Below are 121896 nucleotides of genomic sequence, written 5' to 3'. Positions count from 1 at the left end.
CCATTGTGGTTGGTAGCGCGTCGCCTTGACTTTAAGGGGACGCGCTGACCGAGCTCAATGAGCGAGAGCAAGAAACGGATACACAATCAAAATCGTGCAGACAATTGTCGACTCAACGAAAGACTTGCGATGTAAGATGGGAAGAAAGAAAAATTTGCCTTCGCATTCCATCGAGCTAGATTTTATGGCGGTTGGAGAAGTGGGGGCTTCCTTTGATAAAATGTGGAGCGACGCCACAAACGGTTAGACCACGTGTGGCGTGGAAGGTGTGGCTCAGGCTGATAGGACTAAGATATGAGGCCGCCGAGGTGTTTGTCCGTTTTGGGTTAATGGACTGGGTTGGCTAGGGACCCTCCTCCCATGTACTATATTCCCATATCTCACGTAAACGACGACGCTCACATGCCCTGCAACATGCAGAAGTCGGTGAGTAGGAACTCGCTTTCCCTGCGCAGCCGAGCTAAGGCACGAAGAGGCAGAAAAAAGAGGCAGATACATGTTATATGAGACAACAAAGAGGATCTGAACCTCAGCCATGTCAGCTGCATGGCCAGGTGTTGCTTAGCTGTGTGTTTTATACATATACTGTCGATTTCCCCCAACTGAAGCTTGAGCTGCTTTTTCTTGGACTTAACTACATGACTTCCACGTCTTTGAAGTGACTGTCTGCCCCATAGTCTGTTACTGCCTGACTCTTTGACAACCCACCAGGCTCTTGGCCTCACCTAATACCAGGATGTCACCAGCCGGAGGGCCATGGGCTCCAGCAGCCCTGAGGCTCTTGCGTGTGGCATTTACAAAAGGCTCACGAGCTTTACGAACGAAACTCAATACTACCACAAACCAAGCTGGCCATGCCCGCTACATCACGAACAACGCCCGCCAACCAATTGCCACTACCACTGTGTCACGCCCACAGCGCCGTGTGCCCCGCATTAAGGCCTTTAGCACACCCAAGAAACAGACTGGATTCTTACAGTCTCTCCGCCGCTATCTGACCACAGAGTCTGGCGTTGCCCGCTTCGACCGCTCCAAGTTTCCCAAGTCGGAGACTGCTACACGCGTCACCCAGCAATCAGGCCGTGCACCCTTTTGCACCACGCTCCGCCCCAACCTGACCGGCGGTGCCATCCCCCGTACTGCTGGCGGATATTCGTTGAGCGGAGCCGCCGGTGTTCGGTACTTTTCCCATACCCCAACTTCCCCCGCACAGGTAGTCAACAATGTTTCTCAGGCCATGCGGGCCTTTTGTTTCTCGGGCCAGCGCGCTCGCTTCAACGGACTTGACAGTCACGGCAACGCCAACTTCCGTGCCATCTGCCTCGAAGACGAAAAGAAGGTCCAGAACGCCATCAAGGCTCCTCGCACCCTTCCTGGCTCCTTCGTCGACTTCACCATCAGCCCCACCGTCACTGCCCTGAGCCCCCTTGCTGCGGTTGACTTCAACGCTGGCTCTACCGAGGGTCTGGATAAGAAGACCATTGCCGCCTCTACTCTGAATGCCGATGGCGTCATGGATGAGCTGGCTCTGGACTTTTTGCGGGCTTGGAAGGATCTCTCAGTCGTATTCGAAGACCTGAAGAAGCTTTCTGAACTGGGGGATCTACCGATAACCCTCGAATCGTCGAATCGTATTCGCGTTCGATTCCCAGGCGTCGACGCCAAAACTCTTGACAATATTTGCGACGATCTAGGCATGCAGAGGGGAGTCATTGGCGAGGACCCTAGCTTTGGAAAGTCTCCAGACGTCAGCCTCGCCTTGAAGTTCCCTTTTGCGCCCGACATCGACGATGCAGATGCATGTGCCATTGCGTTGTCGCCTGAGCTCTCCCTTACGCCGGGCAACAGCATCCTAGACATGTTTGCAACTGAGGAAGACAATCCATGGCTCTCTGAAGTAGACGAAATGTCGTTTTTGGGGCCGTCCCCTCCCTATGCTGCCAGCTTGCCTAGCACTGGCTTTCACTGCTCCAACGACTTTGAAGGCCTTGCAGGCATTTATCGATTCATTGATGAGTGTGAGCGTGAACAAGCTCACAACCGCTTTAACTAACTTTCAGTCATTCTTTTTCCATCATTTCCTTCTATTCTCCAACTTTGATGCTAAACCGTCTTTGAGCTCACGTCAAGGCTCACGTCATTTCGTCTGCTCAAGCTGTTATACTTGACTTATTCGTCCCTTTGTCACGATTCCCACGTTCATTCCCCATTTCCTTTCTCGACCCCTTCATGTTTGACACACATATTTTTCCTTTGTTATGATGCTGTTGATTCTTTGCCTTGTATAAACCATAAATACCAAATAAAGATGCGTACTCTATAGTTATACTATTTCTTGCACAAACTGTGAAATGTAACGATATTACGTTGAAACATATTCATCACTAAACCCATGGACTATGACGTCGTTGAATCATAAGGAAAATATCTAGACGTTAACTTTCTACCCGAGCCCTAACAAAGGGAATATATTTCCGTTTTGGGAAACCCTGTCAATAACAGGAAAACACGTCCGATATGGTCTAGGGGCTAGGATATCTCGCTCTCACCGAGAAGGCCGGGGTTCGATTCCCCGTATCGGAGAATATATGAAAATAACTTTTCGTTTTCGAGTTTTTTTTTTTTTTTTTTTTTTTGTTTATGTGACTTCCATGGAAGAGCATAGACACAAATCAGAGAACTGAAAACGAGAAATCCGGCGGAATTTTTGAAAGCTTTATCGAGCTTTATCGAGAAACTTCGTTCCTGTTGGCAACTATGGTGTTCTCGAGAGTTCCATGGGAATACAGCCCACTAAAGCCTTTTTTTTTTTTTTTTATCTGATAAAGCAGGACGCACTGTGAAGCACAGCACAAGGTCTACAATATCTTACAGTGTAGAGAAATATACCCACACCGTACTACAGCCCACAAGAATTTTAGACTGGGCCATTCTTGCAAACATCCCAAACCTCCACCACCACTCGCCAGTTAAGCCTCCCGGACGTCTCCGCCACAAAGATCACACTCGCCCGATCTACGACCCGAGAAAATAGCCACCGTACCACCCACTCTCTCTTTATTTTCTTTTCCCTCTTTTCTTCCACAAACACACTTTACCAAGTGACATCATGGCGCCCAAGTGGGGTAAGTTCTTTCAACCTTGTGTCCCACTGCGCATGGGCAGGCTAGCTTACGACTCCGGGAAGGGAGCGTGTTGCACCCACAAGAGCAGGTCTCGGATGTACAGTAGAGGCAGAACGTGAAAGGCCTGGGTCCTGCAGACTCAGACTATCACTCACATGACAGCGTATGTGTTTCGGACCGGGCTGACCGCTGGCGTTTCCTTTCAACAGATGACGAAGAGGAGGGTGTTACCAGTGCCCCTCCTTCCCCCCCCCCTGCTGCCCCCCTCCGCCGTGGAGCCAAGTTTGACGACGAAGAGGAGAACGATAGCGATGTATGTTATGGCCACTCGATTTTTCGATGCACTGTGTATCTTGATATTCCAACGCTTGTGTTGCTGCTCAACATGGACCCTTCACTTTGTTCACGAAGTATTATGACAAGCCGCTAGCTAACCAGTTCAATGCTTCTTGATGATATAGGTTGCCGATGCCTGGGATGAGGACTCTGAGGATGAGGCCGAAAAGGCCAAGAAGGCCGCCGCCGCTGAAGCCAAGAAGGCCGCTGAGGCAGCCAAGCCCAAGAAGTCCAAGGCCGAGCGCATTGCCGAGCTCAAGGCCGAGCGCGCTGCCGAGCTGGCCGGCGATGGCTTCGAGGACTACGAGGACGACGCCGAGCGTCGCGCACGCCTCCGTCGCTCCGAGAAGGAGGCGGACCTTAGCCACGCCGAAGACCTGTTTGGCTCCATTGGTATCAACCCCAACCGCAAGGGTGCCACCATTGGCACGGCTGTGATCACCGATGCCAACGACCCCAGCTCGACGGTTGACATGACCAAGATGCCTCTGTTTAACCCCTTGACCAAGACCCAGTTCGAGAACCTACGCAACACGTTGGTCCCGGTCCTGTCGCAGTCGTCCAAGAAGCCTCACTACAGCCTATTCCTCCAGGAGTTCACCAAGCAGCTGGCCCGCGAGCTGGCGAGCGACCAGATCAAGAAGCTTGCCAGTGTGCTGACGGCGCTGGGCAACGAGAAGATGCGTGAGGAGAAGGCGGCGGAGAAGACTGGCAAGAAGTCCAAGGCTGCCAAGACCAAGACTTCGCTCAACGCCAGCCGGCCTGGCGTTGCTGATACCAACACCTATGAAGACGAGTTTGGCGAGTGAGTTTCCCCCTCCGCGGTTATTATGCCGGCATGAGATAGGGACAGGGGCAGCTACTAACGAGCACACAGTGACGACTTCATGTGAGAGCCTTGACACACCATATGCCGAAGCTGGTGCTCTGTGCATACGCGCAAATCAAGCGTCGCAACCGACCTCCCTGACGCCCACGAGCAAGCAGCCGTCCTCCCATGCGCTCCACCGAGGCGTGCATTGCCTCCACGTCCTGGGATCCATCGCCATGTTGTGTTCCTGGTGGTGGCGCCGACGCGCAACGGTAACTCGGACGCAATGGACGCGGGGGAGAATTATATGCTGGGACCACGGCTGGGTTGACTGGACATGGAGTTCTCCCGAGTGTTTGATTCTCTGGGGGTCGGAGGATGCAGATGATGGCGACAGCTTGGGAGAGCAAGGACGGCTGCAAAAAGGGGGATGGGAAGGCGGAGCGATACCACGACGCATTGTTTAGTAAACACAGGTAGTCCACACAGCCGCAGACAGATATAAGATGTTTATTTACGAGACGTGATGAGAAGCTGCAGAGTTAGGAGCCATGCATAGACAGATTTGGCCGCCTGGCCAGTGTTTTGCCAATTGTTTCACTGTGTTCCGGTGGTGTTGGCGATGTGGGGTAGTTAGCCATTATGCATACTTACTTGTATTATGCAGGCTCACATGCTAATTGCCGCCTAAAAGCGCCCCTCAGGGCCACCTTGAAGCCCGCCTTCAGTCAAGGCCTGATCAGGGGCTTCCAGCGTGCATTTCCTCCTCCACTTCGACCACGCCCAGCACTGGCAATCTGGCCAAGTAATATTCTTTTTTTTTCTTGGCTGCACCTGCACCTCTGGCCTCCGAGCTGCCGCTGTCTGTTGGTGGTATCTACCGAGCGACTTGTATTATTTATGCCCAGCCTCGCCTACATGTGCTCAACAGTCTCTTCTCAGTAGAGCCTTCTCTCCTCCGATCCTACGATACCCGCTCCGTCTGCGCCCGAAACACGCCGAAATGCGACGCGAGAGATCGATCCTTACGGCAACGCTGGCTGCAATGCTGCTTGCCGGCGCCGCGCATGCGTCCATTGGCGATCGCCTGCCCGAGTTTCGGGAGTGTGTGAATGTACGGACACCACGCCGGCTGGCCTGCGCCGGGCTATTTGCCTCTTCCGGGAGCATCCCCCTCGCCCCCGGGCCAGCTGCGAGCCCCATGGCTAACCCTTTCTCTCTCTGCAGATATGCATCAGCGAAAACTGCGGCGCCGATGGCTTCTCCCCCGTGACGCCGATCCCGCTGCTTCATCGGGCGCTGCTCTGGAATTGTCCCTCGGAATGCGACTACACGTGCCAGCACATCATCACGGACCGGCGCAAGGCCAACGACGAGCCGGTGGTGCAGTTCCATGGCAAGTGGCCATTTGTGCGGCTGCTGGGCATGCAGGAGCCGTTCAGCGTGCTCTGCAGCGTGGGCAACTTCATTGCGCACCGGCGCGGCCTGCGCGCCGTGCGCGCCTACATCCCGCCGCAGTACTCGCTGCGCAAGTACTACGAGGGCCTGGCCTACTTCGGCATGGCCTCGTGGGTCTTCAGCACCATTTTCCACACGCGCGACTTCCGCGCTACCGAGCAGCTCGACTATTTCGCCGCTGGCGCCTCGGTGCTGTACGGCATGTACTACACCGTCATCCGCTTCTTCCGTCTCGACCGCCCCGAGCGCCAGTTCCGCGGCATCCGTAGGACCTGGACGCTGGCGTGTCTGGCCATGTACGCCGGCCATGTCGGCTACCTGAAGCTTGTGCGATGGGACTACACGTACAACATGGCAGCCAATGTGGGCGTGGGCGTGGTACAGAACTTGCTCTGGACTTGGTTCAGTATCTCGGCGTACTGCCGTACCGGAAACTTCTGGTCGGCCTGGCCTGGTCTTACAGTTGCCTGGGTTATGATGGCCATGAGTTTGGAGCTGCTAGAATTTGAGCCGTTTGCACGTAGTATCGATGCACACAGCCTGTGGCACTTCGGGACCATATTTCCCACGATTCTATGGTACAAGTAAGTTATATGCTGCTGTGAGTCTGCCCCGTCTCTGACACTATCAACTAACACGCCACTTGCGTAGGTTTTTGGTCAAAGATGCCCAAGATGATCTTACTCGGCAGCGTATAAAGCGTTAGGGACGCGATTACGATGCCTGATAGCCAGGAAGTGATGGTAGAAATTTCCCGTGTTACCCTTTTTGAAGCTTTGGTGTTTCTTTGTCTGTCATACAAATATCATGTTTAGGGTCGGCGGAAAAGAAGGAGAGCGGTAGGCTATAATGAATATATAGAGAGACAACCTTCCAAACCAATACCGCTTCTAACTAGCTAATCGTATTGGTGAATACCCACAGGCGAGGGCATCATGAACATATCCCCATCACTGCCACATACACCCTTTACAGCCAGTGCCCCTCGTGCCAAAAAGCCTACCACGAAGCCCATAACCAATAAAACCAGAATCACCAAGCCCGTCAGGAAAGGCGAGACGCGCTGATCCTGCCAGCGTTGGTAGAATCTAATTGTGCCGACGCGCAAAAAGAACAGCTCATGGCCCACGTTTTCAAGGGTTGAGCACCCCTCGTGGTCGGGGTCAAGATGGATTCGCGGAGAGCTGCGTGGCGTGGGCGTTGTTTCGGCGCTGTAGAGAGAAAAGGAAAAGCGATACGGGAAGCGCCGGGTTATCCGGCGCAGGTCGCGGTGTGCGTTAGCTGTAGAGTCCGGATCAGGGAGTTAGTGGATGGGCTGGGTTGGAAGTAGGGTGTAGGGCTGGCTGGCTGACTGCAAGAGAGAGACTTACACCAGAGAGATAGTGATATCACCCTCGATTTCGGCCTTGAGTTCGATATCCAGCTTCAAGTTGAGGCCCAGTTTCAGCTTGACTGGCTGCTTCTCAGAACTTTGGATTTTCTTGACGGCCTTGGTTTTTTTGCCCTTCTTGTTCTTGTTCTTAGTAGTAGGCCTAGCTACCTCGGAGGTGCTTCCTGTGTCGGACGGGTCAAGCGTTCCAGACTCCCTGTCGCTGGTGCACATGCCCTCCCAGTGGGAGCTGGCATCGTTCCAGCTGGCAGAAGCCTCACTTTCCGATTGTTCGCTTTTGCGTGCAAACCAGGACGAGGCCGGGTCTGCAGCTGTAAGGTGTGTATTCCACGGGTGTCTAAAAGCACCAAGTTTGGTGATTTGGGGACTCTTCCCCAGGCTGATCTTTCCGGCCTTCTTCTTTCTTTGCTTTTCGCTGGCGATAGAGACACTACCGCCCAAGTCACTTCTGACTTCTTCAGGGAATGGTGTGCCGGTCCTGGACAAGGAAACTAGACGCGGGCTTTCAATCTTGGCTGCCGACAGCGACGGGACATTCGCGTGGCTACTCTTGGGCAGCTCGAGGCCGTCGACAATGTCGCCTGGGTCTGGCGTTGGAATCGATGAAGAATATCCAAAATAAGGTACCGTATACACAGGTTCGACGTGGGTGTTCTTGGACTTGCCATTGCTGTTAGCTTCAGGCAGAGAGAGGCGCCCCCTGGGGCTTTGAAGCGCGGGGACTTCAATGACGAAAGACATCGTGATGATGTCTCGTAGTGTGTAGAGGAAACTGATGAGGTGTTGTGTAGATTGTAGTGTAATGTGGGTAACGCTTCGAGAGGCGTGAAGCTTCAAGATATTGCACCGGAGGAGAACTATAGGACACGCAGGGAAAAATGAGGTCGTGAGCTAGGGCTAGGAGTAAAACGCCCAGGTTGAGCTTGTTTGGGAGACTGTGAGACTGCTGTGTCCAAGCCTTGCGTCACACGGCAGTAGCAAACATGCGATGTGAGAGGCTGGTGTCACCTTTCCCACCGGTTTCTTGCCGGAGCTCCCCCGGTCCGGTTACATAATAGAAACCGAGCCCCAACTTTGGAGGTGTACAAGAGAGGCGGAGCCGTGCGGGTTTATGGCTTATTTTACAGCAGGGCCTATTTGCTTTGTAGTACCCCAGACATGAATACATGAATCAAGGTTAACATCTGCGGCTTTGCATGTCTCGTTAATTTGTACTGGTGGCCGGGTTCCCCAAGGGAACTTGGCCTGAGTTCTATGCTACTACGTCCATGAAATGGAGGCGCTGATGGGCATTGCGACGCCAGCTCGCCACACCAAGCCGCTTATTCTGGCTCGTGTGGAAACCGACAACGGTCCACTACCAAGTGCAAGACCGCCCCAATCATGAGCTCAGAAGATCCCGCACCGACATGCCCCGCGCACTGCCGGCACTCTGGTGCTGTCCACCGGCATGTCCATAATGGGTCTCTGGCTCTCCACGCCTGTCACTATTCCGCATCAGCAGCGCAGCCGTGGCCTCGTGGTCCAGCCCCCGCGCATCTCGCTGTGGATATAGCGCCGGGCTTGTCAGGGCCGAATTCGGGAGTGTTGCGTATCCCGGGACGCCAATCCCAGGAGTCCCCGCAAAGCCCGGGCCCATGGAATACTGCTGTGGCTCAAAGGCCGGTGATGTCGTGCTAGAGACGTAGCTGTCGCATCGGTAGTCTGCTGTTGACGTTGAGGCGACAGATGAGCACGTGTCGACCATGTCGATGTCGTTCGCCACGGAGCTTCCCTTGTGGCATGCGCTGGGGTCGTTATCTTCGTCGTTTTCGTTGTCGTCGTCATAGTCCTCCTGGCACTGGGACTGGGGTAAATCAAAGGCTGCCAGGGGCAGTGAGCCGGCCGCGAAGGCATCTGCGCTGGCCTCTTGCTGGGCTTTGAGTTTTGAGACACAGTCTTCAAGATAGCGGACATATTCGATTGAGGCCTAGATTGCGAGAGTCAGTTCCGTCTACTCAGATGAGTCAAAGGCTTCAAAGCAACCGTGGTGGCATTTGCCGGGTATAAGACGGTGTCGTACCTGGAGGATGGCTAGCTTGTGCATCTCGCCGGTACACGCCGGAATCATGTTCTTCAAAACAGCAAACTCTTCGTTCATCTTGGAGCGCCTCCGTCGTTCAATCAGGCTGTGGGCCGTCTTCCGCGCCTGTTTCCGGCCGGCAACGGCATTTGCCGCAGCAGTCTGCTTCTTTTTGGGCAGCGGAGCAGCGTCGGCAGGCATCTCTGATGCAGACTCGGCCGACGCCGCGTTCGTGTCGGTTGCAGTTGAGTCGGCCGATACGCCCTTTGTAGTCGGTGATTGCGGCGTTGCTTTGGAGGGTCTTGCCGTGTCCTGGCTGCTTGTCTTGGGCTTCATTTGGATGATTTTGCGCGAGAGGGTTGGCGGCGGCGGAAGAGTAAAGGCGTTCTTTAGATTCCCGGCCGATTTGCTGGAAGAGAGTGGTGCCCGCCTGCAGGACTTGACTGTTTCCGAGGGTTGGATAGGGTATGTGTATGCTGTCATCATGCTTATGCCGTGGCTTTTGCTTCTGCTTTTGCTGTTGCTTTGGCTTTGGCTTTCCGCGGCGGTGGAGAAGGAGGACATATTTGCTTCTGAGGGTTCGGCTGTAGGCTTCTCGGCATTGTGTATTGCGGGAGGGGGAAGCTCAAAGGCTATCTGAAGACAGGTGATCTGACTGATGTCATCTTTGCCTCTGATTTCTGTTGATGATGGGGTGAGAGGGAGGCGAGACTGAGGCATTCTGAACTATCCGTGAGGGCTGGCTGGAAGTGGTGGGGCAGATTTTGATTGCTGGGTACGAAACGATGCTGGATGAGAAGAAGAGAAGCAATAACAGGGTGGATATAATCCGGGGATAAGTGCCTGTACAAGTAGAACGAATAGCTAGATCAGGTAGTTTTAACGAAAAGAGTCAGGAGAGGAGGACGAGCACGGGTAGCCCAAACGCCAGAACAGACTGGCAAGGCTCTCTTTAAGCACAAACTATGACCGCAACGTGCTCGCAACGCAAATGCCTAGTTTTATGGCGCGTCTAGAGCCAAGTTGAGCTTGTCTTGATGGAGTGCCAGAGGGAGGAGGGATCATCTCGAGGAGGAAGAACCTAGACAGCACCAGTCCAAGTTAATTCGGCACGCGCAGTTCTACAGCGACAGGGACCAATGGCAGCATGAGAAGCAGAACATGTTATCTGGGGCTCGGCAATCCAATCCGATCTGACCGACTTCTTGCGGGCAGGGGAGTTGAGCCAGAGTTACTACATACATACATACATACATTTGGACACAGGCTCTGAGGGGGAGGGTTTTCAGGTCGTACGCAGCCAGCGCCAGCCGAGATTTTGCCTGGTAAAAAAGAAGAACTTTGGCAGCTGCACGAACACGCAAAGTCGCTGTCAGTGCTCGTCCGCCGTCTTTGGGCTTTGGGCCTGGTCTGTCTCCGAGCTCGTAAAACTGCCACAATTCTCAACTACCACCAGCCAGACATGGCTATCTTAACCCCTCTGGGCTGGACGGCCAATCACATGCAAGAGAGCCATGGCCAATCACAGCCCACCAAACCGGCACATGGCTTGCAGATTGGGAAGGCACAATGACAACAAACACTAGCTCGTTATTTTACTGCCGAATTGATTGTTCTTTTAGCTGGTTGACTCGTGATTTATTTTTAGCCTCGAGCCGTGCACGAGTCCCATGAGCTGGCTGTTTCCGTTTTTTTTTTCCCGGACTTTCTCTTTTCGTGCGGCATCTTTATGGGTCGCGTCTCACTGGGTGCAAAATATATCAGAGTTGCCACCTGGCACAAGGCTGCAAAAGCCTGTCAGCCTGCGACCACGTGTGTGGCTAAACGGCCCAAAAAAAAACATTGAGCCGCCAAAAGCATACGGGCCGCTTCTCGAGCGTCGTTACAGCCGCAGCTCCGTCCAGGTGCGCACGTGCTCCTTTTAAAGACTTGCAGTAAAGTGCAACACACTCGGCGTTAAACCAGATAACATTAAGAGACCCGAAGAACTAGAAAAGAAAAGACAACCAAGAAAACAACCAAAGACTCAAGACCATCGCTTCCCAATATGCATGCCAAAGACGCCAGACCCGCAGCTAGACTGCCGGGTTCCGCAAACTAACTCCTCGTGACGCTGCCGCACTTCTCTTTTACTCGTTCGACGGGTAGACTACCTTAGTGGTAGCCATAAACTCCTCCTTGATGCTGCGCATGCTGACAAAGCGGCCCAGGAGCGTCGGGCTGCCGGCCTTGTCGTTAGTGCCTGAAGCGCGCGAGCCGCCAAAGGGCTGCTGCCCAACCACAGCGCCGGTGGACTTGCAGTTGATGTAAAAGTTGCCGGCGGCATCTCGTAGGCGGTCCTCAGCGAAGCGCACAATCTCGCGGTCGGCCGCAAACACGGAGCCCGTGAGCGCGTACTCACCGGTGCTGTTGATCAGCTGGCACACATTCTCGAGCGCGCTCGGCGCCGCATCGTCGTACACGTACGCCGTCAGGATGGGGCCGAACAGCTCGGTGCTTAGCAGCTTGTGGGTCGGGCTACTCGTCTCGTAGATGGTGGGCGCAATGTAGAAACCCTTGGACTTGTCGTACGTACCGCCCGTCAACAGAGTCAGCTCGGAATCCGTCTTGGCGGCGTCAATGACGCCAGCTAGCTTGTCAAAGGACCCGCTGTGAATGACGGGCCCCATGAAGTTGGCTGCCGTGCGGGGGTCGCCCTGCACAATCGACTTAGTGTGAGCTACCAGCTTCTCACGGAACTCGGGCCACACCGACTTGGCGACATACAAGCGTGACGTAGCACTGCACTTTTGGCCCTGGTACTCAAAAGCACCACGCACCGTCTGGAGCACAGCGTTGTCCAGATCAGCCGAGGCGTCAACCAGGTGGAAGTTTTTGCCACCAGTCTCACCCACCACGCGCGGGTAGGACACGTACCGGCCCTCGGCAATTCCCTGACCAATCTCGCCGTAGAGCTTGCGGAACACAGCCGTGCTGCCGGTAAAATGCAGAGCAGAGAACTGGCGGTGCTTGAGAACAATCTCGGTAATCTCAACTGCATTGCCAGGCACGAATTGGATGACATTGGGCGGCAGGCCAGCCTCAAGGAGGATCTTGTAGACGAGCCAGTTGCTGAGAATGGCCGAGTCTGAGGGCTTCCAGACAACGACGTTGCCCATTAAAGCAGGGGCGCCGGGCAGGTTGCCAGCAATAGCCGTAAAGTTGAAGGGAGTCACGGCATAGACGAAGCCCTCGAGTGGGCGGTACTCGACGCGGTTCCACACGCCAGGTGAGTTGTGCTTGGGCTGCTGGGCGTACAGCTCCGTTGCATACTTGACATTGAAGCGGAAGAAGTCGGCCAACTCAGCTGCGGTATCGATTTCTGCCTGCCAGGCATTCTTGCCCTGGCCGAGCATAGTGGAAGCCATGAGCTCGTAACGGTACTTAGTAGAGATCAGGTCGGCGGCCTTGAGGAAGACGGCGGCGCGGTCGGCAAACGGCAGGTTGGCCCATGACTCCCGAGCAGCCAGGGCGGCATCAATGGCGGCAGAAACATCAGCGGCGGAGGCGGTCGAAAACTCGGCGACGGCAGAGGCGTGATCGGCGGGGTTGGACTGCTTCAGAGTCGCTGTGGTCTTGATTTGCTTTCCGCCAATGACAATGGGAACCTGCAAAGGTAGCTTCTTACCGAGCGACTCGACGGCAGCTGTCAAACCGGCGCGTTGGGTGGATCCCTGTGCATAGTGATGCTGTTATGACGCGGTTAGCAGTTAGCAGCTGGACGTCATATTGGATGTGGTGTTGGAAGATGGGGTGCTGGGCCGGCCTACATTGGGCTCGTTGTCGACGGCGGGAGTCTGGAACGAGGCAAAGGTGGCGTAGGTGGCTCTCGAGGCCGACGAGACTGAAGCCCGCAGGCTGAGTCTGGAGCTTGCCAGAGAAGCCGAGCGCATAGTAAAGGGCGCCATTTTGAGAGTTGCGTGTGAAGGGGGAAGCTCAAGAGGAGACTACTGTGGGGGACGGGAGTGTTGGAGGAGACAGAGACTGCAAGAACGGCAGAGAAGAAGAAGAGACGACGACAAGTAGCCCGGGAAGCGCGCTGTTAAATTCTCTGCACGGCAGCTCAGCAATGTCGCTTCAGCCGCGGTATCCCTTGGCTGTTTGGCTGTCAATGAAGCTGCAGCTAAGCTTCACCAATTGGAGCGCCGGCTTACTGCGGCCTAAGCATGGGTTGTCGTGTTCAGTGGGGCTTTTTCCCCAGAAGCCTTGGCTAAGCTAGGCCCCCCCCCCCCAAAAAGCCACCAATAAAATCAGCAAAATTAACCCAGAAGCCTGTCGCAAGCTGACGACATCGCGAACAAACCCGAGATCGGCAGCCGTTTTCTGTGATTTTTTTTTCTCGACGCTCTGGGACCAACAGGGCTTCGCGATCCTGAACGCGGCATATCACGGCTTTGGCCCTGCTGAAAACGCTGGCCCCGCTTTTGTCGTGCCTGCAGGAGCTACACGGTGCTACCACTTGGTCAAGGGTGATTGATGAAGGGCACGTGAGGGAGGGTGTGTTGTGTTGCGAAACTGTGAATTCAAGAAATTTGGAGTGGGATTATCTGGCCATTGTGTCAATGAGGCGCCGCTGATGGGCTCACACAATGATATGAGTTGGTTTGTTGACTACCGGAGACGCAATTCGTTCGCCTACCTGCCCTCCAGGCTCAGCCAGCCTGTGCCAGCTGGCAGTCTGACCCCACATCAGCTTGCGAGATAGGATCTGCCGGCGGGAAGGAACAAGCACGCATGTATGCACAATGCAAAATCAGAGGTTCACGTGACAATCTGTTTCCACCAACCAAGACCCTTCCCCTCCTTCACAGCTGGGCGACGGCACATTTGCTCCTACACAATCTCGTTGTTCACATTCTGCTATCAATATCCGCCCGGGCCTGTCCTCCAGCGCCGGCCTCACGCGTTTGTCGATCCCGAGCTGCTGCCGCTGTGGCTATGTGCGCTGCGCTTCGGGTTGCTGTTGCGGTGTCCTTCGTGGCCCGGCTCCGATGACGGGAAGGGCGTCTGCCACACGTTTGGTACCGGCCCGCGGTATTCCAGCGTCGGCACCGTCACGCCGTAGCCACACGTGTGGCCTTGGCGGTCTGTCTGTTCCATCTCCACATAAATCACTACATCCAGGCTGCCGTCGTTGCCCTTGCCATGCGCTGCGAAATCAGCCGCCTTGTGTTGCGTTCCCGCGTGGATCTCGTCCTGGCACATGGGCCCGTGGCCGCTGACACCCTCGAACTTGGTGCCCTGCGTGGTGGTGGGCGCTTCTGAGGGCGTGGCCTGGTTGTACCCATATCCGTTCTGGGTGTGGCCGCGCAACGGCGAGTTCTCCGTCAGGATGGAAAAGTTGCGGCTAGGCATGGTGCAGTGGTTGTTCTTGGACGTGCGCGCGGTCGAGCCCGGGTCGCGGTCAAACATATTGAGCAGGGTCTCGTCGGTGCTGCTGTTGAGATGGTGGATCTTGTTGCGCTTAGCAAGCAGGTTTGCGACTGCTTGCGGCGGCGGCTTGTTGACAATCGCCGAAGACACTACATTCTGCATGAAGCGGAAATCGCGCTCTACGGGTATCTTGAGGCTGGGGTTGGAGTAGAACCGCCCCATGGCTGCCAGGTGCACGTCGCCGCCGAGAAAGGTCACGCGCACCGAGAACTCGGCTGCTATGGCTTGCAATCGCTCCACCATCTCGCGCCGCTCAAGCTTGTGCGTCTTGGCTGTATAGTGGTCGTCGAGGTCATCCAACAAGTCAATGTTGCCGTCAAATTGGTTGAAGAGACTACCTGCCACGCCAAAGTGCCTGTTAAGAACCTTGACGGGTGCCATGACTGGGCTGCGGAAGATGTTTTCAAGCCAAGTAAGACGCGGGTAAGCAACGGGGATGCCGAGTAAAAAGAGCAAGTGCTTGATGGGCTCGCCTTGATTTCTGGCCGTGGCCAGGTTGTGTCTGAGCTGAGAGAAGAGTAGTTCATATGTTTCGGGAAAGTTGATCTGGTGCCTTGTACGCTCAGTCCTGGCATCAAGTCCCATGATGGCCATTCTAGGGCCAAGCGGGGCGTACAGATGGTACGCAGGTTGTTCAATATACGGCTAAAAGATGTGTCAGCGGCTTTGGTACGGTTATTCATAGTACTTGCTGGGCCACGACTTACCCCAGGCTTGGGCCCCATGATGTACATGCTCGGGATATGCTCCAGCGACGCAACATAGGTATTGGCGAGCTGAATCTCAGGACCACGAGAGTCGGTAGTATACGAGAAACGCGGCGGTGGTAGGTGGTGCTGGAACAGCACATAGTACTTGTAGGCACAGCCGCCAATGCCGCGGAACATGTCACATCGCATGAATTCGTCTATGTAAGAGCCATAGCCGTCTATGATGTCATGGTCGTCCCAGATGTTTAGTTGTGGTATCTGGCTGTTAGCGAGCGCAAACTCGGGTCTGCGGTACCACCGGATGTAGTTTTCAAGGTAGTAGTCGTCGCATGTCCGTCGGAAGTCGTCGGTGAAATCATGGTCGCGGCGCTTTTTCGGATTGGATATTTGCGTCCACTCCCGCAGCGGTCCGTCCACACGGATACTGTCGTTGTATATTTGGTCGCCACCACCAATCCTACACCGAATATGGTCAACATCATGTTTATGCGGGGAGTTTGCGGGCCATGGATTAAAAAAACCTACATCACATGAAAGGGTGTTTCTTTATGGCGCCTCATCACATCGTTCCACAGCGCAATGCCGCTCCATGCTTCCTCGTCGGTGCCGATGCTGAAGCCATTGCACGAATAAAACATGCTGCGCATGCACTCGGTCGCAGCGGGCACGCAGAATTCACGCGCGGGGAGCGAGCGGCTGTTTGGCGCATGGAGCTCGGGCATTTCATAGCGCCAGTGCATTGCCGTCTCCAGCAACGGCACCTCGAGCGAAAACTGCCAAAACGTGCAGCGCAGGTCAGAGTACAAGCAGGTTCCCAACATCTCAGGCATCTGCAGACCAGCCGACGCAGTCGCTGTTGTCGCCGTCAGCACGAGTCGCGGTGCGTCGGGCACCGTTGCGCCGCCGCCGCACGTGACCACGAGTACGCTGCCCAACCAGCAGCCATTGTCCGCCATGCCGCGGTAGTTGAGCAGCGGACCGCAGCGCACCTGCGTCGGGTCCTGCGGCTCGAGGGGCGGCGCAACGCCGGGCGGCAGCTGGATCGGCTGGTGCGTGGCGCCGTTAGCGGGCCCGCCGCCCGCCGGGGGCTCAATGCGACTCGAGTTGAAAAAGTCGGCCAGGTCGTTGGTGTTGCCCGAGCCGCCGTCGCGGTCGCGCGGCACGGCGTGGCGCGCGTAGCTGCCGGATTCCTGGTGGCGCCAGCGTGTGGCCGATGTGTAAGCGGCGGCGTCAGAAGCGCCTGGTCCGTGCCGCCGGCTGCGGTGGTGCACCGGCTGTTCGGCTTCGAGGTCGGAGTCGAGGTCGAGGCTGCTGTCGGCGTCATTGTTCAGGTTGGCGCCGCCTAATGCGGAGGGTCGCGCATGGTACGACATGGCGGGATGTGTGATTCGCGACAAGGTGGCGAGCCGTTGGACAGATTGAGGCAGATAGAAGGTGGTACTCTATGCGTTGTACTTTACTAGACTACACTTGTAGAATCGCTTCCAAGCCACCGAAAAACTTTAAAAAAAGAGAGGGTTGCAGGCTAGGATGGTGTGGTGTCTAGGACAAGGACAAGTCTCTTCTTTTAGCAACAGGCCCAGATACAAGGGCAAGGGAAGCCAGCAGTAAACAACAAGAAGAACACCGCGAGCCAAGGGAAACTCTCGAGACTGGCTGGAATGCACAGTTGACTTTTGATTGATCTCCGCGGGACTCCGGGAAAGCGTTGGCGAGATGAAGTTTGTTTCTTCTTCTGCTGGCGATGTTGCATGAAGCTTTGTGGACCAAGTGCTCGATAACGCAAGCCAAGAAAAGAAGGAAAAAAGAGGACTCCCAAACCTCGTTCGTGTTTGCCTGGAGATTAGACCACGCGGAAGAGCTTTGACGGGCTGGGATCAAGGTCTGGGGACAGAGTAGAGAGCACCACAGCTCAAGGGTACTTGAGTAAGACGTCTTGGCCGGATTGGGCACTGTTTCTCGTACGTGCTCTACATGCTGTGCAAACAGTGCCAACACAAGAAATTACGCACTGTCTAAGTACCTATGCTCCACACATGTTGTCACTTCTTGGTCAAGCCCGTGCAGCAAAAGCTTGGCGTTTTTCTTTTGCTGTTCAGATTTTGGTTTAGCTTCGCTTTTCTTGACCAGAAGAAGATGACATCCTTCATGCCTTTGCCCCTTTTTTCGTTTTGCTTTTTTGGAGGAGTGTGATGTGTGTCAAGACGAAGAGCCAAGGAAGCCCGCATTTAGGGTATTGCAGCTTGCTAACCCTAGTAACCATTTACACAATCCTCGCTTGCCAACGTCGTGCGTCCATGATACGAAGATATCTGGTGACTGAGAGCAAAACCAACGTGTTGGGGACACAAATGTGGAAGGCGAAGATGGACATCACAAGTGTGTCTTGCCCTGAGCTCGAGCCAAGCCAAAACTGCGGACAAGGCAAGGACCGATGCACAGGTGTCAAAGTATCTTTTTTTATAACCAACTACTGCGAGCGTAGTTATATCACGAACCATTTAACAGCTGGTGGCGCTTATAACCAGGGGCCTCTCACTTCTCTCATTTCTCCTTTTTTTCTTCTTTGCCCAGCGGCTAGCCGCACAATGCCACTAAAACCCAAGACATTTGGATTTGCAGCCACTGAGCTAGAACCGATGGAACAATGGGAGAAGAATGAGACGAAGGGGCCATCGCAGGTTTAAGCCTGAGTCTGGACCGGGGATGCAAAGTCTCAGGCTGGACAGATTGTGCAACGTAAAGGCCAACCGTGTGACTTTTTGCAGCTGGTCAGGTGACACAGAAATATGCGGAATAGAGGGAAGAAGGAGAAGGCGGAAACAGGTCTGGTGCCGGGAAAGCCAATCATTCGGGGGTGGTTGTGGGAGATTCCAACGCCTGGTCTTGGTCGAGAACAAGGGGATAATGAAGACAGAAAAGTGCAAAAGTATAAGAGACAGTGAGAGAGACGGCAAAGAGGAACAAGCAGTGCTGCAACAAAGAGTATCACTAAACAGTCGAGAACAATCTCATCACCTCCTGAAATCTACCCCATCCCGCCTCGATCACGGTTCGGACGCTCACTGGCATGACACCGCCTTGTACACACACTTGGGCCAAGACAGAGCAAGAGGCCCAAAAGATCAGGAATCTGCCGCGCCACAGAGCCAAAGAGTCCCGTGGACATCCGAGACAAAAGCAACGAGTGGGCGACGATTGAAGGCGCACGGCAAGGTATGAGGAAGCAGCATATGGACAAACCACCACAGTCGGGACAATATAAAAAGAACCTCCGTCCGCCTGGATTATCGAGAGTGTAGCTGCACTGACATCCTCCGCGTCTTCGCCCTGCTGGCCCCCTTCTGTCCGTTTCTTTGGCTATCTACCCGCCTGTCCTTTTACCATGTTTTCTCCCATTGTCTTTCTGGTGGCTACCATTGCCATGGCACCGGGTTTCCAGGCCCCGATACTGGTTGCTGCCCAGGGCAATGGCAAGGGCTTTGCGCGGTCGTGTGTGTGGCAGAACGTGCAGATCCGGAACGGAGACACCATCGGGACCTTTTGCAACAACAACAACCCAAACTACTATGACTACGACTACAGCCAGTGAGTTTTGGTGCGCCGGAAGTGATAGCTAGACATGTGAGAGACTGATACAGGAACACACAAACACAGACTACCGCTGCGGCATTGTTATGGAAACCAGCAGGGCAAGCTTGTTGCTGTCCAAGAGTAAGTTGCCCCCCGGCAGAGACTTGGGTGAGGAACTTGCTGATGGTGTTTTTTTTTTTCTTAGAGGCGGATTCATCAACTCCTGCCATGACTGTATCACGAAGCGCGATGACACTCTCAAATCGGCCTTGTTGACTTGCACTTGCTCAACCTCAGCCGGCAAGCTGTACCGAACGACGGTTGACCTCAGTGAGTCGGCCCCGGACAAAGCCACCGGAAGACCGGACTAACTATATGCTAACCGCTGTGGCCTCTAGACGACTTGGTCTACAACGACAACGGACGGCTGTCGTGCTATAATTTCCGTGGCTCGAAGGAGCGGGACATGCCGAGAGACGAGTAGACGGCGGCGGAGTCGGCGGAGCCGGCACAAAAGCTGGCCGGGCGAAGGTGGGACAGCAGAGAGACTCCTGCCACCTCGTAAGGATGCTGTCTGTCCCATTCCGACAGCTTGAGGCTAGCACTGCAGCCAAGCTTCCAGCACACTGCAACCAGGCGTTTTGTGGCATGTCAAGTTTGGGGGGAGAAGGTTTCTGGGCCATGACTCCAGGTAGAATCCCTGCAAGATCCTAGGCAGGCTAGGCAGGTTAGGCAGTCTGGCCAGGGTAAGCCAGGCTGCACAGGGGGAAGCCTGGGGAACAGGCAGGGCAGGTGATGGCGGAAGCTGGAGAGAGCTTCAGGGAGTCTTGGGCGACGGGGCGTTGGAGACGGAGCTTTCTGGAGAGCTGAAAGTTGACATCAACACCACCTTTTCAGTGTTAGTTTTCAGGGGGTGCTGCTTCTATGTGCACAACGACGTGAATGGCTAGCTTCTGGACAGCTTGAATACGATGCGAGTATGAATATTTAATCAGCGGTGCCCAACCTCAACGGCCACCCTTCTTCACTTCTCCTCGCCAGAGTATCTCTCTCTGACACACCTCTCCCATTATCTCGTTGACTACTATTGCTGGCCCGCCATGACAGCCCTCCCCAAAGTTCCCGTTCCGCTGGACCAGCTGGCACAGCACATTGCCGACCACCCAGAGACTGGCATCGCCAGCATTCTCTCGCCGTACCGCACCTACGAGAATGAGATCCGGGCCCTGTATGCCCAGAACCCCACCCACCCCGCGCTCAAAGACCCGCATGCCAATGTCCTGCCGCTCTTCCCGCCCGCTGCCGCTCCGTGCACCACGCGCGCCCGCGACCTGGCCGCCGAGAGCGCAGCCGAAAAAGACCGCTACATCATGGCGCTGCCGCCACGCCTCCGCCGCGCCCACGGCTCGCCGGCCACGGTGTCCGGGCTGTCCGAGTTCCGCAAGAACTTTGCCATCTTCTCGGAGCAGTCGTTGGCCGACCTGGACTGGTCAAACGTCGTGGCTGCCGGGTCGTCGGTGGTGAATTGCCTGCTGCCTGTGCCGCCCGAGTTCCAGACGTCGAAGAAGAAACTCCGCGAGTACTATCACGAGCGCTTTTGCCCCGCGTCTGACGTCGATCTGTTCCTCTACGGACTCACGCCCGAACAGGCGCTCGACAAGATCGCCCAGATTGAGCGCGCTGTCCGAGATGCGCTGTTGACAGAGGTCACTGTGGTGCGCACAAAATACGCCATCACTCTGGCATCGCAGTATCCCACCCGGCACATCCAGGTATGCCGGCTTTTCTTTCCCGCCAGCCATTCCCTCATAACTCTAACCATCACCTTTCTAGATTGTCCTCCGCATCTACAAGTCAGTCAGCGAAATCCTGACCGGCTTTGACATTGACGCCTCTGGCGCAGCCTACGACGGCAGCCAAGTTTACGTGACGCCACGGGCCCTCGGCAGCTACATCACCCAAATCAACCACATTGACATGAGCCGGCGCAGCCCGTCGTACGAGAACCGTCTGTCCAAGTACTCGCACCGCAACTTTGAGGTGTACTGGCCCGAGCTGGACCGGTCCCGCGTCGATCCCACCATCTACGAGCGCAGCTTCCGCCGCACGCTCGGTCTGGCCCGGCTGCTGGTGCTGGAGCGGCTGCCGACGACGTCTGTCCGCAAGGAGTACATTGACAAGCGGCGGGCGGAGCGTGGCCGGCCGGCGGCGAACACGTCGGTGGGCCGGAGTGCGAATATTAAAGACATGCATGAAGACGAGGTTGCCGAGTGGATGGAGGATGCAGAAGTGTCCAACTACCACACGTTTACTGTGCCCTATGGGCCATTGTAAGTCTCTCTCTTGTTTTCAGTGGCCTCCCTGTCCCCGTTGTCTAACCCCCTCACAGTTTCAACAGCAAGAGGATCGAGAAGATGTGCTATACTCGCGACCTTCTCCTCAACGCCGAGTGGAACCAGCCCAAGAACCGCTCCGTCTACCTCCACCGCCACCCCGCCTTCTTTGGACGTTTTGAGGATGTCATGAAGGATTGCTGTGGCAGCTGCCCACCAGCCGTCACCGCCGACGAACTCGAAGTTGCTGCCAAGGAAGACCAGGTGTACATCCGTGGGCCCATCTCCTTCATCATCGATGACCCTGGCCGCCAGCAAATCGGCTCGTTCCATCCGCTGACCGCCGAGGACTGGACCGACATGGCCTATATCGGCAGCACCGGCCTGCTCTGCCAGGCTATTGCCGACGACGACCTCGAGGCCGTGCGCGCTTGGATTGCGCTCCCCGGCGCCAACCCAGACGAGCGCGACTACACGGGCCGCACACCGCTGCACCTGGCCGTCACATGCGCGTCGGCCGAGATTGTGCGTGCGCTCGTCGGGGCCGGCGTGCGCATCACGGCGCGGGTCGCCGATGGCCGGTCGGCACTGCACATGGCGGTTGAGCGCGGCAGTGCCGAGATGGTGCGGATCCTGATGGAGCGGAGCTTGGAGAACGAGGACGCCGACCAGGAGAAGCAGCTCAAGCGCCGCCGGACGCTGCTTCAGGAGCGGGCTTCGGGAGCAGAGACTGAGGCTAAGGACGGCGATGATCTCTCGGACTCGGACGGTGAGTTGGTCGAGGCCGACCAGTCGGAAGTCATCTCCCTGGCTACCGGGTCCTTTGTCAAGGTCGAAAAAAGCAGCACCGGAGACGAAGATGCCGGTGGCTTAGATGCGACGGATGAGCCCGACTTTTACAAGAATGAGACACTTGCTTGGGACATTCCTAACTCTCCCATGCATATTGCCATTGCTGAAGGTCACGAGGATATTGTCAAGCTGTTGCACGAGGTAAGACCACACTTGACATCATCCCCCATTTCATCTGCTAACTCCTTCACAGTTTGGCGTGAGTGTTCTGCTCCCCATGACCTTCAAGTACGACGACGAGATCACCGGTTGCCTGACCACTCTTATGATGGCATTGAAACTGCCGCTCCCCCGGGCCATCTCCATGGTCCGTCTTCTTGTGAGCCTCGGCGCCATCTCTTCCCACGCAGACTATGCCGGGTACACCGGGCTTTTGCGATTCACGCTCGAGGCTCCGCTGCCGGTGTTTGAATGGGTCATGGCCAACGACAAGATTGGTGTGAGCGCAGCATTAAACCACCCTCGCTTCTCCAACAACTCTTATGACAGTCGCGGTCCCACGCCGCTGCTAGCAGCCCTCCATCTCGATGACTCCGCCAAGGCCAAGCGGCTTCTGGAGGCCGGTGCCGAGCCGGAACTGTCGTTCAACCGGTGGATCAAAAGCGGGCGGATCAATCCTCCTGCTTACTTCGACCTAGACGACCACGCCCGTTGCCGACAAATATTCAACGCCAACATCGATCAGCCAATCATAGTCGCCCTGTCGTCATGTCTGGACTTGTCCCTCGCTGAGGCGTTGATCGAGCGCGGCGCCGACATCAACACCATGAACCGCCAGGGATACGAGTACCTGCGCTATAGCTGGGTCTCAGAGATGGGCAGCACCGTGCTCGACCTCATCCGGGACAATCTATCTTCCCTTCAGGAGTATGACTCCGAAGCTGATCTCGTGGCTCCCAAGACTCCGGAGCCGGTGTCCGAGAAACTGTACACTGCACATAAGGAAGTAGCGCCTGACTCATACCGACACTGGGTTCTTTCGGGGGTAGTAGCCTATGAGGAGACGGCATTTGAGACCCGCAAGGAGTCGTATGACAAGGCAGTCAAGAAGCATTTGGAGCGGACGGCCAATGCTGATCTGCAGGGAAAGAAGACGGCCATTGAGGAGGCCATTGTGGTGCTCCAGCAACTAGAGAAGATTGTTTTGGAAAAGGGCGGCAAGACCTTTGTCGAACTGCACCCCGATGCTAAAAAAGGAGGAGAGCGTCAGAGAGGATATTGGCACGCCAGGCAGAGCTCGCCCGCAGACACTGTCGCTGACCCGCAGTTCGCCTTGCTCCAGGCCGGCGATGTTTCGGAGGCCGGAAAGGCTGCATACCTTGAGATGTAAGTGACTCCTATCCTTTCCCCATGTTATATCCAGCGACTAACAACCCCCCCCCCCCCCCCCCCCCCCCCAGTTTCGAGGCGGCCTGGACCGGTGACCTGGAGACCATCACCAAGTACACCACCAAGCCCTGGGGTCCAACCAGCTCCGAGCCGCCGCTGCTCATTGCTGTCTCCGATAAGAACCACAACACGCCGTTCAGTCTAGCCTTTTCCCGCGGCCACATGTCTGTCGCGCAGGAGATTCTCGCCATCGCGCAGCTGCAATATGCACCTCAGCAGAAAGAGCAGGCCACCAAGCGCATGCTTCGGCACGCAGACGATCACAACGACGACAGTTCCTGCGGCCCAGACTACAGCGATGAAGACGTAGACACGGAAGACGAGCATGCCGAGCTGCCGACACTGGTCAAGGTGCCCAACGCCTCGTTTGAGATGCTGGATGTTGGCGAAGTGGCTAATGTGCACTCCAAGCACTCACCGTACAGCATCCTGATTTCCAGCAGTCCGTTCTTCGACCGCCTCTCTAGCACTCCTAAGGCGATGGAAATGGAAAGAGGTTCCTTGTACCATTTCCTGATCCGCCATGACCGCGTTGAAGATGCCAATGTCTTCCTGGACCTGTGCCTGAAATATGCGCCTCTCGAGAAGGACGGCGAAGGCGAGCCCAGGGTCTTTGACATTGATGAAGACGACTTTATCCAGGCCATTTCCGCCGCCAACACCTCCATCCTAGAGACCATGATCACCAAGACCGGCGCCGGCATCCCCGTTGACCGGCTCGTCAAGGCCGCCCGGCTCGACGCCAAGGACCCCCCACGCTTCTACCAGGGCCTGACGGTGTACGGCAAGAAGCGCAAGGACTGGGCCACTCACGGCCGCGCGGTCCTGGTCCGGGACGCTGGCGTGCAGCGCAGCCCGCTGCTGATTGCAGCTGAAAACGCCAGCCTTAATTCTGTCCGGTGGTTGCTGACGGATGCTCCGAGAGAGATGTATCTACATTATGCGGCGTCGGATGCGGCAAAGGCACACCCGTCGTTCAAGCATCTGGTGGCTGAAAAGGGCGCCTTTGAAGCGGCTCTTGATTCTTGGATGCGTAAACAAGGTATGTCGTTGGTTACATGAACCCCCCGCCCCGCCCCGACTTTGCTGTCACTCCTCACCTGTTCAATGTGTGCTAACCCTTCACAGCCAACTATGTCCTCCACTGTGCTGTCATGTCGCAGTCAGGCCAACAGGCTGCTCTTGACCTCGTCGACTATCTCCTGGAGCAGCTTCCCAAGACTCTCGAGCTGCCGACCAGCTCCGGCAACACTCCGCTACTGCTTGCGTGTCGCTTCGGCCAGGTCGAGGTTATCCAGAGGCTGGCCCGGGCCGGCGCAAACCAACTAGCCCGGAACTACTCGGGCAACAACATTCTCCACGAGCTTCTGGCGTCTCCTCTTCCCAAGGCACCAGTGCTGAAGACAGTGCTTGATAGCCTCGACCAAAAGGTTCTCCGCGAGCTTCTCAAGCAACGCAACCATCTTGACTCTGGCGGTTTGACGCCCGTCCATGTTGCGTTCCAAAGTCTCCAGTGCATCCGCCCCATCACACCCGACGACGATGACGTCTTCGAGAATGGCTGGACGCAGGACTGCATCTTCCGCTTCCTGCACGTATTCCTCGAATACCTCAACGCCGACGGCACGGAGCTCGAGATGCTCAACGCAACCGGCGACACCGTGATGCACAACCTCGTGACCGACCATAGCTGGCAGCTGGTTGACTCGCTCGCTGCCTTCCAGCCGCGGCTCCTCGTGCGTGAGAACGCCACTGGCCGGACGCCGGCCGAAGCGGCACTGGCGCAGCGCCGCGCCGCCATGTATGTCGAGTCCCGGACGGCCTACCAGATCCTCGACGACGCGGCCATCGGCAACCCAGACCACCGCCAGGGAGTCATTAGCCTGCTCACCAAGCCGCCGGGATGGACGGCAGCCAAGGAAGCCGAGGAACGCGCGAAGCACCGCAGCGTGCATGGATGCTCAGGACCAGGATCCAGCAACGAGGATGTCACACTCACGTGGCTCACCTGTGCCGCGTATGTTTCTAGGGGCAATCTTGGCCGCAGGCTGGTCAGTCTCAACGAGGCAAATGATGTGGTTAATCGGCTGGGAGACAAGTATGTCAAACAGCGGTACTACGACCGGGCCATAGGCCGGACGGGACCGGAGGACAGCGGCGATGCGAATGACGACAAGGACGAGGACTATGTCAAGAATATGGAGGAAGAAAACAAGCGCAACCGCTGGAGGGTGGATGAAGTCTATGAAGCCCGTGAGACTGAGAAGCCAGCAGAGAAGGAACATCTCAAGGAGTATGTGCCTGTTTGGCGACAGTATGTGCTGGACACGCCGAGCTTAGAGGGCATGATATAGGACACCACGGGCGGTAATGTCCAGTAAAGAGTCTATAAATACAGGGGCTATGGCCCACGAACACGCTGATTGATACCTATAAACAACCTGTAACTCTCAGAATACTCAACAGCCCTCCTCCCCAACGCGTTGCCGGCAACGTCCAAGCGGGCAACCAAGCACGCACAGGGACCCGTGTCAGCTTGTTCTAGAAGAAGTCGAAGCGCATGATTCCAGCGTGTGCAGATTCAGGCCGCAGCGGAGTTGAAACTTGGTGGTGGTGGTGGTGGGTGTCATCTTCAGGCCGTGCTGGATTTCCGGGGGGGGGGGGGGGGGGGGGGGGGGGAGGGCCAGGTTTACAAGTCAGGTCACATGGGGCTCTGCTATGACCGCTAGGGCTGTGCTATCAGATGAAGAAGAAAGAAGAAAAAGCAAAATTCTATTGTAGACAAACGCCTCGGCATGTGTGTATGTATTTGCCGTATGCACCGAAATCCCATTGTTTATATAGAAGCCAGCCAGACCATTTACCCACGTGATGAGAGAGACCAAAGGAAAAGAAAAAGAAGAAGAAAACAGACAGCAGGCTCAGGTGCAGGCCCGGAAATATCGGGAGCAGGGCCTGAGCCTCCGCTGTGGTTCTAGGATGTGGCCCTGTAGCACAGGCTGGTTTCTCTGCACTGCAGCGGTCCTGACTGTCCTGTCGCGCGCGTGGACCCCGTAATCTACAAAGAATACAGCCTGCGTCTCCAGTGCCAGGCCCTAGAACATAGCGAGGGCAGCGCTATAAACACAGCAGCACCGGCCCCAGACCGCAGGCGCCCAGCTCTAGCCGGAGCACAGTGGGCAGCGGCCCGGCATCACAATGTACCGCTCATGCGGCCCCTGTGCACACGCCCCCTTCTGGCTTCCGTCGATTGACGTGCCGAAGAAATGGGCGCCGGGATCGAGGCAGCCCGCGTAGACGTAGTAGTTTTTGGTAAAGTCGCACATTTGGGGGAGAAGAAAAAAAGAAGAGAAAAAAGACAGATGATAACTGATAATACAAAGGCCGTCTCTGGAGAGGGGGGCGAGAAAAAGGGTTAGCCAAAAGGGTTACTCGGAGTGACAACAGGTCAGCGTTGATGAGGACTTACACGCAAGAGAAAAAGCACAGAAACAGACAAAAAAAGGCCCAAACAGAAAAGAACACAAGAAAGAAGAAGAAGAAGAAAAGGAAAAAGAAAAGAAAAATATACCAGAGCGTTCAAAGCGATACTAATACAACAGGTCTGGAGAACAACCCGAACCACAACACCACGAAACAAGAGGGAAGGGCCCGAGTTTATATGTGCTGCTCGAGCCTACGCCGGCTCCTCTCTCTCCGCGTGCGTGGCTGTCTGTATCGCTGGCCCTACCATCCAGATGAGATGTACAGATCTGGCAGTCTCTTCTTTTCTCGCATGTGTCTATCTCTGGCCTCAACCCACCCATCCACCTCTCTCAGCCTGGCCGCCGTGCCCTTCTCCCCTCTCCCTCAGTGACGAGGACAAAGAGTACAATTGGGCTCAGACACGTATATCACAGGACCGACCCTTCTCCGAAAAACGAGGGGGTGAACAGACGAGGAGAAGAGAAAGGGAGGGGGGTCCTTGCCTGCTGCCTCGCTCTTCTTTTTTTGCTCGTCACTTCTATTGTTCTTTTTTTGTTCTTTCTATTCTTCTACCCCCCCTTCGTCGAATTCCCGGGATCGGCGGCCCGGTACATGTCATCTCATATAATGATGCAGGACAAGAGCGAGGGCGAAGAAAGAGCCAGGGTTCATGGAGAAGGGGCCTTGAAGAGCCAATGAGGCTTAATCCGGGTTCCAGATGCAGCAGTATTTCTTTGTAGCTGGAGTGGCTATGTATGTATAAGTGGTCGTCTAGATATAAAGAGAGTCGAAGTGTGTCGTGTCTGTCTGTCTAACTACATGTAGCCTAGTCTGCACATGGCAACGATTTGCAGACATTTGACGTTGGTAAATCCACGTGTACTAGCACAGCGAGATATCTGTGATAAACTGACATGCCCCGATACGATGCATACTACTTGTACCCGTAGTGCCCGTGTGCGTCCATATGTCCACATCTGCCTTTCATTCTCGCTCTTCCTGCTACCCACATGGCATCTCTTGGGTACCCTTATACTCGGTCTTTGTCTTGTATGCCAGGCCCCTCCTCTGGGTGTCTGTGAGCTGCACATCCGAGAGCTTCATCAAAGCCGCAACGTTTCAGGCCACGCGCCCTTGGGCAGACGCCAGAGCCCCAAGCGACAAAACGATAAGGACTGCGAAACAAGACACAGATGAGGGGCGGGAGGACAAAGAGGAAGCAGGAAGAGAGACATCCCACAGAATGGGTCTAGAAGCTCTAGAAGACGCCAGAGGCCTGAAGAAATAGCCGGCTCTGTTACATCCCCTTTCTCTTTCGGGACTTGTTTTTTTTTGTTCTTTTTTTTTCTTTTCGTTTCGTCTGTCCTAGCCAAGGAAAACAAGTTATGCAGGCTTTATTTTACCGACAAGTCTTCCTACTTCTTGGCCGCCGCCCCGCGCGCCCCTGTCCTCTTTTCCCCTTTGCGTTTCCTCTTTGCGTAATGATGGAATTAGCCAGGATCCGGAGACTTAAGACAAGAAGACCACCACTGCGAAAAACTCCAGGAAGGATGAGCTGTACAGCCCTGTACACGGCTATCGTCGTAGTCAACAAGCAATGGCTGCAGCCGACGTCGTATTCATGGCTCATAAGGCACAAGGTGCAAGTTGTCCTCTCTCATCGGCCCAGCCCAGCGTGCCCCTTGGCAGGAGAGAAGATGAGAAGGTAGCCGAGCGTGAAGAGGCAGACTCCGAGTGTATATAACTAGTAGCAGATGGAGATGGATCTGTACACATTGTCTCCCTGCATCACTCCTTGTCCCTTCACATCCCATAGGGCTATAATCCCCTGTGACTTATAGCCCCTCTCCAGGTCGGCACAGCAGCAACAATAGCAATCTATAAGAACAGAAACACGCCGTAGTTGCCGTTGTTGTCTCTGCGTGTTGGGTCACGTATACCCCTTCATCATCCGATCTAACATGATGTAAAGAGGCCATGGTACGCAAGTTGCATGTTTATTTAGGGTTTTCGGTCCCAGTCACCAACACAAGGGGTCCAAGTGAGGTGGGACAATGGGACAATTAATATCAACCACCGTGTGGAATCAGTGGGACTAATGGTATGGTGCTGATTTGAGGGGTTTGTGTATCACGTGGATGTTGACATGCTAGGGTTTAATGATGAACCTCAGCTGAGATACAACAGTTGTGAAAATGTGAAGTTTGCTGCTCTCCACTCAACCAAGAGCGGAGCCCTGAATAACCGTATTTAGATATTGTCTTCACACCAAGGTCCCAGCCTCATCTGTTAGCACTGCCGGTTTTCATCGCAAGAAATATCGCATCCATCGTGAGGTACAGCAGAACTCTGTGTCACGCGAAGAAGCACAACGTTGGATGTCACAGAAGAAACCAAGTTTTCTCAGAGTCGCCATTAATATTATATTCAGCAAATTTGTACTATCTCATTGGGTATACCCGTGGTGGACACGACTGTCCATGTGTCTATTGCATTGTCTCCAAGACGTTTCTAACTCCGTAATCCTAATAAACAACTCCTGGCATTCAATCCCTTAGAACAGGGCAAGGGCGGCCAGAATACCAGCGACACCGGCGAAACCGGCGGAGCCAGACAGGGCGGCGGCGCCGGCAATCTGGGAGGAGGTGGAAGTCGAGGTCGAGGTCGACGTGGCGGTGGTGGTGCCGTTGGCGGTGGTCGTACCGCTGGGCGAGGCAGTACCGGTGGAGTTGGAGTTGCAGGCAATCTCGTTAGGGACGTCAACACCGAAGCCCTGGCACAGGCTGCTGGCGTAGCTGAGGGTAGCGGCCTGGTCCTCCTCGCCGCAGGCGTCGACAAGGCAGCAGGCAATCTGGCTCAGGAAGTCGTTGTTGCCGCAGATGCAAGCAACATCACCCTGAGAGCAGCCGGCAATGTTGGAGCCCGAAGTGAAGCCGCTGACACACTCGGTCTGGTGATTGATGTAGGTTAGCGATGCGTATTTTACGACTGATTATCCGGAGGGGAATACTCACAGCGCAGGAGGGCAGGCTGGTCTGGGCGGAAACAAGGCCGGCAACGGCGGCAAGGAAGAAAGTGGTGGACTTCATGGTGATTGATAGTTTGGATAATTATTTGAATAAGTTGATTATGTTCAAAGGCGAATAAACAGCTGCTCTCAGAGAATCACGGGTGATGATGTTTTGTGTGAAAGCGAGGGAAGCAAAATAAAGGCAGAGAAAAAAAAAAGTAGTGAAACACGAAAGAAATAAACAGAAAAAGAAGGAAAACTGAAGAAGAGCAGAGAGCACAAGCTTGTCTTGATGGGTATCTTGAAAACAAACAGGAAAGAACGATGCGCGGACGTGCCTGCCCTTTTAAAGTTGGAGAGAGTGGGCGGGCAGACAGACAGACAGGGAAGGTGGGCGGATCCGAGTCTTGGGCCTGGGGCATGCAACAATGGGCGAGGGAAGGAGGGAAGGGGCCTGCAGTTGCCGTTGCAGGCGAGTGGTGGCTGCTCGTGCTTGGTCAACCAACCGGGCAGCTCACCCGGGAGCCAAGGCAATGACGCGCAAGCAAAAGGGTAAGCGCACCACCACAGAGCGCAGTACATACAGCAAGTACGGATGGGCCTGGCAGTTGCGCTGCCCCGGTGCAGGGGTATGTGGGAACTCCGCCGGACTTTACAGTAGTTGCTGGCTGAGGTGGTTAGTGTTGGTTGCTGTTCTATTTTCTTTGCAGGCGCTTTCTTGTGCCTTCCTCGCGGTTTCACAGGGACCTTTTTTGGACCGCGTTGTTTCTTTATTTCGACGTGGCTGTGAAGTACCGGGTACGAATATATCCACAGACGGGTGAATAGAACAACAAGAGGACGTCGATACTTGTGGCCACACGCAGTGGGATGGATGGATGTGTACACACATACATACGTACTATGTACACATGTATCTGCTGCTACTGTACTTGAATACTGCCACTGATGCTCGTATGCACATTGTGCAGATGCACTGCGCTCACTCCGTACAACGAACCAACGGCCTCTCCTCTGGCCTGCTCACCTCACCTCATTCTTCGTCCACTAACTCGTACCCAGACCTCCAGTCCTGTTTCTATCTGCACATCTCCCTTGGTCCAGATACCTCCAAAGCTTGGACCAGCACCGAGACGCAAATGACCATGCGGCAAAAGTCCTTAGTCCCACCCACCACCACCACCACCACCACATCCACGGGCAATATACACACGTCTCCGCCATTAGGAATCTTGCACAGACCCCTGGCTGTTGCATAGCCAAGGCCTCTCTTCCCCCTCACCGGCTTCTTTGATCCTTCGGCAACACTGGTAAATTCAACCGATAAAACCAAGGCAGCTCCATTTAACATTAGGGCTGGCCGTTGATCTCTGTTTCTGTCTTTGTCTGCACTACATGCTTGTTGGCCTTAGCATGTCTCATTGGTGGCCTTTTTTATTCTCCTTTGCCTCTTCACAGCAACGCCCCTGAAACCGGGCTTTTTGTCGTCTATTTATTGCCATGGTTTTAATCATCATATCATCGTCTCCTGGCCCTAGACACTGGCATTGGCACAGGGCCCCTAAGCGGTATTTTCTTTTTGCTGCAATCATGTACAATTGTGCTTATATGTACTATAAAAGCTCTCAGGATCCGAGAAACTCCCAATAATAGACAGGCAATATGGTTATTGTTATGGTTAAACCTTCATATTCTTGGTCTCAATATGCAATGCGACCATCTCGTTTATCGTTGCTACATCTAACAGCGACTTGGCTGGCCTGTTCCTTCCGGGCCTGGCTGCAAAGGCTGGATTCTGAATAATTACTGGGCTCTTGTTTGTAATCAAGCCTGTCTTTGAGATTCCCTATTTCTGGTCTTCTTCAAATGTCTGTAGCACGGTCTGTAGGCCAGCCAGCTTCTAGCTAGCTCTAAACCGCCTAGCCCTCCAAAAGCTGGCCTGGCCTCCTCGTCAAGGACCCTGGAACATGCCGATCTGTGGTCAATAGGCTAATGAATGGCGTTGTGCGCAAAGCTTGTGGGCTACAAAGTGCACCAGGATCGATCTAGCGAAGCCCAGACTGTGCTCCACAAAGACCAAGCATGCAAGTGACTCTAGCAATGTGTGACCCGACTAACTACGGCTAGTTATACAGGTAAGCTCCTCTAGTTAGTCATGACTGACTACCCGCGTAAACTTGTGCCCCAGAAACCAAGCTCCATACTGGATTCACTCATCAACTCCAGCCATAACAAACAGTTGATCTTTACCCGTCCAAACAGGGCATCATCTCGTCTGGTTGGTGCTGCCACGTCGTACCGCAGCTCAGCACAAATCTCGATGAAACTGAAAAGGATCACCTTTAATCCTGGCCATATCTCTGTTCATGTCTGTGCCCATATCCATCTCCTCCATCCGTGTGCTGCGTTATCCTGGCGCATTCTCCCAAGTTTTCTTTTCTGCATCACCTCTCGTCTTGAATTGCCGTCCAAACTCCATCATCATGAAGTTTTTGACGAGGGCCTCTTGTTCAGCATGCCCAGCCCTAGTACGACCCTCAGGCAGTATATACATGCATAACTACACAATTATGCACACACATCTTGTGTAGGACCTTTCGAGCGCTGGCAACCATGTCCATGCCGGATCTGCAATACCGGGGACAACTACTCTGAGAACCCAAGTATGAACAATCCAATCTTATGCAATGCATGTCTGCTTGTACCTTTAACTATCCACAGCATGGAAACATGTGCCGGATGGTGGCCTTCCTTCATCCTCAAGCCACCGGTTCCAACGTTTGTAGCTTCATTTCACAAGCCGGCTAATAATTCTAGAATGCAGTCGCGCGGCTCCTATTTCTTGATGTCATGCTCTTTAATTTGCGAGAAGGCCTATGGGATTCATACAAGAAGGGGACTCCTTGTCATCTCCTTGTGTCTTCATCCGACACCCCAGATGCTCCTGGAACCCACAAGCTGGGGCGAGATGAATCTGCAAATGAGAGCCGTGTTTGTTTGGCTGCATTCGAAGAATCGGCGCACATGTGCTCTCGGTGTCCGGATAAACGGATTGCAAGACCATGGGACGAGAAGGGACAGGTCAGACCGGGCCACTCAAGCGAGACATGCGTGGAATGTGGACTGCCCACATTCTCGTGACCTGTTTTTGTTTTGCCTTGCCATGGGAGACTTTGTCTTCTTTTCCCTCTTGTTTCACCATGTGTTCATCCTTCCTGAGTATATCCATCTCTTCAGCAATGTGCACCGACTGGTGTTCCTAGCTCGCTCTCCTTGTGTATGCTTGGTACAACTGCCGACTGACTGGCTCCTCGCTGCTCCTAGTCTGGCTTGTTTGAAGATTACTTGCATGTAGATAACTAACACATCGGGTGCCGCATGTTTCTTCTCTCCGGACTGGGGCGCTGTGGTGGCCACTGGTCGGACCGAGCGCCAAGGATCAAGCTTCCTCGCCCAAGCTTTTGGAGCTCTTCCAAGCGGAGCACTGGCCAAGACTATGAGGGCAGGACAGCAGTTTAGTACCTCTAGGGAGTCAAGACAGTGTACCAGCCGGATTGCTTGTGAAGACCGGTAAAAGGAGCGCCTATGTGAACAGTACGTAGTACATGGCCTATAGCCTAACTACGGCTACAACTGATTCACACCCGGACACGCACTACTTCTCTTTGTCTCTTTGTCTCCTCGTCTCTTTGTATACAAGTAGCCTCCAGTCGCACAAATCATGGCTCGGTCCTCTTTTGCTGGTTTTCTTCCTGATTGCGTGGTGGTGGTGGTGGTGGTGGTGGCGTGTTTAAGGAAGGTGCAGAGGGTAGAACGTACCAGAGACGGAAAGAACTGCGTGTAACAAATCTTGGACAACTGCCCTGTTTACTGCCCCCTTCTTTCCTGGGTCTTTTGTGGAGAAATATCCAATCTTTTATTTTCCTTTTATTTTTATTTTTTTGCTACTCTTCATCTTTGGCCTTCATATTGGTGGCTCTTCCTCACTTTTCTATTTTTTTTTCTCTCCTCCTTCATGGGAGTCCCTTTTTCTCTCCTCTTCTCTTCTCCAATTTGTATAACTATTAATTAATTACCCTCTTGTTCTCGCGATCTATCATGGGCTGGGGAATTCTGGAACCGCACCAGAAGGGTCACGTTCCAGGTAGGCTTCACTTGATCTCTTCTCTGGGCTTCCTTCTTGCACTTGTAGATTCTGACCATAGCGTCGTCTAGGGACTACGCGATACTATGACGATCCAAACCAGCCTGGGTACATCGCCGGCCGCGATAGCGGCAATCTCAAGACGGTCATGCAAAATGGCGAACATCTGATCTTGGTGAGTCTTGTAGTCTGTTCTTTTGTGGCCTCACCGTCTAACCACGTCTCAGATCCCCCAACCGTCTGATGACCCCAATGATCCGCTCAACTGGCCGATTTGGAAACGTGACTTAATCACCTTTATTCTTTCCATGAGTGCCATCTTTGCCACGGCCCAGGGCTCTATTCTTGCTGCCAACACCATCGTCATCACCATTGAGATCCGACGCAAGTTCACCGAGGTTGCCTTGTTGACTGGCTACTTTCTAATGGGCTGCGGTGCTGCCGCTGTCTTCTTTGTGCCATCAGGCCGGGTCTGGGGGAAACGCCATGCCTTTATCCTGGGCCTGATCATTCTCGTAGCCTCGAGTGCCTGGGCCAGCACCGTCGGCTCGGACTACACCAGTTTTGTTTGGGCAAGAATTATTCAGGGCGTTGGATGCGCGCCCTTTGAAACTCTGGTCAATGCTGCCGTTGGCGATCTTTACTTTGTCCACGAGCGAGGAATCCGCATGGCTTTCACCAACCTGGCCGTGTTTGGAGGTGCCTTTTTCACTCCTATTGTTGTTGGCAAAATGACTCTTACCATGGGCTGGAAATGGACCTTTATCTTTTCTGCAATTTTCTGTGCCGTCTGTCTTCCGCTTGTCTATTTCTGGTGCCCCGAAACGGCCTACCGCCGGGACTCCAAGCTAAACACCGACATGGGAATGGACAATACCGACAGGTTGTCTACCACTACTCCTGGAACTAGAGACTCGCAGGGAAACACCTTTGAAATGTCCCACCGCAGCGATAGCAACAGCGTTGGCGAGACAGGCCAGTTTCTCCCGTCCAAAGAGAATGAGAATGGAGCAGCCACTGAGCCTCGCACCGAGGCGTCGGGCTTTATTCGAAAGAAGACCTTCCGAGAGTCCTTGGCGCTCTTTGATGGCCGTAAAACCGATGAAGGCTATCTGGTGCTGCTTCTACGTCCATTTCCCCTCTTGTTCCAGCCCGCCTTTTTGTGGACATGTTTGATCCAAGGTACCATGATTGGGTGGACCGTCTTCATTGGTGTCATTATTGCCATGATCTTCCAGGGTCCTCCGTACTGGTGGAAGGAAGATAAGGCTGGCTACATTTATCTCGGTCCTTTCCTTGGCGCTGTGTTGGGCTTCTTTATTGCTGCCATCATGTCGGACTGGCTGGTCCGCTACATGACTAGGCGCAACAATGGTATCTACGAGCCAGAGTTCCGCATTCTACTGGTCATCCCCATGTTCATCATTGGCGAAGCAGGTCTTTATGGCTTCGGCATCACAGCATCTCAAATCATTACGGGCGAGTCGGTATGGCAAACGCCCGTGGTCTTCTTCGGCCTTGAAGTCTGTGCCATGGTTATCGGCACAGTTTCTAGCTCGCTGTACATAGTCGATGCGTATCGTAAGTTACAACCTCGTCCTGATCAAACACCCTCCACGAGCTGCATCACTAACACAACTGGTATAGGCGACCTGGCCATCGAGGGCTTTACTATCAGCATCATCTTTAAAAATTTCTTCTCCTTCTTCCTCACTTGGTATGCCTTTGACTGGGTGACCTTGGGCATTGGTACCAAAAAGACCATGATTATCCTTGGCTCTGTTCAGGTTGTTGTTTGCCTGACCAGCATCCCCATGTGTAAGTGATGGCCACCCTCACTGAGATCTTTCATGTACCAAGACTAACAGAACTGTAGACATCTATGGGAAACGCATTCGTGCTCACTTCCACCGCCACGACATGCTGAAGAAGCTCCATTTGAAATAAATCTCCTGTTTTCTCTTTTTTTATACCATGATACCCTATTTCCCGTCCCTCAGGCTGTTCGTGTCGCCTCATCTTGGATAATATCTACGTGCTTGCTTTCGTGCAACCGCCACGACCAATACTATCTAATGCCATTTACATAGAAACTATAGTTACAAAGCTGGTGCCAACTTATGAATCCTCAAGCGTGAAATCTCGCCCTACATAAATGTTTCGTCATAATCAATCTTGGGATTGCATTACACGGCTCTGGCGCCATCGCCCCAGATGCCCATGACAGCCATAGCAAAGGCAACCGAGGAGAAGCCAGTCTCAACAAAGCGAGTCTTGGCAAAGTTCTCCGCCATGGCGCGAACCTCCTCGCCGTTGACCTCGGCCTCCTCGTCCTCGCCAGCAACAACGTCGGAATCGGCCATGGACGAACTGCCGAGATCCTCGTAGCTAGCCTCGAGCGCACGCACGCTCTTCTTCGGCTTCGGCGCCTGTCTAGCCGACACAGCAGCTTGGCCCAGCAGCATGGGCGTCAGCACATTGGCCAGGCCCGCAGCGCCGGCAAACAGCGAGGTGTACAGCAGGTATGGGTGGCGCGCGGCGCGCGGCGCGGAGACAAAGGCGAGCAGGAAAGCACCGCATGAGACGCGCGACAGCAGGTGCAGCGGCTCGGCGGACAGCGCGCTGAGGCGCGTGAGCGCGTGGGCGCAGGCGGTCGAGGAGGGGAGCGAAAGGAGCGAGGGCACGGCGAGCGTGGTGAGCGAGTAGGACATGCCCTGCGCAGTAGAGAAGGAGGGGGTTAGCAGCGGGCCACAATGGCGGGAAGATAGCGAGCGGTCGGTGGTGGTAGAGAGGGGGAGGAGGGGTAGAGGGCGGAGCAAAGGAGAGACAGAGAGAGACGTACCGTCAAGAGACCCAGAGACACGGTCCCGACAAACTTGAGGATAGACACCCGCGCAGGGTTTTTGAATATGCGGAACACGCGACAGACGAGCATTGTGTGTAAGATGCGGCCCGTGGAGGGTTGGGAGGGGAAGCAAGGGTAGGACTGTAGTGACGATGACGTCTGAAGGTTTAGTCGGAGATGGAAAAGGAAAGGAACTGAAAGCCTGACAGCCCCGCGGCTTGCTCCTGTCTCTTCTTTTTTTTTCCCCGCTGCCTGAGAGCTTGGCTTAGCTTCTGTTTTCTTTTTTTTTTTGCCGTCCCGTTAGACCGCCTCGTTTCTTTTTTTTTTTCCTTTGCTTTTTTTGCAGCAAAAGCTAGACAGAGTTCATGAATCCCGTTCTCACGTAGAACCGAAAATTAAGGGAAGCCAGATCCTCTTGGAGAGGCACGATGTCAGAAGTTGGGTAGCTGCGTCTGTACAGGGATTCAGGCCTCATGGCAGGGGTAGCAAAGCGGGCTTATCAAGAGCCAGTCAGATGCTGCGATAAGCGCGTTGGAGAACAGCCGGTGCTTAGTCATGATCTGGGGCCGAATCGAGACATGGTGTATCCCAGGTTCAGGGACAATCGACAGCTTGAGAATGTTGGAGAACGAAAGTCTGCTGGCATGGCATGGCTGCACGCACGTTTTGGTGCAGTTGATCTGCCCTTGGTTTTATTGTTATACCGAGGCAAATAGCCATTGTATCACCGTAACAGGAGACGAAATAAGAGAGAAACGCCGCCGAGACTGACAGAGCGTGGGGCGGCCTGTCCTACATATTACAATCTATATTCTCACTTGCCGTAGTCACCGGATTGCGCTTCTACTGCATCGCTTTTATTCCCTCTTACACAAGACAAGTACTTGGTTACCCATCATGCCAATCCCACCCTCAGCGTACGTGAGCAATGTCTGGAAAGACGGTATTTTCGGTACGTTCTCTCACGACCCGACCACCAGTTCCGTCTCCCTGCTAACCAGCGCTGTTCCTTGCCCGTCGCAACAGACGGCCGCGTAGCGTTTGTCACGGGCGGCGCCGGCACCATCTGCAGCGCCCAGGCGCGCGCGCTGGTCAAGCTCGGCGCGAACGCGTGCATCGTCGGGCGCAACGTCGACAAGACGGAGGCCATGGCGCGTGATCTGGCGACGGCGCGGCCTGGCGCCAAGGTGATTGGCATAGGCGGCTGTGATGTCCGCAAGGTGTGTGCTTCTCTCTGTTGTGTGTGGAGGCGCCCGACTACTAACACGGCGTTGCTCTTTAGGCGGAGGATTTGCAGGCTGCAGCTAAGAAGTGTGCCGATGAGCTTGGGGCAATTGACTTTGTGATGTGAGTCCGCACCATGCGTGTATCCAATCTTACCACGAGGCTCGCTCACGATTATGACTAACTCTGGGCTCGTGCAAGTGCTGGTGCTGCGGGAAATTTCGTCGTGCCAATCTCTGGAATGAGCTCCAATGGTAAGCCCATCCCGACCCTCAAGCCCACAAGACCCCAACCATGTGTCCATACATACATACTGAACTTCCCTCCTAGCATTCAAGTCAGTCATGGACATTGACGTTCTCGGCACCTTCAACACTGTCAAGGCAACCATGCCGTATCTCGTTGAATCCGCCAAGCGCAACCCCAACCCCAACCCGGACGGTACCGGCACCGGCGGCCGCTTCCTTGCAGTTTCAGCCACGTTCCACTACACTGGCATGCCGCTGCAGGCGCACGTCTCGGCGGCCAAGGCCGGCGTCGACTCGCTCGTTGCGTCTGTCGCGCTCGAGTACGGCCCGCTCGGCGTCACGGCCAACGCCATTGCGCCTGGCCCGATTGCAGGCACTGAGGGCATGGACCGGCTCGCGGGCGAGGTCGCCGTCAGCGAGCAGGGCAAGGGCGTGCCCTCGGGCAGATGGGGCACGATTAAGGACATTGCCGATGCTACAGTCTACTTGTTCTCGGATGCCGGCAACTATGTCAATGGCCAAATCATTCCCGTCGATGGCGCGGCGTGGAGACGCCAGGGAAGCGATGGCGCGGGCGTAGGCGTCGACAGTACAATGAAGTATCCAGACTATGTCCTCAACGGCACGATATCAAAGCAGATCAAAACGGGCCGAAAGAACACCAAGCTATAGAGAGCAAAGGTTTAGATGCCTTGGCCATAGCACTAGGGTTAGCTACGAGAAACTTGGCGATATATGAATGGATTTAGGGTTGAGCCCGCTTTCATATTTGACCCCAATAACGGGCTTCCTCCTGATCAAATGATGTGCTGGCATGGGTCAGCATGGGGTCTTGATCTGTTCAAAATGGAGGCCATTGCATGATTGGATCCAGGAATCGCCAGTCGTAGGCGAACATTAGGTGACCAAAGCATTCCATGAGAGAGCATAATGGATCGCATAATTAATAGTAGTAATGGCTTATCCCACATGCCATGCCGCACTTGTATGCAATAACAGTCTGTATAGTTAACTCCAAAACTACACATGTATGAGCAGCTATTGTAGACTGACAGACATGCACATAATATCGGCGGCTTCTAAAGGCTTGCGTGAGAAAGGGCCCTTGCAGCCTCTGCATAGCCGCGTGTCTTGCTACATGCACAATGAGGCGGCAGGAAGCTGGTGATAGTTGAGGCAAGATGATGTTTGCGAAGCACAGAAAATCTCACGGTAAGCCGATATGCAGGAACAATGCAACACCCGAAGCAGAGAGGCTTTGAGTTCCCCCCCCTTTTTTTTTCCATCACTACGACTAGCCTCCTCTCAGCTCGGGGGAAGCGGGACAAACAAAGGAGAAGAGCATCACCACGTCCGCCTTTGCTCGTGATTATTCATCCACGACCAGCCACTTGGTACCGACGAGATGCCAAGGCACTGGCGGTGGGCAGCCACAAGTGCAGTGCCTCTTTGATCTTTGATCCTCATCTCCAAAGCCTCACCCAGTGGTCGTCAGCTGCGAGCCAGGGTCCATTCGAGAAGGAGGGATGGGAGAGCCGCTAAAACGAGACTAGAAGAAAGGGAAAGCCCGCGTCCACCTGGTGTAGAGGCGCACCGGTCCGGATTAGGGGCGAAATGTCAATGTCACGCTGGGAACGATTTGGGAGGCGGGGGGTTATTTGTGTATGTGTATGTGCCTGTCCTCGGTTATGTGACCCTGGACATATACAGACGCATGCTTAGAGAGCGGTGTGTCGTCCACTGTGGCTGCTTGTTTTTTTTCCACCAGTCGGACGGGCAAAAGGTAACGGTGAGCTTTCCTTCCTCCCCCATCCCCCCAGCCGTCTCATCTTTGGCTATGCGGTGGGATTTGGCTGGTGATCATGAGACTAGGGCCAGGGCCATGGCTTGGACTGGGACGTGGGCTTGATATCTTGGGCTGTTCGCTGAAAGGCATGAAAAAAAACCCTGTGCCACATGTTCCTGTTGCCATGCGAACTTGACAATACATAGCACATACGAGTTCCGGGGGATTTTTTGCCCAGTCAAAGCAACCACTGCTGGCTAACTAGTGGTAGTTGTACTATCTTTGCACTCACGGAATCTACGGGGTCTCAGTCTAAATGGCAGAGGAACCGGCACCCTTCTTTTTTTTTCTTCGTTCTTCTTTCTTGTTGGTGCCAAATTGGTGACAAGCCCGGAGATAGAGAGGAACATGTCGTCTGAAGGATGCAGCGTTAGGGTTTCTCAGGAGGCCAAAGCCAACGCCAGATCCCAAGCCAAGGCACTGAGCGAGCTTCAGACTGAGACTGGGACTGAGTGGCCCCCCGACTCAACTCGGGGCCTCAGTCTGAGCAAAAAGGGAGACACCAAGGTGCATAGTCTTGCTACAGATTCATTCCAGAAGGGGAGCAGGAGGACGTTAGTTCGCTCGTCGAGTAGTTGCCGTCTGACAGCCTAGTGTCTGGTCGATTGTCTTTTTTTTGTAGAAGCAACAGCCTGGTTTCAAAAACTTCTTGGATTTTTTTTTCTTTTGGTTGCAATTGCCCTGTTCAAATGGTTCGTCCGATAGGTTACTTGCAACTGCTCTTTCTGTTGACCACAAGGCTGGCACCTTCCTGTTTCTTTTCCTCTCTTTTTTGCCTTTGAAGGTTTTGTGAGGAAAGAGCGACAAACCCGCGGTTCTACTCTGTGATTGGCCAGCTTCGTATTGTCTTCCTGTTTGTGGCATTCCATCATCTCCAAGCCAGCCTTTTGTTTTACGCGTCTGTACATATTTATTTCCCCTTCTTGGTTTGCCGCCCGGACTTTGTTCTGGTGTCTGCTATTTTTCTCAGAATAAGAGGGAGCGCCTTTTTATCCGCACCGTATAACGCTAAAGACAGGGGCCTCTTCCATCTATACAGCACTGGACCCCTCTCTAAGAAAAAAAACAGAACAACATCAAAAGACCCTGGCCCTGCTTCCCAACGTTTACGTTTTGGCTGCTCTGCTTTGTTCTCCTTTTTCTTCTTGCTATTTCTCGGGGGAGGTGTGGTCTTTTTTTGTTTGCATCATCTTGTTCTCTTCTTCATCTCTCCCTGGCTGCCGACTGCGCTTTCTTCCTTTCTGCTTCTCACCACGCTCATCAACTTGTCGCCGTGGCTTCTCTCCTGCTGGCCGCTCTGCTTGCACCAACCAACACCACGCAGAAAATCATCTGTTGACATCATACCAAAACCCTCTGCTGCTGTGTTTCCGTTGGACTGGCCGTTAAGCCTTGCCCTCGCCCTCTTGGATTTGGCTGCTCGCAGCAACACCTGCCGAGTCTGAGGCTGTGAGCAACTTCTCTTGCCCTTCTTCCTTCTGGAAAACTGGTCCACGGCGCCGATCTGTTTCGCATTGTTTCGCTTCATCGTCCTGCTCTGTTTATTTCTTCGCCACGCACAATGGAGCCTGTCCCCGAAACCGAGCGTCTGGAGGACTTCAAGTCTGCTCCTCGTCCCAGTCTCCGTCTACAAAGTCCCACTACTCCGACCAGACTGCCCCGATCCAGCTTTGGCCCCATGTCCCCGCTGGAACTGGACCACCAACAGCAACCCCTCAAACGCCCCTTCAACCTTCGCCGTTCCACCGATCCTATTCCCCTGTCGCCCAAGTCTCCGTCCTCCTTTGGCCTTGGTGTGGGTAAGAGTAGCAGCACGGTAGCCGCAACTAGCCTAGCCTACCGTCCCCGGACGACGTCGCCGCTCACTCTTTCCAACCAGCAGCGTTCCCGTGTTCCCATGAGCCACGGGCGCTCCAAGTCCCACATCGGCCTGTCCATGTCCCGGGCCCAGTCTCTGCCCGGCGTCAACGGCGCCGGCCACCTGCTCTACTCGCCCTCCAGCCCCACGAGCTCGCCACAAAGGACGCGGACTCCCAAGAAAAACCCCGACGACATGTTCCCTACCTCGCCTGTGCGTACTTCGGTGCTCGAGTCTTCGCCGCGCTTCAACCGCAACAGAAGCACATCTCCCGTCAGCTACTCAGTGACGCCTTTCCCGCTGATGGATCCTGCACTGGCCTCGGCGCCCGTTCCTATCCCCGTCTCTACGCAACCGTCGGCCAATGCCGCGTACAGCTCGTCGCCTCTGGCGCCGTCGCCGCTCGCTGCCACCCCGCAAATCACCATGATGCGTGTCCGCCCGGCCTCGCCTCTCCGGAACCCGCCGCCGGCTGCATCCTCTGCAACCGCCTCTCTGCTGTCATCGCCCGTTTCTCTCGGCCGACCCACAGCGCCTACCGCTAACAACAGCAGCAGCCCTGACAGCCTGTACTCGACCAACTACAGCAACCTCTCCATATCCTCATTGGCGTCCTCCTCGATACCGTCTACGCCCACTTCTGCCCGCTCGCGAAGCCCCAGTGTCTCGAGTCTGGAAACTATTCCCGACTCCCCCGACGCCGAAGAAGCCGCCGTCGAGGCAGATCGCATCTCCCAGCTCAAGGCTGCCGCCGAAGCCGCTGCCAAGGGCGGCAACGCGGCCGACCAGAAACCCACCAAGGAGTCGCGCGGGAGTCGTGGATTCCGCGACAAGCGCAAACGCTGGAGCGTGTGTGGTGCTGAGCGGCGCGGAGACCTCGACCTGGAGACCATCTGGGAAGACTGATTGACTGTCGACGAGTGCTCGAATTATCTCTCCCTTGCGCTCTTCGCCGGTCGACTTTGGTCTGGACGCTGGCTGTCTTAGATTGGCCTAGTGGCTCTGGGCTTGTCTGAAATCTTCGAGTCACCTCCCTCCTCCCTTTCTTGCTGTTTCCTTCCCATTCTCCTTGCCCTCTCTTCGTTCCTCTGGAATAGGGACGAACGGCGCCCATGCAAAACTCCCTCGCATTCAAGATCTTTGGTGTGTTGCTCACACTCTAAGTCGCTCCCTTTGGGAGGAGGGGGGACTTGTCAACAGTTTGTGTATGCCAAACCCTCGATTTATCTGTGCAGACTCAGGGTTTGTGTATTTATACCGCTGTTTCTTCCATGACGTCATCCCCTCTAGCCCCCAAAACTTCGCTGGGATCTTGGGGCTGCATGCTTTTCTCAAACTTTTTTTTTCTTGGGGGGTTTCATCTAGCCTTTGTTTTTGTCCCCTAGGCTTTTCTCTTCTTTTTTTTTTCAAATGCCTGTTTTTTGCGTTTGCATTGTTTTCCCCTCCTTTTAAGTTTTCCCGTTACGACGCTGTTTTCCGGTGCTATTTCTATGCTTTAGGGTGGAGTTGCTTTTTGCTGGTCATTCTTCGTTTTCTCTCCTTTTTTGTTCTCTCTCTCTCTCTCTCATACCCTGCGCTACCAGTCGCGGTTATCATATAGCTCAGCTTTCATTTTTTTAGATGTGTCATTCATTCATTTTCTCATCGCCGTAACTTTGAGGCTTTCTTGACATTGTTGTACTAGTTCTCACGGATGTTCAAGCACAAGTGATAAATGCGGTATCGAGGGTTAACCCTTCTACCGCAACCCTACATCGTGAATTAACATCCATCTTAGCGGATTCCTCATGTGTGTAGACAATGGGTCATGCGTTAGGACACAATATATAGGCAATCTATGCTAGCCACATTCCCTGAAATGGAGCTGCAAGTAGGCCATGAAAGGCACTACAAGCACCCGCATTTTTTCCACGCACATGGCCTTCTTTGTATCTTGATGGGTGGCTGTTCTGCGGACCAACTCTGTCTCAGGGAGGACTCTGCCGAGCTCCAGGGAGAGAATATTATCGTTCTTCCATTGTCCAGGGCCGGTCGAGGGAGGGTAGTTTGTGAGTTGAACCCTTGTGTATATTGGGCGTGAGTTCCTGGAGGGGTCAATCTGGCGGTAATAGTGAGGCGGGCTTGCTGTTGAGGGACCAGCCAGAGATCAAGGGAGTTATACGGATGAACGAACAGGTGTGATGCAGAGCTGACGACGAGCGACCATATGGTAGTTGGATTCTACATATAAGCCTGAGTCTGCTCGCTGGTAGCTGTCCCCGATTCTATTCTCCATCAACCTATCAGATATTCTGTAGTGACATTCGAACATCTCGAGATCTTCGATCTCTTCGGCCGTTTTTTTTCTTCTTCTCTTCTCTTCTTTTTCTCTTCGTAGCTCCTTAGTGTGCTCTTTTTATTCATTTCTCCTCACAACCTGTTATTCCATTCGAAACCAACCCTTTTCTTCCTTACCCTTCGTCACCACCCTTTCAACTTCGACAACTTGTCACTGTCACAGCTTTTTATTTTATTTTCATCTTTTAACCCATTTTCACTTTTGACTCTTTTTTTCCCCTTTAACTTTCCATTTTCTTCCCTTCTTACCTGATTCCTCTCACCCAAGTTTCCTTTTGTTCAGAGTGTTTTCGCGTCGACTTCATTTGACACAACAACGCTCAACTGGCTAAGAACTTGGTGGCTGGATCAGACTCTTTAACGGATTGGCCAATCCCGTTCCTTACCTCTTTTACTAACAATCTAAAAAAAAAGTCATAAAAATTGCTGTCAAAATGCACTTCTCTGCTTTCTTTGCCGCCTCAGCGCTCGTGGCGGCTGTCGGCGCTGCTCCGATACCTGTGGTGAGTTGTGTATTTCTCGTGTAACATGAACACTTGATACATGTGTAACACGGCCATCCTTGCAAAACACACTACTAACCATCGTCCAGGCTCACCATCACGACCCAAGAGATACCTACGAAACAGCCCCGTCGGCGACAACCGTGCTAGATACCACTTCAAATCTGCCGTCTACCACGAGCGCGAGCACCGGCACTGTCAGCACAGCCATTGTGTACACCACCTCCACTCCCTCTGTCTCCGCTTCCGCATCTGTTGATCCCTGGGCGCCGTCTAGCCTACGCACAAGTGTGACTTCTCGAAGCCCCACACTCTCCGTGACTCTGACAGAGGCCATGACAGCCTCTTATACCTCTGCTTCTGCTCCTACCAGAACCGCCGAGACTGTCATGAAGGTTGGTCCTGCGTTCAATCCTGCAAACTACGCTGCCCGCCCGATACGCTCTGCGTCTCCGTCGGGCAGATGGTTGACCTGGAGCGCCGGACCGACAGGGCCTCTTTCTTTCTCACCGCGTAGCTCGTCATCTGTTGTCATGCCCTTCTCTTCTACTCCCGTCACCTCCTCCACTACTCCGACTTCGACCTCTGCGCCCACTGCGAGCGTTTCTTCCTTGTCCTCCATGACTTCTGCTGTCTCTTCGTCTGCGACTACAACTCCAGTGGAGACTGCCCTTTCTACCTCTGAATGGCGCCCTCTTACTGTCCCGAGCACCCTGCCGCAGGCCAGAGCCAACAGCAACAACCTCAACAGCAGCACCGCCCTCACGACAACCCTTGCCACCTCCTCCTCCCTCATTCCTGTCTCCACCGCCCTCGAGCTGTCTACCACGACCTCACCGCCTGCTAGCCCTACTTTCTTCGCCGCCCTAGCCAACCCGCCACACACGCTTGCCCCCACCCCGCTCTCTTCGTCCATCACGTCCGTGACAACCACCACCACCGTCTTTGTGACCCTCTCCACCGCCAACCTCACCATGGCCACGACGTCGCCTGCTTCCGCGCCGCTACTCTCGCTCACCGAGGTCTCCGACACAAGTACGACCGCCGTACCACCCATTGACGCGTGGCGCTCATTCCGCGGGAACTACTCGCTCTCCTGGTCCGGCCTGAACCCCGCGTCGCCCGCGCCTGTCACCCTGACGGCACTGCCCACCGCCGCGCAGGCTACCGACGTGTCCCCCAGCGGAGCGAGCGGCGGCCCCACCGCAGCCGCGACCACCACGCAGGTGCCATCGTGGCCGTCTGGAGCGCTGAGCGCACCGACGGCGACGCCTACCGCTGGGGCGGCCAGCGCAGATGGCGTACCGGCAGACGCGGCAAGTGTTGCGGCGACGACGACGGTGACTGCGGCGCCAACGACAGTTGAGGCGACCAAGACGAGCCCGGTGAAGCTGTATGGCGACTACCCGCTGCTGTGTATCGAGCTACGGGGAGACCGTACGGTGCCGGCTGTCATCCCGACTGAGCTTCTTGATTTCTTACAAGAGTCCTGAAGGGAGAAAAAAAGTCTTTCGAGAATAGGGGAGCTTCCACCCATGACTGAATGTTCTGGGTTGTGGCCCTCTTTCACTCTCTGTATTTTTTTTTTCTTTTTTACCCTTCACTCTTCTTTCAACACCCTTGAACAAATAAGAATTCGAGGAGTATCTGCACATAACTAGCTTCCTTTATTTGCAGAGTCGGACGTTGCCAGTCTTTGGTACATGCTACCTGGCGATAGGGGTTTCTGCTTAATTATAGGGGAGTGAAGAATCTATGGGCGGAGGGACTGGCTTGTTTGCTGTTTTGGTTTTCTTTTTCTTGATATCTTTGGTTTTGGTGATTCTTGTTCGTCTCCTTCGGCGTGGCCTGGTCCACGATGTAGGTTGACTGCTTCCGTGATTAGTTTGCGTTTAATATCAGTGAATTTATCTTCATACAATCAATGGCTTGATTAACTGAATGTCTGGGTGCCTCTGAACCTAGTGAAGACGACATCATTGATCCAAGGCATGAGTTTGCTAAGAACCATGTGAAGGCCATGTGCAATTCATTGAAGTGGTGGAAGAAGCTTCACTATGACTTCGGTTAAGTACTCCTAATTCAATAGTTTTCTGTCCCCTGCGGCCACTGCACTGTAAGCCACGAGTCACGATATGAAATACACGTCAAAATCACGCTGTTATGGCCATTCATATTAGAACTAACAGCTACAAAACAAATGTAGACTAGCTATGCAAAAAGAAAAAGTCAAAAAGCCCAACCGAAATCACATTTTAAGAACATTCGCCAAATGCCCAACAACGAAGCCCAATGCGAGGCAAAACCTCAAACCTCAAACTACAAGTATAGCCATGGTGGATAACACATTTATCACAGAATCAATGCGTAGATTTCAAAATGTCGACTAGAAAAAAAGAGATACGGAAACGAAGCAACCGGGCAGCATCAGTGACTAAAGGTCCTTTTGGGGGCCCGCTTTACTTCCAATATGACCCTGAAACCGGTCGACTCAAGCTGCCACTGTCCAGCTGTGCTTGCTGTGCCTCGGCATCAAAATCGAGCGGATCTCGCGTGGACTGCGACAGACGCACGTCATCCATAACTACATTGTACTGATACACCTGACCAAAGCTGGGAGTCGACCTGTGCATTGATCTTGTCGATCCCTGGTTGCTGTTGCCATCTAGGATGACAGTGGAAGACATGGACGGATGCCGTGTCCTAGATGCAGTGGTAGATGCCTCGGATGTGCTGCGTAGAAAAGGCATGGGTGTCGCCGACACGTGGGGGTGTGAGCGCATGGGTATGCCAGGGCTTCCTTCGTTGCCATCTATAGAGACATCCCGTGAGACAAAACCGGAGGAAATGGAAGATACCGGGGATGGCACCCTATTAGAGCCCGCTGAAAATGGGCGTTGGGGCGGTGACTTGGAGCCGGTTTCAAGAGGCGCTGATTCCCCATCGGCAGCAGCTTCGTCATCCACTCGTGAGCCTGGGTGGTAATCGGCACCACGTGAGGGTTCGCCTACAACAGTGCTACTATTGCCACGGTGATGTGCGAGGGCACTGGCAGAGATGGTCCAATCCCGCGGTTTGGGCTGATCGTCATCATCAGATTCAATAGGGCCCTTGCGTGACATGGCAGTAGCGACAGGAACGCCCTCGGGCGGTGGCTCGCGCTCAAGTTCATCCCGCATCTCAGGTAGCATCCGGTGGCTTCTGACAACCTCGAAGCCCTTGCCTTTTTCCTTGGTCTTGCCCATTACAAGGGCACGCATCCAGCCAATAGCGGTTGCAACTGGTCCTGTTGGATCAGCAGGACCGGTACCTAGACGCCGGCCGGGTCGTTCAGAATTCAGGGCTGGGCCCCTCAGGCCGTAGTACAAGTCAACTTCGCGCGTGGAATAGTCGGCTCGTGGTGCAAGGTCGATAGCATATGGGGCAGGTGTAGCAGATCGATCACGGTCAGCTTCGAGATCCACATGGTCATTGGTTGCTGCGACACTTGGGCGACGTGTGTCTTTTGCCAATGCTCCCTGTGCGGCATTCGAAGGCATGGAATTGGTAGCCTCTCTTCTTGTTCGGGGTGGGCGGTAATAAGGGTCGGACGTCGCGGTCATTGCCACTGCTGCAGGCCGGGATGGGTTAGACTGGAGGAAAGAAAAGGAGGTTGCTTCGGCTGGGGTATTAGGCCCTGTCGAGTTTGTAGCACTATCAAAATTACGTGTGACTGTAGGGTGATACGCAAGCTCTTCAAAGTCAAAGCCTGACGATGATCTATTGTGGCGGTTGATGCCAGAAAGCGACCCGGCAGACTCATTTCTTGCATGTCCACTAGGCATGTAGTAGCCAGGTCTGTTGGGATCGGCTTCGAGCATTGCAGTTTGAGACAGATGGCTTTGCTTCGAGGTAGCTCCATGACCACGATGGGTCATGCGGCGGGAAAGCTGACGGGGACCAAAAATCTTGGATAGACCTCCAGTAGTATGGCCACCAGCGCCGAGCATGCGAGCCAGAACCTCTACAAGCGTTTGGAGGGCATTTAGAAAGAAACCAAAGATTATGACACAGCCATGAATAACTAGAATGGCATATCCAACCCAGCCCTTGGGGCCTTCAGTGATGCCAAGAGTAGGAGCAAAGGCGACCATGAGCAGAACTACAATTAGTCGGACAAAGGCAAATATTCCTGTGTAGAGGTTCATAGAAGTCTCATGATCGTATGGCTGATAAATCACAATAGCTACGACCATCATACCCTCTGCTAGAGCAAGAATGGAAATTTGGGCAACACCAGAGCCCTGTGCACCACCAATAGCGATGCCTCGAAGAATCGTCAGGCATATTGGTACAAGGGCAAATGGAGGGCCGTGGTCGGTGTACGTGTTGTAGACTGGACCGTAGAGTAGTAGTGTTGGAAGCTGGTCGAACAGGTCTGAGCGGGGCACAGTTCTCAAGATAACCCAACCGATCCATGCAGTGGTGCCCAACACTGCTAGCAAGGACAAGGAAGCAAGAATGGGGAGAGATGTTGGAGAGTCGCCGCCTATGCTAATCTGGAATACAGACAGAGCAACGATGGGGAGAAGAAAAAAGTTGAAGACAATGCGCACAATGTTACCCAGGGAGAAGGGAAGGTTTTTCTTGCGCAAGTCTTCCTTGGGAATATTAGCAACAAAGCGGTAGATGCGGCGAACCAAGAAGCCAAGTTGGGAGAGCAGCAAAACACAGGCGATAATGACCATCAGCCAGACCATCATGCAAGGCCAAAGATCGTATTCCGAGGAGAGGCCAATGAGCTGACCAACATCTCCAAGGCCATGTGTGCTGTTGGTCACATAGAGCCCATCGACAAGACTGTCCCATGAAGGATCGTTGCTAACAAACGGGGTATCAAACAGGAGGGTGGACCACGACACGCGACTAACGATTGGGCGATAGTAGCCCGGGAAGTCGAGTGAAAGGCTGCTTGTCAGGGCGACGAACTGGAAATACTGCAGACAATCGGCAAATCCGGGCGTTACGAGACGAAGAAGATCGGTAATTTCTCGGCTGTGATTGGAGGACCATTTGAATATGTCGGTTGTGCCCCATGGACAAAACATGGCGGCCAAAATGTTGACGGCGGCGACGAAGATTATGATGATCAAGGGCACTATGGTAAAGATGTTTCCGGTGCTGCCCATGGTGGGCGTTGCGTTGACGGATATGCATCCGATCTGAGTTCCAGTGCCTCCGGTGCCCTGGCCATAGATAATCAAAAAGGTCGTGGCGAAGGTGGTGAGGGCAAAGCTCGAGTTCAGGGCTTCGGACAGTGTGAAAGAGGGGAGGCCATCGGGAAGAGTACTGCGGGACGAAGCAAAAGCCAATGTTAATATGGTGAATAGAACAGAAGGGAAAAGGGGCGGGGGTCAATATCTCACATTTCCGAGGCGTTGAAGACTGGACTGAGGGGACATGAGTCCGTTCCAAGGCGCGAGCAAAACGATGAGGCGTTGCGATAGGGTCGATAGCTAAGCACGTTGACGGTGGTCTTGAGATTGGTGATGTTGCCATTGTTGTACTGGTTGACAATCTTTCCTGTTGTCCAGTTCGGATCCTCCCACTCCGAGTCGTTCCAGCTGGGGAGACTCTCGCTTGGGTTAGACGAGCCGGAAACATTGCCGTAGACGGTCATGGAGAAGACATGACTGGAGTTTGCCGTGTCAAAGCTGGCGTCGACATAGAGCGGCGTAAAGCGGATGCCGCCCGCGTCTTGGTAGCTCTTTGATAGACAGTCAGAAAATTCGAGCTGGACGGCACGCGCCGGAGCCGCTAACAAAGCCGCAACGGCCAAGGCGGCAGTAGCGAGGAGCATCTTGGATGGTATGCAGAGATGCGGGGGGCGGTAGGGAGATTGAGGGCGGCGGCGGCGGTGGCGGCGGCGGAAGCGCGTCTCGGTAATGGAGATCTCAGACTCGTATCAGGAACACGGAATCGAAAGTCGAGGACGGCGGATGGCGCTCGCCATCGGCATCTTGGACGGCGATTCAAGATGGAGGCTAAGTCGGTTGCCGGAGATGGAGAAATCGTGGTAAGACGGAGGAGGGGATGGGGAGAAAAGACGAGAGATGGAGGAGAAACAGGAGGAGAGAGCTATTCCAGATTTTTTTGTCTAGGCTACAGCCAGCCAGCTACAGATGGCAGGCGCCAGAACAAGCAGTTGCAGATGAACTAGTTAACTAACTAGTTGGACTAGTTGTAGAAGGATTTGTGCAAATACAAGTACAAGTACAACGGACAAGGAGCAAGAGCAAGAGCAAGAGCAAGGAGCAGGCTAGATGCAAGGCAGCTACGACGCCAGTTTCCAAGGAACAATAGTAGTTGCCTTTCTTTTCTCTTTCGTTCTTGCCGGGTTTTACGAGCACGATCTGAACTCGGCCTGTGAAGAATATAGACTGGCAACTATTAATTATGGCGAACGCTAATACGATAGCCTACTACTTATAAGTACCATGATACCATGTACATACATACATACAAGAACAAAGGCATGCAATCTATAGCTAACCATAGTGTTTCTTCCAGTTATAGGAACACTCGGTTAATCTTTGCTGGGCCCCTTGCTAGGCACATCATGCAATTACGGATGGAAAAGAAACAGCGAACAGACAACGAGCGTCCCGCACTTTGTTTGCCAGAAACATCGACCCAAGTATTTATGGACCATCCACTGCTAACCATCCCCCCCCCCCCCCGTGATGCTGGGCTGTTCTTCTTGCTGATGCTGACCTCCAGCCGTCACTTGATTTGGCCATGATGCCATGGTCAGCAATTGGCTGCACCAGCAAAACAAACCCACCACGCCGCCGTCTGTCTGCCAGACGAGACACAACCATACCAGGAAAAAAACGCGGAAAAGGGAGAGGCAAAGCCTAAGCAAGACGAGCCAGTCTAGGAGCCACAGGAGCTCGCCTGGACGGCCTTGCGATACGAGAAAACGCTACACAAAAAACACGGTGGACCAGAAAGAGGCCCGCAGAACTTAGACTCCAGGCGGATCCAAGCAGGTCTGCAGTTCTGGTGTTCTGTTTCAACTTCAGGATGCTACGTCCCTCTGCCACACGCCACGCCCGACATTAAGGAGAGCGAGCTGGTTGTTTGTGTGGCCAAATTCACCCTTCCATGCCATTCCGTGTCAAGGGCGTCTCTTAAGCTTAAATATCGCTCTGCTAGCCTCTTTGCGAGAGCCACTGCCACTGCTACATGATCATGCCATGCCATGGCCCCGCGATGTCACAGCTCGTTGTATGTACATACATACATGTGGTACGAGGCGCAAAAAGCTCCAGCCGGCTGCTGTAGGGAGTGTAGCTGTTTCAGGCTTTATCTTGGTTTTTTCTTTCATCTGCATGCATGCGTCTTCTTTCGAGAGTCCCCGCCCCAGCCCATGTGCATGGCTGGCTGATTACGGCCGGCATCCAAGTCACATTATACATTCATGCTTGCTCATAGACAGCCGATGCGGGTCTCTTGAGGGTCGCTGTCTTTGATTGTCTGCACGTACTTGTCTGTCCAGATATGCCGTGTGTTGTATGGTAGGTTACACCCTTCGCCAAAACTGCGCTGTCGTGATCGCTCAAGTCTTTGTCTTGGGGGCCATTGATGCTGATGCTACTTGTGATATGCATACATATGTATAGTCAACCAACTATGGAAGACCAAGCACAAGCCCTGTCAAGCTTGCAAAGCCGGCAAAGAAGGGGGGCAGCCCAACAACTTAGGAGATGGCAAGCCCCTCCTTTCTTTCTCTCCGTCTTCTCTGCGTCGTCGGGTTCTTTTGGCTCGGGGAATCGTCAAGGTACAAGTGTGCCGATTGTTCCTCTGGGATCTATACACGTCTTGGTAATAGCATGACCAACGTGTGGCACACATACGACAACTTGTACCATGCAGTCATCTTGAAGCCGCATCGTGCATATAGTTGTGTGTGTATGCGTCCACATACAAGCCCATGCCGGAGTCCTCCTTTTGTTCGCCCGCTTACTCTGCTTGGGCTGCGTGCTCACCTTCAGACCACACCTGGCGTTCGTCCTATATAAAACAAAATCAATATAGTTGATTATGCCCTTGCTCGGCGTGGGGCTGTTCATTCATGGCTACACGGCATTAACTTGGGGCTCACTGGAAATTTCCACACGCATGGCCTGCTGTGGTATAGGGCTTGGTGTTTTATGCTCTGTGTTGGCATTTTGTATGGTATGGCATAATATGTTCAAGCATTCTCTTCCAACCCTGGCCAGGGCGTGTTGCTGTTAATAGAATCTATACATCGGCTATTCGCTCTTCCATCCCGTCCATCAATACAGCTGGGCGTACTCTCAAACAGCCGCGATACCCGTAGAACCGCGATAGTTGACTTGTCTCTAAAAACAATACATGACATGATTCATTCCCCATGTTGTTTGCCTTCGGGAGGCCCCGTTTTATTGTGCTACATGTGCCCTTCTTCAATTTCCTCCCTCGCCTCCTTGTAACCGCAACTGTGATTGCGTCCATGTTTGTATGTATGTACCATAGTTACACATACATCCTGTACAAGTGCTAAAAGGAAGTTCCTGTCCTGCACTGCTACCATGTATCCTAAATGCAGATTTCGCCCAATATCAACTCAGCCTGTAGCATTGTGCGTACAAATAGTACAACCTGTAAATCTACACTTGCTGTACTACTGACTGATAGCCTAGTACCACAGCCCTCTCTCTACGGCGTTTTTCAAATACCCTTGCCTTTGAGACTCCGAAAGCTCAGTCGTGTCTTAAACTTTCCGGCCATATCCGCATTCGTCCATAACTCAAGCACCGCATGTGTCCTGTCTTTGACACACTGCAAATCCACCTCTGTTGCAATACTCTTCAACATTGACAATTCGTCCACTCCCTTTTCAACGTACCGGTCGCACCTCGCCATCAACTTGTAGTGCTTCACCAGTCCTTCCATGCTAACTTCCAAGGGCAGAACCAAGCTCTGCGTCTGTTTTCCCTCAGGAATGCTCTCCAGAGGGAGATTTTGGATGTCCCGGCTCACGGTACGCGTGTGCGCACGGAACATTAAAGAACCACGCTGCTGGGTTGGTGGAGAATATTCACGGGAATTATGCCGACGCCGTAGCACGCGCGCCTCTCGATACTCAACTATTGATTTTGGACTTTTCGTCCGTTCACGTATATTCGCAGCTTGCGCCAGACCATAAGGCCCACCAGATGTTTGAAGGCTATCCTGTATCCGTTTATCCATCACTGGTGGTTTATAAGGCACAATAACTGGAGGGGGGTGCGATACTAGAGAAAGTGTGTCATCTTGTAGTTCATCACAGTAGTCGACAGTCTGGGGAGAAAAGGATGATAGCCGATCTGCTGTTTCCATAGGTTTTAAAGTGCCCACAGAGTCAAATGCAATATGGGTTTGCCGCAGCACTCTGCTTACATTAGGCATCCGACCAGTGTCGAGACGGGCTTCAGATCTTCCTGTGGGGTTGGTTGGCGCAACTGTTACACGTTTAAAGGGTCTGCTGACGGGCGTGAATGAGATCGGTGAGCCGCTACTTGGTGGGGCCATTTCAGTATTGGCCATCTGTCGTTTTTGTGGAATAGAAGAGGCTTGGTCATAGTGTTCAAATATTCTCACGAGATCCTCCCCTCGATGAGCAAAGCTTTCCGTATCAACAACTCCATTGTCAGGCACCAGGTCGTGTGTTGATTCAAGCCTGTCTAGGCCGGTGCTAAGTCCACGTCTGCCCCTGGGGACATCCAAGTCACCACGAGGTAGGTCTGAGGGTCGAAGAATTTCGAGCTCCATGGTATCGCTTAGAGAGCCGCTTTCACTGGGTGGTTCCTGATTCTGGACACTCGTATCCGTAGCCGAACCGTCAAGGTTTGCCTCCTTTCGACTACAGCGTTCGGCTTGTTCCTGAGACAATGTCCATGGGTTGATACTCAGCCTCTTTGGGGAGGATACAGAGCTCGGTGACGGGTCCTTATAACTAGAAATGATGGGATAATCACTTGCCAAAACTTCAATGGTCTCGATCTTGAGAGGCAGTGGAACTCCTTCCTCATCGCCAACCTCAACCATATTGACCTCCCATTGGGTCTGGACATCCATCCTTTCCATCCTGATCTCTCGGATATCCATGGTACATATAACGGACTCTGAAGAGGTTGGCTGGGCTATCACTGAGGTAGGGGGAGTGCTATCAAGAAGAGCAGACAGCTCTAAATCTGACGAGGGTGAGTCATAACTAGTAGAGCTGCTATCATTGATTTCAATGATCGTCGTTTCGGTATGGGAATGCGTCTCAGGCCCAGGCAAAGAAGCAATTGGAGGGTCCATATGTGTAATGGGAGACGCAGTAGCTATCTTTTCGGGGTCATCAATATCAAAGTCTTCCATCAACAAATCATCCAACGTCTCACAATGAGTAGGGGAGTTGATACCATACACTTCCTTGAGAAGCTGTCGGAATAAGCTTATTACATGCGGTTCGTCCGCAAAAACCACTTCAGTTTTGAAAATGTCAACGTTGACATCGTAGCTTCCAGAAGGACACGTCAAGTTAAACTGAAGAAATGGCTTTTGGCACTCTCCCAATACTTTAGAAAGTTCATCTCGAAATATCTTGACAATCTTCTTCATGGTGCCTCGGTTGGGATCCAACGGTCTACTATCAACAGATAGGTAGGCCCCCTTCCCGGCAACCGTCGCACGGTTAGCTTCGCGCGATGGGATAAAGGCTGCATAAGTGTAGCCACCATCAGTCACCTCAACATTGGTACAACTAGAAGCCAGTTGCCGGGCGAAGGCTTGCAAAACCACGTCCTTCACAGACTTCTCTCCACTGGGCGAAAAGCACCAATCACTCTTCCGACTTCCAGGGACCTTGAGCACAAGTTTGAGAAAGGGTTTGGCGATAGCCAGGCGGAGCAAAATCTCTTTTATCTTGACTAGAGTCTTGGCGCCCTCCTGTATTAATTGTTGCTTTCGAACTGGCAAATTGTTAAACAAACGGGTGACGGTTACAGCGGTCCCAACTAAGCCTGAGGAGGGGCTTTTTTCCGCGACGCCACCTTGACCGCGAGCTAGCACTAGAATACTAGCCAAAGTTTCTTCCTTGGTTCGCGTTGTGATGACCACCGTACCGCAGGTATTCGCGCTCGCAAGAGCCTCGCCTCGGAACCCAAAGGTACTCCCACCCTTGTAGGCTAGCTCACTAAATACCGCCAGCTTGTTGGTGTGAGACCGGCGTCCAAGAGCGTCATAGTCGTTGGGTGAGATACCGCAGCCATTATCGCGAACCTGTATTCGATCGATCGTGTTGGGCGAAATGAGCACCTCCACAGTAGTAGCCCCGGCATCAATAGAGTTCTCGAGAAGTTCCTTGACAAGAATGTCGGGGCTAGTAATCACCAGGGAGGAGTTGAGTCTTTGGACTGTTTCTTGTGGAAGTGCTTGTATTGACGGCATGATTGAAGCATGGGCAACAAAATTGGAACGGGAATACGAATTGGAAAGACATTCATCAGTGCTCAGATGAATATCAAATCAAGCGACCTGGATGTGGAAGGAACTACGAGGGCTAGGGCTTTAAAACAGCACACACTTTGGGACGGGGAAGGTACGGGATCTTGAACTCCTACAATCATCGGACGGCTTGGGGAAATTCCAAAAACAGCCTTACAGTTCGCAAATGCCTCTAGGCCGGGTCACGGGTCTCGGCAGTGACTAGCCCTGACTGTTATTCATGGTGGGTGTTTCATTTATCAACATAGTCTATCATGGAAAGATGAAGATTACCTGGGCGGCGTATTGTAAACTTGTTATTCAAGCTAGATAGTAGGGAACGAAGGCTTTCTAGTAGTTAGTCTTGATGATAACTCAAAATCATAAAGCAACAAGGATTTTCTCAGCTTTTTCAGCCCATGCAACAGGTCGTGTTGAAGGTGGACGACATTAAAAGAGGTCGACTTGTAAAGAGCTGCACCTTCACAGGATGAAATGCGATGCCTCGATCAGCATGAGGCGATAAAACTGAGACACTAATCAGCAGACTTTCCACGGTGGCTACGGGAGCGGGAGCGGGAGCGGGAACGGGAGACTGAGCGCGACCGAGGACGAGATGAGGGGTTGCGTCTCTTCTGGTCTTTGCTTCTTGATTTTTTAGGGCTTCTTGAACGACCAGCCCTTCCACGGCTCCGGCTTCGATGCTTATCATCATCGTCACTGTTTGATGGGCTGCGCGTGTATCTTCTGCGGCTTCGCTTAGGGCTGGGACTGCGAGAATCGCGGGAGCTAAGACTACGCGATCGTGAGCGAGACCGGGACCGGGACCGGGACCGGGATGAGTACGAAGAAGATGAGCGACTGCGCCGGCGGCGAGCTGGAGACCATGATTTGCTACGAGAGCGACTACGGGCAGCGCGACGGCGCTTAGAAGGCGGAGATAGAGGTGAGATGCTTCTGGAGTAAGAGCGTGAGCGAGAGCGAGAGCGCGAGCGCGAGCGCGAATGGGAGGGAGAACGTGACCGTGAGGACGACGTGGATCTATCACGTCTAGAGCCTAGGCGACGAGATCTCATGGACCCGGCGCGGGCAGGGGAACGAGACCGAGATCTCTTGCGGGTGCTTCGATCCTTGCTTCTCGAGCGATTCCGAGAACTCTTGTACGCAGGGCTCGAGTCGGGAGAGGCAGTGCGCTTTCTGGATCTGTATGGCGAGCGCGAGGGGGAAGCTTTTCTTCCGCGCGGCGCGTAGTGGTCGCCGTTGGAGACTCCTCCACGGACGCGACCACCATTGTCTCTTCCACGCCAAGCAGGGGAGCGCGACCGATTTCCGCCTCTTCCCGCAAACCCCCCTCCTCGGCGACCACGGTCTCCGCCTCCTCGTCCTCTGTATGAATCGCCTCGGCCTCGGAATCGGTCTCGCTGGTCGCGGTCACGGCGTTCGATATCTTCACGTCGGCGCCGTGCCTGTTCTTCAGCCTGTTCAGCCTCAATCTAGACAGAGTCAGCCTAACATACCAATATACCTTTTGGTGACGGGAATCGTACCTTTTCTTGAATCAGCTCTTGTTTCTTTGCCTCTAGAAGCTCCTTTGGCACACCCTGGGGGCTGTCTTGAGCGCTGAGGCATAGGTTCCAAAGCTCTTTGCAAAAAGTAGGTGTGTCTTTGGAAAGGAATCCAGTCAGCTGAACCTGAAGGGCTTTAATATCCGGCTATGGTTGAGCGCGTTAGCTACTGACTTGTGATGGGCTTATGCGAGGAAAGCATCATCATACGTATCGGCTGCCTTCAAGAAGGTTGTAGCAAAGCTCAATTACAACATCGTCTTCGTTGCCAAGAATCTCCGAAATTCTACTAGCAATCCATCTTTATATCGAGTTAGCATAGACCCTAGAAAGCTTGCATGGCGTTGTCTGCGAAAAACTTACTTTTGTAGAACCTGGATATTCACCTTTTGAATGTCAACCTTGCGATTGAACTCGGGTGGGAATTTAGTGCTCTTTAAGAGTTTTGCATCGACACCAGTAGCCATTGTCGTGGTTGTATCGTGTGGAAGACCCAAATGAAAACGATGGGGAGGGATCACAGATAGAAATTATCTGGGCATAGAGAGCTGATCGAGGCGCCTGTGACGATGCCAGGAAAATGAAAAAGTCGCGTAGATGGAGGGTTTGTCGCCCGAAACTTTGATGTGACTAAATGGCAACCATAACCTAACCAAATACAGCTGTGCTTATAACTACTGGCAACCATGTATGTACATGTGTACATATATACTTGTAAGCACCACACAAATAAGCAGACAGCCGATCGTTAATGCTGCAATTAGATCAAGTATGAACTATTTCAACCGCAAAGCATTTCTTTCTTTTGGAGGTAAAACAGCAGATTACTTGATCTCGACTCAAGCCAGAAGTTACTCTACTAAGGAATATCTGTCAGTTGATTGGCTTGTTCACCAACTTTGCAATTCATCACACGAACTGACTAGGGTTATGATGAGCCATAGGGTTAGCTTAGCTAGCGATGACGTACGTACATAGGTACAAGGCTAGAACACCTCGCAACCACAGCAAAACATTGTAAAATGTATCAATAATAACAATCATATTCAGGTGCTGTAGTGTTTCAACAGCTTCTAGTTACATTATCTGACGAGACGTTGTTAGATTCTCTGGCGCTGTGTGTGATTCCAAAGTGGGTCTTGGTTTGCAGCTACGTCTCGTGAACTTTGAGCTTCAGCCTGGCAACTTCTTTGCAGCTCTCAACTGAATCCCGCCTTACAAGACATTACACGTCTCAACCGCCATGGAAAACATTCATATGCCGACGATCCCATCGGGGCCTACTAGCTCCCGTACAGCGACTACTGGTGCTGGAACACGATCAATTGCGGAGTTAGAGCGCCAGAAGAAGGATATTGAGGCAGAGCTTCGGGCTCTAAGTGGCGTGTTGGATTCGGTACTGCCACCACCACACTGGCTCTCGTTGCCCATTTATGTCTGCGTGAAGGAAGCTGATGATTTCTTAGCATGGCGTCGACATGAACACGCCGCTCATCACGAGAGATGGGTTCCCGCGGTCTGATATTGATGTTGCTCAAAGTGAGTATGGCCAATGCGCCAAAAAGAAGAGTAGCACGATTGGGATTACTGACCTGGCGCAGTCCGAACTACACGATCGCGAGTCATTCATCTCCGCAACGACTACAAGGATCTTATGACGACGATTGAAAAAAGAATCCATGAACATTTTGCCAGCTTAAACAAGGATGATGGCGACATGGCGGCAGAGCCAGAGACGACGCCGTTGCGTGATTATGTTCCGGAAGAGCTCATGACACCCTTTGCAAAGATCAATACAGTGGCTAGCGGAAGCCCAGCCTTTGAGGCAGGACTTAAGCCTAATGATTTGATCAGAAATTTTGGCTACGTCAATGCCACCAACCACAATGGCCTCAAGAGGGTGGCCGAGTGTGTGCAGGGCAATGAGAATGTGAGTGACAACACTTGAGCATGTCTGCGATAACCGACCCAGAACTAACACACCATCTCCTTGTCTTTTGCAGCAAAACATCCTGGTCCAAGTATCGCGGCCCCTTGCTTCTGGTGCTAAAGAGGAGCTTCGCCTTACCCTCACGCCGCGTAGTGGTTGGGGCGGCCGTGGCATGCTTGGGTGCCATATCCTCCCTAATGCCTGAGGCAAAAATTGAACAGAATCGCATGGAACAAGCAAGCTTTTGTTTTCTTTATCTACAAGTCTAGGTGTATATGAACTATATTTGCTGCATCTCTCAGGGCCGATGTAAGGAAAATGTGGTCTGCTTGTACGAGGGTTGCGTTGGGCGCTGCTTTGCATGGGGCGACAGGGCCTCTATTGTAGATGTCCAAGTAACTATATGCTATGTACCTAATTTCCATTGCGTCCCTGACATTCCTCAATGCACTGTTCCCGCATATCTGGGCTTCTGTGGCTAGGTGGATTGATGCAAGGCCAAGGACCACAACATAACCTTGGGCTTGTCACGTAGGAAAGGAGATGGAGATGGAGGTGGTGACCCAAGGAAACGGAGCGGCCATGTGAGACCAGGAGATCAGGAGAGCATAGGCTATTGAGTTTCCATATTTCACACTACGTGCCCTGGACGCTTGCACATTGAACCTGAGTGTACTCGGGATACAGTGTATGGGCATTGGGTCCAGTGGAGGATGGACGAGTTGAGCTATAAGTCGAGCCCAAAGAAGGCGTGCTTGGGCTGATAATGCCTTATGCGAGCAAGAAAGAGGCAAAGCAGCTGGCCAACCAAGACGCAGAGAAATGGAAAATCCACGCAACGTTTCCACCAGAATAGAGGCCCTGACAAGATGCGGGCCACTGGCATTGTGTTACCGCACAAAGCAGACAATGAGCCCGCACACATTCATCTGCAAAGCAGCTTTGGAACTTACAGATGGTTGTCTTAACTAGTCAATCTCCCAGGGAAGCTTCTTTGTTGTTGCATTGCCATCATAAGGCGGTGAGGCTAAAAGGCCGTTTGCCCCACTTGCAGGATGACTAAACCTGCACTTTCTGCCTTAATGCACGTGACGCGACAGGCCCCATCAAGTTGGACTGGGTGGAATTTTTTCGCTTACGCCTTAGTGAAGCCAGAAATCCCCCCCGCCATCTTTGGACAAATACAAAACACCACCCACTCTAGACTTCTGGTCCAAGTCCTCTTTTTCCCTTCCTTCTCTCCCCGTCCATCGTAGCCTTCTGCTCGTCACTAGGTACGTTCCCTATTCTGTCATTTCCCTGATCCGTTAATAAGCCTGCCTTTTTTCGTCCCAGACTTTTCGGCATCACGCGTTCCACGTCTTTCTTATCGAATACTAACACTTCAAAACCAGGTTCCCCTCCCCCACTTGTTTTCTTCACCTTCACATACCCCCCTCCATAACATTCACAATGTCCACCGAGGGAACTCCTACCTTCAAGCTGGTGCTGGTCGGTGACGGTGGTACTGGAAAGGTAAATACAAAGAAAATGTCTTAGATGACGGATAGCTCCATTGAGCTAGATGAGAGCTTCGGACATGCTCGCAGAGCCGCTTGGGCTGCGCCGGGGCGGAGCGGGGCATTGCTGGGCTTGGGCCCTGTATTCAACATCTGGACCAATGAATGATATGCTAACACGGTTCCATCATTTGTAGACCACCTTCGTCAAGCGCCATCTGACTGGTGAATTCGAGAAGAAGTACAACGCCACCCTGGGTGTCGAGGTCCACCCTCTGGGCTTCAGCACGGTACGTGCTCTCCCTTGGAACGCGACAAAAGCTTTGGCGTTCACTGCCATCCACAACCAAGACGACAGCACGCCACGGTCGACTGCTAGGCTGCGTCTGTTGTCTGGATTCGGGAATGACCTGTAAACTAACTTTTGGCTTTATATAGAACTACGGTCCCATCACCTTCGATGTCTGGGATACCGCCGGCCAGGAGAAGTTCGGTGGTCTTCGTGACGGTTACTACATCAACGGCCAGTGCGGTATTGTCATGTTTGACGTGACTTCCCGTATTACCTACAAGAGCGTTCCCAACTGGCACCGTATGTCTTTCCTCTGTCCCTGATGTTCCATTCGATTGTCCTTGCTAACATCCATCATAGGTGACCTGGTCCGTGTCTGCGAGAACATCCCCATCGTTCTGTGCGGTAACAAGGTCGATGTCAAGGAGCGAAAGGTGAAGGCCAAGACCATCACATTCCACCGCAAGAAGAACCTGCAGTACTACGACATCTCCGCCAAGTCCAACTACAACTTCGAGAAGCCCTTCCTGTGGCTCGCTCGCAAGCTTGTTGGCAACCCCGGCTTGGTATGTAATCATGGGTTGAAGAACTCCCAACTGGCGTTGGGCCAAGATGAAATATTGACTTGTTGATACTAACCTATTCGTAGGAATTCGTCGCCGCCCCTGCCCTGGCCCCCCCTGAGGCTGTTGTCGATGAGGCTGAGCTCGCCCAGCACGTCAAGGAGATGGAGGCTGCTGCCGCCATGCCCCTGCCCGATGAGGGCTCTGACAACGATCTGTAAACAGAGCGTCGATGATGACGATTTTTGGTCTCGACCGCGTGTACTAGTCTGGTAATAGAGGAACAGAAATGTGCCGAACGAACAAAAAGAAAAGACACAAACACCCACCCAAGATGGAGTCAGCTGTCACTTCTCTTTTCTTGACATCGGTGAATCTGTCAGCCCCTCTAGAACCAACAGGACGAAACGGCGGTTGACCAGTTAACTACCAGCACGTGTCTTTCTGGCTGCAAGTTCGGGTTTTTTTTACAGGCTTTGCTCCTTTCTTTTTGTTAACGATGTAAAGAAGAAATGAGTAGATTCCATTTCTAATGATGAACACGAGCTATTTTTTTTTTCTTGACTGAAACATTTTTGTTTGTTGAGAGACGACATGACGTGAGTGCTATAGAGGTAGTTGTAAGTTGTAGTTATGTGCAGCATGTGACATCATAATGCGACGAAGAAGACCGACGGCTGAGTTGGTCTCCTCCCTTGGTTTGGAATGTCGGGCAGTTGGGCAGCGATGGATCAGAAGTTTTGGTATGTATGTATGTACATGACTACATGTGCGTGTATGTATGTATTTACATAGGTGCGAGTAAGGGTACTCGTATACATACATACATGCATGTGTCTATGTGTGCGTGCCTGGATTGGAGTGCTCGAAATGGATTAAGAGCATGCAGATAGTTAGTGTCCGTAAGAGTAAGCTGATGTATCTGACAGATCTGTGCCTTCTGGTTTTTTTTCTTTTTTTCTTTTTCTTTCTTGTCCTGCGTCATAGCGTTGACGCCCAATGATGGGCTGAGGCTAGCTCGCAAGTGTGGGCAACGGTCGCGGAGAAAGACGTTGACGAGTGAGCACATGTGGCTAGCAGGTGCGTGTATGTATGTATGGATGGGCATCACAGTGCGCACTGGTGCAAGTACAATTGCCCTTAACGATAGGCACAGCTTACTTAGTGCATGATTCGAATGGGGGGGGGGAGTGTATCGCCCTTAAAGCGAGAGCTTGATATTACAAGCATATCTATAGCCCAAGAATGGGAACCGAGCATCTAGCATTGTCTCATAGACTCGTTGGGGGTTAGAGACAAAAGTGAGACAGAGAGGCTCTTTCAGTAGTCAGTCATTAAAAGTGTAGCTAGTCACGAAGCGACTTGTAGCATGTAGAGCGTCGACTAGGCTCTTTGTGCAAGGCATGGCGTTACAAGCGCTTGTCTCAGTTTGGCCATGGCAGCCAGAGCTAGAACGGCAGAGCTTGACTAGGAGTTGGAGGAGATGGATCAAGAAAACATTCCCCTCTCTCACTCTTATAATAGAAAGCCTGTACATACATATGTCCATGTATGTGTGTACATATGTACATGTAGTCTGCTGGCCTTGTGCATTGTGTACAGCGGCTCAGCCCTAGTCTCGGAGCTGGAACTCAGACGCCTTGACTTTGCATTCTACCATGACTACGCACTAATCTGCAGCCATTGCAGTTCATTTTCTTGAAGATGAGAATATGGAGGCGAAAAGACCCTTGTGAAGAGCTGTCAGTTGGAGTAGATGGTTCACCCGCTTGGGTCTAAGTGAACGGGAGACAGGAGCATGTAGCATGTATGTGTAACGTGACTATTGCTTGGTGCAAGCATGGCAACTTGGGCTTGATCCAATGTGCTGTTAGTGCTAGTAGGCTTGACCAACCCCAATGCTACAACGGCACGCTTGTACATGTACCAACAAGGAAGCAGTATCCATTGCCATGTTGGGGTTTCTTGTGCCACAAAGAAGTAGCTGGAGAAAGATAGCATGATGCAAGTATCCACGAGCCACGTAAGCAACAGTACCCTATTTCTCTTTGTCTTTTTTTGGTTTTCTTTTCTTCAACAAGCTGAAGAAAATGCACGAGGGGGCCTTCTGATGCCACCGGAGGCCAGCAGTTTTGGATAGCTTAAACTCAAGTAGAAGCCATGGGCTCATCCCCTTCAACAAAGGACTTTCAAGATGCTTGTGGAGGCTTGTTTGATGCCCAAATGCACATAGGTGTATGATACAAAGGACGCCGAACCGGGTAGCTGCAGCGGTTCAGGCGCTGATATAGTTACGGGAATGGCCAGAAATGGAATACTACGGCTAGAAGAGCTAATAAAGACAACCACATGTGTTGTCTCGACTTTACTGCATGGCTGTTTTGGTCAGATGGTAGGAGGGAGGGAAGAGCCGGGTCCAGACAGGACTTTGTTATCTCGAATACCATGAAAGTCTAAATAGGGTAAAGCATGTTCCCAAGCCTGATGTGGAAGAGAAGTTCTTGATCTTCTCAAGGAGGCACCTACATACTGCTACTATTGACTACTTGTGGTTGAACCGAGGTCTTGCTTTAAGACAAGGGACTGTCAACTTGGGACGCCTGGATCCAACCTTGAGATGCCGGGGGTGGATATACAAACAACAACAACAACAAAAGCAATAGCAACAAATACAAATGTACATCTGTATACTTCTCCGGATACTGACCGCTGAACGGTCAGTCACAGATACGACGAGGTCTGAGCACATGACAGGCCTGGAGACGACTGGGGATGACGGTGAACGGCAGGTGAAGGGTGGTGAAGTTTATATAATCAGACTAGGAATGTATGTGATAGACAATCTGAGGAGGAGCTGGAGAACCAGAACAGAACATCTTTTCTCTATCTGGATCTCTGGGTAGGATTGCATCAAGAAGCCATATCTGGTCTCATGGAGCTCTGCAAGTGCATGAGCACAGGTACAAGGGAACAAATAGAGAACATAATCAACATGTGTGAGTAGCATCTGTTGTCTCCACGTTGTCCAAAGCGGTGAGGGGTAGGGGTAAGGGGGGGGGGGCTGATTTGTCTGATACGGGTGAACGAGACGAGCAAGTGATCAGCCTCGAACGAAGTGGGAGCTGTATACTAGTCATTGTGTTTGGATGGTGTAAGCCATAGGTGCAATTGAACAATGAAGGTGAAACGAGGCGGTCAACAGAGTGAAGAGCCAAGAATTGGGCCGTGATCCGGATGGGTGATGCATTGACTGGGGTGAGTGGGGGAATAGCTAAGTGTATGTCCGTATGTATGTGCCTGAGAGTTTGGACAAGTTGAGAGGGATTGGTAACTAGGCGTAGATAACATACAGGCAGTTGAGTGAGCGGCTTGTGGCCAGATTCACCGAGACTTGGAGAGTATGTATGTACATAACTACATCATGCATACTACGTGGTGAGAGCTTGCAACAACTATGTGATGCATATATCACTAGCTATCTAGCGAGAAGAACAAGTAGCTAGGCTTGTATTTGGAGACTGAATGGTGATCCTGGAGGAAGGGAGAAGCCAGACAAGGGAAAGTGTGAATGGATGTGGAAATTGAGAGGGAAAGCAAAAGGAATGGTTGAGGCAGCACAGGAAGAAAAAAGAAAAACAATGGCCTTGTTTCTGGGGCATTGTCTGCTGCTAGACTATGCACCATGTGTGTTCTGGCGAGCTTCGTCTTCGAGGGACGTGGGACTTGACGAGTATTTGCATGCTAGGTATGAGCATCTCCTGGTGTGAGATTAAGGCTTGAGACAAAGTAGCTCCTCACATATCGACTAGAACACGGGCTGTATGCAGTGGTGCTGCAGGTGTTGATGAAGCAGATCTGCTGATGTGTATTGTTAGTGTTGTGGTATATTTTGGGATAGTTGTGTCGTTAATTGGCCAGATTTGCCTGGGGGCCGGCCCCAGGCGAAAGAACAGACGGCTATGAGCTGGCTGCCACAGCGGTGAACTGTTTCAACGGCTGTATGGACAAGAAGAATAAGAGCACATGGCTGGTCTTTGGCAGAAAGCAGATGGCTGCGGTCTTCTTGCTGCCCAATCCCAATCCTAGTCCCAGCCCCCGTACCGCATCAAGATGCAGACAAGGCGTGGGTGTGGGTGGCAGGGTCTTAAGGAGAAACAAAAGGTTGAATAGAGACAGGGCTCAGACCTGGTCTGAACCATGGCCACCATGGATTTTGGGATTGTTCTGGCGGCTGGTGCCCGGGACAGGCTTCGAGGTGGCTTTGTTGCACACATGGAGCGAGGTGTCTGTATTTATTTGTATGCATAGATCACCGATATCAAGGCCGTCGCCGACCCATTTGAATATGTGTGGGCGGGAGTCTGGGCCTATGGCGTTTCTCACGACGTCTTCAGCCATTGTTGTGGTGTCCAGACAGATCTGCAGAGGGTGGAGAGCGAGCAAGGCTGGGAAGAAGAGGTCTGATCGTGAGATGGATTGGTGGATGGATTGGGCGGTCTAGTGTGGACAGGCAGACGAGTATGTGTGTAGATAGACGTAGGAGTACTTAGGCCTTGTACCCAAGTACTGTCTTTACGAAACATGGAAATTGCACCAGGTGGATTGTGACAAAGTCACCGTGCTTGTAGACTCTGGTCAAGCTGGGCCCAAGAGAAGAGGAGTGAGTAAGCAGACGCGATGAGCTTTGTGTTGAGGGCGGCCTCTGCCTGGCATTAATTTCGTAGGTTTCTAGAAGGTTTGCGAAGGATTTTGGTCTGGAGGTGAGAACAGCCGAGGATCTACCTGGTGCATGCCGACATTATAACCGTAGCAGATTCTGGCGTCTGAGACCGTGCAGTTGACTATGTGTGAATTCTTTCTGGAGCTGGAGTCTTCAAGTATAGTCGCTTTGGGGCGTTACACATATTGATATGCACATGCAGTCTTATGTGTGCCCCAATATCATCACATCCAACGCATATCTGACAGCTTGAAATCGGCTGAGGCGATCTTAGCTGATACGCAGAAGGCCGAGAGAGAGATGAAAAAAAAAAACAGCCAATAGAAGTGGAGCTATATGTGCTGGGCGTGCCAATACTATAGCGTCCACAGAGGCTATGGGCCATCCATATCAGGAGCCATAGTGAGTGACCGGGCTGAATGCTGTACGTAAATTGGTTTCCACACTTTGACGATGGACGACCTGAAGGAATAATTGTTGAGACTTGATATCGCCGTAGGGATGGTCAAAGGAAGCGCAGCAAGAAAGACGGGGACAAAGTAAACACGACAACAACGACCATAACAATAACAAACAACAAAAACAATGGCCGAGAAAGCCACGAAGTAGGCGAGTGGTGTGGCCAAGGTATAAGCGCCGATTTTCGAGGCAACGCCGAGCAAAGTTCACGGGATGTTTGCTATTGAGGAAAGCAAGAGCAACACCACGTTGGACAACGCGTCATAGCTGGCTGTGGTTTCAGGTGGTATTACGAGTGGGTGGTGGTAAATTTTGGCAACAGCACAGGACGTCTTGTGTTGTTAATGTTGCATAGATAGACTGGCTGTTTTGCTGGCAGACGGGCCAGGCGTCGGGGCTGCCTGGACTCGGCGATCTTCCTCTTTGTTCTGGCAGCAAGGGATTAAAGGGAATGGTGGGGGGTATTAAAAGACGGTGTGCAATAGAGGGTTGGTGTTTAATTGGCGAGGGGGGCCGGCCAGGGGATATAGTGGTTGTGTTACTCGTGTGGCTGTCCAGGATTCGCTTTAATGGATCTGGCTCAATTGGTGGCCTAAGTGCAGGGCGACAGAGCCGTGGATGCGGTTGAGATTGATAGTCACGTTAACGTTGACTGTGGTATAATAGAGGGTCCATCGCGATCTGTCTGTGCCGTGGCTTGTCGTGTCGTGACTCTAAGAATGGCCCAGGCTTCTTGTTCAGACGTGTGGTAAACCTGTGCACGTGAGCCGGCACGTGAACTGCCAGATTGGGGTTTTGGACCAGAAATTTCTGTTTAGAGCCAGTGGGCCTGATGCCAGGGCTGCTGATTGGCTGCAAATCGCCAGCCACCAGAAATCAGCAGCCAAGCTAAACAGGTGGTTGAGGTGGTGTTTACAGTAGGCTTGTACATTCTTGTCGACAGGCCAGGCAAAGGAACAGGGGACGAGACAAAGTGGATGACCAGGACATATTCGGGCTGGCCCCTGAAGGTTTTAGGATGGCAGGATTATATGGGCAGGACAGGCTCTAGAAATGCACGTAGCATATATGCGGCATACAAGTGGCCCAGAGCACGCTAGCCTGGGAACGTCACAGGATCGCTGGACACGGTTGAGACCAGCCTGGGGGCCTGGGGTCTAGGGGCCTAGGGTGGTGATGTTGGATATCGTGTGGTATGCTTGAGTATTTGTACCAGGACAGACAGCACTGGATTGGCTGGCCGCCCGCCCCAAGAACAGGGGCAGTGAAGGCGGGGGGGGGGGGGGGGGGGGGCGCTGTCGGCAGGTGGGAAGAAGCCCTGGAGGTGGTGGCTGGTGCCAAAGACGAAGGCGTTGTGCCCGCGTTTGGGGTCGAGCTGTTGTTATTGTTATTGTTGTTGTGATGGCAGGCTGACGGCGAAAAGAAAAAAAAGAATTAACTAACTATTCTCCAGCAAAAAACAAAGGCAATTGTGGATCGGTCCAAGCTTGCCCACATTGGCACTTGTACCTTGTACTTTCACACGCCCACGGCCTTCTCGCACGCCCACTCAGACCCAAAGCCAGCGCGCTGGTTTAAAGAGCTTTTGGTCCCTGAGCCGAAGGAACTTTTATTCTCATGCACCTTTTCTGCTCTTCTTGTCTGCTTCACTTTTTTTGCTGCTGCTCTTGTTCTTGCTTCTGCTGCCCTGCCGCATCGCCGTCCATCAGCGCCCCAGCCCGGAGACTCTTTTCTTCTTCGCTTCCTCTTTGACTTAATTTTATTCTTTTTTTTTTCTTTTCTCCATCTACCGGGACGCTCTCTCTCTCTCTCCATCTCCATCTCTGGACTTCTCACGGCGTGTGTGTACTCGTACAAGTAGTGTGGCTGGAATTCCGTGGCTTGAGGAGAAGGCTGAACTTGACCTCAACTCACCACCACGGCTGGTCTTCTGGGAACCCCGTCTGCATAAATATCATCGTAGAGCCTCATCCACAGGCCTGGATATCTGGCTGGAAACCCTCCCAGTAATCTCGCTCGTCCCGCGTGACAGCCATCTGCCGCTGAATTGGCCGCCCGGCCGTCGTCCCTCGTTCGCCCATCTTCGTTTCTTGTAGGCCTACGCCGTTTTCTTTCCTTCCATTCTCGACTCTGGCGGTGTCTTGGCTGTCGGTCTCGTCTTATCCCCTTCTGCCCCCTCGATCCCTCGATCCGATACCCGCCCTCTCGTCTTCGGTCTCCCAGTCATTCCTTGACCTTCCCTCAGCGACTTTTGCTTCCCCTTCGTCTTCTTCAGTTTAATTCTTAATGCCAAGCTACGACCCTCCCGCCCATCTCGACTTCGACATGAACCACTCGCAGTCCAACTATCCGGCCATGGCGACCATGATGACTCCCAAGAAGGGCCTTTGCGTTGTCAACGTGCAGCCTGACAAGCAGACCAAAAACCGCCGCAAGAGAACCCAGTATGTCTTGTCCCGTGTCCAGGAACCACCACCTCCGTCCGTCCGCCTGTGCTAACCACCCGCCCATCCTTCCAGAGCCGGCGACAAGGCCATCCTCGAAAGCGCGTACCAGGCCAATGCGAAACCCGACAAGGCTGCGCGCCTTGCCATTGTCCGCCAAGTGTCCATGACGGAAAAGGAAGTCCAGGTGTGTACTACTAGATGAGCCAATATCTGCTCTGCTGTGCTTCGTACTAACCTTGCTTGTTTGGTTCTAGATCTGGTTCCAGAACCGCAGACAAAACGACCGCAGAAAGTCCCGTCCGCTGTCCGCACAAGAAATCGCCGCGCTTCGTTATGGCGGTATGCAAGTCATCTCGTCCGAATCTGCCAGCCCCGAAATCCGCAACGCTCTCCAGGCTGCCTGCGGCGGAGTGGCCGATCCCGTTTCTCGCACCCAATCGCATTACGCCAACCCGCGCGCCTTGGATTCTCCCCCCATCAAGGTTCTACCGAGTCATACTCCCGTTCATATCTCTGTTTCCCAGATAGGCGCGAATGCCTCTGCCTCGCCCATTCCTTCGTTGGTCGACAGTTCTCCTCTTGTCCGTACCGGCGTTCAGTCTTCTGCGTCAGCCATGCACTATGCCGACATGAATAGCTCGCCTGAGAACGAGATCCGGACGCCCTGCCACAACACCAGCAACGGCCAATATCCGGTTATGATCAAAATCCCCGACTCAGTGTCCAATTGCCGCGTATACTGGAACAACATGGGAATGTCGTCGCCTTCCAGCCCCGTCATGGGGTCCGAGTCCAAGCCGCAGACTCCCAGTGGCGCCCCTCAAAACGCTCCTTCACGGAGACTGCCTGAGCCGCTGAGTAAGGTCCGCCTGGGATATTCTCTTGATGGCCGTGCCGAGATTACGAGCGAACCGTCCCCGACTCACTTCAGTGCTAGTGATCGCGAAAACGATGTACTACCCGAAATTTACTCCAAGACCCCCGAGGAAAGCATTGGCCGAACAACCCCTGTGACACTGCCGCCCTTGTCCGCTCTTACGCGCGGGATACCGACTGGTCGCTCGCGCGACGTTCATGAATGGGAGGTGTGCTGTGACAGAAACACGCCCCAGGATGACCAGCTTACCAAGATTGCTCTGAACGAGGCCGCTGGCTCTGCGCTGGCTGAAATAAGCCTGCGTCGCTCAACTAACAATTTGTCTGGTTCTTACCAGTCAACGCATGGACATCCTGGAGCCCTTCAGATCAACAACGCCCGTAAAAATACCGTGCTATCACCCACGCCACAGCTCGCCAATGGCAAAGCATCACGTGTGAAAAAGCCGCTATATAGAAGCAATCTGAACTACCGCGACGACCCGTTCCATACGCCTCTTCAGACCTCCAAGGTCCAAATGGCCATGCTTGTTTCCGATGCTAGTCCAACGCCCGGAAGCGCAGACAGCGACAAGGAGAACTGGACGCCCGAGGACTCCCAACCAGGCTTCATTAGACACCTTATGTCCCAGGACGCCATCCAAGCGCGGCCCCAATCTCGCCACCGCCGCAGCCACAGTCCCGCAAGCGAAGCCTCGTCAGTCTTGAGCAAAAAACGGCCACGCGCTGATACCGACGACGCGTACGAGAATGCCGAGTCTGCGTCTGCGCCGCGCAAGCGTACGGCTCGCGATGACGACGTCAACCGCTTTGCCCGCGCTGCCAGCCCTAGTAAGAGGGGCGACGAGGTGTGTGTTGCCGGCCTGCTGGCGCTGAGCCAGGGCAACTGGCGCTGAGTAGCATCGCCGCCTAGCCCGGGTCAGCAGCTTGTTGGAGTTTCTACACATGGCTCGTAGACACGTGTCTGTGTCTGAAACGAGTGCCGTCCTCCTCTTTTTTTCAGAGGCAGATGCACCCGCTGCGTCAGCCGACTCTTCCTCTTTCTCTCCCTGTTCTTATTGGGACGAGTAGGAATAGTCACATAGGGACAATACTCTTCTTTTCCCCCCAATCAAAAAAAAAGCATGGCTTTGTATTCCGTGACTATCATGTCTGGTAGCACCAACGGAAGTCGGTGAGGTGCGGCGCTACGTGTGTACTACATCCGTCAACTCCGGTCTCCGGTTTTTCGGTCTCCGGAGCCACCCATTCGGACAACGTACACCGCAGTGCCCTTATTTTTTTCCTTCTTCATTTCATTTCATTTCATACTTGCGCTTTGTGTATTCTTATCCTTTTTTTTTTCCTTTCTTTCTTGTTCGTTCACTCACATGCACCACTTCGGCGCGCTTCATGTACCACTTTTTTTCTTCTTCTTCACTCATTCTCACGCTCTCTTCTTCTCTAGGGCAAGAAAGAAGATGAATGTTCTCTTCTTTCTTCCTTCTCATGCCCCTATTTCAATCTTCACTTTTCTTTTTTTTTCTTTTTGCTTCTTTCTTAGGAAGTAGTAAATATCTCGTTTCAATGATTTCAGGTCTCGAAAAGACGGAATGGGGAGGGGGAGGGGAACGGCGGGCGGTCCGGTCCGGTCCGGGTGGATGGATGGGATATATGATGGGAAGGCGGAGGACTCGCATTTCTTTTTTTTTTTTTTCGATTCTCTTCTTCATTTATATACGGAGGCGGATGTTTTTGAGTTTTTCTTCTCTTTTTTTTTTTTTTTTGCTGGGTTTCTTGTTTTTACTTTTTTCTTCGTTTATTGTGTCCCACGATTTTCCTTTTTTTTCTCTCTTTTTTGCTTCTGCGCTTTTCTTGGTTCTAGACGTGTCGATATTGACACAAAAAAGACCATATACCATCTTTCCCCCCCCCAATCTCTCTCTCTTGGCTTTGGCTCTTCTTTTTCTTAAAAGCATGATCCAATGCGTCTCTTCATCTCTCTTCCATCGGCCGAGGGCTCTCACACTCTTATTCTCTTCACCATAGGAATAAAACAAAAAACCACACAAGTTTTCACACATTTCTTTATTTCAGTACCACACTGCGTTTAAAAAAAAGGATCAAAATGGACAAGAAAGGACAAAAAACCGGCCCATGAAATGCAAGCATGACATCATATATACAGCGCGTTGTATGTCTATGAAACAAACGCCAACAAAAAAGAGACAACTGAAAACCAAAGAAAAAACCCGGCATGTATATATACCCAACATAAAGCCGCCTATGAACAGATGAAATTGCACTCGACACCCAACCGGACCATGAGAAAAGAAACGCTTGCGACAAGTCTGTTTCTTGTCGCAAAACCTTCCTCTTTCATCTTATCCCTCTTGAACCTCAACGCTGACTACATACCCAACATGCTCATCTGGCGCTGCAGCGGACTAGCCGCCTCACTGCAGTCCTCGCTGGCGTAGTAGGCAGAGTCTGTGTCGATGTCCCACTCAGGCTCATCGCCCTTGCGCTCAGCGTCGCCGTCCTCATCACCGTGAACTGGGGAAGAGTCGAAGGGCTTCTGGGCCGCAGCACGTGTATTCCACCGCAGCGTGCGCGAGACGCTATCGAACCACTCAGTGTCGGTCCGTGTGACGGTGGGGAAGGGGTACTGCGAAGCCGTGATAGTTACGCAGTCACCTTGGCGCAGCTCGACGCGACCCTTGCCGTCAAAGGCACAGTAGGCCGTGGCACGCGAGTTGTGGGGAATGCAAACACGCAGAGCCATGGTATCTGACAGCACCATCGGACGGAAAGACAGCGTGTGTGGGCAGATGGGAGTCAGCAGGATGGCCGGGATATCGGGGTGCACCAGCGAGCCACCAGCTGACAGCGAGTAAGCGGTGCTTCCTGTAGGAGTGCTGAAGATACAACCATCAGCCTGCACCACAGTCAGCAACTCATCGTCGCCGTACAGTTCCAAGTTGGACACGTAGGGCGACGGACCACGGTCAATGACCAGCTCGTTGAGCACCTCAAATTGCTCGCCCTCGCTAACAGGCGGCTGGTTGAGCCCGGCATTCCGGAAAACTGTGCAGGTGAAACGCATGCGCAAGTTCACCTTCATGCCGGAATCACCCATGATGCGGTTGAGGTGCTGCGCATACCGCTCGTACTCGAAGCTGGTCAAGAACCCCAGACTTCCCAGGCTGAATGACAGGGTAGGCGGTACAATCCGCTGGAACAGCCACGAGGTGAAGAGGACGGTGCCGTCACCGCCCAGGGTCAGCACGAGATCAAACTTCTCGGGCTGGGTCCAGCACAGATCGGGGGACCAAAAACGCAGCATGCCGTCAAAACGTGGGTCCATGGCGCGCAAGCCATCGGCGTTGAAGCGCCGCGAATTGCGCAACTTGGCGTCCACGTAGACGTTGACTCCGACGTCGGACCCGTAGCGCGGCGTCCGCAATAGCCACATTGCCAACTCGCGCGTCAGGTAAACGAGTTGGTTGTCACGGGCCTTTGTGACAATCATGACATTTTTCACCGCGCGCTTGATGGGGCGGCGCTGCAGCTGCTTGCTGATTTCTCGCACTGAGGTGGCGGTCTGGACGAGGCGCGAGTGTGACATGGACTCGTCGCCTTTGATCTCTTCTAAAACGCGGTCAATGTCGACGGCATCGTCGAAGCGCTTGTGGTAGAAGCAAGGACTGCGGAGGGCCGGAATTGCAGTCGACAGACTCGGCGTGTTACTACGGCTGGCGGCAGTGCCGGCCTCGGTCATGCCCAGATTGCTCAGGGCATCGGCCAGAGAGCTGGCATCAGCGGGGCGGTCCTTGGGGAATGGGGCCGAGGGGGGACCATTGCCAGCAACGGTGTTGCCAAAGGACGACGCAGTGAAAGATGAAAGCATCTCGGACAGCGACAGGGCGTGCGGCTTGTGGGCGCGGGCAACAGAAGAGAGGTTGGACTGGCGCAGCGGCGGGGAGACTTTGCGGGCTTTCTCAGCAGCAGAAAGCGTGGCGGGGGTGGAGATGGTGGTGTTGAGAATGGCAGGAGATGTGATGGGGCCGGGACAAGAAGAAGAAGAAGAAGAAGAAGCGGAGGCGGGAGACGCGGGGTTTTGAGGGGAGATGAGGGCGGGAGAAGAAGAAGGCAGTTGCTCTGGAAGAGAGCCAGTGCAAGAAGCCGTGTTGTTGTTGTTCCCGGAGTTATTGCTGCTGCTAGTGCTGCTAGCAGGAACGGCAGCTACGGCGTCTGGGGCTGAAGCGGTGCCTGTAGTTACAGTGGTGCCAGCGCTGTGGTTACAGCTGCTACAGGCGATGCCGTTGATTTCCAGTTGCGGGCTGAGGGCAGGATGCACTGAGCTAGAGCTGAGCTCGGCATGTGGGACGGAAACGGGCATTGCGAAGAAAGCGAAAGGACGAGAAGATTAAGATGGATGTGGTATGTCTGTCTGTCCTTGTAAGCTCAATGAGCACAAAGCGTTGACGTAGTGCAAGGGAAAAATAACAAAAAATAAAAAATAACCCGAAAAATAAGAGTCAAGAGACAAAAACACTGCAAAGGCAACGATTTGATTATGGTGAGCGCGGCCAGCCAATCAGCTCAACAAAGACAAAGACGGATTTGCACCGCTATCAACGCGAGATTACAAAGACCCAAGGGAATCCAGCAGAAGGCCAGCGGCAGCAAGTCAAGACTGTCTTGTAAGTTTCCTGTAATGAAGCAGAGAGCACGAGAAGAGCTACCGCGTAAACATTAATTTGTCAGCACAACCGGCACAGAAAACGGAGTCGGCCCTCAGAGCAGCATGAAGATGAAGTCTGCAGCGGATTTCCACAGGCGGGAGTCGGGCTGCCGGGGGGGGGGGGGGGGGGGCGAGTTTGGGGGATTTGGGGGTGTGTTATAGGCGGTGCGGAGGGACTGTTACAGGAATAAATCATAAATAGAATAGCACAGGCAAGGCAGCGCTATAGAGCCTGCAGGCTTTAGGGGCGCTGTTGTCTCCAGGGGCAAGCAAACACGAGGGCAAAGAGGAAAAGAAAAAAGAAAAAAACTCACCTCGTAAAACGACACAAACAACTGACAAAGAATAGACAAGAATGCGGCGCAAACTGGCAGTCGGTCTCCGGGGCTTCTCTTTATATAAAGATATTGTATCTCTGTACTTGTACAGGCCAGACTAGCAGAATCGGCTTGGTCAAGCGAAATAACAACACACCAGTGAAAAAAATAACGCCCGAAGAAATCAGATGGACTTTAGGAGAATTTGGCTTGACAGCAGCCCGTGAGAAAGATGAGAGAGATATGTACAAAGACGGGCAAAGAAAAACAAGGGCGGATGGTCAACAAAGAAGAAAAAAAGAGCAAATGGGCTGAGAAAGACACACACGCAGATACAAGCCGTTCCATCCCAACCGCTGCCACCAAGCCGCGGGGCGCGATTAATATATTGCCAACAGCCAGCCCAGTCTTCAGCTGCAGTCCGTTCTGCGCTCTGCTGTCCTCCTGTTCCTGATCTCTGCCTCGTGCTCGTGCTCGTGCCCAAAAAGGGGGGCGTCGTGGTCGAAGGGGGTGCATCAAACACCACACAATGGCTCCAAAATAGACGAAGATGTCATGGCACGTTTGATGCGCCTGGGACGGGGCGAGAGCGTGAGAGAGAAGCAGACAAGAAACGCCGGGCGGCTCTTGACGTTCATGTCTGTCCTCTGGTTTCTGTTTCTGATTGTGCTGTGGGTGGTTTGTCTGGCTCTCCATCTCTCTCTCTTCTCCCTCCTGGCCACTTACACGGGCTGTCGCTATGCGATACAAAAAGCACAGTCCCAACTGTCTGATGCCCTCGCCGGGATCCCCTCTCTTGTTTCCTGGGCACTCTTCCGCGATGCCAAGCAAGACTCAAGACTACAGGCAGCGGACATCTATGTAGGCTACTCACTAGTTGGGAGTTAATATGTACGGTATGCTTGGATACTTGGATACACTAGCCATGTGGCCACTACATGCAGCAATCTCTTGCCGCCAACCCATTAAACTCTATGCAAGCTCTAAATTGGCTCCTAGCTAAAAGTAAGCTGGAAACAGGCTTGGCTCTTCTTATTGGCATCATGAAGATTGGATTGTTGGTGGTGGTGTCTAGCCCATCTTCACACCCACACTCACCCACACTCACCCACTCTCACACTCACTCACACTCACACTCACACTCATTCTCATTCTCATTCTCATTCTCATCACACTCCTTCTCACCCTCATCGTTATCCTCATTCTCACTCTCACATGCTCACTCTCCCACCTCTACCCTCCCACACAAGCTTTACCCTCACCACGCAACCTGAGGACAAGCTGAAACAACGCCAAATGAACACTCAACAATGTAAACGGTCTTTCCCCCCGACTGATACCTGCCGCCTGTCGTCTTCTGCTTCAACTCCGGCAAATCACTTGACGGTGCCCGAGTTTGTTTCGTCTTGACGAGCCCCCTGGCTACTAGATCAAATCTTTCTTTTTTTCTTCTTCTTTTCTGTCACGTTCTTCGTCTTTTCTTCCCGCGCTTCTCTCCGTTTTGTCTTTTGCTCGGCCTTTTTTTTTTATTCTTTTCCACCAACCCCTCGTCGGCCGTGTCTCGCTGTTCTTCGGCGTTGGGCCTCTTGGTCGCTTTGTTCCTCTCCTCTCCTCTCCCATTCTCATCCACCTTCACCCTTTGGTAACCCTTGACGTCTCTGTTCCTGTCCCTCGTTTTCTGTCTCATTCTTGTCGCCCCCATCCTTGGTCGTTTTCAATACTTCTTTAGTAACACCATGGGTATATTATGTTGTATCTCTAGTCATCTCTTTCCTGTCTTTGCGCTTGTCGCCAGCTCGTGTCCCTTGTTTCTTCATGTTCACAGGGCGGTGTCTTGCTGCTTTTGTCTTGGATCTTCACCCGCATTTTCAGCATGAAGCCATCAGCTCTCACCATGTCCCCTCTTCCTCCTCTCCTCCCACTCACGCACCAATCTTCCAATGCATGTCCGCCTGCAACTTAGCCTTGATCACTGAATGCATAAACTGCCGCATGTTCGTTGTCTCCGTAGCCCCAGAGTTCTCCATGGCTGTATCAAGGCCCTGCTCGTCCTCGACTGCCCTGCAGCAAACATCCTTGGCCCTCTCCAAGACTGTCGCGAGCTCTGCCGCCGAGAACTGGCCCTCACTCTCAGCCAGAAGCAGCTCGTTGCGCGACGTGAAACCAAACACGTGCACCGACCGCGCGCGGCTGACCTCAACTGCCGATGGGTCGACGACGATGTGCGGCTCACCGTCCGCTGTTGACGATACTGCGAGTACTGTTGCAGAGGCGAGACTGTTGAGTGGAATTGCTGCTGCCATGAGACCCAAAATTGCCGAGTGCAGCAATGCGGGTATGGCGTCCAAGTTCTATACACAGGTTAGCAAGACTATTGTAAAAGGAGAGTGCGTGTGTGCCTCCACATAGACGTAGATATAGCTTTTTATCTAGTCTGGGGCCCGGATAAGCCTACCGCTTGTGCCTGTACAATCTTGGCATTCACATAGTCGTTCTCCGGAGTCTCTGTGATCTGAAGAACAATCTGTATCAAACACCGGGGGAAGTTCCGGAGCGGAATAAGGCTGCTCAGCGCAGATTGAAGAAGGGACTCTAGATGTCTCTCACGTGTACCTATAAGCCCAGATAGTCAGCGCCAGTTTCACCATACACACACCACCGTAACCTCCCTGGCGTCAGCCGTGTTGCCCTTTGTCTTTTTTTCTTTTCCTTTCTCGCTCAGCCACGCCCTCTCCTTCTGATCGGAGAACCGTCGTCATACCTCCAACGCCAGCCCCAGGCCGCACAACCAGATCAATGGTGGCTTCAAACGCCGCCTCGTCCTTCTTGGGCGCCTCCAGCGGCCCGTTCACTGATGCCAACACCTTGTAGCCATTGTGCGAAAAAGCAGCAGAGCCGTCGGCGCGAGGCAGCGGCGAGAGCTGCACTTCAGGACCAGCAGACATTTTTCAGGCTTGTCGTGTTGTTGCTGTGTGGGGCTTCAAGGGAAGATGTGCGGTAGCGGTGATTCCCAAAATTCCAGACTGATTTTCAGCCGTTGCGATGAGTGAAGCTTGATGAAACTTTTTGTTGTTGCTTTGAATCTTGTTGAATATGTCTCCGCCGTCTAACAGAAGTTTTTTCCCAAAGTCTTAGGACGCAGTCTTTGTGTATGGGAACTATTGCCCCATTCGTTCCTTGTTAGGGTCCCGTTCATGTATAACCCTAGTAGCCAAGTCTACTTCAACCTTGTCTGTATTGCGTTGAGCTCCTCAGGATTCTTGACCAAATACACTACATATCATAACTGAAGCAAGATAACCAAACAACTTTCACAAAATGGCTTCTATACAACCGTCTACCTCGCCGCACATCAATAACCCGGTGGCATCTCTCCCGGCGGTAGCAGCGATTCCCAAGCTCGAGCCGCGTCGCCGCCGCCCCGTAACAAACCCGCTGCCTCGCCCCGCCACGCCGGCCTTCCCGCCGCTGCCGGACCTCGCTGCGACTGAGTTCCAGATCCCGACGCGTCGGATCCTGTCGGACACAGACCTCAAGCTGTTCCTTGCGTCGCCGACCAGCAGCCTGATTCAGGCGTGGATCTTTGGCCTGACGGACGCCGTGGCCGGCGTGCCACGACCGGCTGCTACCGCAGGTGACGTCAACCTGAGTAAGCCAATGGCGCAGATCATGTCCATTCTCGAAGAGCTGGAGGAGATCCGGCAAAAGACAGTGCCACACCATGGCACGGGCTCGCGTTTTGGAAATGTGGAATTTAGAGACTTTGTCGACGAGACAGAGAAGCAATTGATGCGTTGGCACAAGGACTTGGGCCTGGAGAAGGAGGAGGCTATTACCGAGGTGTCGGCGTATTTGATGAATTCGTTTGGACACCGCTTGCGTCTTGATTACGGCTCGGGCCATGAGCTGAACTTTATGATCTGGCTGCTGTGTCTGTATGAGCTGCGCGTCTTTGACAAGAGCGACTTTAAGTCTGTGGTTTTTTCTGTATTCAGCCGTTACCTGGCCCTCATGCAAAATCTTCAGATGTCGTTCTACCTCGAGCCAGCAGGTTCCCACGGCGTTTGGGGCTTGGATGACTACCAGTTTCTTCCATTCCTGTTTGGCGCCTCACAGCTCATCGACCATCCCTACATTGGGCCCAAGGCCATCCACAGCGACTTGACTCTCGAGGAGCATGGCAACGAGTACATGTATCTGAGCCAGGTCAGTTTTGTCAACAGTATAAAAACCGTCAAGGGCCTGCGGTGGCACAGCCCCATGCTTGACGACATCTCGGCGGCCAAATCATGGTCCAAGATTGAGGGCGGCATGCGCCGTATGTTCATGGCCGAGGTGCTGGGCAAGTTGCCAGTCATGCAGCACTTCCTATTTGGCTCGCTTATCCCTGCAACTGAGGGCATGAGCAAGGATGATGGCTCGGATCCGGACGCTGACTCAGAAGACCCGTCCTCGTCTAAGTCTGGGGCCGGCGGGCAGTGTCACGATCATGGCAAGGAAAGTCACAAGCATGGCGAGGCCATTGGTTGGAATGACTGCTGCGGCATCAAGGTGCCAAGCGGCATTGCAGCTGGCATGGAGGAAAGGAAAAAGAAGGAAGGAGAACTGCGCAGAATTCCGTTTGATTAAGCAACTAGTATGTCCACGTCTTTATCTGCAATGCCCAGCATGAATATAATACATGGTTGTTTACCGCCTACAGAAGAAACTCTTGGCGCTTATAACTTGGAGCTAGCCTCTGCGACAACTTTGACCAGCGCGCGGCCGTTTGTCAGACAGGCCTTTCCACCAACAACCTCCGTCACGAAGCGAATTTCCTCGAAGCCATCCACCAATGTTCCAGTCCGCCAGACCTTGGTTGACAGCTCATCGCCCGGCATCACAGGGCTCGAGAAGCGAGCCTGGAACTCTTTGATATTCTGAGGCTTGCTCCCGCCCAGCTTCTTCAGAATCAAATGGCACGTTGTGTTCCACGCAAACAACCCATGCATGATGTCGCCCTTGAAGCCCATTGCGAGCCCCGGCTCCGGCGTCGCATGCAGCGGGTTATAGTCGCCGTTCAGACGATACAGCAGTGCCGACTCGCGCGTCGACGTTTGTGTGAGCACACAATCCGGCGCGCGCCCATGCGGCGGCTCAATCTTCTCGGCCGGCGGTCCGCGTGGCCCGCCCCAGCCGCCGCACCCAGACCCGACGTAGAAGACGCTCGCGACGCAGCGCGTGTACACTGCGCCGCTCGCTGCGTCAACGAGATCCTGCTGCGTCTCGACGACACTACCGGCTGCACCCTTGTCGTAGACTCCTAGCACGCGCGTGTGCGTCTCAAAGCGCCGCCCGTCGGAGCTGAGCGGGATCGGCTGCAGGAAGAACATCTTGCGCTGTCCATCAACGACGCGCTGTGGGTCAAAGACCGGCACGTCGGGGATGGGCGTCGCGTTTTGGCGTGCGTAGAAGTCGACGACGTCGGCGGTGGCGCCTTTGAAGCCTGCGGAGAGAGTTAGTGGGGATAGATGCGAGTGCCGGGGGCGGACGGACCGAGAACGATGGGGTAGGTTGGGAAAGCAGCAAACTCGGGATGGCGTTCCTGGGTATTTTATGGCTGTTAGTGTATCTGGGCTGATGTAGATCATTTGTGGGCAGGGCTTACATATAGATAATGGAGCTCGTCTGCTGTACAACCGATGCTGTTGGCAAAAAGCAACAGGTCCCGTCTATTCCACGAAACCGGTAGCGGCGGATACTCGAACCCGACACCTGGACCGAACATTTTGGCGATTTTACAGCAAGATAGAGCAAGGCAATAGAAACGGGCGGGAGCTACTCGAGCCGCGAAATGCGGCTCAGAAAAGAAACTTGGATAAACGTTGCTCAAGCTGTTAGCCGGAGACTTGTAGCTGGGCCGAACATTGTGAAAAGTTTACATAGGGCTTCAGACTCAATACAAGGCTAAGCGTCGCTAGGGCCGAGGTTCGGCACTAGAGAGCTTGCTAGCCGTATTTGATTGGACAATTGGCGATGGTGGGATCTTATCAGATCTGGCATCGTGGTTGAGCAGCCAAACCCTAGACTAGTGCCAGTTAGGGTCTGATACAAGAGATCCAGTGTAACCCTATTTTATGACGTACTTGCAGCTTTTCTTAGGGGTATATCTGAACCCCCGAAACGCGGGGTCCGCCGGTTGTCGAGGTCGAAGCCGAAGTCTCCAAGATCGGCAATTGGAGATCCGGCGGTCTGGGCTGTGCTCCAAGCCAAACAAATGTAGGGGGCTCTTTGGAGTCCTTGATAACTGCGATAATGTTATCAGCTTTTCGCCTCTATCGTTGATAACGGCCAGTTGATACACACACACCTGCGCCCTTCCTCCTCCAAGTGTGCGTCGAGAGCTAGCGTCTGTACCCCCTCCGGCAGCGTTTCTGCCGTGGAGTTTGTTGTGGCCTGGAAGCTTTAGCGAGGTATAAAAAAGAGGCAGCTCAGGCTCTACTCTTGATCTTGTCGTTCTTATTCTCTTTCCCCTTCCCCCCTTCTTTTTCTTCTTCTTCTTCTTCTACCATGTCTACAGTCCCCATTTACACTGCCCCAACAGCCGAGTTGCTTAGCTCACTGTCCCTGAGCGCCGACGAATTCGCGGCTCTGCGGACCGCTGCCGTCGACGCAAAGGCCGTTGCGTACTGCCCGTACTCCAAGTTCCGGGTGGGCGCGGCCCTGCTGGCGCCGAGCGGGCGCATCATCGTCGGCGGTAACGTCGAGAATGCGTCGTACCCCGTGACCACGTGCGCCGAGCGGACGGCGATTTGCACGGCGGTCACGACGTTTGGCGAACGGGCGTTTCGAGCCGTGGCGGTTGCGACAGATGTGACGCCGCCGGCGTCGCCGTGCGGCATGTGCCGTCAAGCGTAGGGCTTCTCTCCCTGTTTGTGCCTGTTTTGTGTAGAGAGACCGAGTGACTGATTGTGTCTGTTCCTGGCGTTTTGTAGGATCCGCGAGTTCTGTGACTTGAAGACTCCTATCATCATGTTTGACAAGGATGAAAAGTTCAGTGTGTTGCTGCTGGAACAGGTACGTCTATTCCGGTTCTGTTTGATGTGCAAAGACTCACTGTTTGGTTCGCAGCTTCTCCCGCTTTCGTTCGGGCCCGAGAGTCTTCCGCCTCCGGAGGCCCTTACAGCTGCAAGAGGAGAGTCATAGGCATCACTGTTGAGTCTCGCCGAGAGGTTTCTTTGGTAATGCAACGAGTTCATTCATGGCCCACATAGATACAACAGCAAATATAATCTCATGCCACTTCCACTCACTACTTTCAGGCACTGGCCGTTTTCTCTAGGATAGTCACGTTTCCTTTGTCGTCTCCATCCTCGTCCCTGACCTGCTTCTTGCGGATTTCCTCAATTTCAGACTGCAGGCGTGGGTCGCTCTTGGTAGTGTTCCATGGCTTCGGAGCGCCCGGCGCAAATAGCTGCTCGACCTCCTCGAGAGACTTGCCGCAGGTTTCTGGGTCTATGGACGCATTAGCAGAGGCTGAAGATACAGAGGAACTATGGAAATAAACTTACAGGTAAAGAAGGCCACAGCCGCGGCCACCACGCACAAAACACCAAAGATGATGAATGTGCGGTACGTGATGTTGCGGAAGGCCGGCGGCGTGAACATGCCCAGAGCAAAGTTAAACAGCCAGTTGGCCACAGCCGCCAGCGCCATGCCGGTGGCGCGAGTGCCGAGTGACCAGACCTCGGCCGCGTAGATCCACGCCACGGGCGCGAGTGTCAGGGCGTACACTACAATCAGCAGATAACTAAAGGCGATGACCACATGTGATGGGTTGCCCGATACCTTGATCAACACGTTGGAGTTGCCGTCGACACCGCCCGGAACATATTCGCCGAAGCCGCCGAGCACGGCTGCAACTACAAAGTGGCAGACAGCCATGCCAAGCGCACCGTAGATGAGAAGCGGCCTGCGGCCAGTCTTGTCGATGAAGAAGAACATGACTCCAGTGAAGCTGTATATGCGGGGTTTGATGTTAGGAGACGGCAGAATGAAAAAGTGAGCGGGGTTCCTTACATGATAAAAAGGGCATACTGCACACCGGAGGCCAAGAGATTGACGTTCTTTGTCAGACCAGCCATCTGGAACACGTATGCTGTGAAGTTGTTAACAGGGGCTTGGTCAACCCTGTCACGAGAAAACACTTACTGATATAATACACAATTGCATTGGCGCCTGACAGCTGCTGGAACGCCTGCACCGACATTCCAGCCAGCGTGCGCTTCCACATGCCGTTGATCACGAAGCTCTTGTACCCCAAGTTCGCCTCCTGCTCCGCACGCAGCACCGTTGAGATCTCGTGCCACTCAGCAAGGACCCCTGGGTCTTCGCGGTTGCCGCCGGCCTGGATGTCCGCCAGCGTGCGGAGCGCCTCATCGTCATGGCCGACCTTGGCCAACCAGCGCGGCGAGCGCGGCAGAAACGGCAGACCGACCATGAGCAGGACGCAGGGGATGAACTGCGTGCCCCAGGCCGTGCGAAAGGACGCGGTGCCGGCAATGTGAGAACAGCCGTAGCCGATGAAGTACATGAAAAAGATGCCCCATTCGATGGCGAGCTGCTGGATGATGATGATGCGGCCACGGCGTTCCTTTAGGGCGTTAGATTTAGGTAACTAAAAGAGAAAACGGTCCACGGAAAGACTACGGCTTGACTTACACGCTTGGCAATCTCGGCAAGATAGACAGGCACCTGTGACGATGTAATGCCCACACACACACCATTCAGCACGCGGCCTGCAATCAGCGAGCCAATGCCATTGGTGGCCACCTGGATTGCCGTGCCGGCCAGCCACCAGAAACAGGCAAAGAAGATAGAGTCGCGGCGGCCCCAGCGGTCAGAGATGGGCCCCGCCATCAATGAGCCGACGACAGAGCCCGCCGCCAGCGCAGAGCCGATGGCGCCCTGTACAACGCCGTGGGGATTGTCAAAGTAGTCCATGTATTGGTCGGTGATGACAATGGCCGACATTGAGGAAATATCAAAGCCAAAGAGCATGCCGCCCACGGTGGCAACGAGTGCCACAAAATATGTGTTTGCTGCAGAACAGGTTAGTCGATACTTGAGAACTAAGAAAGGTTGCCAGATTCATACTAATCTTGGGGAAGTGGAGGCCCATTGTTACTAGGCAGCGTTGGGAAGAGAGTGATGCGCTACATGAAATTACTTAGGTCCCAGAATAGACGCACTGGTGGTCTCTTATAGGTGTTGTAGTTCCCCAGAAGCCCAGACTCGCTGTGCAACCTCATATGCCGCTTCCCCAGAGTTCCCCGCAATGGCCCATCACGAACGACCGGACCTGATAGGAGCGCATCTCGGCACGCGAGCCAGCCAGGGACTTTTTTTGCCCGGGCCATATGATCCCACACGCCCGTCAGGAAACGAGGGTGCCAGTACATGCGCTTAGACGGGGATAATGACAAGGCCATAGGAATGGTGTGCCGGCTGCAAGCGCTACAAGTAGACGCAGGCCGTCTCAGAGCTTGTCCCACTGCTACGTTAGTCCGCCCCCATGAGCTGCCTCGTATCCAAGATTGGTGCGCGTGAGGCCCGGGCTTTGGAGGCACGTTGGTCTCTGGGCCGGCAGGGTGACATGGAAGGACTTTGGGTGTGTGGTGGAGATGTCTGTGACGTGATATTCCAGCAGTATATCTGCCAATTCAATCGCGGGTAAATTCAACCCGACCCTTGCAGTCCTACCCAACCTGGCGCAGAAATAACAAATACGGCACGGCATTCGGCAGAGACACGTCAAGTCGCTTACAAGCACAAGTAGGGCCAACCGGCTAAAATGGCGACAACACGGCCAGCTGTTCCTGATCAGGACAATGATGGGCAGGCTTGTCTTTTGATCGTCGTTGAGACAAGCTACGGAGGAAGGATTGGCCTTCGGGCTTTGCCTAAATTAGACGCGGTCGTCTGCCAGCTACACTGCAACGCTGGAGTCAAACACGGAGCAGCGGCGGGTGTAAGTCGTGTGTAGTCATGCAAGCAGCCACCCTAACCCTAGGTGCCGCGCGTGATGATAAGGTTGACCGGATCTTATCGATACGCAAGACGATAAGGACTCTTGATGACGGAGTCTGCCCCACCATGCCAGTCCTCGTGATGTTATTGGTGGATTTGTCCATCAACCGGCTTCAAAGTCGACGGGTGGGGCAGCCGGCGAAGACTCTCTCTTCAGGGTCTGCGGCTCTGATCATGAGTGCAAAAGGGATGAGAGACGCTGAGGAAATTGAAGCAGAAAAAAAAAAGAAAGATTTCAGTGACGCTGTCTCAGGAACCCAAAGAATCTTGTCCTCACTTTCTATCCGCAATTCCTGAATCCTATGTGACTTTAATTGGCGATCCTTTCAGCGCCCGCTTCAGAATCTGCGGTTCACTGTTGGCCCCACTTTCATGAGCCCTAGGCCGCGCTTCTTTGAACTTTGGCTTTGCACTCTGCCCTTTGACTTCTCTTCTGTGATTGTATATGCCATAGCTTTGCACATCTTGCTCTGACTTTTGTCTCGGCTCTGCCTCTTCCTCCACTCCGGAAGAAACGACCACCGAATTCCGCCGCCCCTCTTGCACCCCGCGCGAACCCCGCCGCTACTTCGCTCGCTTCCCCCCCCCCCCCCCCCCCCCGCCGCCGCGCGCGCATTGAAAAAGACTCTCAGCGTATCCCAACAACTCTTCCCGATCGCTCATTCGCCAGAGACCTCGCTGTCTTTGTCCGTCTTTGTTGTTGCGCCCAGCCTGCTTTCGCTACCACGGTCACACCGAATTCGCCATGGATCTGGTTAACCAGTGAGTCAGGCCGTGATGAACACGTCGGGGGGCTCCTATTGGCCGTGGCTTGAGTCTATGTCTACAGGTGGCACTATGAGTGATCTGTAGAGTGCCCAATACTGTAATCCATATATGGATGCCGTTTGGCCGCTTGTGCAGCTGCTTCCCAAATCCAGAATACGCCGACAAAGTCTCAGCCAGGAGCTCCACGCGCATCATTCAAAAACCACCATGTCCGCTGTTACTAACGCCAATTCAAGCCTCGAGGGCCGCCTGCTCTTTGCAGTCCCCAAGAGTAAGTTTTCCGCCGCCCGCGCAGCCACCGGCCCGACCACACTCCTTTTCACCAAAGACTCGGTGGACCCAACCAGCCCGAAACTAACACTCTCTGTTTCCCGCACCTAGAGGGCCGCCTGAACCAGGCCTGCCTGAACCTTTTGGAGGGTGCTGACATCCAGTTCCGCCGCGAGCACCGCCTGGACATTGCCCTGGTCAAGAACCACCCGATTGCGCTCGTCTTCTTGCCGGCCGCCGACATCCCGACGTTTGTCGGCGAGGGCCGCGTCGACCTGGGCATCACGGGCTGGGACCAGGTGGCCGAGCACGACGCCGCTATGCGCGCCCACCGCCGCGCCGAGGCCCTGCTGAGCGGCACTCCCGTCGCCGCCGCCGAGACCCCGGCCGAGGGCTCGTCTGAGGCTGTGGGCGGCTGTGTCACTGTCATGCCGCTCGGCTTCGGCTCGTGCAAGCTGCAGGTCCAGGTGCCCGTCAAGGGCAGCTACAAGGCTACTAGCGACCTGGTCGGCAAGACTGTCTGCACCAGCTTCGTCAATCTGGCTGCTGCGCACTTTGCCAAGCTTGAAAACTGCGACCCCAGCGAGCTGAAAACCAAGATCATTGAGATTGGCGGCAGTGTCGAGGCTGCCTGCGCCCTGGGCGTAGCTGACGGCATTGTTGATCTGGTTGGTAAGTGGAAACCCCCAAGCTGAGGACTATTCTCCGTCCCTCCAATGGAAAAACAGACAACCCTTGGATCTCTAACACACCAATTTTCCAGAATCCGGCGAGACCATGCGCGCCGCCGGCCTCACCGCCATCGACACCGTTGTCGACACGCAAGCCATCCTGATCAAGTCGCTCAAGCCGTCGGACGAGAAGCTCGTGGACAAGATTGCCAAGCGCATCAGCGGTGTCATCACAGCCCAGCGCTACGTGCTGTGCCAGTACAACATTGAGAGCTCGCAGCTCGCGGCCGCTGTCAAGATCACGCCCGGAAAGCGCGCGCCCACCGTCACCCCGCTCAGCGACAACGGCTGGATCAGCGTCGGCGTCATGGTCGAGAAGAAGAAGATTGCGACAGCCATGGACGAGCTGAGCGAGGTTGGTGCCAAGGACATTCTGGTTCTTGACATCCACAACACGCGGTAGAGCCAGACCAAATAACCCAAGAAAACAAATGAAGAAGAAAAAAAAGAGAGAGAGAGAGAGGGAAATGATGACGGGCAATAGACGGCAGAGCGGTATTTGCTTTCGGGGTCATATATCACGGGATCAGGACAATCAATCGATAAATATATACATCACATACAGGTGAACCACCTCGGCAAGACGAAACATTGAAAAAACAACACAACTGTATTTGTACATTTCTAGTTAAAAAATGACCCAATATAACGAGAAAAAAAAAAGACGCACTGATTCTCAGCCAGCAGAGGGAACACAAAAGAGGCGGTGGCTCAAGGTACAAGCTTGGCCCGACCCAACCCCGACGCTCCCCCTACTAGCTTGCCACGGAGCCAAGAAAAGAACGACCCCACGAATCAGAAATTTTATAGTGCTTCTGTTTCCCTTTGTTTCATGCTCTGTCTCTCTCTTTCTCTCGCTAGCCTGCGTGCGTTTAATCGATCCGCAGGGCTCTTGCAGCCTTCTTGGTCGAGATCTTCTTCTTGCGGCCGCGTTCAAATGCGGCAGCAGCAAGCGGGTCTCTGCCCACGTTGTCCAGGTCCTTGACCTTGTAGATGCGGATGATCCAGTTTTCACTGGTAAAGGCCTCCTCCAGGGTGTCGAGCTCGGGGCTCTTGTCGGGAAGAGCAACATTTCGCACGCGGTCGCGGGCCTGGCCCGGAGGGAACAGGTTCTGGTAGTTATAGTACGACATCTTGTACCTGGTGGGAGGGGGCAAGCGAGCGATTAGTATACAGGGGTCTAGCATCTATAGGATTAGGATGACAGCTCAACTTACATCAGACTGTTCTTCATGGTCTCGGTAGCACCGGCGTCAACGCGGTATTCACCACGGGGAGTGAAGAATTCGCGTTCCTTGACCTCCTCAGGCCAGATACCCTCAGCAATACGAACCATCCACAAGAACTTGTTGATGTCGTCACCGGAATAGCCCAGGAGAGCGCCGAAAACGACCAGCACATAGTCAACCTCGTGCTGGCGGAGAATAGGGTAGCTGACCTCCTCGCGGGAGCTCATGGCCTTGCCGACAGTGGCAATGTGAGTGTTGTTCCAGGTGTTGTTGTCGACAAGCGTGGGGCGGTCAGCCATGCCACCAATTTGGTAGCCATAGTCCCACCACGATGCAATCTTGGCATCCTGGGGAGTGTTTTGGCGCAGCCACTGGTAAGCCTCACGGTAGTCGTCAATGATGTGCTGGGATCCATCGGGCAAGCGGCTGGCAAGCACAACTGACGGCGAAGAGTAGGCGTTGGAGGTGACCCAGGTGCAGTGCATGACAAACATGACCAGGTAGGTGGTCATGGCACCAGCAACAATAACCTTGGAAATCATGTCGTAAACTCCAACGACGGGCTTTCTAACAGAGCTGAGACCACCCTTGTTGGTCTTCTTGCTGGCCTCGGCCTCTTGCTGGGCAGCAGCATCAGGATGAGGAGTCGCGGTGGTCAAGAAGGCATCCAGGACCTGAGACAAAGCTAGAGCAGCAGCAACGCAGACGATGGGAGTAAGGGTCAGCATCAGACGGACCATGACACCAGCAAAGTAGCTGCCAAACAGAGAGTAGACAATAACAAAGACATGCTGGTCCTCCAGCTTCTGGAAGCACATGTAAACACCAGCAGGGAACAGCCAAATCAGCATGTTCAGGTCAAAGAAGAAGGCGGGCCAAGCAGTAGGCTGGTGCTCAGAGACGGAAGCAATGATGGGGATGTGAATCTTGGCATAGCCGGTGTCCCACAGAGAGTAGAAACGACCGTTCCAGGGGGCAATGTAGCCAAGCGATGTCAGACCAACTAGGGCACCGATGCCCAAAACAAAGGTTACACCAACCAGGGTCAGCAGGAAGGTCTGGAACTGGCGTCCAGAGATGGCAGAGCGCACATATTGAATGAAGCCAATGAACTGAATGAAGCCGAAGATTCCTAAGTACTGTTAGAAGAAAGAAACTTGTTCATAAATGGCACAATGGGGATATTTACCGAGAGCAGGCATGTGCTCGCTAGTGCGCACAGGAAGAAAACCAACAAAAGGAATCTGCATGCTAGCAATAGTGCCTAGGGCGTACCAAGTCGAGTACGCAACATACAGGCGGTTGCTGTAGCGGCCCATGAGAATCAGCACAAAAGAGTGCAGGGGCAGCAAGCAGGTAATGAAGGCATAACCACCCCACGAAGCCACCATGTAGCCGTAGGACAGGGCGCAGAGCGCACCCCAGAGCATCGAGCCAGCCTTGAGAGACTTGATCCACAGGTAAAAGGTGAAGACCAACAGGAAGATGGCAATGGCCTCGTTATCGTAGGAGCCAGCAACAGAACGGGAAATGTAGCCGGGGGCGATTCCCATGAAGGCGGCAGCCAGGAGACCAGCCGAGGGCGAGGTGGTCATCTCGTTGGTCAGCAGATAGGTAGCAATGGCGGTCAGGCCGGAGCAGGCCGGGGCAAGCAGAACGCAGATGTTGCGGATATCGATGGGGACAGTCAGCGTGCGCAGGGCGTGGTAGATGACGCCGCTGGTGACCATCAGGCCAGGGTAGAGGGTGCCACCGGTGACACGGCCAAGAGGGTGCCAGGTGCGGTCATCAAACCAGTCCCAGAAGTTGTAGAAGCCATTAGCAACAAGGTACTTGGTAGCACGGAAGTTGAACCACGGATCGACTGGAGGGAGAAGCAGATGTTAGAGACGACGTCAGCAGGACGGATTTCAGCAGGCGCATGGCGGACGGGCGCAGAGGCGAGAGGGGGAGAACTGACACTCATGGATGATACTCTCGAAACCTGGAAGACAACAGCACAATGTTAGCGGGTCATTCGCTCACGGGGCCAGGGGCAGGCACATGGCGTACGGATCACGGAGAAGAGACGGCTGCTGACAGCAGCGCCGGAAATCAGGGCCAGAATCACGGCTCGGAACAGCCACTTCTGCTTGTCGTCGACATTGAGCTTGCCGCTCTCGATCAGCGGCGCGGATTTGGCAGCCATGGCGAAGCAACAAGGGAGTGACGGCGGGAGAGAGCGCTGAGAGCTTGTTCGCCGGCGTCTGGAGATATCGGCCGGGCCGGGTGTCTGGATATGTATATAGAGTGTCGTGAGGCAAGAGAACCCAGCTCTCGCCAAACTTGTCCAAGGCCACGCAATGCAGCACTCGAGTGCGGAGAGGAGGGAGTCGGAAGCGGAGCGTATCGCGGAGCAATGATCAGGCTGGAGTCGTCCTGGTAAATTCTTTAGTCTGCGCCTGTAGTGCAGCTCAAGCCAGGCAAAAGGTGATGATGGGGCAAAGGGGAAAGGAAAGGCCAGACCAGACGTTGGACGATCAGGAAATGAGAAAGAAAGCTTGCGGCTTGTGGCTGCGCGGCTTCAACTGCTCTAGGTACCCGTACACAACAAGAGCGCGACCAGTGTATGTGCCTACAAGTACCGGTACACGACCTGCTGGTCCCTAGCTTCCCTGTCTTCTGGAACTCGTAGTTGGCCGCGCAGGTTCGACTGAGGACAGCATGTAAGCTTCTGAGAGCACTGGCCAATGACAGGGGCCAATTCTGGTCGCACAGGGGTCGGTGCTGGGTTCTGCCGGGAATTAAGCGGCAAGGGTTGTAGACCCTAGTTTCTGCTCAATGCCACTGTCGTCACCATGAACTACACTTCACTCACTCACTCTACTACCAGCACTCACACACTCACCATGCAGTTTCAAATCAACCCGGCTTTTAGTAGGTCTAAGGCTTATATTGTACACAGGAGACTGAGGGATGAAGAAGTAAGACAACAGCAGAAGAAGAGGGATGTTGTGGGCAAGGCAACGGAGGGGTGGAAACAAGGAAAGCTCTGCGGGAAAAACAAATAGAGACTGGATACGACACACATGGCGGCATGGATAAGAGATGGCAACAAGATAAGAGGATGGCTGTTGCTCGAGGTCCTGATCGCATTGATGCAACAGGCTCCAAGTTGGCTGCGTAGGCTCTCTGTCGAGGCCGGGTTCTCGTGTGCCCGGACTGATAGCTGCTTACGGCAGTACAAAGCCGATCAGTCGCGCAGCTCTTGTCTATGCCACTTGAACCGAAAGCCGGGGCTTGCATTGAGTGAAAAAAAAAAAAAGTGCAGTTCGTTGACGGATTGAACGAATGGCTCAGAACCACATTTCTCAGACACGTCGTCTACTCGCCTAGAAAGCATTTGTAGTTGGATATGGCGAAGGTTCGAGGATGATAGAGTTGTCCAGTATTCGGATTGCATGTCCCATTCAGCCAAACATAGTTTTCTCCATCAAAGCATTCCCAAAGGGCCCACGCCAGCTGAGTGAGGAAAAGGGTGAAGTCGTGGCATGGCTCAGGCTGGCAGCGGGAAAAAGAAAAAAGAAGTCTGCCGTTACAGGTCGGAAACTGGAATGGTGTATGGTTGTCGTTCAAAAGAGGAAGACGAAGGAGAGAAAACAAGGTATCGGGGGGAAACGGGCAAGTCTTCGAACAGTAGGATTATACATTTTGACTAGTTTACGCCTTAGCCATGTTGTTAAAGAAGGCCTCGAAATCGAATTTGGGGTCGGTAAAGTCGACAGCTGTGGTCAATTGTTAGTATAGAACAGAGCGGCAATGCCATGGAGATAGAAGGTGAGATTGGTCTGGGGTAGGCAGGCAACATACACTGCGAGCTTGCGGGAGCGGGGTTCTTGCTCTTCGCGTACTCGGACTTGGCCTTGGCTATCAAGCTCTCCTTGTGCTCATACTCGTGCTTGGCAGCAGAGGCCTTTTCCTCGGATCTTATCGCACGCTGGTGGGTGAAGCCGTAGAAGACACCAAAGGTAAGGGCGGACCACCGCAGGACCTAGATGGAACAGACGCAGCCATGGTTAGCTAAGATGGTCACGGGATAACTGCGAGTGCATAGTCACAGCAAGTCGAGGCTGAGATGGTCCTGGAGCGAGCGTCGAGAAATTGGCTCTGGAGCGCATGATATAGCAGATCTCAGGCGCATCCAGGTTCACGGGTGCCGGCTGGCTGGGACGGTTGGCCGGATACCCGGCTGACACACAGCACTCTAGGGGCAGACCGGAGTCTACAGGTAGCCGGCCATTCCCAGATCCTGGGCCACCTCGGCCTGGACAATGAATTTACTGAGTGACTATCAATGGGCGGATGGTGTAATGGGTCGGGGTTTCCGGGTTGACGGCGTACATTAAGCGTAGTCGCTGAAGACATTGTGAAGGGTTTTCGGGAATTAGGACGCGGGCGGAACTAAGCAAAGGCGCAAAGGCACACAGGAAGAAAAAAAAAAAGAGCAACGGTAGCTCTTTGGCAAATAGCAGCAGACACGACGCGAGGAGAGTCCAATTGGCCCGGTCCGAGAGGAGGAAACTGGAGGCGGGGAAGGAAAGTTTGGCTGGGAGATGCAAGATTGAGTGAGGATCCGCTGGCTGGCATTTTCTGCCGGCCTTGTTTGAAGGGGCCGCGAGACCAGAAAAACTGGCAATGGGCAGGATTCGGGAAAGATCGCAGTTTTTGCTCGATGGGTACTTTTGGCCTGGGTTGTGGCATTGGGTGTCGGCCAAGGTTCAGAGAGTGAAGTGGGACCAAAAGTAAACGACACGGCACTTGGATATCCGGAAATCAGCCGGTAGCTTGTGCATCACGTGCGCTTATACCCTATTCTACTCCTGTCAAGGGTTACGTCAACGATAGACCCAAGCTCTAGCCGTGGGGCCCTGGCCAAGCTGTACTCCAGAGAGCCCCATTAGCACAAAGCCCAGCTTAACATGGCCGAACAACCCAATACCAGACGCCATTGGCACCCGTTTTGCGACAGTATCGACACCCTCGCTCTCGATTTGGCACGATTGCTGCCGCCGACGAAGACGCTCTCCCGCTCTAAACTTCCGTCCTGAATCCGCCGCGCCGACCGTGCTCCCCACGCTGCAACCAAAAACGCCGTTTTCCTGACGGCTTCCGCTTGCTTGTGACGCCGACACCATCGCCTGGGCAAAGCTCCATCACCATCGGCCAAGCACTCTGCGAAGCCCGCGCAACCAACCTCCGAATCACAACATCGCCCGCCCATCCAGGGGTTCTTTTCTGTTGGCCCGCTCTACTGTTGGCTCTGCATGCCGATCTCCGTCACGCCGCCCACGATACCAGCACTACCCTTGAACTGGCTTCGCCGTGACTAGAGCCAACCACATCTTGGCCCCGCGTCTCCTTTCGATCACCACCCACCCCCATCACCACCGCGCCGCAATAACCATGCAACAACGACGCGATGAGATTATGCAGAAAAAGGCCAAGCTGGCCGAGCTCAAGCGCCAGCGGGAGCTGCGGGCCAGCCAGGCATCGTCTTCCCGCCAGAGCATTGGGTCCAGCGACGCAAGTCTCCCAGTCTCTATCCATTTTTCCGCTGTCGTTCTCCCTGCTAACCCTGATACTCTTTCTAGCTTGGATCGCCGGCAACGTCGAGCCGTGCTGACTCCCGCCGCGATATCGATTCACTCATCAACAGTCTAGTCGGCGAAGGCCGTGCCGGCCCTCACTCCGCTCCCGGCGGCTCTACCCCCATGTCACTGACTCTCAGGGGCAGCAGACCTAACAGCGTGCTAAGTGCTGGGGATCTGAGCACCGAGGCTTCCGACTTTGCCACTCTGACCAGTATCGCGACGACGGTGCCAGTGCTTACCACTGCACCTCTAACCACTGTCTACGAAATGGAGCCGCAGCAAGCCCACGATGCCGCAAAGGAGGTGGTTACCTATAGCAAGGCTGTGCAGACAACCGAGGAATGGACAGGTCCTATTTCAACCGGCGTGGGCACAGGCCCGGTGAATGGACGGAGTCGTGGCCACTCGGTCGCATTCTCAGACGCAGAGGAATACAGTTCCATGATGATGTCGCCCAGCAAACAGCGCCTTAGCCGGCGCGAAAGGGAGCGTGAAGAAGAGCTCCGGCAAAACATTCGCCGCGAGATTGAGCAGGAGCTCAAGGCCGCCCAGCAGCTTCTGAACGACGGCCAAATGAGCTCCGCCGACGGCCCAACCTCAACCAACTTCCCCGCGCGCGCTCTGAGCTCCGAAGAACTGGATGCCGTCATGGGCTCCGAAGAGTTCCTGGACTTTGTTGAGCGCTCGTCAAAAGTAATTGAGCGGGCGCTGGATCAAGAGTATGACATTCTGATGGACTATGCGCTGCAAGGGCAAGACGTAGACGAGGAGGATGATGGCAGCGGAAACACGGGCGGAAAAGGACGACACAAGGTCAAGGAAGTCGCCCAGTTTTACGACGAGCGCTGGAGCAAAAAGCGCATGGTAAGCGGCATCGACTGGTCGCCCAAGTTCCCCGAGTTGTTTTTAGCGTCCTATACCAAAAACCCGACTGCGCCCAACGACCCCGATGGCCTCGTGCAGGTCTGGAATATGCACCTGCACGACCGGCCCGAGTTTGTCTTCCACGCCCAGTCAGATGTGCTCACCGCCAAGTTTTCGCCCTTCCATCCCAACCTCATTATCGGCGGCTCATACAGTGGTCAGGTCTTGCTCTGGGACACGCGAGCCAAGGCCGCGCCAGTGCAAAAGACACCGCTGACTGGCCACGGACACACGCATCCCGTGTACTCAGTTGACATTGTCGGCACACAAAACGCTAACAACATCATCTCATGCTCAACCGACGGCGTAGCATGCGCCTGGAGCATGGACGTTTTCGCCCAGCCCCAGGAACTTCTGGAGCTCAAGCTCCCCTCACCAGCCAAGCTGGATGAAGTAGCGCCCGCCTGCCTGGCCTTCCCGCAGGCAGACCCGACCTTTTTCCTTGTCGGCACTGAAGAAGGCGCCATCTACCCGTGCCATCGGTACGACCGTGCGGGCGCCAAGGCCGGCATTGAGACCGGCGTCAGCTACCGCGGGCACCACGCGCCCGTCATGTCCGTCGACTTCCACCCTGCGCGCGGTCCCGTCGATCTCGGCGACCTGGTGCTCTCGTCGTCGCTCGACTGGAGCGTCAAGCTGTGGCGCGTGCGTGCGCCCGCCGCCACGAGCACCGCCGCGGCGGCCGCCGACGGCCACATGACGCCGCTGGTCGACTTTGTGCGCGAGGACGTCGTCTACGACGCGCGCTGGTCGCCGCTCAAGCCCGGCGTGTTTGGGCTTGTTGATGGCGCTGGCTGGCTTGAGCTCTGGGACATTACGGTCGAAACCGAGGAGCCTGTCGCGCGCATATCGCCCAGCCCGCGCAAGGACGGCCGGTCCATGCTCAGTAAGAGCCTGAACAAGCTCGCGTGGGAGAAGACGGATGGCAAGCGCGTGGCAACCGGTGGCATCGACGGAACTGTCACTGTGTTTGAGGTCGGTGGTGGGCTGGGAGGTAAGGAGGACCTGCGCGCCGAGGAGTGGACTAGCGTCAAGAAGCTGGTGAACCGTGTCGAGACTATGGGTGTGAACAGTGTAGTGGGATAACAAAAAAAGACAAGTATCCTGTCTATAGTGTTGCGTGGTACTAGTTGTTTAGTTTGCAGGCCTTGTGCCACGGATGCTTGGTATCAGGACATGAAGAGTTAATGACGAAATATAATATATGACAATATACGGACCTCATGATATCAAGATATACTCTAAAGGAATTGCGCAGGCGGCAACCAGAGCAGCAAGACGGGGGCGAGATGTTGTTATAGTTAAATTGGACAAAGAAAGCAACAAGTATCCAAGGAGCAGTTACATGAAAGAAAAAGAGACAACGCCTAAATGGAATGCAACACGCCAGCAAGCAAGGGAAATCAAAGCCCACATACAACCCAAGGGGAGAAAAAAACAAAAAGTACTCCAAGAAAAACATCTTCACAAGCGCCCATTGATCATTGGTCCAGTCATTAACACATTCAGCACATTCACGCAGCGCACTTACTCATACTCACCGCTGCCTCCATCCACTCTTTCCCCTCCCCAGATCCAGCCCCAACCCAACCTATGCTCAACCACATTCATTCCGCGTCGGTCTGGCAGACAGGACTTTCTACGCAAACGTCATAGAAATCTCCTGTTCCTTACCAAACTCAGCATCGTCGTCGTCATCGTAGTTGGCCCATGGATCCGCCAATGAAATAGTTGGGATCGTTGCTCCCGCTGCCACTGTGGTTGTAGATGTAGATGCAGGAGCCCAGTCAGTCTGTAGCTGCTTATCGGCAGCCGGTGACGGCGATGGCGCGAAGCCAGGCGACGTGAATCCCGACGCGGTGCCATCAAGCCCAGCGATTGGGAGTGTCAGGCCAGGCGACTTGCGAGCCTCGTAGCTCGGATCCTTTTCAGGTAGAGGCGGCGGCGGCGGTGCAGGCTCAGTGAAAGAGGTGTCGAATGTCATTTCGATCTCGTCCTCCTGGTACGGTTCGAAACCATAGGGGTCTTTCTTGACAGACGGCGAGACGTAGGCCGGGGTGGATTCGTATGGCGCTGAGAGGCCGGGGGATGGCGACGGCGATGGGAAGGCTAAAGTGCCGCTGGGAGAGCGTGCTGGGGAGTACGTATTGGATATGTCAACACTGCCGTGTGGTGCATGTAGCGAGTCATTGCGGCCGATGGAGGCCGGGGGCGGGCGGATGTCGACGATTTTGACGCCGCCGGCTCCGGGCTTGCTAATATCGTTCTTGTCCTGGGCGAGCTCGGCGCGGATGGCTTCGACATCGAAGAGTACACCGCTGTTGCGGTTTGGGTCTGGTGAAGCTGTGCCTGTGGCTGGGGTTCCAGTTCCAGTGTTGTCGGCCTTTTTGGCCTTGTCCTCGTAGACCTCCCATTCGGCACGCTCGAGCTGCTTTTTGCGCTTCCAAAAGCTAAAGCCAGACTTGGCCTGCTCTTGTTTCCCCTCTCGCTCAAGCTCCCTGCGAGCCTCTTCGATTTCGTTGATTAGCTCACGCTGACGCTCTTGGTGGTTCTCAGGATCAGGATCTTCAATTTCAGTAAAATCGTCACTTTCCACAAGCCATCCATTTTCGCGTAGCAAGCGTGGCATAGCCGTACGATACTGCATGTGGCCAGAAACATAGTCGGTGCAGTCAAAGTTGTCTACGCCAGGGACATCAGTGATCTCAGTTAGTCCGGCAACGCGGCTAATTCCACCGCTGGTGAGACGAAAGAGGTACCCCAGAATCCAGTCGTTGCGGTTGTAGCCATTGAGGAAGTGTCCAGACACTACTGACCGCACAGCAAGGTACTCGTCCTTCTTCACCACCATGGGCGAGCCGAATAGGTAGACATTCTGCACAAGCCCATAGGCGCCCTTTTTAGCTAGCTCTTGGAGACACGAAAAAATGACACGCGAGCCCAGTGAGTAGCCGACCAAGGTCACGGGACGCGTACCCAAACTACGGTCTATAAGCGAGTCAGCCAAGATCAGGCCAGCAGAGGTCGCACGGTCAAGAGAAACGGCCCAAGGATTGTCAATTAGATAGGCCAGTTTCGTCAAAACTACAGGAAGCTGGAGAGCCGCCATCAAACTTATCAGAATGGTACTCCCCAACACCTGCTGGAGGCCCTGCGTAAGAGCCTAAGAGAAGGAAGAACAAAACTGTTAGTACTATCACTCACTGCGGCCGGGCCGTGTTTGCTTCTGCGAGAGCTTACCTCTGTCGCTAGAATATTGATGGTGTCACCCATGCTCTTCAGCATCTCAGGCTCCCATAGGACGGAATAAATGTCACCCATGACCGAGTCGACGGTGCTAAAAGGCAGTCTGACGTCATCGACCTTGCCCGTCATCCAACCTGACACTGTGACGATCAGATTTACACGCTTATTGTTATGCAGAGGCCGGTACTCAAAGGTCTTAACAGCGCCAGTACGGCGGCCAGCTGCTCTACCACCAATAACACTTCCAGATGCTGCTGCAGACGAGGTAATGATGGCAGCACCACCAGCACCAGCCAGAAAACTACTTGTTCCACCAACGCCAATAGTGGTGAAGCCGGCCGCCAAACCTGCGCCAATGACGGGAGCCAGCAGACCGGCCGAGAGACCGATGACGAGACCGCCGCCGACTGTAGCGAGACCCATCATGAGATAACGCCGTGTCTGGTCCATTTTGCGGCGATGTTCCAAATGCTCATCTTCATTCCAGTTCTCCTTTTCAGCCGCCTGTTGCATCTCCAGTGCATCGGTCACGCGCTTCTCGAAGCGGCAAATGTCCAGCCACGACACTTCCATATGCTTGCCAACACGCTCTAGAAGAGCACGTGATCGGCCATCATAGACCGAGTCTGCAATCAGTAGCAAGAAGAGATCGCAAAGAACAGTCCACCGGAGGTCAATGTCAATCTTCTTGGTGGTTGGCAGCTGGGAGGGTGTTTGTACATTCGGCATGTCCTCACCAGTGTGTGCTTCATATGGCGGCGGTATACCGGCAGGAGCCTCGGAATCTGTAGTTGTAGATGCAGTACTAGGGCGGGTGCTCTTTTCACCGGGAGTCGGTGGCGGGCTGGAAGGAGTTTCGGCCATTGGGTTATTGACGCGGGAATTAGCCATCAGCGCCGGCACAAGGTCCGCCGGGACGACGCCGTGTTCAGCCAGCTGCTCAATCATAATCTGCTCATCGGGGTTGATGTCCATGTGCGAATAGAGGCGGATCATGGTTTTTTGCGCCCACATTTTGTTGTGCTCAACGGCGGTATTGACGGTACGCTTCGCCCTCCAGCCGCCACATAGACGCAGGCGCACCTCGAGCTCAGTGACCATACGGAAGATTTCCAGACGAACAACACCGACATAAGCTACACGCTGGCCCTCGGTGAGCAGGTCCTTGGTAGCTTGCATCTGCGACAAAGCATCGCGCTGATCATCTTCTTCGGCTGTAACAGCAGTGCTTTTAACATCGCGAAACAGGTACTTTGTGTTTTCGTCCATGCTGGTGGTAGAGTCGGCGTCATCGTCCATATCTACGCGCGTGTAGCCCTTGCCCGCGCCTCCCAACCCTGCGTATCCGTATGTCTCATCAGCGGTCACGTCACGCTCGCGAGCTACCAATTTGTCTTCGTCGTCATACATATCATAGGATGCATAGGCAGGCATTTCCTGCCACGCAGAATCATCGTCAGTCTCCTTCTTCTCCTCCTTGGGGGCGGAGAGTATAGCTTGGTGTGAGTATTCAGAGATGGCAACAGTTGGACTCATAACGCTTGTGGTTCGAGAGTGGTCGACGTGATGGCTGACTGTACTAGTGTTTCGCGAATGGGCAAGGACCGGTTCGGGGGAATCGGTAGTCTTGGGGTCGGGAATAGGCCCCGGTTCGAGAGATTCGGTAGTCTTAGAGTCTGTAATAGGCTCTGGTTCGGAAGATTCGGCGGTATTAGGGTCGGCAGAGGGGCTTGATTTAGTAGACTCGGAAGTCTTAAAATCACTGTCAGTTTTGATGGGATCTGGGCGGGTGTCATCGGTCGGGGATTCTGGCGAGCATTTCCCCGGCACCTTGGGTTCGTTTAATGTTATACTCGTGGAGGCAGGAAATGTGTTTATTGAGTGTTCCGGTGCTGCCTTTGGCGCATCTTGCGACTTTGTGGGTGCCACATCAAGTGATGACTTGCTCTCAGCCTCGGCTGCACCATCCGCAGGCTCTGGTTGTGGGGGATTCAACTGGGCAGCAGACGGCCTTTCCTCTGGAGGTTTGGGTGTGGCTGAAGGCGTGGGCTGGGCAGACTCGGTGCCGGTACTTGAAGAGGGTTTCACAACAGGGGGCCGCGGAGAAAGAGGGGCAGTCCGCTTCTTTTTTATCCTGACTTTGCGGATAGGAAGGCCGAATTCATCAAGTTCGTCGTCGGCCGTGATGGTCAAAGGCTTCATGTCATCGGGCTGGATATCGGCTGCGTTGTTGACAGCCATGATGTGATCGGAGGACGGGGGTATATGTGTGGTGGTATTTTGTCGGGGCCGTGATGACGGATGTATAGAGAAGAGGGATAGCCGGGGGGCAGGGACACCGAGAGATTGTCGATAAAAGTTTGGGCCCTATACAGCCAGATTGTCGGGTCCGGGGCAGGGCCGAGGGTAAACGAGTGATGAAAATGATGCTCGAATGTCTTGAGAACAACTATCACGAGATCCATCCAAGAGACCAGCCGAGGCAGAAGATGATAGGGCGCCCAAGGCCTAAATGCAAGTTCTTGGGCGACGTGAGACGGCAGAAAAGAAGAAATTACAGAGAAACAGGCGAAAAAAGAAAACAATGGAGCGGCTGATGAGATACAAATGGTGCAACTCGCAAGCTTCAAGGGTTCTTTTGGCAATCTTCACGATCCCTTTGGGAAGCTTTCGTTGCAGGGAAGCTAGGGGCAAAGGGTTTCAAGGGCTATTCTTAGGGGTTTACTAGCTACCCTAACTAATGCAACACATAACCCTATAGTTTTTGAATTAGGCAGCCTAGTGCAAACTCCGGCATTTCCTGTACACCCGGTCTGGCTCGCCCAGATTTATTGCCAGGGCCAGTATTCAAACTCGATAGGGCAAAAAGCACTTTACGCACAATTTTTCCCTTTCTTTTTGCATGTGTCATGAGTGACAACTTGCAGGCTCAGCCACACCAAGCTCAACAGAGCATATGCAGGTCAGTCTGTAGCAAGGCGGAGAGCAAGGCGGAGGGATGTATGTAAGATCCAGATTTGGGCATCGCTGAAGCCACGGCTTGCAGACTGGCACAATCCGCGGCCGCAGGCCCGTGTCTCGGTCGCCTGCTCGTATGGCCTGCTGGAGCATCGCTGCGGGACTTCTGGCGGCCTGTCCTTGCTGCCAGTCTTTTGTATCGGCGAAGCTGGGCCTTGGGGGTATCACGCACCAACACCGTCAACCGCGAAGAGCCGCCGCAATGCACATGGCGCTGTATCACAAGCGGCGAGCCCCATACAAGCACGCTCAAACCAACACAGCGTTCCAGTGCAGCAGCCGTCCTTTTCATGCAGGCGGGTGCATCCTGGAGTGACCTGAAGTGACCTGGGGTCAGTATGGAGGGATGTGATGTAGGTGTTGGTTGGTCTCTGTGTCTGCTGCGGCAAAGGAAAAGGAAAAACGCCCATCACGCTGCCCATATAAGGCGGGCGCTGGCTACTGTTGCAGCTTCATGGAACCCTGGCCTTAATGATTCAGCCAGCTCCTTAGGTCTCGAGGTCTCTCAATTCGATGCTGCCAGCAAGCCGTATTTATATCTTGTTCTCCCGTCTCCCCTCTTTCCTTTCTCCTCTGCATCGAGAGGTTTTGCTGCTGGCAGCTTGTTCCGAATACCTCACCCTCCCATGTCCGCCTAGACGGACACTTCGGCTATGACGTCAGTAGTGCCCCCATTGACCAGTCAAACGGCAGGATTATTGCCCACTATTCCAATTCCATCTACTGCTACATTGCTACCTATTCCTACATCATCCAACTCTACATCGTCCGTTGCTGCATCATCCACTTCTGCAGCCCCATCTGCCAGCTCAGAACCAGCATCCGACTCTTCCGATGGTGGAGGCTCCTCGACCGGTGCCAAAGTCGGCATCATAGGCGGCACTGTGGCCGGCATCGCCATTCTCGCGTTTGCAGTCTGGGTTATACTGAGGCGCCGTGGCCGGGGCCGTATCCACCACAGCTCCGATGGCGATGTCGAGGAAAGCCGCCAGCTCCCCACCACCATGCGGGAGCTGGAGTCGCCGTCTTCCGACGTCGGGTCCGGCGCCCGTCATCTGCCAACAGGGTTGAGAGCCCCACTTTTGACTACCAACAGCCACACCCCAGCCTCTGTTGATAGTCCCGTCATAGACCGCATCATTGTCTCTGTCGACGACATGGAACAAGACACAAACGACCGTCGATGCAGTCGGGAAACAACCATCTCCATGGATAGCCCAACCAACTATTCCCCCATGTCTACCAAAGACATACCCTCGCCCATAGTCAGCCGTCACAAGAGTATCCTGAGAACCAGTCACCAGCCAAGTGCTCCAATACCCCGACGAAGCATCAATACCCCGGTATCCAGAAGCTCCTCTAAAGCCCACAACTTTGCGTCCTTAGACTGTCCGCTCTCCGCAAGCTCCGTCCCGGCGCCCATCCCAGCTCGTACCACGAGTACAACCAGTGGACCTCGCTCGCGAAAATCCCAGGGCCAGTTGCGCCCGCCCTCGCCAGACGCCATTTCTATCCTCTCAGATCAGTCTTACTCGAACTACCCCACGAATGGTTGGTCCACTGAAGAATTCGTGAAGCGTGTGTTGGTGACGGACGGCATGTCAGATGCAGAAATCCGGCGCCTGGTGCAGGAAGAGCAAGAGCTAGATAGAGACCTGGCGCGGGGCAGGAATAAAAGACTTGGCGCCGAGTTGCAGAACAGCGGTCAAAGGGAGGAATGATTCCGAGATGGTTTTTTGTAAAGGGCTGGGTAATTGTTCGCGCAATGCTAAAACCTTTTTTATCTATTGGTCTAGACCGACCTGGGGTTATAATAATAATACAAATGCCGCCCGCACTGTTATTCTTATCATGAAAAATATCATTTTTTGCAACGTTGACTCTATTTGAATGACTATGACTTCTTACACGACTCGGTCCAGAGGTTTTGCCGAAATAGAAAGCCTAACGGAGCCTCGCAAACCGGAAACTGGAACAGCTCGCTCTTAGAAACGGCTGTCGTTCCAATTGGTTCTCAACCCCTTGAGAAGAAGCGGCCGACCATGTTGCTAGCCAAAGCACCAGCCAGGTTGCCACCCGAGAAAGCGCTTCCGGCAATGTTTGACGCCTGGCTGAACTTGTCGCAGCGTGAGAATGCAAGCGTGTTCATGATGGTGAGGACGAGAGCAATGACTAGTAGGGAGAGGGAAATCAGTAAAGGTAGAACTTGAGTCACTTGAATCACAAACACAGAGCAAAGCCAACAAGGAAACGAAAGCATCTTGCAGAGGGCATGTGAAGGGAAAGTGACATTGGACTCACCAACAAGCGGCAGCCACAAGAACTCAAACTTGAGGATTGCCAGAATCGCCATGACGACCCACACGATCGGCTGCACATACAGCGCCAGCCAAAAGAATCGGCTGTCGGTCGCATTGATGACCTTGGTACCCGGCTCACTGCTCTCAAACACCCATTTGGAGTCGCCTGTGGCGGGATCCACCTCGTTCCACCAGCGCAAGCCCACCAGGCGCCGACCAGCAATATTTTTGGCGTAGTAAAAGTCGGCAGCGAGCAGGAGCATCGTGATGATAAAGATCATGATCCTAAGATACGAAGGCAAGTTGTCAGCACCGGCCAACCACACCCCACCAGGAAGGGGAATCCCGAAGCCGACAAGTCAGAAACAAGGAAACTCACATGCTTTGCGTGAACAACAGGCCAAGCAAGTACACCAGGAAGCTCGCTACGGCACAAGAAAGAAGAAGAATGTCAGCATCGATCTGTCACCGCACATCAGCACGCCTACAGCACCACGACATACCCGCGCGGAAGCCTAAAAACGTCAGCAGCGTCACTGGGTGCGAACTGAGTCTCCAGCTCAATGATCCCGCAGCCGGCGCGTCCATTGCGAGCGTGGGAAAGAAAAGAAAGAAAGGAGAAAAAAAAACGAAAATGCTGGTGGTTAAGCGTTTAGGGATGCGGCTCTCGTGTGTATTGTGTCCGTCCAGCGGGGTTTGCGTGCGCGGGTCCAGGAGTTTTGTCGTTGAATATTCGAATGTTGTCGCAGCTCGTGGGCTGTTTGAAGCAGTAGATCGCCCAGCTCTAGCTTAGGGCTCTCGACTGATTTCGCGGCGGTCGCTCTTCGTCGTTGTGGGAGACACTTGTCGCAGGCCGGGTCGCTTGGATGGAGCAGCCGAGGAGGAAGTGGTGCGCAAAAAGGGTTTGGGCAGAAAGAAAAAGAAAGAACAATAGCAAAGCTCAAGCAAGAGAAACAACGACATCAATAATGGCCAGGCAGTTCAATTCGACTGCCCTCACAGCAGTTGGCTGTGAGCTTCTGGAGTCGTGTTCGCTTGACAGCTGCCAGAGCTTGCGTTGACACCTGGCAGAAACTCACAGACCGGCTGGCTGCCGACCGGTAGCGCGACCAGCTCAAGACTCGAGATCCACACTCCACCTCACGTCACTCATAGACGATAAACGACTTCAAAACTGACATTAACATTCGTTGCCCTATTTTGCTTCATAGTGCCAACTATCCAAAATGGCTGCCCGCTCGTCTGCCATCGTAAGACGCTCTCTTCTCTACGGTACCGACTGGCATCTTGCTCCATCATCCACATCCACGCCCCGCCATCCAACTAACTAGCCCTTGCACAGTTCCTTCATCAAGCGAAAAGATGCTGGCCAAATCACTCCAATTGAAATCAGATAACATCACTTATGATCTTGAAGATTCTGTTGCACCCCACAAGAAAGATGACGCTCGTGCTCTTTTGACTACCCATCTTGAACGCTTTACTGCCAAACGCCCTCATGCTTGGGGCACCTCTACAGAGCTTTGTGTCCGCATCAATGCCGTATCCACGCCCTTTGCCTCTCAAGACCTAGCGTCTCTTGCTCCATCTCCAAATCTAGATGCTATCCTCGTGCCAAAAGTCAACTCTGCAGCTGATTTAGCTTTTGTGACTGATGCCTTGCAGCACTTTGCACCAGAGAGACACGCCCCAGACTCTTCCAACCCCATCAAAATCATTGCTTTAATAGAGTCTGCGCGGGCTGTTATAGATCTTCCCACCATTTGCAACGGCTCCCCGTTTTTGAGTGGTCTAGTTTTTGCTGCCGAAGACTTCGCCCTTGACCTGTCACTTACTCGCACACCTTCATTGACTGAATTCCTGTATGCAAGATCCGCTATTGTTACGGCAGCAAGGGCTTTCAATCTTCCAACTGCCATTGATCTTGTTTGTACTTCGTATAAAGGAATAGAGGGCCAAGCACGCCTTAAAGAAGAATGCATCAATGGTCGCAACATGGGCTTCAATGGCAAGCAATGTATTCATCCAACCCAGGTTGAATCAGTCCAAGAATATTTTGCGCCATCTCAAGATGATCTTAGATGGGCAGCCCGGGTCATCATTGGAAACGAGGAGGCAGAGGCTAAGGATCTAGGGGCTTGGACTTTGGATGGCAAGATGATTGATGCCCCGGTGGTTGGAAAAGCTCGTTCAGTCCTTGAAAGAGGTGTTGCATGTGGCCTCAAAGTAGCATCAATAATCAAGGAATGTAAAAACAAGTAACTAACTAATGCTTTCTTATTACCACAAACAAATTCTACCACCGCTTAGGCCTCCAAAGCCTCATCATTTCTTGGTGTGCCTCATCGATATCCTCATAAACCTGATGACCCTCCCTCATGGACATAGTCTGATCAAAACTTTCCAAACTAGTCTCTGTTCTTGATGCCCACAATTGTGGTTGAAGGACGTGGTTGAAATGACACATCTCTTTTTGGAAATTGGAACTAGAAGGCAGGTTAGAAATCCCCAGTGCCATTCTGTTCATTTCCGATGTGTAATCTTGCAGTTGGCATGGTTTTTCGGATACAGTTTGTCCAAATGCATGTTCGCCTTGCATGCTTGTCAAACAACCTTGACCAAGAATTCTGCCTGAGAAAAAAGACTTCCAATTTCCGGGAGTCTCTAAAGTTATTCGGGACCCAGTATGATATTCATATGGTTGGCATTGTTCTCCCAACGATGAAAAGTCTGTTTCGGGTAGGTGCGAATGGTGTGAAGGTTGCGATAGGTCATGACCATCGCCACTCGAAATCCGAGTATGACTTCTTGTCGGTGGTTGATTGATGTTACCCTCCAAGTATGTTGAACCCCCATCATTCGATGGTAGGACAAGAGTAGCAAGTTCGTCATATTGATGGGGGTCTCTTGGGGGAGGCTCAGACATGTTAAGAAAGATGTCATTGACTGTCATTCCTGATTCCAAATCTTCTCGATATCCTAGTTTTGAGACTAAAGGTTGAGCCATATTTTGGCGTTCATTGAAAAAGCAACTTTGTTTTGTTTTGTCATGACTGAACAGCATAGGATCAGTCTGGCAAGCAGAGTCCCTGTACTCTACTAAGGTACTGGCGGGCCTCCTGGGTACACTTGGTTCTGGAAAGGTGGGGTTCCATGGACTCTTGATGCCTTCCGCCATAGCTAAATCTATGTCCAAATCATGCTTCGAACTTTTGAGTGTTATATTAGAGGGATTGGATCCGGAGGTTTCCACCCGCGTAGCTTCAGAAATAGAAGACGAGTCGTCACCAGGTAGGCGGTTTGCTAGTATCACTGTCGTGGTGTTAATGGAATCCTGATGAGAGCTCCAGTTGTTCGTGTGCTCGTCATGACCAGATCTAGGACTGTTATGAGATCCACTACTGCCTGCATTTTTCAAATTCTGGTCGGCTGTCTGTTGACTATCGAGCAAGGCGGACCTAAAGACCTCAGATAACCTTCCACTCACTATAGAATTTACTGTGCAAGAGCCTATATGTACCTGGTCGGGCACACAGTCATTAGTTTCCTGTTTGTTTTGTTCGACTTGCGGTGTAGTCATTGTATGATGAGCTGTCAGGCATGTTTGAGACTCTGTGGAACAAAGCTCAGCATGACACAAGGGACTTTCCCTATTGGCCTGTGGATATTGACTCCTTGGGTTTTCAGACGAAGTATATGAAGGTATTTGGGTGCTCGTCTCAAATTCGCTGTGCGCTTGTGCTGTATACACATCTTTCTGTGGTTCGCCCTGCATCTCCTTTTCGCATCTAGGGAACTGGGGACAATCGCCGACTTTTTGTACAGATTTTGAAAGTCTGGCCTGGAGTGTATCTGCCTCGACGCGTTGGGGAACTTTGGAGAAGTGGTCCATTGAATTATAGGCCAAGTCAGGAACTTTGCCGCAGTCAGTTGTCTGTACCATCTTATTTCGAGACGTATGAATAGAAATCGCGCAAGTGTACTAACCAAATCCCAATGAAGATGCGGATCTCACATTCAGAAACAGTCCAGGAACTAGAGACGGCTGAACCTGTTGTGCAACTTGAGTTAATACTGGTACCCAAGAGGATTATAGAGCATCTACGTACTGTGAGTCTGCCGGAAGACAATATTGCTTCTGAATCAAAGCGTTCCATGATGTCTTTGTGTGATCGGAGCGTCGGCCGGGAAGAGAATCCGTTTCTAGGTGTGTCAATTTGCAAAACGCCTGTGTCCTTTTTCTCGGCCTCAACTGGGGTTGTTCTGGGCTTTTGGGCTGCTACTTTTTGGGCGTCATAGTATCCATAGCGTGTCTTGCGTCGGTTCCATCTTTCAAATCTATCATTACGGGAGTTCTCAGGTAGCTTTCTTGCAGTGATCTCGGAAGAGTGTAAATCAGATGACCTTTGGGCTTTGCCGGCTCTCCGTCTGGAACCTTCCTTCCTGGATCCGCGACCACCCTCATTGGAGTTCTGTTGTGAGTAGTTCAGCCATTGCGAGACCCTTCGAGTGGCATAACTCTTCCTGTCGCTAATGCTATCCTCGCGGCGGTGGTTCTCGGGCAAGGCCGCGTTTCTGTTGCTTGTTAAGCTTGCGGTGGCCTGTGGAAAGCTATGGTGGTGGATCTTGGGTTGGAAGTTGTCTGGAGAAGGCTCGCTTTCCTGTGGGAAGTCAACAGCCATGAGCCAGTCTCGAATGCGTGCGGGGTTTGTATCGAAGTGTTCTTTATTGCATGACATATCTTGAAGTTATCCAGCTGCAATGTTTGATGTTCGGATATGCTTCAGGTATGAAGATCAACAGCTAAAGCATGAGTAGTATCAACACATTTGTTTGGTTTTATGCGTAAACAACACATCAAGGAAACCGGTCACCCATCTAATAAGCCAGACACCTCGATTCTAGTCCATGGTGGGCAGGTGCGTACGCAAACATTGTTGGCAAGTTGGTAGGGTTAACAAACGTGTACTTCCAGCTAGGGTTATCTTTTGAGAAGCCCCAGGCTCGGGTTTTGGAGGATTTCTGTGTGACCAAAATTTAGTCACATTGGCCTTCTCGGCTGGTCTCAGACTCTGCTTGTGAGACAGAATATTAAACGACAAACTGGGTGTATCTCGAGCTCAGATAAGCCCTTCTGCCCTGTTAGTTAGTGTCATGAGAAGCGGCTGTGCCGCTTTATCGGAGTTTATTTAACAAAGTCGGGAGCGTCTAGCTTTGCGTCCCAACACGATGGGAATATTCAAAGCTCCAAGTTCCTCTCGGCCTTGGCCTGGACCTTTGCTGCTAGTCTCGCTACTGCTACAGGGCTTTAATATTGACAATTGGTTCCCTGTGCTTGCTTTCCCATGATTGTTTTTAGACTGGCTGTCGTCCCAACTCGACGGCAAATAGTTTGCCAACAAGCAAGTCTTAGTCCTTTCCACAACAGAAATAGCAGATGTCTGACGAGAATAGCTTCTATTCGAGATCTTTACTATTTTACATGAGATGGCGCACTATGCAACACCATAACTGTGACTAGGGGTGCGCACATTAACGGAACACAGTGCCCGAAAAGCTGAACCACAGGTGTATGGGGGCAAAGAAGTGACGGTGAAGTGGATAAACGCCTACTACCCGGGCTTTTCAGCCCAATAACAAATCCTATTTTTTGTATGCGGCATTCGTCCCCTTCTGTTCTGGGCGCAGCGAGTGAAGATTTCCACCATCGGAAGAAAGGAGGAATTACGAGCAGATTCTTCATGTAGAGGCATATAGTTATAGTTAGTGGGTTAGTTATTTGACCAATACCTGTATATAGGTAAGGAAAACCAACACAGTGTGATATGCCTTTGCATAGGAGGCGGAGTCATGAGATAAAAAGATGTTAGGAACGAGTTTACGACGCACAAGAGGAAGAAGGAAAGATCAAGGCATCCTTAAGTGGCATGGAGGAAGTGCATACAAACATGTCTTGTGACCTGTTTCATGACGAGATAACAGTCGAGCTGTGTTGTAGTACATCATCCTCCATACCCATATAGCGCGCAAAGTAAAGAATGGAAACGTAAGGCTAAAGGCAAGTGCTGCTACCTGTGTGTGCTCGTATGTCTCTAGTACAAGTGACATTTAAAACCAAGGGCTTGACCGCCCGGCTCACATGTTGATATGCACATATTATACGGTGCCGGATCTTGGATTATCCCCTCCCCCCCCCCCCCAAGCGAGGCATATGACAGCTCCAACAACTTCGCAGGCGGGCATGGCGGAACGAGAAAGATGTTTTTGAAAGAAGGAATATAGCCGCAGGTGCTTTTGCTTTCTTTGCAGCAGCGACACTTGCAGATGGGCTCACGATGAGAGATTTGTGTCGAGAAACAGGGTGGCCTTGGCCTAGTACTTGTACAATTATGCATGCACGTCGTACTACACACCGATGGCTCTTTTTGCGTGCGAGCAATGTAGGAAAGTTGGGCGGACAAAGGTCAGTATTCAGACAAATGATGGCTAGCTTAGTTATCTCATACTACAGCAACTAGGGCAAAATCTCCGACTTCTAGAAAAAAAGCATCAAACTTGTCGGAACCTCGCTATCAAACGTGAAGGGCATGGACGTATTGTTGAAGTCTGAATCCTTGGAGTTACAAGTACCTAGTTAACTAAAGCTAGCTTTAGTTAGGCTATAAGCAGCCTGGGTCAAGTTGACCAGCATCCTCTAACCCTTTCGGCCGCAACGCATGCACATCACAAGCCGTCCTGCGGTGTTTTCGGTTCCCTTGCACTTTGCGGGCGGGAGATGTTGATGACCACCCATGAAGATTTCGTTGGCTACGAGTGCCTGGTGGTGTTAGTCAGCACAGGGGTGCGAACTTGGATGTACACTGTGCTCGCTACACTGTATCCAGAGACGGTTGCATAATGGGCCTGTTCCTGTCTAGCTGAGCTGTCCTTTTCCCAGAGCTCAGGCTTCGTTGTGGGTTGTCAATGGGCTATAAGCGAACACATGTGTGTTGTAGTTCTATAGGGGCCTTTTGTTGCCAAACTCAGCTCGCTTACCTGGACATAACGAGTGGGTTTGTCACTTTTCCTCTGTAGTTGTTTGTACTACTTACATTGATGGGCTATGATGTGTTTGTGGCACCCATCGCCAGTTTGGCAAGCTCAGTCAGATGTGCACTTGTACAAGTAGATCGGGTTTCCAAGTAGCTAGCTAGTTATACTACTACAGAACTGTGTGATCTCCAGCTCACGTCTATCCTTTTGCGATCACCTGCTCCTCCCGACTAACAAAAGTCGCTCCCAAGGGTTTCAGAAAAGAAATTTCTCTTCGTCCAAAAATGTTGATGCACTAGGATGGCGAAACTACGATGCTGGTTTGAGAAGCAAAAGGCCTAACTACATGCCGAAAGCCCCCTGAAGAATCAAGCCTATAAATTTGGCTGATAGCCCGAGACGAAGGAGAAAAAAAGTGAGACACAAAGTTATGTTACGACTTGGCGAATCTTCAACAACGAAATCGAGGGCCGGAGCGACGTTCAAGGCTAAGCCTGGCTAAGAGTAAGGTTCAGGGTCTCTTTTCTCTTTTTGCAGTTTCTTATTTTTAAGAAAAAAACAATTCTCCGACTACCAGACGATCCAGGACCCAGACTTTGTCAAGAAATTTGAAGCCTACTTGGACGCATTCCCCCATAGTCACTGCTATTGCCACAGGAGCTATAGGGGCTTGGAAAATGCTTAGTGCCAGACAAGTACTATGTATACAAGTTCAGACACTAGAGCTTGGTACACATGTACCTTCGAGTGTGTATGTGTGTGCGTGTGCTCATATGCATACATGTGCTTTTATAGCTGCAGTCTCTGTGGTCGATGAAGCGTTTCTAGATCTACCGGCGGTATCCGTGCTTGGCTGGTCTTGGGATCGTCTTTAGTTGCCCCGGCCGCCCTTGCTCGTCTGGTATTGTGCTGCGAGCTCGCTTAATCCTCTTCCAAAGAAGCTCCCCCAGTGTTCCAAGATGTCGACTTACAAGCAAGCACATCCCAAAACCAAAACCCCAACACGTTCCCGTACGAACTTGCACTTATAGAATACGGCCTAAGGCTAGTATAGCCTGGATGTTACAGCTTAAAATAGTCAGGCTCCAGCACAGCTTTTGCTGTTCTTTATGTACTATGTATGTACAAGTCTAGTTTTTGAGCAACAGCGGTTTAGCCACTAGATAGTTACTATGTATGTATGTATGTATGTATGGATGGATGTACATACATACATACATTCATGGGTGCAATGATCGTTGCTTGATACAGGCGTTTGTTCTGGCTCATGTATTCGCCATATGTACAGTTATGTACATGCTTGTTGTACTCTCTGGCCATGATCGGGGCGTCATGCTCTGGAAATACATGTATAGATGTATACAGGCCAGAAAATTCTGATTTCCCCTTGGCTAGCTACCTATAGCTAAAGCCGCAAGCACAGACAGTGACTATAGACACAGCTCTGGCTCTGCCCTATTCCGTTAACAAGCATCTCTCCTTACTTTTAGGTCCCCTGCGAATTTCTGTGCCCTTTCTCGTGTGGCTAGGATAAGCTAGTTTGATTTAGCAAGCCCCGGTTCTTGGATGGCCAATCCATGCCCTGTCTGTCCTACGAAAGATGTTGTCGGGCCTGGCTTGGTCTTGCCTCGAAGCTGCTACAGATGGACGCCGTATACTTGCAGATTGTACAAGTAGTTAGTTACATGTGCTTTTTGTCGCTTTTCCCCTTTTATCGAGGCCCTTCTGCCTGTTGATTGTACTCGTGTGCGTCAATCAGCCACTGTCTAGGAGGTTGATCGTCGCAACACATGTTCTTTTTCCATTGTCAGCTATAGAACCGCCCCCCTCGCTCCCCTCCTCCGTGATGTTAAGCCCGACTCTCGGATCTGTTTTCTTGCGTGGCGTCCAGGTGCTATCTGTCGTTGACATATACTTTTTTAGCTTTGCAATGGCGATCCTAAGTACCGGCTTTACTTGTACAAGTGTAGATGTACATCCATACAGACATACATAACCCCTTCTTCGACCTTATGGTTTGGCACCACATGGATTTCCTGTTTCAGTCTTTTCCCGTCTACAAGAATACAAGTCGTACACAGCTCTTACAACCATCCCCTCGCACACCTGGCACCCGGCACGGTGTCCCTTGTCACTACTTGTAGTTCCATCCTACCATTCCTCTAACAAGAACAGCTTTAGGGTAGTGGCCAATCATAGCTCTGACTGCTTATTCAGGCAAAATACTCCCAATGGGCCTGGAGGACAAAAAGGAAAGGAGAAGAGTAGAGAGGAGAGGAGAGAAGCGAAGCAAAAGGAAGGAAGAGAAGACATGAGGAAGGTGCTGCTTGTACTCCGTGGAAAGTATACTAACGAGTGTAGCTTGCAACTGCACCTGCAACTGCAACTGCAACTACCAGTACACCGTGTCCGCCGTGCTTCTCCATTGGCTGCGGCTTCTTGTTTGAGCCTGTTCCTGCCATACCACGCTGCTTGTTCGTTCCTTTGCTCCTTTCCTCCGCCTCCCACGCTGCCTTGCGTCTACAGATCGTTTTCTTCTTGTGTCCGCAGTTTCCCAGGTCGGCCCTCTCCCTGGCTTCCCTGATGTGCTAGTTGTTTGGTGTATATGAAAAGCCCCCCTCCCCCCCAACAATAGCCATAACAACAGCAACAGCCGGTCTGGATCTGGTTCTTTCCCGAGCCGCTTAAACCACGCCCATCCACATCCACATCCACTCCCATAGTCACGCCCACACAACCCTTTCCCAACCATTCTGCCTCCTTCCTTAGGGCTTCTACGCTTTCGAAACCTACTAGACCCAGGACAGCCACACAAAGAAAGTCTAGTCGTTGGAAACCCAAACGTGCAATCTCCCACACATGTTTCTATCTTGGTCGCCGCCGTCTTCTTAGCTCTGCTCAACCGCCCGTCTCGCCTTTGCTCCGCCGTACAAGCCTCGGCCATTGTTGGAGCTCCGGTCTTGGGCAATCTCAAACCAGCCTGTGATTCACACACTAGGTCTCTTTGTGCCGGCAGTCGTGGCTGTATTCGTCTTTTTTTATCTCGTGTTCCATCTCCTTGGCCTCGCCCGCTTCCGACTTCTTCTCGCGCTTCTTGGTCTGGTTATTTTTGACTCCCTTGCCCTGCCTCCTTCGGCGTTTCTTGTCCATCTCCTTGTCACAGTCCCCCGTCCGGCCTTTTGTCTCGATCGTCTCCCCTTGTCATCCCACCATTCTCTGCTTGGCATCCCGTCCGGTGCCGTGCCTTTGTTCTTGCGCCCTGCCTGATACAGGACCCTGAACAACTTGTAGTCTGTCTGTTTGCATGCTTACTTATACCGGCCTGGCCCACGTTCCTTGGCCCATAATCGTTCATCCGATCACCCCATTCACTGGCCGCTAAGTCTTGTGTGTCTGCACCAAAGTTCCAAATCCTCTTCTCTTCCATTTCGCCCCTCTACTGCCATTCTCCTCCCTCGCTGTCTTGCCATTGGCGGCTCCGCTTGTTCCACTCAATTACACGCCAAATACTCCGCAAAGCCCACGTCCTAGAATCCGTTTCTCGTCGTCTCTGTATACGTACACCTATATTACATTGCATATCTACCATCTCGACGGCCCGCTATCTTCGCCGCAGACATTTAAAAGACAACGACCTGCTCTTTGGTTTATAGTGAAGCTGGCTCATCCTGTTTGCTACCCAGATCCTCTTGTCAGCTCCGACAGTCATTAGTTCGAGAATACTTCTGCCATACATCTACCAAATCTACGTCAGCTCGTCTTTCTATTCAATCTACCCTCCGCTCCGGTCTCGTATACAGACTTTACCTGGCGCACCATCTCAAGGCCAGTCACTTCTCGATTGAACTAGCAGTAGCACCAATCAACAAACACTTGCAAAGCTACATTCAAGTGTCCCTATTTCAAAGGTGAGTTTCTCAGCTCTTTCCAGCCCGCCCAGTTTGGAGTTCTTGGTTTTTTATTTCCCCCTCATGTGCACATCCCGTCATCAACAGAAGTTCGTTCTGTGCTCAACAAGCGTTTGGTGTATTTGGGGGTGGTGCTCAAGCCTTGAGCTCAAGCCAGTCCGCTCGTCGGTCAACCCTATCCCATCCCAGCCCTGAACAGAGTAGCAGTGCAAAATCCCGTATTTGGTAGTTTGGCACAATTTTCTACTTCTCTTGTTTCTCCCCCGCTTTGCCCTCTCAGAGACCCCGACTATGATCCTCTCCTACCCAGCTCGGGTCCAGGCCCAAATCACTTTACCTATTGCGTTGCAAGGAGCTTGCTTCTCTCGATCCAACACAGTCTGCATCTGCAGAATCCCGTCCCTTTTGTATTGTCTTTGTGGTAAATTGTGCCCTGGGCTATTGACAGAAGAAATCGGCCGTGTGGAGACTGAACGGGCTTGCAGTGCCGATCCCATGACTGTGCCTGATCTTTTCATCTGTATATCGCCATAAGCACCCTTGAACATGGCTTCTAGTCTGCAGTACCTCAACACCAACAAGATCCATGCGTAGAGTAGTAGAAGTATGCGGTTGTTGCTCTTCACTGCAAAAATCTGCTACTGCAACGTGCTGGAGTCTTTGTGTCTTCTAGTATTGTCACTGTCAGCTAGTGTTGTCAGATTGTGTTCCCTTCTCCGATGTTCTTTCAATTCCCTGCACCAAAGAAAAAATTTGCCAAAGGAGAAAAGAAGAAATGGCCAAGTACACACACAATGTCACTCCCCAGAACTGTCGGCCCAATGATGCCTAGTCTCCCGAGTTGAACGAACTGCATGCCCTACTTGAATGGGTAGTCCCCCAAACAAAAGACAGCTGTCCTACACAGAACTGTGCTGTATGTCATCAGCATTGGAGTGTATAGGTTCTGTCCCAGTGTCTTGCGCTGGAGTATTGGGAGGTCGGCAGGCAGGGAGCTTAAGGGACGGCGGCCATGTATATGTATACCATACTGGTCCTGCACTTGACTCAAACAGTATGCGATTCGCCGAATCCCATGCTGTGCCGATTCCTTGGTCGAGAAGTCACCCTCTTATTCTCTGCGTCTTGTTTGTCTGCCCGTCCGCTTGCTTTCAGTTCAGGACAAATAGTAGACCAAGTCAGGTTGTCGTGGGCGCCTTCTTTCCTACTGGCTCGGAGACCTGAACAGACCACTCCCCTTCCCAGTACTATTCAGCCATTGCAACCAACCGGCGAGCCACATAATGGCCGTGGGGTAGGCAGATCAGTCTGGGCTGGCTTCTAGCCTTAAGCCAGCAGAGCCGCTGCCCCCCTCCCACTGCATCCTTCTTTCCCCTCAAACATCTCACTTTCCACGCTCCCATACAACAGTAAAAGTAATAACGAGGCTCTTTACTTCTTTGCTGCACAAAGTCTCGCAGGTTGCAGACTTAGCTTGGGACATGCTGACTTGCTGTTTAAAGAATCTAGGCTCGCAAATTTCCCGCCTTTCAATCTCGTATTCAACTTTTTGATTCAAAGCTTTTGACATCATGTCCAAAGTTTTTATCGGGTATGTTGCCGTCAGCCCTATAGACTCTTGGTTTTTGGATTCAACACTCATGCGTGTAATCCACGCGTCGGCGAGGCTATATTTTAGTCCGGTCTCCTAGAATACCTTGAAGGATAACGTTAGACTAATATGTGATGGTTGTTGTTTCAGAGGCCTTGCGTGGCACACCCAAGAGACTACTGTTCTTCAGAAGTTTGGAGAATTTGGTCCTATCGAGGAAGCTGTAAGTTAACATTGTCCATTCCTTTGTCAATTTTCATCGCTGCTCAATGGTTTCACCCCAGACTTTGCGTTCAAGGCTTAGTCCTGGGAAAGACTATAATCAATAGTCGTTTTGATAGCCCTCCTCCTGAGCCCTTTCGATTTGTTGCTGAATCTAACAAACATCTCAGGTTGTGGTCAAGGATCGTGACACTGGACGCAGCAGAGGCTTTGGTTTCGTACGGTTTACTCAAGAGGGCGACGCCCAAAAAGCCATCGAGGCAATGAACAACGTCGAGTTAGTATCGCCCAGCATCACCATCTGTTGTACACCGACATAATCCTAAGTGAATACTGTATCGCAGGTTTGATGGACGCACAATTCGTGTGGACAAAGCATCCGACAACGGGCCTCCTCGTGGAGGTTATAGCAACCGAGGCAGTCCTGCTCCAGGCTTTGGTCCACCTCGAGGCAACTACGGCGCTCCCCAAATTCCATACGGCATGCCTCCAGGTTACCCTCAACACCATCCGAGCATGTATGCTCCTCCGCCTGGCTATGGCAGAGGCTATCCTGCTCAAGGACAGTACGCAGGTAACCAGCCAGGTTAGTTTCACTGAAAAAAGACTATCGAGAATGGATTAGCCTTTTTATTTATGGTACTAACACATGGATCTCAGGCAGTTATACCCCCAACATGTACTACCCGGACCCGAACCAGCCACAGCATCACCATCAACAACAGCAGCCTAATCAAGGCGATCAGGCTGGGCAGCAAGGTCCTCAACACCCTCAGTCAAACCCCAACGGTTACTGAGTCGAGTCGGAAACACTTGAAGATCAATGACGGAAGAGATGCTGTGTTGCAGGAGGTCAGTTGCAAAAGATAAAGGTTTCATGTGGTTGTCATCGAGAGTGGTGGATATCACGAATATCTTTTGGCGTTCAGCTGTCGCTTCATCAGGCGGTGGTATTTATCACGAATGCGTTGTCTTGTAGTTGTTGGTTTGGCTTTCTAAGAAAATATCCGAGGTAACACAACACCCTCTGTGTACAAATTTCGGCTGACTGTGGCGTGGTATTGCGGGTCTTTGGCCTGACCATCGTAGTTTGTCAAGTGAGTTTTATATATGAGACAAAGAGGGTCCTGTATTTTACTACAATGCAAACGGTACAAAGCTCCAGTTTGTCTTGTTTCTTGGTTTCCCTAGTTAGAGCATGATGGCTGATTCTTGTCCTACCTCAGCCTTGAGCAACTTGGCAACTCTCTGAGAAAGATCGGAGATGTGGGCATCGCTACTCCCAGCACCCAGAGCCTCCAGCGCAGTATTAAGCTCCAACAGATACTCGCTATTGAGGCCGCTAGGACCTTTACTGCGGGCGATATGAGAGGCAAGCTCACGGGGGTCCTGGGGTCCAGTGAACTGCTCGTTGTCGGGGGTGCCAATGTAGACAAGGGTTCGGATCGGGGCAGCGTCGGGGTCAGCGGGCTGGAACATTTGGTGGTGCACAGAGTAGCCATTGATCTCGCGGATGTCCAGATATTCCTTGACCTCGGCGACGCGATCAGACTTGATGCGGTAGGCGACGCCCCAGACACGCTCGGGTGCGGCGTGGTGGGTGTCCCCCAGCTGGTCCCAGTATGCGCGCTCGATTAGCGTGACGACGCGGCCGGGGGCTTCGGGGGTGCCGCGATGGTCTTCACTGGATGGCGGGGAGGGCGCATGGCACGGCAGCGCGGAGGCGTGAGTAAGGAGGAGCAGACGAGCGGGGAGGGGAGGGGGCAGGAGAGGAGAGGAAGATGAGGAGGACACACGGATTATGAAAGCCGCATGCCGATGGAGAGAGGTGGAGTTCATGTTTTACCTTGCCTGTTTTGTATGGGGTGGTTAGAAAGGGTCAGGAACAATTTAGAACAGGTCGAAGCGAAGCGTAGTTTCATGGCATGGGGTCAGTGTAAGGGATCGGAGCATATGACCATGTTCCCCCTCCCCAGGCGCAGGGACAGGGCTGAAAACATACCTGCCAGAATCTACGGACGTAACCTGTCACGTAGCCAGACACACGCTGGTCTGTATCCAAACACAAGAGGGAAACACAAAGGACCAGGTCAGCGTTCCATTAGGCGCGGTAACGGGCGGGCCGGGTCCGAGAGCAGCCCGGCTGCTCCAAAATGCATTATTGCACAACACATACCAAAGTGCGGCGGGGGCTTCCAGATGAGGCTCCTAGTGGGATATTCTGGTCAATTACACGTGTGACAGTGAGATGAGATGAGACGAGACGGTTGGAAGAGGGGGAGGGACACGATGGCACGGCAGATTAAGGTGAGCCGTGGTTGGTGATTTTTGTTTCTGTATGTAAGCGAGCTTACCCGTAGCCAAAAAGCCAGAATTCCGAGCCATGAGTAGCAAGCTCTGACACCAGGGCCATGGTAGTGAATAGTGGAAAGGGACTGTCGACAAGACCGGCGATGTGGTGGTTTAGGGGAGAAGGGACAGTGATTCAAAGAGAAAAAGAAAATGGTATGGTTACAGAAGATGGCATCAAAGGAGGGGGGAAAAAGAAAGAATAGACAGAGTCACGACAGGAAGAAAAGAAAAAGAAGAAGCAAGCTCTCGCACATAACGTTGTACATATATGCATAAAAGCCTGAAGGCACGAGGAGGATCGGGGTGCAACTCTCTTTTCTGTCAAACAAGGCAAAAGGAAGCACGGCAAGGTGGCCAAGGTCGCAGCTGGTGGGACATGCAGGACGTGCAGCGAGGTGGCGTTACAGCCGTGCCGAAGGCTGGACGAGTGTGTGAGTATGTATAGTTGGTTAGTACTTGTAGACACACGCTCTTTCTGTGGCATCTGGTCTTTGGGCGCATGGAGGGGCTGATGACGTCTGAAGAGATGGTGTTGTGGGTTACGGCTAACCCTAGGTCTGCGATGGCACCCACACCGTGTCAGGCAGAATGATGGGGCCGAGCGAAACATTCAAGCAACAGAACAGCAGGTCATCAGGGGAACAAACATCTTGGCGGAATGGGAATGGGCTAAGCGTGCCGTGGAGAGACTTGGACTGAACGATACGCATGTTGGGAGGCTTGCATAACTAGTTGGCTGCAAAGGCATAGAGGTTGGTGGTAGCTTTGAGCCGAGAAACCACGCCGACGCGCCTGGCTGCTCGAGGATATCTCCTGCCCGATGGCCAATCAGCTACCGCAGGAGATATTCAGCACGGCTTTACTGTTGTTGTTGTCACTAACTCGGGTGCTCAGGTCGTCTCATAGAAAGCCAAGCCTTTTCTCAAACCATCCACTGCCCCCCCTCTTTTCCTCTTCAACAGAACAAGTGTACTTTGCCAGTGCGGCCAAAGCCTGGCCGGGCGCCAGCTGGATCCCGCGACATGGGAGAGCCTGAAACACAGTCGAGCGCAAAAGTGTCTGCCTTGTCGTATCACAGACAGATTGCTATAAACAGCAGCCGGCACCACGGCTCAAGATGCTGGATCACTGCATTGTTAGTGGCGGTTGTGCCCTGGGGCAGCAGCCTAGTGGCGTTGGATTCTAGCGACAGGGACCCCACCCCCACCTAAATCTTCAGCGGTGCCTGCTGCTGCCAAAAAGCCGCCGATCAATGAAGACATGCAAACATTTGTGCATGTTACTTGTATCTCTTCGTCTGCTGTTTTCCCGTTCCTCCTTGATACCTGGATTTCTCTTCCCTCCAGCCCAACTATATCCTGCTTACATTGTTTCTGTTTCAACTGGAGCACGACTGGCCAGATCTTTTACTTATCTCGTCGTCTTCTGCTGTCTCTCTGTCTCTCTCCTCCAAGTTCTTGTCCTATTCCTACTCCTAGTCCGTTCCTACGACTCCCGTTAACTATTCTTATTCCGCCCCCCATCCCCCCAGCGCCCTCGTCTGTCCTCTCTGTGACCCCTCTCCCGACGTCAGCCTTGTTCACAAGTCCATCATCGCCCACGCAGATCAGTCTACCCGAAGCCGCACCGAGCCTCCAAGCCTCCATCCCGTCAAAATGGCCTACAACAAGCCCTTCAACCCGGACGAGCTCCCCAGGTACGTTCATGCTGCTGCTGCTGCGGCTGCTTCTATACGAACACATCACCGCCCCCACCTGCGGCTGCCGTCTTCTAAGACCCTCGCACAATGCCCAAAGCATCAAAGCTTCGCATAGCGCCGTTTCACCTTGACAAGTGCATACTTGGCTGTGCGGCAGCCACACTAAGACGGCCCTTATTGGATGACGTTGCCGAGATCTTGGATGTCCCAAGTAGCATTGCACCGAGCGGAGGAAACATGCCAATCAGATAAGCCTGTTACTGACACTGTGTTTGCTTTGTTCTTATAGGTTCGCTGAGCCCGAGCCGGTATGCGCCCAATCTCTCCCTTCACCGTCCCATGACAGCCCTACGCAGTACACAGCGTGGATACCACCCAGTCACAGTCTCCCACCATCTTCAACACCCATCCACTAACAATCTCATCTTTGCTTCTTCAATCGTGTAGAAGGGCGGTTCGCAACAGTCTCCTGCAGCACCCTCGTCCTCATATCAAAAGCCTGCCCCTCCTCTGCCTCGTCCCCAGCAGCGTCAGGGATCACAACACCAGCAACCACCGCAGCAGCAATACCAGCAGCCGCAACAGCAAGCGCCTATGCGCCACGCCAGCCACTCGTCGCGCGACCAGTACACCATGTCTCCTCCTCCACAGCCTACCGGTCCTAGACCAGTCGCCAACGCCGCGCCGTCTGTAAATCGGCCCCCGACTTCGCCCATTGATACCAATGCCCCCGGCGCCGACGCGACCATGTTGCCCCTGTTCCGCGCCGTCGACAAAGATGGTATGTTTATTTTGGGGGTTGTTTCGCTCTGTAGCCAAACATTTCTACGGCCATGCCCATCGATGCTGGGACCACTAGCTCTAACGGCCCTTTTTTGTGACTAGGTACCGGCCAGCTGTCGGAAAAGGAACTAGGTGCTGCCCTCGTCAACGGCGACTGGTCCTCGTTTGATCCGCAGACCGTGCGCATGATGATCCGTATGTTCGACAGCGACCGGAGCGG

At 53.1% G+C, this 121896-nt stretch overlaps 40 protein-coding genes across 40 annotated transcripts in view; 20 read left to right on the top strand and 20 right to left on the bottom strand.

Annotated features, from left to right (window-relative positions):
• Nucleotides 1-736: 736 nt before the first annotated feature.
• BROUX77_001989 (uncharacterized protein) lies at nucleotides 737-2053 on the top strand (the record flags this gene model as incomplete). The annotated part of the gene is made up of 1 exon (XM_073746479.1): nucleotides 737-2053. The coding sequence occupies one exon, from the start codon at nucleotides 737-739 to the stop codon at nucleotides 2051-2053; it is 1317 nt and encodes a 438-aa protein (XP_073607071.1).
• Nucleotides 2054-3109: 1056 nt separating this feature from the next.
• BROUX77_001988 (uncharacterized protein) lies at nucleotides 3110-4270 on the top strand (the record flags this gene model as incomplete). Its single annotated transcript, XM_073746477.1, has 3 exons — nucleotides 3110-3125; nucleotides 3335-3438; nucleotides 3587-4270. 3 exons carry the CDS (start codon nucleotides 3110-3112, stop codon nucleotides 4268-4270), a joined length of 804 nt encoding a protein of 267 aa, XP_073607070.1.
• Nucleotides 4271-5275: 1005 nt separating this feature from the next.
• Nucleotides 5276-6436, top strand: BROUX77_001987 (uncharacterized protein; the record flags this gene model as incomplete). Its single annotated transcript, XM_073746476.1, has 3 exons — nucleotides 5276-5386; nucleotides 5500-6314; nucleotides 6382-6436. The coding sequence occupies 3 exons, from the start codon at nucleotides 5276-5278 to the stop codon at nucleotides 6434-6436; spliced, it is 981 nt and encodes a 326-aa protein (XP_073607069.1).
• Nucleotides 6437-6628: 192 nt separating this feature from the next.
• Nucleotides 6629-7861, bottom strand: BROUX77_001986 (uncharacterized protein; the record flags this gene model as incomplete). The annotated part of the gene is made up of 2 exons (XM_073746475.1): nucleotides 6629-6941; nucleotides 7101-7861. The coding sequence occupies 2 exons, from the start codon at nucleotides 7859-7861 to the stop codon at nucleotides 6629-6631; spliced, it is 1074 nt and encodes a 357-aa protein (XP_073607068.1).
• A 640-nt stretch (nucleotides 7862-8501) lies between these two features.
• Nucleotides 8502-9902, bottom strand: BROUX77_001985 (uncharacterized protein; the record flags this gene model as incomplete). Its single annotated transcript, XM_073746474.1, has 2 exons — nucleotides 8502-9089; nucleotides 9183-9902. 2 exons carry the CDS (start codon nucleotides 9900-9902, stop codon nucleotides 8502-8504), a joined length of 1308 nt encoding a protein of 435 aa, XP_073607067.1.
• Nucleotides 9903-11311: 1409 nt separating this feature from the next.
• BROUX77_001984 (uncharacterized protein) lies at nucleotides 11312-13129 on the bottom strand (the record flags this gene model as incomplete). The annotated part of the gene is made up of 2 exons (XM_073746473.1): nucleotides 11312-12910; nucleotides 12992-13129. 2 exons carry the CDS (start codon nucleotides 13127-13129, stop codon nucleotides 11312-11314), a joined length of 1737 nt encoding a protein of 578 aa, XP_073607066.1.
• Nucleotides 13130-14120: 991 nt separating this feature from the next.
• On the bottom strand, nucleotides 14121-16737 carry BROUX77_001983 (uncharacterized protein; the record flags this gene model as incomplete). The annotated part of the gene is made up of 3 exons (XM_073746472.1): nucleotides 14121-15299; nucleotides 15362-15821; nucleotides 15890-16737. The coding sequence occupies 3 exons, from the start codon at nucleotides 16735-16737 to the stop codon at nucleotides 14121-14123; spliced, it is 2487 nt and encodes an 828-aa protein (XP_073607065.1).
• A 2012-nt stretch (nucleotides 16738-18749) lies between these two features.
• Nucleotides 18750-19421, top strand: BROUX77_001982 (uncharacterized protein; the record flags this gene model as incomplete). Its single annotated transcript, XM_073746471.1, has 4 exons — nucleotides 18750-18952; nucleotides 19022-19078; nucleotides 19143-19267; nucleotides 19336-19421. The coding sequence occupies 4 exons, from the start codon at nucleotides 18750-18752 to the stop codon at nucleotides 19419-19421; spliced, it is 471 nt and encodes a 156-aa protein (XP_073607064.1).
• Nucleotides 19422-20037: 616 nt separating this feature from the next.
• On the top strand, nucleotides 20038-25865 carry BROUX77_001981 (uncharacterized protein; the record flags this gene model as incomplete). Its single annotated transcript, XM_073746470.1, has 6 exons — nucleotides 20038-20709; nucleotides 20771-21267; nucleotides 21327-22263; nucleotides 22316-23448; nucleotides 23523-24553; nucleotides 24640-25865. 6 exons carry the CDS (start codon nucleotides 20038-20040, stop codon nucleotides 25863-25865), a joined length of 5496 nt encoding a protein of 1831 aa, XP_073607063.1.
• Nucleotides 25866-29530: 3665 nt separating this feature from the next.
• Nucleotides 29531-30065, bottom strand: BROUX77_001980 (uncharacterized protein; the record flags this gene model as incomplete). The annotated part of the gene is made up of 2 exons (XM_073746469.1): nucleotides 29531-29926; nucleotides 29991-30065. 2 exons carry the CDS (start codon nucleotides 30063-30065, stop codon nucleotides 29531-29533), a joined length of 471 nt encoding a protein of 156 aa, XP_073607062.1.
• Nucleotides 30066-34278: 4213 nt separating this feature from the next.
• BROUX77_001979 (uncharacterized protein) lies at nucleotides 34279-36077 on the top strand (the record flags this gene model as incomplete). The annotated part of the gene is made up of 4 exons (XM_073746468.1): nucleotides 34279-34305; nucleotides 34358-35711; nucleotides 35778-35948; nucleotides 36007-36077. 4 exons carry the CDS (start codon nucleotides 34279-34281, stop codon nucleotides 36075-36077), a joined length of 1623 nt encoding a protein of 540 aa, XP_073607061.1.
• Nucleotides 36078-36316: 239 nt separating this feature from the next.
• BROUX77_001978 (uncharacterized protein) lies at nucleotides 36317-37065 on the bottom strand (the record flags this gene model as incomplete). The annotated part of the gene is made up of 2 exons (XM_073746466.1): nucleotides 36317-36844; nucleotides 36973-37065. The coding sequence occupies 2 exons, from the start codon at nucleotides 37063-37065 to the stop codon at nucleotides 36317-36319; spliced, it is 621 nt and encodes a 206-aa protein (XP_073607060.1).
• Nucleotides 37066-37872: 807 nt separating this feature from the next.
• BROUX77_001977 (uncharacterized protein) lies at nucleotides 37873-39119 on the top strand (the record flags this gene model as incomplete). The annotated part of the gene is made up of 5 exons (XM_073746465.1): nucleotides 37873-37927; nucleotides 38002-38195; nucleotides 38258-38322; nucleotides 38401-38453; nucleotides 38530-39119. The coding sequence occupies 5 exons, from the start codon at nucleotides 37873-37875 to the stop codon at nucleotides 39117-39119; spliced, it is 957 nt and encodes a 318-aa protein (XP_073607059.1).
• A 2735-nt stretch (nucleotides 39120-41854) lies between these two features.
• Nucleotides 41855-43057, top strand: BROUX77_001976 (uncharacterized protein; the record flags this gene model as incomplete). The annotated part of the gene is made up of 1 exon (XM_073746464.1): nucleotides 41855-43057. The coding sequence occupies one exon, from the start codon at nucleotides 41855-41857 to the stop codon at nucleotides 43055-43057; it is 1203 nt and encodes a 400-aa protein (XP_073607058.1).
• A 1865-nt stretch (nucleotides 43058-44922) lies between these two features.
• Nucleotides 44923-46484, top strand: BROUX77_001975 (uncharacterized protein; the record flags this gene model as incomplete). The annotated part of the gene is made up of 2 exons (XM_073746463.1): nucleotides 44923-44991; nucleotides 45081-46484. 2 exons carry the CDS (start codon nucleotides 44923-44925, stop codon nucleotides 46482-46484), a joined length of 1473 nt encoding a protein of 490 aa, XP_073607057.1.
• Nucleotides 46485-47450: 966 nt separating this feature from the next.
• Nucleotides 47451-50830, bottom strand: BROUX77_001974 (uncharacterized protein; the record flags this gene model as incomplete). The annotated part of the gene is made up of 2 exons (XM_073746462.1): nucleotides 47451-50319; nucleotides 50397-50830. 2 exons carry the CDS (start codon nucleotides 50828-50830, stop codon nucleotides 47451-47453), a joined length of 3303 nt encoding a protein of 1100 aa, XP_073607056.1.
• A 2897-nt stretch (nucleotides 50831-53727) lies between these two features.
• On the bottom strand, nucleotides 53728-56475 carry BROUX77_001973 (uncharacterized protein; the record flags this gene model as incomplete). Its single annotated transcript, XM_073746461.1, has 1 exon — nucleotides 53728-56475. The coding sequence occupies one exon, from the start codon at nucleotides 56473-56475 to the stop codon at nucleotides 53728-53730; it is 2748 nt and encodes a 915-aa protein (XP_073607055.1).
• A 572-nt stretch (nucleotides 56476-57047) lies between these two features.
• Nucleotides 57048-58543, bottom strand: BROUX77_001972 (uncharacterized protein; the record flags this gene model as incomplete). The annotated part of the gene is made up of 4 exons (XM_073746460.1): nucleotides 57048-58004; nucleotides 58059-58223; nucleotides 58287-58377; nucleotides 58440-58543. 4 exons carry the CDS (start codon nucleotides 58541-58543, stop codon nucleotides 57048-57050), a joined length of 1317 nt encoding a protein of 438 aa, XP_073607054.1.
• A 776-nt stretch (nucleotides 58544-59319) lies between these two features.
• On the top strand, nucleotides 59320-60211 carry BROUX77_001971 (uncharacterized protein; the record flags this gene model as incomplete). Its single annotated transcript, XM_073746459.1, has 4 exons — nucleotides 59320-59472; nucleotides 59543-59615; nucleotides 59678-60006; nucleotides 60080-60211. The coding sequence occupies 4 exons, from the start codon at nucleotides 59320-59322 to the stop codon at nucleotides 60209-60211; spliced, it is 687 nt and encodes a 228-aa protein (XP_073607053.1).
• Nucleotides 60212-61458: 1247 nt separating this feature from the next.
• BROUX77_001970 (uncharacterized protein) lies at nucleotides 61459-62581 on the top strand (the record flags this gene model as incomplete). The annotated part of the gene is made up of 5 exons (XM_073746458.1): nucleotides 61459-61521; nucleotides 61703-61795; nucleotides 61944-62097; nucleotides 62158-62363; nucleotides 62447-62581. 5 exons carry the CDS (start codon nucleotides 61459-61461, stop codon nucleotides 62579-62581), a joined length of 651 nt encoding a protein of 216 aa, XP_073607052.1.
• Nucleotides 62582-69825: 7244 nt separating this feature from the next.
• On the top strand, nucleotides 69826-71758 carry BROUX77_001969 (uncharacterized protein; the record flags this gene model as incomplete). Its single annotated transcript, XM_073746457.1, has 3 exons — nucleotides 69826-69983; nucleotides 70059-70170; nucleotides 70241-71758. 3 exons carry the CDS (start codon nucleotides 69826-69828, stop codon nucleotides 71756-71758), a joined length of 1788 nt encoding a protein of 595 aa, XP_073607051.1.
• Nucleotides 71759-73251: 1493 nt separating this feature from the next.
• Nucleotides 73252-75243, bottom strand: BROUX77_001968 (uncharacterized protein; the record flags this gene model as incomplete). Its single annotated transcript, XM_073746455.1, has 1 exon — nucleotides 73252-75243. One exon carries the CDS (start codon nucleotides 75241-75243, stop codon nucleotides 73252-73254), a length of 1992 nt encoding a protein of 663 aa, XP_073607050.1.
• A 2584-nt stretch (nucleotides 75244-77827) lies between these two features.
• On the bottom strand, nucleotides 77828-78850 carry BROUX77_001967 (uncharacterized protein; the record flags this gene model as incomplete). Its single annotated transcript, XM_073746454.1, has 3 exons — nucleotides 77828-78256; nucleotides 78361-78518; nucleotides 78667-78850. 3 exons carry the CDS (start codon nucleotides 78848-78850, stop codon nucleotides 77828-77830), a joined length of 771 nt encoding a protein of 256 aa, XP_073607049.1.
• A 373-nt stretch (nucleotides 78851-79223) lies between these two features.
• On the top strand, nucleotides 79224-80534 carry BROUX77_001966 (uncharacterized protein; the record flags this gene model as incomplete). Its single annotated transcript, XM_073746453.1, has 1 exon — nucleotides 79224-80534. One exon carries the CDS (start codon nucleotides 79224-79226, stop codon nucleotides 80532-80534), a length of 1311 nt encoding a protein of 436 aa, XP_073607048.1.
• Nucleotides 80535-80623: 89 nt separating this feature from the next.
• On the bottom strand, nucleotides 80624-81672 carry BROUX77_001965 (uncharacterized protein; the record flags this gene model as incomplete). Its single annotated transcript, XM_073746452.1, has 3 exons — nucleotides 80624-81390; nucleotides 81441-81489; nucleotides 81553-81672. 3 exons carry the CDS (start codon nucleotides 81670-81672, stop codon nucleotides 80624-80626), a joined length of 936 nt encoding a protein of 311 aa, XP_073607047.1.
• A 782-nt stretch (nucleotides 81673-82454) lies between these two features.
• Nucleotides 82455-83090, top strand: BROUX77_001964 (uncharacterized protein; the record flags this gene model as incomplete). The annotated part of the gene is made up of 3 exons (XM_073746451.1): nucleotides 82455-82798; nucleotides 82880-82961; nucleotides 83016-83090. 3 exons carry the CDS (start codon nucleotides 82455-82457, stop codon nucleotides 83088-83090), a joined length of 501 nt encoding a protein of 166 aa, XP_073607046.1.
• A 112-nt stretch (nucleotides 83091-83202) lies between these two features.
• Nucleotides 83203-85065, bottom strand: BROUX77_001963 (uncharacterized protein; the record flags this gene model as incomplete). The annotated part of the gene is made up of 6 exons (XM_073746450.1): nucleotides 83203-83399; nucleotides 83456-83901; nucleotides 83964-84042; nucleotides 84096-84537; nucleotides 84606-84985; nucleotides 85041-85065. The coding sequence occupies 6 exons, from the start codon at nucleotides 85063-85065 to the stop codon at nucleotides 83203-83205; spliced, it is 1569 nt and encodes a 522-aa protein (XP_073607045.1).
• A 1883-nt stretch (nucleotides 85066-86948) lies between these two features.
• On the top strand, nucleotides 86949-88145 carry BROUX77_001962 (uncharacterized protein; the record flags this gene model as incomplete). Its single annotated transcript, XM_073746449.1, has 3 exons — nucleotides 86949-87012; nucleotides 87123-87683; nucleotides 87775-88145. 3 exons carry the CDS (start codon nucleotides 86949-86951, stop codon nucleotides 88143-88145), a joined length of 996 nt encoding a protein of 331 aa, XP_073607044.1.
• A 469-nt stretch (nucleotides 88146-88614) lies between these two features.
• Nucleotides 88615-91159, bottom strand: BROUX77_001961 (uncharacterized protein; the record flags this gene model as incomplete). Its single annotated transcript, XM_073746448.1, has 5 exons — nucleotides 88615-88882; nucleotides 88960-90103; nucleotides 90161-90835; nucleotides 90932-90955; nucleotides 91024-91159. 5 exons carry the CDS (start codon nucleotides 91157-91159, stop codon nucleotides 88615-88617), a joined length of 2247 nt encoding a protein of 748 aa, XP_073607043.1.
• A 1511-nt stretch (nucleotides 91160-92670) lies between these two features.
• On the bottom strand, nucleotides 92671-93375 carry BROUX77_001960 (uncharacterized protein; the record flags this gene model as incomplete). Its single annotated transcript, XM_073746447.1, has 3 exons — nucleotides 92671-92735; nucleotides 92821-93001; nucleotides 93352-93375. The coding sequence occupies 3 exons, from the start codon at nucleotides 93373-93375 to the stop codon at nucleotides 92671-92673; spliced, it is 270 nt and encodes an 89-aa protein (XP_073607042.1).
• Nucleotides 93376-94413: 1038 nt separating this feature from the next.
• Nucleotides 94414-96611, top strand: BROUX77_001959 (uncharacterized protein; the record flags this gene model as incomplete). The annotated part of the gene is made up of 2 exons (XM_073746446.1): nucleotides 94414-94533; nucleotides 94602-96611. The coding sequence occupies 2 exons, from the start codon at nucleotides 94414-94416 to the stop codon at nucleotides 96609-96611; spliced, it is 2130 nt and encodes a 709-aa protein (XP_073607041.1).
• Nucleotides 96612-97164: 553 nt separating this feature from the next.
• Nucleotides 97165-101012, bottom strand: BROUX77_001958 (uncharacterized protein; the record flags this gene model as incomplete). Its single annotated transcript, XM_073746444.1, has 2 exons — nucleotides 97165-98688; nucleotides 98766-101012. 2 exons carry the CDS (start codon nucleotides 101010-101012, stop codon nucleotides 97165-97167), a joined length of 3771 nt encoding a protein of 1256 aa, XP_073607040.1.
• A 1430-nt stretch (nucleotides 101013-102442) lies between these two features.
• BROUX77_001957 (uncharacterized protein) lies at nucleotides 102443-103510 on the top strand (the record flags this gene model as incomplete). Its single annotated transcript, XM_073746443.1, has 1 exon — nucleotides 102443-103510. One exon carries the CDS (start codon nucleotides 102443-102445, stop codon nucleotides 103508-103510), a length of 1068 nt encoding a protein of 355 aa, XP_073607039.1.
• Nucleotides 103511-103803: 293 nt separating this feature from the next.
• Nucleotides 103804-104677, bottom strand: BROUX77_001956 (uncharacterized protein; the record flags this gene model as incomplete). Its single annotated transcript, XM_073746442.1, has 4 exons — nucleotides 103804-103961; nucleotides 104091-104374; nucleotides 104469-104514; nucleotides 104593-104677. 4 exons carry the CDS (start codon nucleotides 104675-104677, stop codon nucleotides 103804-103806), a joined length of 573 nt encoding a protein of 190 aa, XP_073607038.1.
• A 638-nt stretch (nucleotides 104678-105315) lies between these two features.
• BROUX77_001955 (uncharacterized protein) lies at nucleotides 105316-106351 on the top strand (the record flags this gene model as incomplete). The annotated part of the gene is made up of 2 exons (XM_073746441.1): nucleotides 105316-105361; nucleotides 105432-106351. The coding sequence occupies 2 exons, from the start codon at nucleotides 105316-105318 to the stop codon at nucleotides 106349-106351; spliced, it is 966 nt and encodes a 321-aa protein (XP_073607037.1).
• Nucleotides 106352-106385: 34 nt separating this feature from the next.
• BROUX77_001954 (uncharacterized protein) lies at nucleotides 106386-106616 on the bottom strand (the record flags this gene model as incomplete). Its single annotated transcript, XM_073746440.1, has 1 exon — nucleotides 106386-106616. The coding sequence occupies one exon, from the start codon at nucleotides 106614-106616 to the stop codon at nucleotides 106386-106388; it is 231 nt and encodes a 76-aa protein (XP_073607036.1).
• A 1455-nt stretch (nucleotides 106617-108071) lies between these two features.
• On the bottom strand, nucleotides 108072-108828 carry BROUX77_001953 (uncharacterized protein; the record flags this gene model as incomplete). Its single annotated transcript, XM_073746439.1, has 2 exons — nucleotides 108072-108140; nucleotides 108199-108828. 2 exons carry the CDS (start codon nucleotides 108826-108828, stop codon nucleotides 108072-108074), a joined length of 699 nt encoding a protein of 232 aa, XP_073607035.1.
• A 7772-nt stretch (nucleotides 108829-116600) lies between these two features.
• Nucleotides 116601-117639, top strand: BROUX77_001952 (uncharacterized protein; the record flags this gene model as incomplete). Its single annotated transcript, XM_073746438.1, has 5 exons — nucleotides 116601-116620; nucleotides 116771-116843; nucleotides 117013-117119; nucleotides 117187-117428; nucleotides 117503-117639. The coding sequence occupies 5 exons, from the start codon at nucleotides 116601-116603 to the stop codon at nucleotides 117637-117639; spliced, it is 579 nt and encodes a 192-aa protein (XP_073607034.1).
• A 394-nt stretch (nucleotides 117640-118033) lies between these two features.
• BROUX77_001951 (uncharacterized protein) lies at nucleotides 118034-119255 on the bottom strand (the record flags this gene model as incomplete). The annotated part of the gene is made up of 5 exons (XM_073746437.1): nucleotides 118034-118526; nucleotides 118689-118693; nucleotides 118845-118894; nucleotides 119019-119050; nucleotides 119197-119255. 5 exons carry the CDS (start codon nucleotides 119253-119255, stop codon nucleotides 118034-118036), a joined length of 639 nt encoding a protein of 212 aa, XP_073607033.1.
• Nucleotides 119256-120849: 1594 nt separating this feature from the next.
• BROUX77_001950 (uncharacterized protein) overlaps nucleotides 120850-121896 on the top strand; it is a gene marked incomplete at both ends in the record, with an annotated part of 1393 nt that continues 346 nt past the window's right edge. Inside the window, 4 exons of the mRNA XM_073746436.1 lie at nucleotides 120850-120890; nucleotides 121183-121201; nucleotides 121341-121674; nucleotides 121779-121896. The exon at nucleotides 121779-121896 is cut by the window's right edge and continues 346 nt beyond it. Of these exons, the coding sequence (XP_073607032.1) occupies nucleotides 120850-120890; nucleotides 121183-121201; nucleotides 121341-121674; nucleotides 121779-121896 (512 nt within the window). The remainder of the gene's footprint in view (nucleotides 120891-121182; nucleotides 121202-121340; nucleotides 121675-121778) is intronic.

Source organism: Berkeleyomyces rouxiae (genome assembly GCF_048999995.1).
Source record: "Berkeleyomyces rouxiae strain 22BRR77 chromosome Unknown BrBRR77_ptg000002l, whole genome shotgun sequence".
In the NCBI taxonomy this organism is placed as follows: Eukaryota; Fungi; Ascomycota; class Sordariomycetes; order Microascales; family Ceratocystidaceae; genus Berkeleyomyces; species Berkeleyomyces rouxiae.
Note: the sequence above shows the minus strand (reverse complement) of the source record. Positions and strands in the feature narration are given on the sequence as shown.